At 41.1% G+C, this 121,896-nt stretch overlaps 5 protein-coding genes across 6 annotated transcripts; 3 read left to right on the plus strand and 2 right to left on the minus strand.

The window, feature by feature from the left end:
* Positions 1-2,566: 2,566 nt before the first annotated feature.
* abcg2a (ATP-binding cassette, sub-family G (WHITE), member 2a) lies at positions 2,567-22,205 on the plus strand (the record flags this gene model as incomplete). Its single annotated transcript, XM_079579927.1, has 18 exons — positions 2,567-2,652; positions 2,732-2,859; positions 12,137-12,196; positions 12,272-12,386; positions 13,778-13,930; positions 14,540-14,697; positions 14,765-14,867; positions 14,938-14,986; positions 16,357-16,455; positions 17,116-17,208; positions 18,568-18,713; positions 18,797-18,879; positions 20,210-20,299; positions 20,434-20,558; positions 20,631-20,785; positions 20,854-20,943; positions 21,025-21,086; positions 22,055-22,205. Exons 1-18 carry the CDS (start codon positions 2,620-2,622, stop codon positions 22,203-22,205), a joined length of 1,893 nt encoding a protein of 630 aa, XP_079436053.1. The 5' UTR covers positions 2,567-2,619.
* A 3,848-nt stretch (positions 22,206-26,053) lies between these two features.
* Positions 26,054-35,945, minus strand: LOC306980484 (uncharacterized protein). 2 transcript variants are annotated; one of them, XM_079579886.1, is made up of 12 exons: positions 35,811-35,945; positions 34,022-34,190; positions 33,337-33,531; positions 33,068-33,249; positions 32,869-32,981; positions 32,505-32,644; positions 32,138-32,226; positions 30,491-32,062; positions 29,251-29,341; positions 29,055-29,178; positions 28,766-28,851; positions 26,054-26,256 (listed from the first exon to the last, which is right to left on the minus strand). In XM_079579886.1, the coding sequence occupies exons 2-11, from the start codon at positions 34,187-34,189 to the stop codon at positions 28,802-28,804; spliced, it is 2,724 nt and encodes a 907-aa protein (XP_079436012.1). In that variant the 5' UTR covers position 34,190; positions 35,811-35,945; the 3' UTR covers positions 26,054-26,256; positions 28,766-28,801. The 2 variants fall into 2 exon arrangements, with proteins under 2 accessions (XP_079436012.1, XP_079436013.1); XM_079579887.1 differs by lacking the exon at positions 26,054-26,256 and having other exon boundaries at positions 28,719-28,851; positions 29,015-29,178.
* A 640-nt stretch (positions 35,946-36,585) lies between these two features.
* Positions 36,586-49,398, plus strand: LOC306980524 (arfaptin-1-like). Its single transcript, XM_079579953.1, has 8 exons — positions 36,586-36,737; positions 39,100-39,412; positions 42,165-42,258; positions 42,320-42,426; positions 44,769-44,990; positions 45,077-45,234; positions 46,352-46,526; positions 49,181-49,398. Exons 2-8 carry the CDS (start codon positions 39,131-39,133, stop codon positions 49,331-49,333), a joined length of 1,191 nt encoding a protein of 396 aa, XP_079436079.1. The 5' UTR covers positions 36,586-36,737; positions 39,100-39,130; the 3' UTR covers positions 49,334-49,398.
* Positions 49,399-59,764: 10,366 nt separating this feature from the next.
* On the plus strand, positions 59,765-107,219 carry LOC306980641 (uncharacterized protein). Its single transcript, XM_079580069.1, has 14 exons — positions 59,765-59,823; positions 83,745-84,142; positions 85,364-85,531; positions 86,963-87,024; positions 91,088-91,190; positions 91,266-91,351; positions 99,195-99,295; positions 100,120-100,190; positions 101,952-102,059; positions 102,129-102,199; positions 102,324-102,441; positions 102,554-102,718; positions 102,816-102,911; positions 104,418-107,219. Exons 2-14 carry the CDS (start codon positions 83,879-83,881, stop codon positions 107,178-107,180), a joined length of 4,176 nt encoding a protein of 1,391 aa, XP_079436195.1. The 5' UTR covers positions 59,765-59,823; positions 83,745-83,878; the 3' UTR covers positions 107,181-107,219.
* Positions 107,220-111,818: 4,599 nt separating this feature from the next.
* Positions 111,819-116,773, minus strand: orc3 (origin recognition complex, subunit 3). The gene is made up of 3 exons (XM_079579900.1): positions 115,873-116,773; positions 113,812-114,429; positions 111,819-112,441 (listed from the first exon to the last, which is right to left on the minus strand). Exons 1-3 carry the CDS (start codon positions 116,749-116,751, stop codon positions 111,827-111,829), a joined length of 2,112 nt encoding a protein of 703 aa, XP_079436026.1. The 5' UTR covers positions 116,752-116,773; the 3' UTR covers positions 111,819-111,826.
* Between the last annotated feature and the right edge of the window lie 5,123 nt (positions 116,774-121,896).

Consider the following 121,896-nt stretch of genomic DNA (forward strand, 5'->3'; position numbering starts at 1 on the left):
CTCCAGCCTCAGACGAGCAGCACGAGCAGCCGGAGCCGGGACGGGAAGCTCAGCTCAGACGACGTCGCTGTGGATTCTGCTGAAGAAGGTACTGACGCTCAATCACTGGGCTCACATTTTAATCTGCTCCAGACTTTGACGCTCTTTAACGCAGACTTTAACGCTGAAATGTCTGGGTTTTTAAGTGTAGATATTGTCTCGTTCGTGCGGTGAGTTGTCTTGATTAGGTTTTTGATCAAATTGTCTAAATTGAAGAGTCTTGAATTTAGACAATTTAGTCAAAAACCTATTATTATGTCTGCAATCACAGTGGGATGAAAAGGTGAGTGCCGTTGTGGTCTGATCTTCATTAAAATCACTTATGTCGATCAAAAAGAAAATTGTCCTGAACAGACTACAAAAGGTCAGACACTTTCCACATTTTTTTCCAAGTTTTTTCAATTTTTTAGTTTTTTCCCCCCACATTTTCCCATTTTTTTCCACACCCCCAATTTTCCGCATTTTATTTTTTTATTTAACTTGTTCTTTACAATTCTTTTCTTAATTTGTTTCCACATTGGAGACAAAGTAAATAATAGTCATACAAATTTGCATATCTTCCAAAAACAGCAGTATTGATATTATCTTGTAGATGATAGAGTGTATTTCCCACCTCTATTGTGCAGCCATGATTGTTCATATTTGTTGTAGGTTTTAATGCTTATAATGAACTCTATAGAGCTCACAGTCCCTCCCACTCCCGGTCACTCCCATGTATTTTTAGCTTCGAAAAAGTCAATTATTAAGAATTCAATGGCACGACGCCGGCTCATCAGCTCTGTGCTAACTACCGACACTTGCATGGGTATTTACAAGAAAGAAAAAGAATACTTGAAAATACAACAAAATTACTTCTATGATTTTGCAGTTTATAACGTTTTAGACAAATCTTTTTTTACCTTGTATGTTTCATGTCTGTGAGTTAGCACAGAGCTGATTAGCCACGCCCTGATGTGAAACTCTTAGACTCGAACTCTTTTTAGAAAAGTCAGTGCTAAAATTACATGGGATTTTTTACGTTGGATCCTGACACGTGACCGGGAGTGGGCGGGACTGTGGAGCTCTGTATGACTACAAGTGATCTCTTGTTTAGATCTTTTTAATCATCTTTTTGACAGTAGGTTATAAAGATGTAAATCAGGGGTGGGCAACGTCAAGCCGCAAAACTGGCCCTCCATCATAGAACCTCTGGTCCTGAAAATGATTTTGGGTAATATTATCCGTTTGTTACATGGTGACGTCACAGCTCTACTTCCGGGTCAGCAGATGTGCGAGAAACTAAAAAAAACTCTTTAATGCCACAATCAATATTTCTGAAACTCAACAGAGAGTTACTGAACATTCTTATTTATCAGGCCCATCAGCCAAAAATGCTGAACCTACTGCTATAACAACAATATTTACTAAAATCAGTGCTTCCGTGTTAGCGGAGATAAATGCTAACGGTGCAGCAGCTACGCTAACCCAGGAAGTAGTGACTTTAGTAATTCTCCGCTGAGTTTCAGAAATATTGATGCTTGTTTTTAAAGGGGGGGTATTATGCAAAACCGACTTTTTCAAACTTTACATCATGTTATTATGTCATTCCCGCATTAAAACATGCCTGAAGTGTTGCCTTGGCACATTCACGTATTTTTGAGTAATCTGTAAAAACTGTGATGGCGGCCATTTTAGGGATAGGTTTGCCTGAGTCCTCCTAGGAACGCCCCCACCTCCTGGAGACGCCTCCGAGTCTTCGTCACCAGCCGAGTAACCAACCACAGCTCCTCAGCAGAACCCCCTCCCCACTGATGCCACAGACAGCGTGTGGAGGGGGCGTGTTGGAAAGGGTCAGAGGTTCTTAAAGAGACAGAGGCCTATTTCAAGACATTCACTACAGCCATTTTGAGAGAGCAATTTTATACCAGGCAGTTATTCTAATTTACTGCATTTACAGACCAACAGAAGGTTTGGTCATCATTGTAGTGTGCTGTAGACTGGTGCTATGTGATTGAAAAAAGCATAATACCCCCTCTTTAACAGTTTTTTATGTTTTTTTCTTGCATATTTGCCGGCCTGCTTGGACCTACAAGCGTATTGCACAAATCAGAGCTCAATTGTCCATTAAAATATTCCTTTCCTAAATTTCTTAGCAGTTTCCCATTTAAGCCACATATGATGTACATTGCTGGCATTTGGGCAGGTGATGCTTTACTTTACTTTACTTTTACAGTTACAATTGGAAGGTCCAGACCTTGGTCTTTTGTCAATGAAGAAAATTGTCCCCCCACCGAGCAAACTTACCCCTGATGTAAATATTTAATGAATGTAGCTTGTCCCTGTCGCCAGATATGACCTGCTCAAATCAATGGAATTTCAGATAACAGAATCCGATGGCAATGTAAATAGTGATGTGACTTTCATGACATCTCTTTAACCGAATATCAAAAGAGCCTGATCTTTTCTTCAGTCACTTTTACCCAGAACTCCCCCAAACAAACTCAAGAATCAGCCCAACAACAGAGCAGTGAACAAGTCAAGCTAAATGTTTGTCTGATTTTCTCATTCTTTCTTAGGCAGAGAAGCACCGTCTGAAGCAAGATGGAGATGAGCAAAAATGGCGGCTCTAAACCGGTGACTGTCAAATATATTACGGTGGTATTACATTACGTGGTGTTTTAATGTTGAAAGTAAAATATGATCTGTTTTGTAGTCGCCTAATTCAGACGGACAGAAACGCGGCGCCACCGTCAGTTTCCACGACATCCACTACAAAGTCCTCGAGGGCGGAGGCTGCGGCTGTCGCAAGAAGACCACCAAGGACATCCTCATCGACCTCAAGTGAGCTCGCACTTTTACTTTACCTTTACTCGTTTATACGTGACGGGTCATTCTGCAGAGCTTCAGGTCGTAGACAGACTTTGTTCTTTGTTCAGGTGATTCATCTGTGGTTTAGACTTCACTCATTATGAATATAAAGTGAATTGAAGTTTTGCTCATGTTTAGCGGCCAGGGGAGCGTCATGAAAAAAAACATAGAATAAAAAAAATAAGAAGATGCAATAAACTGTCTAAAAACAAGTTATTTTTCTGATGATGACGGGGATTTCCTATGATTTTAATCAGTTTGGGGTTAAAAATGCCCGGTTGTTTTGTCAGTTGTTGATATCGTGTAAAGAGGGCGGAGCCGAGCCGAGCCTCCAGTGTCCAGTACTGACCTGGGCTCATTCACTCAGCGCTTTGTCCCATTCTGTGCTTTTTTTCGTCCCCCAAAAGGAAAACACATTTGTAACTGGGGTTTTGTTTGGGCGCGTTGGTTTCACTGATATCATCTGGTTAAAAAATCTGATACGCTAAACCTGTTTATTTAAAGGGGCTAGATGCAAGTTGGCCATTTTATACTCACTGCTGCCACCTCAGGTCATACGTGTAACTGCAGCTTCTATATTAAAGGGGGGGTATTATGCAAAATCGACTTTTTCAAGCTTTACATCATGTTATTATGTCATTCCCTCATTAAAAACATGCCTGAAGTGTTGCCTTGGCACATTCACGTATTTTTGAGTAATCTGTAAAAACTCTGATGGCGGCCATTTTAGGGATAGGTTTGCCTGAGTCCTCCTAGGAACGCCCCCACCTCCTGGAGACGCCTCCGACCTTTCGTCACCAGCCGAGTAACCAACCACTGCTCCTCAGCAGAACCCCCTCCCCACTGATGCCACAGACAGCGTGTGGAGGGGGCGTGTCGGAAAGGGTCAGAGGTTCTTAAAGAGACAGAGGCCTATTTCAAGACATTCACTACAGCCATTTTGAGAGAGCAATTTTATACAAGGCAGTTATTCTAATTTACTGCATTTACAGACCAACAGAAGGTTTGGTCATCATTGTAATGAGATATAGACTGGTGCTATGTGGTTGAAAAAAGCATAATACCCCCTCTTTAAGCTCATGCGGCACTTCAGACCCGAATAATCACCTTTTTGAGTGACAGTGCAGGATTTTAGAGGCAGTTGTGGTGAACAGGTCTGGGCTCATTCTACACATTAGGACATGGCTGGAACATGTAGGAGGAAGAAAATACTTACTTTTAACATTTTTAAACTCTGTATAGTCTCTTTAAGGGACTTGAATTGAGGAAATGTATCTTGTTTTGAGCATTTTTTACAGATTTACACTTTTTTCCAGATCTGAACAAGTTCACTTTGCTTGTTTGATGATGTTTCAGAAAGAATAGTATAACTGCCAATGGGTTGATAATATTCTTATCCCATTGTCAAAGAAAATTACCTAAAACAATAACAAAATGTATTGAAACCAATCAGAAACATCTCAGAACAAGTAAGATATTCTCGGTCAAAAGCCCAACTACATCTTAAAGGGACTATACGAGGAGGGCGGGGCATTTGGCAAACCAGTCATTTAACATTATTTTATAGTTTTATTAGTGTTTCACGTTAGAAACTACAAACAATAAAATAGCTCAGAATTTCCTAAAATGGTGCTGAAGACTCGACCAGAGACTGTCATGACGGGGGTGGAAAATAACAAACTAAAAAGTGCACATTTTCTTGAAATTTTATGATGAATACTTCTTACATTTACTTGATGACATTTTAGAAGCCTTTTCTGTATGTTGATGAATGAAGTATTTTCCTCCCCCTACATGTTCCAGCCATGTCCTAATGTGAAGAAGGAGATCAGACCTGTTCAACACAACTGCCTCTAAAATCCTGCACTCAAAAAGTTGTTAATTCGGGTCTGAAGTGCCGTCATGCACGAGCATAATATAGAAGCTGCAGTTACGCAAAAGACCTGAGGTGGCAGTAGTGAGTATAAAATGGCCAACTTGCATCTAGCCCCAAAACAATTCAACTTTGGACTATTATTTAAACTAATCTAGCTACTTTTTGCAGTGCGCTACACATTTCTACCAAAAATGTGAACGACAAGTGAAAACTGCTTTATTTCTCTGCCTGGTTTAGGAGTAAAAGTGAAAACTGTATTGAGTCTTCTTAGTGGTGAATGAAATGTCGGCCATTGGTCACTCAGGATGTTGAGGTTCTCGTCTGATCTCATTCTTTGGGCTCAAAGTGTTGCTGAGCCTAGGCCTGACCAGCTGCAGATCATAGTAGTAGTTGTAGTAATCATCCCAGCGGTCATAGTAGCAGTTGCAGTCATAGTAGTCGTTGCATTGAAGTGAGTTTTTCCCGCTAATCTCTTTGACGGCTGGTTTCTCTGCATTGTGAGCGTTTCCCGTCGCCCCGCGGTGACCGGTTTTCCTTCCTCCTCTGCTCGTTTGATGCGCTCGCTTCAGGATCGCCAGGTGGGGCCTCGGAGTTCGCACGTACACAAACAAACACGGCCCGTTCGAAGCTTCTGCGGCATTGTGTGAAACGCAGAGGCGAGGTCTGCGCTTCCAGGTTGTAAAGAAAATAAACCGGTGCGGACTGAAGTGACCCGAGGCCTCCGGTTTGGACTTTGAGGTGACCTAAGGTTTCCCTCCGGTCAGAACAGAAGAGTGGATCCTCTGCGCTCACAGCAACTCCAGATCTGAGCTTTTTGAAGGAACAGTACTCGACATATTCTACACTTTCATGCGCTGTTTCTCAGGTTTTCGAGTTGCATTGAAGAAATGAAGAGAAGTAAGAGGAGCTCTGAGGGATGTTTGCCCTATAAGAGCACTCGCGGAGACAGTAATGGTCTGGGTTTTAAAACACTCTAAGCACTCACTATTGATCCACTCAGTCCTCTACCATCCTGCTGTTCATAATGACTGATTAAAACAGAGTGTGCCTGAGGACCAGAGAAAGAAATGACCTGTAAAGTAACGCCGACTGTAACAAGTGAATTTCTCTTTTGTGAGATCAATAAAGGTTTATCTTATCTTATCTTATCTTAAAAAAGTGAATAATAAATAAACATTAAGTGAGGGATAATGTATAGAACGCTGGTCATTATCTGGAAAATAAGTACCGACAGGGCGAACTGGACCCCGACGCGAAGCCATTTGCCAACTGAACACACAACATAAACTTCGTACACTTTTATGAAGGTCGAAAGGTTTATTTAATGACTTCCGCGACAAATAGTTCCCAAAGGTTTGCGCGTTGCTCTGCAACGTTTTGCTAGGCTAGAAGCAGCAAGGCTAGTTGCTAGCCTAGCTACTTAGTTGAAGGCGCAGTTGGAGGAATGGTGGTGAATCTCTGGGTAAGTTGAAAGTCAGACTCACGCTAACTTCACGAGCGATTCCCCGACTTCTCTCGCAGTGACGTGGACAGATAGTGTCCGCAAATACGTACGCGCGGAGTGATATGAAAGCACAAACTCCTTTGCCATTGGCAGCGGTCATTATTTTTTTCAGAGGTCCTTTATCAGAAAATAATGACCGGTAGAACGTTGGGAAATCCCATTCAAATCAACGGAGCTTCTACTTACGTTGTGAAGAGCCGTATAATAACAAAGATTAATTGCAAACCACCTTGGTCTGTTTGCACAGGCCGCAGTTATTCAGGAGTTAATAACTACAGCCTGTCCTCTGCAAACCTACTAACAAGTTATCGTTTAAGAAACCACTGCAGCTTTATTTAGCTTGACTTCTTCAAACTGGTCTAAAACTGGAACTTTCTACTGATGCTCAAACACAGCATTTTTGAACCAAATCTAATCCTTTTCCCACAAGAACAGAGTAGTAGAATGACCATAAACATGAAGCAATTGGTGCATGCTTCACTTTAAAACAAAAATAATAATCCGATGTAGAGACTTGCACCAAAAAAGGCCTGAAACAACTAATCAATTATTGAAACTATTTTAGGTAATTGTTTCTGGGATATAAAATGTCTTTGTTTGGCTTTAAAGGTCGGGTGTGTAGAGCTCGTTCATAAATTGGTTTGTAAATCTCAAGACAATTTCCAATGGTAAAACAGTAACACAGCATTTATTGTTTTAGTTTGGAAATACATACAAATGGACTTTCTAACCCCCTCCTGAACCGAGCTTAAGGTGTCCAGTTTGCCTTTACCCAAATCTAAAAGCTTCTCGAAAAATGCGTTAAAAAAAAAGAGACGAAAACGAGGATTAAAACATGACAAAAAAGTGACGAAAACTTGACTAAAAAGCGAGGGGAAAAAAACAATCAAAAAGCCTCAAAAACAAGACAAGACAAAAAAGATACGAAAGCACGACAAAAACACTTCAAAACAAAAAAAGTTACCATCAGTTTTGTAAGCATTGCTGTTATGCCTATAGGCTGTAAACTCTCCAGTCAAGAAGCTTTAAAATTTGGGTAAAGCTGAACTGGAGAAAATGCGCTCGCCTAAGTAAACTTAAAAGGTGCATTAAGCAACTTTTTATGTGGAAAAAAAAAGTTGCCATTTGTACATATTTGACCTTGTAGTGACCCCTGTATGCAGGGGCGGACTGGGACTGAAAAACAGCCCTGGACTCAAATCAAAAGGCTTCTTGACTGGAGAGCAACACTGTAAACGCCTCATTTGAAAGCTCAAATCTAGAAAAGTGATGGTAACTTTTTGTCACATTGTCGCTGCATTTTTGTCATGTTTTTGTTGCTTTTTGCTGCTTTTTCATTACTTTTTTGTGGCTTTTTGCCGTGTTTTCGTCACTTTTTGTCACTTTTTTGTCACTTTTTCGTTGTGTTTTCGTCTCTTGTTTCTCTTTTTTTTTTTCATGTTGTTTTTTCATCGCTTTGTCGTCACGTTTTCGTCACATTTTGCTGTGTTTTTGTCACTTTCTTGTCACTTTTTCGTTGTGTTTTCGTCTCTTGTTTCTCTTTTTTTTTCTTGTTTTTTCATCGCTTTGTCGTCACGTTTTCGTCACTTTTTGACGTGTTTTCGTCACTTTTTGCCGTGTTTTCGTCACTTTTTCGTTGTGTTTTCGTCTCTTGTTTCTCTTTTTTTTTCTTGTTGTTTTTTCATCGCTTTGTCGTCACGTTTTCGTCACTTTTTGCCGTGTTTTCGTCACTTTTTGCCGTGTTTTCGTCACTTTTTCGTTGTGTTTTCGTCTCTTGTTTTTCGGGGTTCTTCATGTTATTTTTTCATTGCTTTTTTTCATCGCTTTGTCGTCACGTTTTCCTCACATTTTGTTGTGTTTTTGTCACTTTCTTGTCACTTTATTGTCACTTTTTCGTTGTGTTTTCGTCTCTTGTTTTTCCTTTTTTTTCATGTTGTTTTTTCATCGCTTTGTCGTCACGTTTTCGTCACTTTTTGCCGTGTTTTCGTCACTTTTTGCCGTGTTTTCGTCACTTTTTGCCGTGTTTTCGTCACTTATTCGTCGTGTTTTCGTCTCTTGTTTTTCCTTTTTTTTTTCATGTTGTTTTTTCATCACTTTGTCGTCACGTTTTCCTCACATTTTGTTGTGTTTTTGTCACTTTTTTGTTGCTTTTCCAGCACATTTTTGTTTTTGGATGCTTTTCCTTTAAGCTTTTAGATTTGGGTAAAGCTCGGTTACGCCCAGGGGGTAAGGGTAAGGTAAAGTGAGAGGCCAGACCGGTGGCCCGAGAGCCAGTGGCCCTTCTGTGCTCTTCCAGAATACAGGACATATGGCCAGTCCGCCCCTGCCTGTATGAGTGGTTATCATGGCGCCTTTAGTTTCCATCACAGTGATCTCTAAAACACTCCAGGATCGATTGTTTTGTAGATTTTCTAGTGAAAGCAGTGAAAACCTTCCAAACACGTGATCCTGGAGCGTTGTAGAGAGTGATGGAAAGTAAAGGCGCCATGATAATACATCCTCAGGTCAAACACACCCAAATATCATTTTTTTTTCCCTCATAAAAGTTGCACAATGCACCTTTTTAAAGTTAAGCGGTTAACCTTCAGTCTACTTTGTCAACATGTCCACATATGGCGTTACTTTCAGCAGATCAAAGAGCAGAAACAAAGCTCGTATACTCGTTAAAGTTGTGGCACGTGAAGCCGCCGTAACGTTCTGTCTGTGTGGCTAAAGGGCGTCGACTCTCCTTGACCTCCATGTGACAGAGGGCGGTAAACCCGTTATGAAGCCGTTGGATAAAGCAGGTGTCGTGACTAGTGATTGGGACAAAGTGCACGTTCCTGTTTTTACTGCGACTGTATCTTTAGTATGGAGAGAGTTAATCATTGAGCAGAGAGGGTTCAAGGTGGACCTGCTGCACGTGCTTCACTCACAGTCAAACACAACGGATCGATCCCTGTGCAAGCTCCATAGATCTTTATTTTCATCCTGTTTACAAGCCTTATCCTCAGAGCTGCTTAAAGGGATGTGTCAGGACACAGGGCCTCATTTCCTAGTTATCCAGAGTGTTGTTGATTTCTGGAGATATTTTTTTTGTAATTCATGCAGTTCTTATATTTGAAGAGTTTCGTGGCGCTAGGCTAGTGCAAGGCTTGTGCATTTCTATGGTATCAGCTAGCCTGCATTAAAAACAGTCTGACCCGCTCCACAGAGCACCTGAGGCAAATCACTTATAACACCAGACTATCCATATAAATGTCTGTGTCCATAGAATAATATTTGGAATATAACTGACCTGCATCACATGAATGATCGCATTTTGAGGGACTATTTTCTAGCAGATCACTCCACCGCTGCCTAGCTTGTACAACCACGAAGCTGATGCTGCTCAAATATAAGTTATTTTAAATGCAAAATGGTTAAAATGATTCTATTGACACAGACATTTATATGGTTAGTCTGGTGTTATAAGTGATTTGCCTCAGGTGCTCTGTGGAGCGGGTCAGACTGTTTTTAATGCAGGCTAGCTGATACCATAGAAATGCACTAGCCTTGCATTAGCCTAGCGCCACGAAACTCTTCAAGAACTGCATGAATTACAAAGAAAATATCTCCAGAAATCAGCAACACTCTGGATAACTAGGAAATGAGGCCCTATGTCAAAAATCCTGAAATATCCCTTTAACCTCCCCCCACCTGAACCGAGCAGCACGCTTTCCCAAGTTTGGCTTTACCGAAAAAGCTTCTTGAAAAAAAAAAAAACGTCAAAATAGCGCCAAAAGCGAGGATGAAAATACAACAAACATGTGACAAAAACACAACGAAAAAGCAACAAAGAAAGCCACAAAAAAGTGACAAAAAACCCAACAAAGCAGCAATAAATGATCGACAAAACTGTGCCAGAAAAGCAATAATAACACAACAATAAACTGAAGAAAGAGAAACAATAAAGCGACAAAAGAGTGCAGGAAAAGCAACAATAACAACTTTTAAAAAGTGACAAACAAGTCAAAGAAAGCAATGAAAAAAGTGTGACAAAGACGAGATGAAAAAGCAACAAAGGAAGCCACAAAAAAGTGACAAAAACCCAACAAAGCAGCAACAAATGAGCAACAAAACCATACCAGAAAAGCAATGATAACACAACAAAAAAGTGACAAAAAATGTGGTGAAAACACGTCAAAACCACGCATCAGTTTTCTTTCTATTGAGGCATTACATGGTTGTTCTCCAATCGAGAAGCTTTTGGATTTGGGTAAAGCTGAACTGGTGGTTATCAGAGAAAATGATTGCACATATTTGAACTAAATCACTAACTAAATAAACAACTAATTTAGCATTTTCTGATCTAAATTTGTTCTGTCTTTGGAAATGCGAATAAGAAAACGATTTTCCAACACATGAGACATTATTCCCGTGTCATGGTCTAGGAGTAAACGGCCGAGTCATGTTTTCTACAAAGTGCTGACTGACTTTGACCTAAGATTGTGAGGATTCATCGTGAAAGCTGCTTGTGAAACTTCCATTTCCTCATGAACAGTGAGTTACTCGAGTGACGCAACGTGAGCAGAAGCGTTTTCGATCATTTGTTCTGAATCTGGACTGTGGGCCTTTAGACACTTCATATAAGCCGAATGCCCATCTCGGGTCGCCCGTTGCATTATGGGTAATGGAATTTATTTCGGCTACCAAACAGTATTGATAGTTAGCGTAAAGCAACGAAGAAAGCTCTGATTTGGACCGTTTTAACCGCTGGAAAGTTGATGATTTAAAGTGTTTTTGTCGTCACCGTGGAGCTTGTTACATTATTAGCATAAAGTCTATTTTTACAACCTCGGCTGCGAACGGAGACAGTCAGAAACTGAAAGAACTGAACGGCCGTTCATGTGTAGAGCTGCTTCAAAGAGACGACCAGGCCTTGTTCACATAGTTGGAAAAACTATGTGAGAAAAACATTTCTGACCCTTGAAGGCGACTGTTGGACAAAGTACAGGGTCTGAAACTGTGGCCTCAAGTCGCCGATATTTAGAACATTTAAATTGGAGTGAGAAATAAACACGTACGTACGAATGAGTTCTTTTTTTTTTTTTTTTGTCAATAAGGAGGTGGACAATAAATGAAATCTTTTTTTATTATTTTTGTGACCAGAGAGATCCATGTACACATACAGGCTAGGCCATCTGAATTCACTTTATTTGTATTTTTTACGAGTGATCTGATGGTACAACATGGCTAATCGATTGCTAATTTGACAGACGGAAATTTACCCACTATATTTAACATCAACACAGTTTTGAAACGTTTCCCTGCAATTTCAAGATTGATTTAATTGATTTAAAAAGTGGCGGTGTCTGTGTCAGGCTGATCCCAGGTCCTGTCGTCCCCCTGTCCGCAATGGTCCACTATGGTCCACTATGGTCCACTATGGTCCACTATGGTCCACTATGGTCCACTATGGTCCACTATGGTCCACTATGGTCCACTATGGTCCGCTCCTGCCTACGGAGCCCCGTCCCGACTATTCCCTCGCTTTCAAGATATTGACAACATAAATATTTGCAAGAAATGTCACTTGAGACTTATAGTCTTTAAACCAATGCCCAAAGCCTTATGTTCACGGTTATGGCTCAATATACTTCAGTGTTCAGGCTCCGCTACCTGAACTCGCTCACACATTTCAATGGCGGAGTGGTTTGTTTGGTAGCTGAAATTAGGAGCCTGATTGACCCACGCAGATGGGCATTCGGCTTATTCTGACACTTCATATTCCAGAGAATCTATCAGCAGAGTCATGTTTTCTGGAAAAAGTTGCTTAATAAACATTTCCTAACTTTCCACAGTGAAATGGCAGAAGTGAAAGCGCTGCGTCATGTTGTTTGTTTTCTTAGTGGGATCATGAAGCCGGGCCTGAACGCCATCATGGGAGCGACCGGCAGCGGGAAATCCTCGTGAGTGAGAAACTGATGAGTCACGTTTAGCGAATCTGCGTCATCTTTTTGTTTAATTATTCTGATGTTTCTTAGGTTTTTGGACGTGTTGGCGGCCAGAAAAGACCCGTCCGGTTTGAGCGGACAGGTGCTGATCGATGGAGCTCCTCAGCCGCCCAACTTCAAGTGTCTGTCGGGATACGTCGTCCAGGTCTGTGGGGCAAAACAACAACAGATATTAAGCTCTTAACCCCCACCTGAACCGAGCACATTTTCTCCTGTTTGGCTTTACCCCAGTCCAAAAGCTTCTTGAAAAAAGCTGTGAAAATAGCAACAAAATTGAGACGAAAACAATGATGGAAATGTGACAAAAAATTGATGAAAAAGTGGCAAAAATGTCACAAGAAATTGACAAAAAATGTCGAAAAAATTACAAAAAAATTACAAAAATGTGACAAAATGTGACACAAAAATTACAAAAATGTGAGAAAAATTTGATAAAAAATTGACAAAACAATGACAGAAATGTGACAAAAAATGACAAAAAAATGACAAAAAAATGACAAAAATGGGACAAAAAAATTACAAAAATGGGACAAAAATTTGATTAAAAAATGACAAAAAAATGACATAAATGTGACAAAAAAATGACGAAAAAATTACAGAAATGTGACAAAAAATGACAAAAAAATTTGATCAAAAATTTGACAAAAATTTGACAAAAAAATGATTACAAAAATTACAAAATGTGACAAAAAATGACAAAAAAGTTACAAAAATGAGTTGAATACCCAACAAAAAAATGATAGAAAAAAAATCTGATGACGTGAGGAAAAATATCCTCTCGGTTCAGGCGGGAGTTAAGAGGTTTAGCTCTTAACCCCCCACATTTTCTCCAGTTTGACTTTACCCAAATCGGAAAGCTTTCTTGAACAAAGTGTCAAAAACGAGAAGAAAAAGAGCATGAATAATGTCAAAAAGTGACTAAATGAAGCCTCAAAAGAGCAGCAAAAATGTGACAAAAGAATGATGAAATTGCTGCAAAAAACTGACTAAAAACCAATAAAAGTGCTGCAAAAAAGTGGAAAAAAAAGTGACAAAAACTCAACAAAACAGTGGCAAAAATTAGATGAAAAAGAAAAAGTGATGGCAGCAACGCCAGGAAAAAGATCCGTTTACATCAGCTTTGTAGGTCTTAGCTTTCAAATAAGATGTTACTCTGGGCTTATAGGCTGTGAGCTCCAGGGCAGAAGCTTTTAAAGTTGGGTGAAACTGAACTGGAGAAAATGCACTCATTAAAGGAGCTAGATGCAAGTTGGTTATTTTGTACTCACTACTGCCACCTCAGGTCATACGTGTAACTGCACCTTCTATATTAAGCTTGTGCATGACGACACTTCGGACCCGACTTGACACCTTTTTTGGTGACAGTGCAGGATTTTAGAGGCAGTTATTCAGTCAGTCATTAGGCTGGAACATGTAGGGGAAGGAAAATACATAATAAACAACAACAACAACTCCGTATAGTCCCTTTAAAGTGGGTAGTAAGAGGTTAAAAGTTGTGTTCATCGTTGCTAATCTCCTCTTGTGTCACGTTTCCAGGACGACGTGGTGATGGGGACTCTGACGGTCAGAGAGAACTTGAGGTTCTCCGCGGTGCTGCGTCTTCCCGCCTCCATCTCTCGGCAGGAAAAGGAGGAGAAAGTGGAGCGGCTCATTCAGGAGCTGGGCCTGGGCAAAGTGGCAGACTCCAGGGTAAAAAACACTCTGTAGTTCAGGGGTTCTTTACGGTGTGACCCCAAGATGACAAATTAGACCCAAATTAGAATTATGAGCTGGACTCAGTAAGAATGAGGTCTGTGACTGAGTAGATGTGAATGAGTGGAACTTTCGTGCATAATCAACTTTATTTAGCTTTAAACCATGTTTTACTGTTATTCCCTGTTCACCTGGAGTAGTATTTCACAACATTCACACAGTTTTGAGTTAATCCTCAGACAAAGCTGTTTACACTCATGTCATTATTCGAACCCAAAAACTGTCCCACATTTTTAATGTCCATAATCGATCTATTTTGTGTCCAACCTGGAAGTAATTTTTAAATTATTCCTATATCTGCCAGCAGGAGGAGCCCCAGTCAAGATTGACTGCATTTCATTGTTACTATTTAATTCTTACAGAGACATATTTTCAAATTATAAAACGAAAAATATCAAAGCTGACCACCACACTGGTTGACCGGTCTATTTTTTTTAAGAGGAGTGGGGGTAGGAGGGGCTTATGAAAAGATTCCTTGAAAATCAGGAAGTGAAATTCTTTGATATCTTTGTTGTGACTGACGTGAGTCCTGTGTGTGATGTCCAGGTGGGCACTCAGATGATCCGGGGCATCTCCGGAGGCGAGAGGAAGAGGACGAACATCGGGATGGAGCTGATCATTGACCCGTCGGTGCTGTTTCTGGACGAACCCACCACAGGCCTGGACGCCAGCACCGCCTGCTCCGTGCTGCTGCTGCTCAAGAGGTTCTTCACTCCCTGCTTCAACCTGGAGGTTTCCCAGAACGTGATTCTTATGCTCGTTTTCCTCCAGAATGGCGAACCACGGCCGCACCATCATCCTGTCCATCCACCAGCCGCGATACAGCATCTACCGCCTGTTTGACAACCTCACGCTGCTCGTCAACGGGAATCAGGTCATTCTACGTCTCACAGAAATCATCTTTTTGGTTTCTTGTTATTTCTAAATACGCCGTTTTGCTTCAGGTTTACCACGGCCCGGCACCAGACGCTTTGGACTATTTCTCAGACATTGGTAAGACCCCCCCTCCTCCTCCGTCTGATTCAGCAGGAGCCTGTATTTGTGCGCCATTTTCCAGGAGGATTTCCAATCATTCAGAATTTCAGGCCCCTGGTGTTGATAATAATTTAATTTTAGATTAGCTTTTACCTCACCCCATTGTCACACACGTTGTCACATGTTGTTAAAAATATCCAGAGATGAAGAAGACAATGATTTAACAGGACAGTTTACAGCCTATAGGCCAGTGTCATGCCTTATTTGAAAGCTAAGACCCTCAAAACTGATTTTTGTCGTGTCATCACTGTGTTTATGTCACATTTTTAAGTGTGTTTGTTGTGTTTTTTTGTGTGTGTTTTTTTTGTTGCTTTGTCATCACTTTTTCAGTTGCTTTTTTGTCACTTTTTTATTGTGTTTTTGTCACTCTTTTGCCATTTTTTGTTGTCATCCTCATTTGTGGCGCTTTTTTTCAAAATGCTTTTTTATTTAAATAATGCCAACCGGGACAAAATGTTTGTAATGCTATCTTAGTGAGGACACTTATAGATAGGGCTGCTCGATTATTGAAAAAATAATAATCACGATTATTTTTGTCATAATTGAAATCACGATTATTCAAACGATTATTTGTTGCCTTTAAAAAAAAAACATCAAAAAAGTGACAAAAATCCAGCAAAAAAAGACAACAATCCAGCAAAAAGTGACAAAAATCCAGCAAAAAAGTGACAAAAATCCCCCCAAAAAAGACAAAAATCCATCCAAAAAGTGACAAAAATCCATCAAAAAAATGACAAAAATCCAGCAGAAAAAAGACAAAAATCCATCAAAAAAGTGACAAGAATCCATAAAAAAAAGACAAAAATCCAGCAAAAAAAGTGACAAAAATCCATAAAAAAAGACAAAAAAAATAGAAAAAATAAATATTGAAAATAAAATAAAATCATCGTTTTTTTGCGATTATGCTAATTTTGTAATCGTTTACTGTTGTAATTGAAATCGTAATCGAATTTCGATTAATTGCACAGCCCTACTTATAGATATAATGTATTACCCTGAACCTTAAGCCTCCAACCCTTATCTTAACCCAATTCTAACCCTAACCCAAAAACCACATCGTGACCCTCAAACAGTCCTTCAAATAAGTGAGGACCGCCCAAAATGTCCTCACTTTCCAAAAATGTCCTCTCTCTGTATGTTAAAAGCTCACACTGGTCCTCACAATGTCTTAAGTACAAGAACACACACACACATCCCATATACACTTATATTTATGTAGCTTCTGGATGTATGTTATTGTTACTGTGCTGTCCCATATCAATGTGAGTCTGTGTTACGTGTATTTGCTAAATATGTTTTTACAAAAAGACTTTTGTCCCATTTCCCAGGATACACCTGTGAGCCCCACAATAACCCCGCCGACTTCTTCTTGGACGTGATCAACGGAGACTCGACCGCTGTGGCCCGGAACAACCCGGACAATAACGGTCAGCCATTTTTGAGCAGAAGGGGAGACACTTTTCAGGTTTTGGACAGAAAAGGAAACAAAGAAACAACACAGTCTTTACAATAAGGATTTTCCCACATCTATTTCCAGCCTCAAGTATAACCCAGTTTCTTTGTTTTTGTTCCGCAATGCTGCCCTGTGTATGTTACCCTTCGTGTCGGTCATGACTCGTTTTACTTTGTGTCTCATTTTGTTTGTCACTCGTTTTATTATTAGGCCTTTTGTGACAAGTTTTGGAGACACTCGTAAGTTTTTGTCTAGTTGGTTTTGTACACTTGTTTTAGTACCTTGCGTTTGGTTAACCCTTTATACATATTGTAAGTAGCCTTTGTTCTTATGGTTATTTTTGCCACTCCTTTGTTAAATTTATCCTATACACTCCTTTTATTACATTACAACTTTATTTATCCATTTTAAATCTTGGTTTTTGTTACTTCCCCTTCCCCTTAGCTGAGCTGGGTCGTAACAAGTGGGGGCTCGTCCGGGAGCTGAACCCGGGACCTCTTCTCCAAAAGGAGAAAGTGCGCCCTCTTCTGGCCTTTGCTATGGCTGCATTTTGACTACAAACATATCAAGATGCTAAGATGTTAACAGTGGTGGTGATACAAATATGAATAAAGCATCATTTTTATCTCCACAGACCCAGACTTGCCGTCCAGTCAGGCGATTGAGGAGAAGCTGGTGCAGGAGTACAAGACCTGCAACTACTACAGACAGACCAAAGCAGAGCTCGGTAAAGAACTACAACACATATTCTTACTTTTCAAACAGATGTGACAGGCCTGTATCCAATAAGACGTCTCTCATAAACAAATGGTTACTGTCTGCAGTTGGATGAAACCACCACACCCGCCTATAACAGTAATTATAATGGTTTTGACTATTTTACTGCATATTACCATCGAACGTACTGTAAGTTTGTGGCGTGGAGGGCCGGTTTTCATCATCGCCAAAACACCAGGGGCCAAACTTCACCATAGTAGCCTAAAGTAAAGAGCTTTCTTCTGCAAATGCCAATGTTTTACATCAGTGGTTCGCCATTACTCGGCATTACCCTCAGTTGACAAGTTGCGACCCAAATAAAACTGTCATTTGGCACATATCGTATGAAATATTGTATTTTCCACAAAGGTTTTTAATTAACAAGCCGTAGATATGCTTTAAAGCAACTTTCCTTTTAATCTCTTACCCTCCGCCATATTTTCTCCAGTTTGCCTTTACCCAGATCTACACGAACAAAGCGTAAAAACGAGGATGAAAATACAACACAAAAAGTGACAAAGAGCCACATAAAAGTCACAAAAACATATCCAAGACATGTAAAAAAAAAAAAGCAAGAAAATTATAGCCATGAGGAAAGCAACAAAAAACAACAACAACTACGAAAACTGGTATTTGAGCTCTTGTTTGCACAATAATATTTCTCAAATTCAACTTGAGGGCCAGAGGTTCTGTGCTGGCGGGCCAGACTCTGACGTTGCCTACCCCTGATCTAAAGTATAGATGCTCTTAAACACATTCAAGTGCAGTTTTGGCTTAAATTGTACTCATTTCAAAAGTTCCAATTTGATTTTGAATATCAAAATTTCCCATAATTTCTTTGCTTGATTGAATGTTTGCAAATTTAAAGTGGACTGCAACATAAAAATAGACTTAAAAACATTATTTTGGTGCCTCAGCTTTAATATTTTCGCTTTTATAATTTGAAAATATGTCTCTGTAAGAATTAACCTCTTAACCCCTTAAACCCCACCTGAACTAAGCACATTTTCCCAGTTTGGCTTTGCCCAAATCTAAAGCTTCTTGAGTGTCAAAATAGTGACAAAAATGAGAAGAAAACAAGGATAAAAATGCAAAAGGCAACAAAAAAGTGGCATAAAAAAAAGAGATTAAAAGGTGTCAAAAATGCAATGAAAAATAAAATCAACAGCAAAAAAGTGGCAACATCACGGTGAGGAAAAAGATCTGTTTATAGATCAGTTTAGCAGGTCTTAGCTTTCAAATGAGGCATTACACTAGCTATTGGTTAAGGCGGGGGTTAAGAGGTTAAATATTTGAAGTGCAAAGTGGTGATCTTGTGTCGTGTTTTCAGAGAAGATCTTGAGCGGCCAGAAGTCGCTGACCACAGTCCGGTCCAGGACCATCACCTACAACACCGGCTTCTTCACTCAGTTCAGATGGGTGCTCCACAGAACCTTCTGGAACCTGGTGCTGAACCCACAGACCTCAGTGGCTCAGGTCTGCTTTCGATGACCTCACAAACACTTTTTCTGACAGTAAACTTTTGTTAAAACGTTTCTGAAGGACTTGTTCTTCTGCAGGTGGCAGTGACGGCGTTCCTGGCCTTAATTGTGGGCGCACTTTTCTTTGACGCACAGTTCAATCAGACGGGCGTCCAGAACAGGTTAGTCAGAGAACTTCACACGCAATACTTAATCATGTAATAATTAGGGCTGGGTGCCGTTTAACGATACCAGTAATCGAAAGCAGGAACCGAAAGTTTTGATACTGTTGGTCCAGGGACAGCACTAAAGGAAGTGACTTGGTTATTTCAGCTTTTTGCCGCCATTTTCCCCCAATGTTTATTTATTTTTCCCCTTATGTTTTCCAATAAAAAACATTTTTTTGCCCAATATTTGCCCCATTTCTCCCATTTTTAAAAAAATGTTCCCCCTAATTTTTATTACTGAAATTTCCTCTACCCCCCCATTTATTCCCCATTTTTTGTCATTTTTTCTAATTTCCCCCAACAATTTATTCCCCATTTTTTTTCCATATTTTTGCCCACTTTCTCCCAATTTTTCACACAATTTATTTTCTCTTCATCCCAATTTTTTCCTCATATTTTATCACTAATATTTTTCCCCCATTTTTCTTTTTTACATTGTTTTTATATATTTTTTTGCCCAATGTTTGCCTCATTTCTCAAATTTTTTTCTAGTGTTCCCCATTTTTTCCCTCTTATTTTTGCTCATTTTAATCACTAATATTTTCCCTATTTTCCCCTGTTTTGCCCCTTTTTTTAACACAATTTTTCCTTAATCTTGCCACAATTTCTCCCTATTTTTCACACAATTTATTTTCTCTTTCTCCAAATTTTTTCTCATATTTTATCACTAATATTTTTCCCCCATTTTTCTTTTTTACATTGTTTTTATTTATTTTTTTCTCCCATTTTTTTTCTCCTTTTGGCTGCAGTTTTTTCTAGTTTTCCCCATTTTTTTCCTATATTTTTTGCAAATTTTTATCACTAATATTTTCCCTATTTACCCAAAGGTTCCCCTGTTTTGCACAATTTTTCCTTAATCTTGCCACAATTTCTCCCAATTTCTCCCCCCAAATTATTCCCCATTTTTTATCATTTTGTCTAATTTCCCCCAACAGTTTAGTCCCAATTTTTTCCATATTTTTGCCCACTTTCTACCCAATTTTTCACACAATTATTTTCTCTTCTTCCCAATTTTTTCCTCATATTTTATCACTAATATTTATCCCCCATTTTTCTTTTTTACATTATTTTTGTTGTTGTTTTTGCCCAATGTTTGCCTCATTTCTCCCATTTTTTTCCTCCTTTTGGCCCCATTTTTTCCCTCGAATTTTGCTCATTTTTATCACTAATATTTTCCCTATTTCCCCATATTTTTAATTTCCCCCTTTTTTTAAACTCAATTTCTCCCAATTTTCCCCCCAAACTATTCCCCATTTTGTTACATATTTCTCTCTTCATTTTTCAGGTTTGGAGCTTTGTTCTTCATCACCGTAAACCAGTGCTTCGGCTCATTGTCCTCGGCCGAGCTCTTCATCACAGAGAGGAAACTCTTCGTGTGAGTTTTCATGTGACTTCTTGTTTTGTTTCATATACTTTTTAATTAAAGAATGGACGGCCTTATTAGCCTCTTATAGGATATGAGTTGAAGTTGAAGTTTTATTACTCATGTGGTTCCTCGTCTTTCCACAGTCACGAGTACATCAGCGGCTACTACAGAGTCTCCGTGTACTTTCTGTCTAAAGTCCTGGCCGACATCCTGAGCCTGAGGACCATCCCTGCCATCGTCTTCACCTGCATCATCTACTACATGATCGGTGAGGGACTCGGACAAACCCTGAAGGAAGAGCTGCTCGCTAAACCTAATGTTTTTCTTGTGTGGTGCTCAGGTCTGAAGGACACGGGGGCCGCCTTCATCCTCTTCATGTTCTCTGTGGCCCTCGTGGCCTACACCGCCACCTCCATGTCCCTGGCCATCTCCGCGGACCAGAACGTGGTGGCCATCGCCAACCTCTACATGACCATCTCCTTCGTGTTCATGATGGTGAACACATTTCTTCTTTGTCTAAAATGTGCTTTATATTCAGCTCAGACTGTCTCTATTGTCTTCAGATCTTCGCAGGTTTGTTGGTGAACCTTCCATCCATCGCTGAATGGCTGGTCTGGCTGAAGTACCTCAGCATCCCCCGATACGGCTTTGCGGTGAGTTTTCAAACACACTTTGACCTGAAGGTGTTTCCTGTAAACATTGTTGAATATAGTTTGTTTTCTTTTTCTGATCAGGCTCTTCAGATCAATGAGTTTGTGGGACTTGAATTCTGCGACACCATCAACACCACGACCACGTAAGGAACACACAGTAACACCAGGGTCAGATGTTTAAAGTGTATTCAGGAATGATGATCAGAGGCGCTTTTGGGAAAAGTCCTGTTCACAATGACTCTTCTGCCAGTGCCTATTGGGTTGTAATCCTCAAACTTTTTTCTCTGGGGCCACAGTATCGTTCCTGACTGTGATGGGGGGCCGGGTCGTGTCGGCTATAACATAGAATTATATGACCCAGACCAAACTGCGGCAGCCTCATTGTGAAGTAGAGATTACTCGCCTGCACAGTCACTACTACTATATCCACAACCCTTAATTCCAGGCACAGATTTGTTTCGCTGTAGTGGTTTGCAAAAATAGTATAAAGTTTCTTTTTAATTTGAAATCCCACAGGTTTTCCATATATTTTTATTCCAAATAAAACATCATTGCGTAATGTGACCAAAGTAATAACTGCTTCCACTTGTATTGCACTTTACAAACCTGTTTCTCAAAGTTAGTCATTATTCATTCACTCTGTGGTGTTAAGCTTCATTTACCACGTGTTGTTGATATACTGATCTCTTATTATGTCAGTGTCCTGTGGAATTATTTTTTATTTATTTAAGTTGCCCCCTAGTGGCTGGAATGAGTATACTGGTTATTTAAAAAAAAAAATCATAACTCCGCACAGGAATGGGCTAGAGACTTTTTATTTTTTTATTTTTTTATACATACTCGGGGATTCTTGCTCTATAAATCTATAAATAATCTACTAAATAATCATGAATAATAATAATCTATAAATCAGGGGCCGGGTTATATTATATATTGAGGACCCCTGGTGTAATCTGTTTGTGAAAAACTTGATAAATCCAAGAGATTATTTTTCTTCATCCCAATTTCCAGTACTTTAAATTAATTATTACTTTTTATAATGAAACGGACAAAAACCAAAGACCAAAAACAGCAATGCTCGTGTTTGAGTCCTGACCGTTGTTTCCTGCAGATGCCAGTCGGGCGAGCAGATCCTGGACACCCAGGGCGTGGATTACTCGACTTGGGGTTTCTGGCAGAACCACTTGGCTCTGATTGTGATGAACATAATCTTCCTGTCCATCGCGTACCTCAAACTGCGCTTCATCAAGAAATTCACATAAATCCAGACTTACCATGTTCATAGTTAATTCAAACGTTCGCCAAGTATTTACCGCTGAAGCTTCCAAATGGTTTCAGAGTTTGTAATTTATCGAGGAGGACTGGGCGATGTGACAAAAACAAACCTTGGATTACAATTATTTATAAGCAAAATGTATTGTAACGTTGTCTGATTGTGTCATATCGCCCGGCCTTAAAATCGAGCTCTATATTTTTGTACGTTATTGTTTTGATATTTTTCTATGTTGAACTAATACTGTATAAAAAAATCCACTCCTTTTAAGCTGTAACGAGATTGCACTAAACCAAAAGTAATTATTTCACTGTAAATAATCTATATTTTGAAATATTTCGTTAATAAAGTTCTGTATTGGTTTCATTGTCTCACGTTCTTGTGAGTGTCGTAGTTGTACAGCGCCCCCTGGAGGTTTGTTCTGTGGTCAGTTTCAGTCAAAACTGCAGCTGAACATGTTGAAAACCAGGGGTGTCCAAACTTTCTTCATCGAGGGCCACATGTTGAAGTTTATACAGCGCTGAGGACCATGAACCTGTGACCAATGCAGTGAAACGTTCAACTGGGTGCATTTAAGAGCATTTTTACTGTGTCCCGCACATGTATTTAGACTTGGAAGCTTAAAGGGACTGTACGGAGTTTAAAAATGTTAAACCTCAGTATGTTTCTCCCCCTACTTGTAGAATGAGCTCAGACTTGTTCACCACAACTGCCTCTAAAATCCTGCACTTAAAAAGTTGTTAATTCGGGTCTGAAGTGCCGTCATGCACGAGCTAAATTTGTTGTTTTTATCGGGCCCGTACTGGCACTTCTCCTGCAAATGAAGTTCCTAACGGATAAATAAAGTGAATTTGAATTTGAATTTGAATTGAATTTAAATGTAGAAGCTGCAGTTACGCTTAAGACCTGAGGTGGCAGTAGTGAGCATAAAATGACTAACTTGCATCTAGCAGTGTTAATTTTGACAACATATTTGATTTTAGTTTTTGTCTTAGTCTTGACTAAAATGTAATTTAATGTCAGTCAAGATTTTGTCCCAAAAAAATGTTCAATTTTAGTCGACTAAAATTGTATGTCAATTTAGTCAACTTTAAATTTATAATATTCATTATAATCATGTTTAATCTTGTTCCTCGACTTCATGGAGCTGCTCCACATGAACAAAGCTGTTCATTGGGCAGTGAATTTAAATAATATGAGGCTTTTTCAGACTCAATAGAAATTTGGATGATTTTAGTCTCTCCTTTTCGTTTTTATTTAGTCTTATTTTAGTTATTTAGTTCATTTGAAAGCTAAGACCCACAAAATTGACCTTTTTCCTCGCATTGTTGTGTTGTGTCACCGTTTGTATGTTTTTTTTTTCTTTTTTGTGACATTTTTGTTGAATTTTTGTCACATTTTTCTTGAATTTTTGTCACTTTTTGGTTGAGTTTTTTGTCACTTTTTGTTGAATTTTTGTCACTTTTTTGTCACATTTTTGTCATATTTTTCTTGAATTTTTGTCACATTTTTCTTGAATTTTTGTCACATTTTTGTCACTTTTTTGTCACATTTTTCGTCACATTTTTCTTGAATTTTTGTCACATTTTTCGTCACATTTTTCTTGAATTTTTGTCACATTTTTCTTGAAATTTTGTCACATTTTTGTCGCGTTTGCATCCTTGTTTTCTTCTAATTTTTTGTGGCTATTTTGGTGCTTTTTTCCCAATAAGCTTTTTGAAAAAAAGCCAAACTGGAGAAAATATGATCCGTTCAGGTGGGAGGTTAAGAGGTTAATGAAACCCTGTTGTGTTTCATTGACTTTTGACCCTGTCTAAAGTGGGCAGTACATTTCATATCACCGGGAAGTTAAACTAAAACCTGGACAAATACTGCAGAGTGATTGTTGAGGGTAATTGGACTCCTCTTTCTATGGCAACAGGGCTTTGGCAGAGTCTGACTAACGAAAGGGGAATCCCAGGTTACGACTAAGGGGATAAAAAGATGCGGCTAGAATTACATTTTCCATAAACGATGACTGTCAAAGCAACTCATAAAATATTTGCAAAGCGTTGTGTGTCAGAAACATCCCTCATCCTCCTGCTACAATATTCAAGATCCTGTATTGATGCCTGGATATTTTTTTTTACATTGTGTGAATTTTCCTCTGAGGGTTTTTGTGTTTGACAAATGACTCATGTGCCGCATCTTTAACTGTCGCAACTTTTAACCACAAAATGTGTTCAGACAAAACTCCAGTCTAGACACTCTCCCTCTCGTCTCTCTCTCCTCCTATTCTCAAACAGATCTTAACTCATTTTGACTTTGACGTCCTCTAGCCATGTCTGCAGTCTCCTTAGGCAGCTTCCTACTGTTTTCCGGTGGATTTTGGAGCCTCAGTTTCATCAACGGTGAGTAAAATATCAAAACAAGTATCAGAATCCTGTAGTTCAGGGGTAGGCAAGTTGTCTTGGCAGAGGGACGACTTTCTTTATTGTAAATAGACCGAGGGCCGAAGCCACTGACTATAGATACAGACGGCATCTCTAAACTTTCTCTTATTATTCAAAAACTACTTTAACAAATGCTGAATTATGAATATGGTTTGTACTAAATAAAGATACAAAGACATGGAGAGGAGCAAAGTGGTTCAACAGCCCATAAATACATGAATAACAGAGAATGTTAACATGATGCTACATGTTAACAGCGTGCTAGTGCTAATAGTTAGCTAGCACTTGCTATGACTGCCGTTTTTTCGCTTCTACTGAACAATCTGCTGTGAGAAAATATCCATATGGACCTGATTTAGACTTTACTTTATTTGTATGTTATTTGTATTCTGTATCTGTAGTATCTATAGATACAGACGGCATCTCGTCATAGAAGGGGGCGTGGCCTCGCAGAGGGGGAAAACAATCTTTAGAGAAACACAATTCTCCACTCTTTTTAGACATTTTCTGGTGGAATATGAACGTATCTATCACATACAAATAAAGTAAAGTCTAAATCAGGTCCATATGGATATTTTCCCACAGCAGATTGTTCAGTAGAAGTGAAAAAACGTCAGTTGTAGCTAGCGCTAGCTAACCGTTAGCATTAGCCCGATGCTAACATGAAGCATCATGTTAGCATTCTCGGTTATTTATGTATTTATGGGCTGTTGAACCACTTTACTCCACTCCATGTCTTTGTATCTTTATTTAGTTTAAAACTATATTCACAATTCAGCATTTGTTACAGTAGTTTTTGAATAATTAGAGAAAGTTTAGATTTTTTCAAAATTGTTTTCCCCCTTAACTGTTTTCAAACATGACCATATATGGGCGATTCCAGACTAGCCCCAGGTAAAGCACAACACTGGAAAAAACACCATCGTGAGATAAATGCTTGAATTAAAGTTCTTCTATGTTGAATTTGAGTCGGTTTGAACTAATCCAAGCTACAAATGCTGTAGCGCCAATGAACAAGAATAAAACCCACTTGGAATCAGACAAATCATTGTTTTTCCCTTGAATGACACAAAATTATCTGAATTAAGAGAATAACGACTACTAGAGGTTTTATCTCATCCAAAACCAGACCAAATCTACTCAAACCTTAGATTTAATCTCTTAATTCAAGTAGATTTATGTCATTTCTTCCTTAAAACGATAATTCTTTTTCCAGTGAACTTCTTTGCCAGTGTTATGACCTAATTGGGTGTATTGACAGTATTTCTATCTACAGTATTTTAGCCCCACTAATGTTAAAAGTACTGTGATGTGATGGGTCTAAGTAAAGAAAAAGTACTGTAAATGTACCTTCTTCCTTATTGTAAACAATGTGTTTCTTGGCAGCCTGCGGGTTTAACTTGTCCCAGACAAAGGGGAACACGGCTCAGACCTGTCCTGGTTAAAGATGCAGGAGGAGGAGTAGAGTTTCAGCGCAGGAGACTTAAGCCTGACCCTGTTACAGAGAATCCACTGGTCATTGTTTTGCAGGTGTCAAAGCGGCGGCGAAGAACCAGCACAGTTCAGATACGAGATACGGAGACGAGAGCGGCGTTTAACAGGTCACCGCTGCGGACGGAGAGGACAGGGATTAGTTCAGACAGAATGTGCGGATGTTTTTTCATCTAGGAGAGAAGAAAACACTTAAATGGCCAACTTATTCATTATCCAAGTAAAATGAAGGTTTTGTGCATCAAGCTGTGACCAGAAATGACAAGTGTTTGATTAACCTCTTAACTCCCGCCTGAACCGAGAGGATCTTTTTCCTCACGTCATCAGATTTTTTTTCCATCATTTTTTTGTTGGTTATTCAACTCATTTTTGTAACTTTTTACAATTTTTTAATCACATTTTTGTCATTTTCTGTCACATTATTGTCATTTTTTTGTCAATTTTTGTCAATTTTCTTGTCACATTTTTGTCACATTTTTCGTCCATTTTTAATCACATTTTTGTCATTTTTTGTCACATTATTGTCATTTTTTTAATCAATTTTTTGTACATTTTTTTGTCACATTTTATCACATTTTAGTCATTTTTTTGTCACTTTTTTGTCATTTTTTCGTCCATTTTTTAATCACATTTTTGTAATTTTTTGTCAATTTTTTAATCACATTTTAGTCATTTTTTGTCACATTTTTGTCATTTTTTGTCACATTGTCATTTTTTTGTAAATTTTTTGTAAAAAATTTTGTAAAATTTTTATCACATTTTTGTCCATTTTTTGGTCATTTTTTCATTAATTTTTGTCAATTTCTTGTGACATTTTTGTGACATTTTTGCCACTTTTTCATCAATTTTTCGTCACTTTTTTGTCACATTTCCATCATTGTTTTCATCTCAGTTTTGTTGCTATTTTCCCACTTTTTTCCAGAAGCTTTTGGACTGGGGTAAAGCCAAACTGGAGAAAATGTGCTCGCTTCAGCTGGGAGTTAAGGGTGTATGTATTAGGGGCCACAAGGATGGCGAGTAAAGGTGCTATGCTCACCACCCAAGCAGCCACGAGGTCAAATACACAATAATTAACATCAACATTTTACATAATAAGTTGCATACTGCACCTTTAACCCCTTAACTCCCACCTGAACCGAGCACATTTTCTCTAGTTTGGCTTTACCCTAATCCAAAAGCTTCTGGAAAAAAGGTGTGAAAATAGCGACAGAACTGAGACGAAAACAATGATGAAGATTGACAAAAAACTGACAAAAAATTTATAAAAATTAACAAAAAAATGACAAAAAATGATGTAAAAGTGGCATTAATGGTCAAAAAAATGACGAAAAAATTTACAAAATATGGCCAAAAAATTGACAAAAAATTGACACAAAAATGATGAAAAATTATGAACATGTGACAAAAAGTGTCAAAATATTACAAAAAAGTTACAAAAATTAGATGAAACCCCCCCCAAAAAAATGATGGAAAAAAAATGTGATGAGGAAAAAGATCCATTTAGATAAGTTTTGAAGATCTTAGCTTTGAACTGGAGAAAATGCTCTCGGTTCAGGCGGGAGTTAAGAGGTTAAGTATTGTGGATGTGCTGTTGTACAAGCCATAGTGCTATAAATTAAAACTCAAAATGTGGTAAAGTAAAAGCATTTACTCACAACCTCCTTCACGATTATGCACAACAATCCAAAAATCCAATAGTCTTTGAACTGGGGGTGGGCGAAGTGTTCCAAACAGCAATTTCGACATATCTTGGTGACGATATATTGCCCACCTCTGCTTTAAACCGAACGTAACATTTCCCCTGCTGTTTTTCACCATTCTCTCTCTCTCCACAGCTCAGACTGTGCCGTTCCTCTCTGGGTTCGAGCTCCCTGAACTCGATGGTTTTCCTGTGGACTCCTGTGCGAGCGTCGTACAGGTCCCATCCCCACAGGACGGGGGCCCGGGAGCGGCTGTTCCCACGAGCACTAACGCTCCCGGTGCGATAACGGCGACAACTCCTGAGACGAAAACGCCGACTACAACAATCAGGGTAATTTAAAAAAGCTGAATCTGGATCATTAAGGGGCCTTGAGCATTGGATTCTGTGCCAGTTTTTGTTTTCTGTGGATAAACCTTTTTATGTTCCTGCAGAGTACGCCTCCAAAAGCCGACGTCCAATCAAACGGGCCGATCAGAGGCCAGTCTCTCTACGCTCAGGAGTCTGAAAGCTCGTCGGAAAGCAACGAGATCGGTCGAGTGGGGACAGCATGGACGGCTCTATCACTGTCCTCAGAGAGCGATGAGTGACATAAAAAGACTTTTAACTTTTATTTTGTTGATATGAAATTGGTGTCATGAATAAGATCTGTTAATGTTTAGCTTTAGGTATTTTTTCATCAAATATACAAATCATCACAAGGCCCAAATGACAAAGGCTCAAAATATTTCAGTAAATGAAAATAGTTTTCTGTCTTTCATGAAACAATGAATATATTTGAAAAACCTTGTAATAATCCATATAATAAAATTGGGCACAGTGCACTCTGATCTTTGTATTCACACTTGTACAAAATGACGTTATAAGGCAAAAAAAATGTGGTCCTTTCTCTTTGATTAAGCAAAAAACATGAAATATAGATGTAACCTTTTATTTTTCCCTGAAGTGGAGTTCACTGACTCTTTAAGGAGGCTTTCCGTCTGACTCTGGTCCAGCTGGTTTCTGGCCTTTACCTAAAAACAAGCAAAAAAAACAATATAGTTATGTTTACACCAGGCGTCTCCCAGCAGTACAGTAGCTTGCTAGCCCTGTCCAAGTAATACTTCAATAATGACCAACAGTTGTAGTTTTAGTGTTAAAGTATTAGAAAATAAAGCTACTGGAAAGCACTTTTACCCTGTTTCTTTTTAGGATTATTTCCACGTCTGATGTTTACCGTCTTTGGCCTTGTGTTCGAGCAGCGTGTGGGTCCTGACTTCAGGAAGGTGAACTTCCGTTTTCCTTCTGTTGCTTTGGTCAGACATGAAGGAGCGCTCGCAGCTCATGCAGCGCTCTGACACCTGAGAGGGAGATAACAATGTCAGTTTGGGTTTAATTTTGGTTAAAATCTTGTCATAAAGCTGGCTATTTACTGTTGAGGAAAGAGGAGACGGGCCCAGGCTGGAGATCGGCAGCTGCTGCTGTCGGCTGTAAATGTGGCTGTGCTGTTTGCTCTCCGTGAACCTGGGATAAGGACAGAAACATAGGATTGTAAAGCTTGGGGACTGAATTCTGGAGGCTCTGAGCTTCCTGCACTGCAAAAAGTAAATATCAAGCATTGCCTTAAAGGGGGGGTATTATGCAAAATCGACTTTTTCAAGCTTTACATCATGTTATTAAGTCATTCCCTCATTAAAAACATGCCTGAAGTGTTGCCTTGGCACATTCACGTATTTTTGAGTAATCTGTAAAAACTCTGATGGCGGCCATTTTAGGGATAGGCAAAGTCCTCCTAGGAACGCCCCCACCTCCTGGAGACGCCTCCGAGCTTTCGTCACCAGCCGAGTAACCGACCACTGCTCCTCAGCAGAACCCCCTCCCCACTGATGCCACAGACAGCGTGTGGAGGGGGCGTGTCGGAAAGGGTCAGAGGTTCTTAAAGAGACAGAGGCCTATTTCAAGACATTCACTACAGCCATTTTGAGAGAGCAATTTTATACAAGGCAGTTATTTTAATTTACTGCATTTACAGACCAACAGAAGGTTTGTCATCATTGTAGTGTGATATAGACTGGTGCGATTGAAAAAAGCATAATACCCCCTCTTTAAATGACCTGAATTGAGGAAATGTATCTTGTTAAGAGCGGTTTTCACTAATTTAGACATTTTTCCTGATTGGACCAAGTTTACTTTGCTTGTTTGAGGACATTTCAGACCAGTTCTAAGGTAAATCTCGCTTGAAATAAGAAAGTAAAATTGCCAATGAGACAAGACCAATTTTCTTGCCCCATTGGCAAAGAAAATGACCTGAAATAAGGACGAAATGTATTGAAACGAGTCAGAAACATGAAATAAATAATGAAATAATCTAGGACAAATGCCCAACAACATCTTAACTAGTCAAAACAACTAAAATTATTGTGCTCAAATTGAGATGTTCATATTAATCTGTACCGTAATTGTGTTAGGACAGTCTATTCTCGGTGTTAATTGATCTAAAGGAAGCAGGTACGTATATACTGTATGTTTGAAAAAGAGGGGTCCTAAGATCGACCCTTGGGGAACCCCACATACCAGTCTGGCATATGCACAGATTTGTTCTTGTGTCCTCAATATGCTACTCATGGGTTGTATTTAATAAAGCTACTGGTTTTGTTGTGCAATTGTAATTACCTGAACTGGTTGATGGGCGCCCGGTCCCCCGTCACAGTGACCACAGAGGGGGCGGGCAGAAGCAGGGGAGAGGAGGAGGGCGGCGGCGGAGGGGATGATCTGAAACTGTCTTCAAACAGCTCCAGTCTGTCCAGGTCACCAGTGAGCACGTTGTGGACCACAGACTCTGCATGTGTGGCCTCATGTCTCTGCGTCTTTATCGCTTCGATCGGAATCAAAGTCTTGTTCGACACGAGCATCGGGCCAAACCGGCTTAAATCCCCCATTTTCGCTTGAGGGAACGCTTTCAGTTCTTCACCCTTTGACCTGTTGGGACTTGGATCTCCTGTGACTGTATCCTCCCGGTTTTCTTTATCTTTTATCAGCGCTTTGCTTGAATAGGTTTGGTCAAATCTTGGTGTTCTGGAAGCTAATTCTGAGCTTCCTTCTTCATCCGCTGCCATTTCACTGGATGCGTCTGCTTTGAGACCCTTACCCAAATGTTTGCCGCTCTCTTGTTGACCTCCGAATAGAATAGCTGGCGCTTTCTCCAGTGGAAAGTTTCCCGTGAGCGCCTTTATCCTTAAATTACCTGTGTTCGTTGCTTCCTGGTGGTTTTTGGATGCTTTTGGTTGCTGAATTGACTGCAGGGTGATCTTCGACAGACTGTTAGAAGGAGTGGGTATTTTTAAAGCTTTTACATCTCCAGTCGTCATCTGCTTTGAGACTGACGCGTCCATTCCAATTGGGTTGAACTTTACCTTTGAACTGGTCTCAGACTTGGCTGGATTCGATGCAAATTCGGACTTTTTTGACATGCAAGTTTCCAGTGTTTGGCTGGATTTCGACATTTTGTCCACGTCACTGTCCGCTTCAGCTTTTGGGACGTGCCAACTCGTATCGCAGTTGCTCCTCTTCACTATTTTAGGCATTACGTTCACATTGTTCTCCTCCAAGTCTAAAATGTCATCGATAAGGACCTGTTCTCCAGTCGTTCTAAACCCTTTTGAGGTTGAACTTTGATTTTGAGGGTCCAGATGTTGGTCAGTCTTCCTCACATCTGCTTTCAAGTATGTTTTGATATACTTCTGGCCTTGCTCTGACTGTACGAGTTTAGCTTGTTTTGTAACAACTTTAGTCGATTCTTTTACCAAATCGTCTTGCTTTGGTTCAGGGGAGGACGCCTTTCCGGGTTTAGCTTTCAAACTTGAGGTAATGTTCGCCATTTTAGCAGTTTCTTGCGCTTCCGTTGTCTTTCCTGGTTTAGTTTTCATGGGAGTTGTAGTTTTTGCGGCGTTATCCTTCGGCGCCGTAGTTTTCAGTGGCTTCGTAGACGTTTCCGATGCGTTTTGGGACGTTTTGGGAAGCTTTGACGACTGTTTGGTCTTGGTTTTGGTCGCCTTCTCGTCGCTCGGATCTTTGTCCTTTTTCGTTTTGAGTTTTTCTTCCATGTTTTCTGGGAGTTTGTTGGGTTTTTGTCGCTCCTTCTCCTCCGCCTCGTCTTTAGCCTGTCTCGTGGTTTTGGGGATTTTGGGAAGAGTAGAGTTCTCCCGGTGGTCCTTTTGAATCTTGGCATTTAGCTCGTCAGAAAACCTGTGGAAAAAATGAAGAACAACATTAGCTTTGATACCAAATAGGGTGTTTGAGTGAAAGTTTGCTGATTTGTACCTGACGTGGAAGGAGTCGTGGGTGAAGAAGCTGTACTCGAGCAGCTCGCAGCACTCCGGTCGCTGCTCCGGGTCCATCTCGAGACAACTCTGAAAAAAACACTCTTAAGTTAGACAAATGAAGACGTGAATGTATGCTAATCCTCCAGTGCTAATTCAGGAAGTGCTTCTCTGGGTTTTTAAAAGTTCATCCACTCATTCTGATCATTTCAAGGGTTAATTGCCTTCACTGCGCTGTTAACCAACTGTGTTTCAATGTTTTTGCTGAAAACTGCTGCTTTCTCCATAATTACATACCTAATTCTAAGCTTTATTACCTGAAATGTGTTTAGCCAAAGGGACCTTTCCTGCAGTGGGTCGGCTTGTACCTGAGCGAGGCTGAGTGCAGCAGTGGGGGCGTTAGGGAAGCGCTGCTCCAAAGTCACTGGTCCGGAGCACTCAGGCAGACGAACTCCGCTAAACAGAGGGTTTCTGTGGAACAGCTCCTGGTGCTGGGACGGAAGATTACCTGAAACAGACCAGTCATTCATAAATCTGCACATTGAGATTAAGACTATTGTGCTTGATCATACGTTGACATGTTGCTAAATTTAATTTCGTACTTTGCTTGGCTTGCTTACAATATGGTATGAAAACAATTAAACATGTTGGTCACAGAGTATATTTCAAAGTGAGTTTATATGTCTTCAGGTTATTTACAGTGGGTTTACTAGTAACAGCTGGATTTCTCACCTAAACAGCGTACGATGTGGTAGATCTGGTCGAGGTCTGACTCCCCGGGAAACAGCGGCTGACTGGTCAACATCTCCAGCAGCAAACAGCCCACGGCCCACACGTCCACCGGCCTGAGGGAAGGAATGATTGGATTTTTAAATCTAAAATTACTTAAATCAAAGTCTTATTTACAAAGAACCTCCACACTGACACTTACTTTCCGTAGTGCGTGTCTCCCACCAGCAGCTCCGGTGGCCGGTACCACCGCGTCGCCACGTAGTCGGTGTAAACGCCCTCTCCCGGAGACGCCACGGTGCGAGCGAAGCCGAAGTCACAGAGTTTGACCACTCCGCCCTGGGAGATGAGGATGTTCTCCGGCTTTATGTCCCTGTGGATCACCTGCACACACACATTACTTCAGACGTGTGATACTAACCGTTACTATGTGCTACGCACTGGTCGGTTAATGGAGTTCTCTGATCTCACGTTTTGCTGGTGGCAGAAGGACGTGGCTCTCAGGATCTGGTACAGATACTGGCGACACGTGTTGAGCTCCAGCCCCTGAGGGCGCTGCTCTAGCTCGTCCAGCAGGGTGCGCTCTACAAACTCAAACACCAGGTACCAGCGGCGCCGCCGCTTCCACACCTCCAGCAGGTTCACCAGGTTATCATGGCGCAGTTGCTACAAACAAACAATAATAATCATTATGTCTCATGTATTGGAAAGAGTGGATGTCATTCAAAATACACACACTTTTTTTGGTCTTTGCCTTTTAGCACAACTGTCATACATTAAAGCTTTTGATTAAAAATGTATGTTTAATAACCGATCCTAAAGATGGCTTGGACAGAAGGTGTTTCCTTAGTTGTCACAAGCATGTGTTGTGGGCAAATAAGCACAATGGTAGAAGTGATTTGATTGGGTGGGCAAGAATAACATTACATTATTCTGTCCAGATGTTTGTGCACAGAAATGCAAACAATAGCTGAATATAAGCCTACTCTACGACCCCCGGAGTCGGCTGTAGTATCACTCTTCCCTGTGCTCACTCGAGTGTGCCCCGTCCTCTGTGGCCGTACCTATATCCCGCCCGGTGTAAATTATGGACAGGCGCAGGAGAAGACTGTTGTTCTGTGATTGACAGGGCACCTCTCTCAGGTTTCTCTCTCACCCGCAGCAGCTTGATCTCCCTCTGAGCGATCTTCTTCACCGCTTTGTCATCGTCTGAGTCCAGGAACTTCTTGATGGCCACGAGGCGCCCGCTCTCCCGGTGGCGGCACTTGAGCACCGCACCGTAGCTGCCCTCGCCCACCAGCCCCAGCGTCTCGTACCGCTCCATACTGACGCAGGGGGCAAAGCAAATAACAGCACAGAGCAGAAAATCACGTCAGGATTAAGTTCTGCACACAAGACACAACCGTAACCAGAGGAGGTGCATGAAGTGAAGGCTGATCAGATAAGCTTCAAAACAAAAGCTCAAATAACAAGTAGTGTATGTATGACTGCTCCACCTGTAACACTTTGATCTCATCATTTACCACCAAGTAAGGCTAGACACGACAGGCAAACCCTTGGCCATAGGTTTATATGGGAAATGAATAATAAAGTGTGAGCTGTTGGTCGTTTACCATAGACTGAATAAGAAAACCAAAAGTCCACTCTGAGATGTGGCATTTTGTATCAAATATGTTAAGGAAATAACCCCATGGTTACTTTGATATTAATGACTATGTTTGTTGTTGTTTTTGTTATGTTAGGATGGTTATTAGGGCCGGGACAAAATGTCGGATCGGACTTTGATCGCAATACTTTGTGCTACAATACCAAGTATCGATACTTTATCAAACATCGCAATACTTTCAATACTTGTGTTTGGAGGCATTTTTTATCATAAACTCTTTCTTTTTCCAGTAACAGTTACAGCACTTTGTTACATTATGTGTTAATGCACTTCAGTTAAAGTCAAATGACACTTGGTTTAAAAACTTTGGACACATGACTTTTTACACATTTTAAGGTCAACATATCACTTGTTATAAAAGAGTTCGGGAATGTGACGTCATATCGCTAAGCATTATGGGATTAGCAGCAATTGTAAACTTATGCCGATTTTAAAAGTCAAAATACTGGAGCTATTGTTCACATTAAAACACGTGGACACCACAGTGTGTTAGATGTATTTACCAGCAGTAATCTCCACGGCTATTTTCTCCACTTTTTATGCTGTTTTTAGCTAATGTTAGTCAATGGAAATGTATGCTAACAGCTGCAAAGATGGCGGATCTCCATGGTAACTGTGGAATTTCCCGGACTCTGTTACTGTATCGCAATACGTATTGGATCGACCCCTGGGTATCGTGATACGTATCGGATTGTGACAAAAGTGGATCGGCCCAGCCCTAATGGTTATACTTAAAAATATATATATTTATTGTATTTATATTTTAGTTGATAGTATGTTGTTGTATAAACTTTTGTTTTGCATAAAGCCTAAATAACTATGAAACATTGATACATTAGTGCCGGCCTCTTTCGATATTCTGATTTGGCCCTTTTTATGGATTAAATGCCTTATTTCCATATGAAAACACCAACAATACTCATAATACATTTTCTTGTTACATTCATAGGGATATCTCTTATTTATTCTCGCCGTAATTTCAGTGCAGAGCTAACGTTAACATCGTTCCAACAATGGCAAGCTTAATTTATATATCTATAATCGAACAGTTATATTTCCCAGACACAAAGAATCTCTAAAGTAGCTTTATAGCAATAAAAACCCTAAATAAATAAGTGAACAGCTCGGTTAAAGTGCCTGTGATTAAACGTTGCAGATTAGCTTACTACTGCGCTGGGTCAACTTCACGTTAATGGCCCCATTGGTCCGTAACCTTAAACGGTGGCCAGTTTCATCGATTTTACAACGATGCAAACGAACAAAATCCTTATAAACTCACCTGTGGGACTTTTGTGGTTCTGACCCTCGGTTGAAGCCTCCTCCCCGGGCGGAATCAGCGGAGTAGAGCTTTATTTCTTGCCTGTTGTAGGTGTGTTTGTCTTTGTCGATAAAGTGGGAGCTGTTGGTCGCTCCGCTGTCACTCGCGCGCGTCGCTTCTGGTTTCCATGGAGACCGCCCGGCTGTTGCAGCTAACCGCTAATGGCTAAAGGCGGACGGAGTTTACTTCACAAAACAGGTAAAAAAAAAAAAGAAAAAAATATAATAACAGTATCATGCAATCCGCGAAACTGGGTAAATGGCGTAAAGTGAGATGTAATCACATATTTTTGTTTTAATTGTCATATTTAGTTATTTTTTTTCGGAAATACGGAAGCCCAAATGGTAAAGGAAAATCATACCTTTTAAAAAAAAAAAAAAAAAACGTTTTTCTTTTTATTTACTCATTTATGGAAAGGTAACGTGTGTGTTATTTATATTTCATTTTCAACACGTAGAATATAATTTGAGTCGTAAAAAAAAAATAGCTTAAGTAATTTAACTGTAGTGCGTTTATGGCTCGTTCAACCTATTTTCATATCAAACAAAAGTGTTTCACACCACGTAAAAAAAAATTAAAAAAAAAATGATTATGCCATGTTCAGGTATGTAGGTGCGTTTGCTTCGCTCACCGCGTCCCTGGTTCGTCTCCGCCATCGCGGCACGCAGCTGTAAACAAACCGAGTGCCTTCAGCGTGAAACCGCTCCACAACATTTCCGGGTGTTTATGACTTTTCCTGACTTCAGCTGCACAAGTTTTCCATTAAAATCAAGCTCTGTGCTAGACTTTTTTTCTCTTAAACATGGCGAGCTAACTGGAGAGAAGAGAAAACCTGGAGAGAAGTGGCAAAGACGGGGATTTGACGCTGCAGAAGTTGGAGATTTGTAAGTAAGGGTTTTTTTTCACTGTACTTTTTGTTCGATCAGTTGGAATCAGGTCAATGACTGAGCTAAAGTTTGGATAAAAGCTTAAATAGTTGGTTAGAATCCATGGTTGGAGACAATTTAGTGGTTATACTGACCTAAATGCACAATAGTGGAGCAGGGCAGTGTGTTTATTACCTGAAATTAAAAAGTAATCGAGTTTATTTACTAAACCACCAAATAAAAAGTGTATGAAGTAAGTTTGATTAATTAATCTTGTGCAAATCAATATATATTAAACAATAACACAATCTATATGTTCAACAGTGAAATAAAACAGAACTAGACAAGGACTATTTCTAAATAAAGGACTTTGCTTTAGTTTGTAGTTGCCTGAATGAAAACACAAAGGTTAGTTTCCCCTTTCTAAAAAACTGAAAGTACTAATATTACAGCAGTAAGTGTGTGATATCAGGTAATTATGCAGAAGTGAATTGTTTAAATAAGGAGAACTACTATGAATAAAGTGGAAGTATATAGTGCCACTGTGATAATGTGTCTTTTATGATATTGTACTTTGAACTGAACTCTAGGAGGAGACGGTTTATTGCAGATGATTTGAAAGGCATTGCTTAATTTCCTCCAACTTTATCTTGTCTTGTTCAGTTTAAAAGCTACAAGACTTTTACCAGAACATCCTTGGAAGAGTAAATGTGGATATCGAAACACAGCTTATAATTTTGATCGGTTTAATAAAGTGTATCATTGTCCAAAAGCGTTTAGTCTATGCAGAACCTTTTGCTGTTAACCTCTTAACCGAGTGCATTTTCTCCAGTTCAGCTTTACCTTTTTGATTACACATTTTTGTAACTTTTTTGTAACTTTCTCCTGCTCTTTTGTGGCATTTTGTTACTTTTTCATCACATTTTTGTCTGAACTCTTTTAGATTTGAGCAATGCCAAACTGGAGAAACTGTGATACGTTCAGGTGAGAGTTAAGAGAGGAAAGTTACGTGCTCTGATATGCTAATATTATACAAATATACCAATAATAATGTAGTGTACTATGCAGATCATTACTTGTCTTGGCAGGCAGCTTTGCTTGAGGCGGTTAATTTCTTTCCTTGTCAAAAGATGCAGCGATGAGTGGTTGAGTCATAGTGATACAGTGTGTAGAATATGAAGGAGGGTCTGTGGGTACTGTAGCCCCTCAGTAAGTTCTTAAGGCGGTCTTTAGATCTCTGTTACATGCAGTCATTTTTGTTAAAGAGGGGGTATTATGTTTTTTTCAATCACATAGCACCAGTCTATATCACACTACAATGATGACCAAACCTTCTGTTGGTCTGTAAATGCAGTAAATTAGAATAACTGCCTTTGCTCTCTCAAAATGGCTGTAGCGAATGTCTTGAAATAGGCCTCTGTCTCTTTAAGAACCTCTGACCCTTTCCGACACGCCCCCTCCACACGCTGTCTGCGGCATCAGTGGGGAGGGGGTTCTGCTGAGGAGCAGTGGTCGGTTACTCGGCTGGTGACGAAAACTCGGAGGCGTCTCCAGGAGGTGGGGGCGTTCCTAGGAGGACTCAGGCAAACCTATCCCTAAGATGGCCGCCATCAGAGTTTTTACAGATGACTCAAAAATACGTGAATGTGCCAAGGCAACACTTCAGGCATGTTTTTAATGAGGGAATGACATAGTAACATGATGTAAAGCTTGAAAAGGTCAATTTTGCATAATACCCCCCCTTTAATATAATCTGAGAGGCCTAAAGATACATGTTGGGAGACTGGAAGTGGTGCCTGTGCCTTTATTAGGTCAGTGCACACTGAAGTGGGGGCCGCAAGATGATTTTGAGACAATATTTCGTACATTTCTGGCATTGAATTTGATGTATGTTTGTGAAATTAAGCGCTTTTTCTCCAGTTCGGCTTTACCCAAATCTAAAAGCTTACAGTATAGTGCCTCATTTGGAAGCTAAGACCTACAAATTCATCGTAACTCACATTATCGCTGCGTTTTTGTCACATTTTTTAAGCGTATTTTCGTCTAATTTTTGTGAGTTTAATCTTTGGTTTACTGCTTTTTATAAGCTTTTAGATTTGGGTGAAGCCAAACTGGAGAAAATGTGCGTGTCAGGTGGGGTGATAAGCAAGCACTGTTAGTCATACGAGTTCTTATCTTGAGAAATGTTGTCAGGCGAGAATCTAGAGATAACTTGCAGTTCCCTTATCCACCACACGATGGTGTCCTTTGCTCAGAAGAAGGATTTGGAGTCTGATATAATGGCAGAAAACTCAATAACCATGTTCTTTAAGCCAGAACCAAGACCGCATTTATCTTTAGGACCTATAGATCTTTCTCTATGATATGTTTTTTTTTCTTTTAAGGAAAACAAGAAGTGTGGAGACCAGAGGGAGAATGGAGGAAGCAGAACATGCAGGAGGAACCAGTGTCTCTTCAAAACCTACTGAAGACACTGGTCCAGCTCCACATTCAGAACCTACAGAAGACACAGCTCCACATCCAAAATCTACAGAAGACATCATTCCATCTCCACATCCAAAACCTACAGAAGACACTGGTCCAGCTCCACATTCAAAACCTACAGAAGACACTGCTCCACATTCAAAACCTACTGAAGACACCATTCCATCTCCACATCCAAAACCCACAGAAGACACTGCTCCTACTCCACTCCCGGTGAGGAACAAAGAACCTGCACTACACATATTCTAGGCTATGTCTGATTTGCATAAACAAGGCACAGTTTCAGCAAACATGCAAACAAGTGAAAACAGTGGCATGTATTGTATGTATGGACACAAATAACTTTTTATCTCTCGCCATCGATTACAGTCGCTAAAACCTCGCTCACTCACGCGCTGTTTTCCGATTGGCTCCCGCCGGCTCCGGTTCCCACGGCGATCCTCTCTGTAATGCATGACCTCCGGCCTCTTCACTGTCAGGTCACTGTGCACTGGCCTCATGACAGAGACGTGGGGAAACCGGATTGTGCCTTTTAACCCGCCGCGCTCATCGGCCGGATCGTAGCCCGTCGCTTCGCGTTAGGGACTCGGGGTCGACGAGCGAGCGAGGCACGAAAACAGAAGCGGGTCATATAAGATTTCGACAAGATGATGTTATGTAGGTGCGTGGGGTGAGGAAATCAAGCACAATGTAACGACAAGTTATCAAAGAAGCAGGTCTTAGCTTTTAAAAGAGGCCTATGAGCTCCAGTCCAGAAGCTTTTTAGATTTGGGTAAAGGTGAACTGAAGAAAATGCGCTCGGTTACAGTGGGGGTTAAGAGGTTAAAGGCTAAGATCCAAATGTTCAGTTTTGGTTATGATTTCTCTTTTAAAGCAGAACTCAGTAACTTGTTTTCCTTAATAAATCCTTTCCGTAGTCGCTCTGGGGGTAATACAAGTGTTAATGGGATGATTGACGGGGTCTTTCATCTCCCCCCAGGGCGGACTGGCCATATGTCCATTCTGGAAGAGCACAGAAGGGGCACTGGCTCTAGGGCCACCGGTCTGGCCCCTAACTTTACCTTACCCTTACCCCCGGGCATAACCGAGCTTTACCCAATTCTAAAAGCTTGAAAGAAAAGCATCCAGAAACAAAAAATGTGCTGGAAAAGCAACAAAATGTGACGGAAACGTGATGTCAAAGCAATGAAAAAAGTGATGAAAAAACAACAAAAACATCACACACAAAAAAAAAGAAAAACAAGAGACGAAAACACAACAAAAAAGTGACAAAAAAGTGACGAAAACATGCCAAAAAGCCACAAAATAGTAATGAAAAAGCAACAACAAACAAGCAGCGACAACGTGACAAAAAGTTACCATTACTTTTCTAGATTTTAGCTTTCAAATGAGGCGTTACAGTGTTGCTCTCCAGTCAGGAAGCCTTTGGATTTGGGTAAAGCCGAACTGGAGAAAATGCTCTCGGTTAAGGCGGGTGGTAAGAGGTTGACATATGTATTTGTGAAAGTGTCGCATTTACGCTAATTTGGGCCAGGTTGGCCAGAGTCCAGGGTTGTTTTTCAGTCCCAGTCCGCCCCTGTCTCCCCCTGGTGTCTGCAGCCAGAAAACCACAATTCCCTGCACCGGGTCGGAGGCCCCAATACACACAAATGAAATCACGAAGAAGAAGCTAACAGGCTAGCGGGGAAAGCTAGCTGCGGGCTAGCACCACTTAAACAGTATTTACAGCCAACTTTGATTGACAAAATGATCTTCATTGTGTCTTTGGATGTACAAATATCCGTCTGTCCCTTTGTCTTTTCTGTCTTTCTGTAGTATTTACTCTCACGGACAATTAATGAGTAAAAAAAACACAACATGCTACAACACCTGCAGTTGCGCTTACGGCCTGTAGGGGCATGAGTTACTAAATACTGCTTTAAAGGTTATGCGCGCATGATAAAAGGGAAAAAGAACTACTCTTTCACCTCCACAACTAATTAAAGAAAATACAAAGACATGGAATTGAGGAAAGCCCATAAATACAAAAAATTACACAGAATGCTAACCATGCTACCTTCATGCTACCTGCTAACGGCTAACTTCAAGTGCCTGTTCGTCACGTGTAGTAGACAATGTGGTTTAGGCCGTTTACAGAAAATGGCCTGAAAGAGTGAAAAATTGTGATTCCAATTACTAGCGTCCTTCCTCCTCGGCTCGGCCACACCCCCTAATATGACGCAATGCAATTTAGTTCAATATTGGCGCTTTTTGGTCCAGATTTTGTAATTTATTAGGACTGAAGTTCCTTGTTAACCCCTTAACTCCCACCTGAACCGAGTACATTTTCTCCAGTTTAGCTTTACCCCAGTCCAAAAGCTTCTGGAAAAAAGCTGTGAAAATAGCAACAAAACTGAGACGAAAACAATGATGGAAATGTGACAAAAAAGCGAGAAAACATTGACAAAAAAGTGATGAAAAATTGATGAAAAAGTAGAAAAAATGTCACAAAAAATTGACCAATAAAATTACAAAAATGTGATAAAAATTTGACAAAAAATGTGACAAAAATGACAAAAAAGAGAGCCCAAAATGTGACAAAAATGTGATAAAAATGTGACCAAAAATGACCAAAAAAAAGACAAAAAGTGACAAAAATTAGTTGAGTACCCAACAAAAAAATGATGGAAAAAAAAAAGACGTGAGGAAAAAGATCCTCTCGATTCAGGCGGGAGTTAAGAGGTTAAGAGCCTGTACAATGCAAACTGTGCTGCATGTTATCGTAATAATACAGACAATACACACTAATGGAATCACGAAGAAGAAGCTAACAGGCTAGCAGGCAAAGCTAACTTTGGGCTAGCTCCACTTAAACAGTATTTACAGCCAAGTTTGATTGAATCGTAATAATACAGACAAATAGAAATGTCCACTCTCTTCTGTGCTCATCGATTGGAGCTTCTCTGATAATTATCTATTCTTGCAGGAATCTAATAACATCTCCAACCACACGGACCACGCCCACTCCCCGACAGACAACAGCACTTCACAGATCCCAATAGAAACGGAGGCGAGCGAAGGTAAGTCCCCTTCACTTCAGCAAAGATTCAAACTTATTGTTCGTTAATTGTTTGTCTGTAGATTTGCCTCAGAAAAGCAACGGTCCGATAGTCGTTCAGGGCAGCAACAGGAACCCGGCGAGCGAGAAACTGCAGAGAGTCCGGACATGGAGCATCACCAAGTATAAAGTAAGATTTAAGATTTACTGGCATTAGGTTTGCTCAACAAAAAGTGACAAAAGAGCAACAAAAAAATGAACAAAATCCAGCAAAAAAGTGACAAAAATACAGCAAAAAAAGTGACAAAAATCCACCAAAAAAAGACAATAATCCAGCAAAAAAAAGACAAAAATACAGGAAAACGGTGACAAAAATACAGCAAAAAAGTGACAATAATACAGCAAAAAAGTGACAAAAATACAGCAAAAAAGTGACAAAAATACAGCAAAAAAGTGACAAAAATACAGAAAAAAAGTGACAAAAATGCAGCAAAAAGTGACAAAAATACAGAAAAAAATGTGACAAAAATACAGCAAAAAAGTGACAAAAATACAGCAAAAAAAGTGACAAAAATACAGCAAAAAAGTGACAAAAATACAGCAAAAAAGTGACAAAAATACAGCAAAAAAGTGACAAAAATACAGCAAAAAAGTGACAAAAATACAGGAAAACGGTGACAAAAATACAGCAAAAAAGTGACAATAATACAGCAAAAAAGTGACAAAAATACAGCAAAAAAGTGACAAAAATACAGCAAAAAAGTGACAAAAATACAGAAAAAAAGTGACAAAAATGCAGCAAAAAGTGACAAAAATACAGAAAAAAAAGTGACAAAAATACAGAAAAAAAGTGACAAAAATCCAGCAATAAAGTGACAAAAATACAGCAAAAAAGTGACAAAAATACAGCAAAAAAGTGACAAAAATACAGCAAAAAGTGACAAAAATACAGAAAAAAAAGTGACAAAAATCCAGCAAAAAAGTGACAAAAATACAGCAAAAAAAGTGACAAAAATACAGCAAAAAAGTGACAAAAATACAGCAAAAAAAGTGACAAAAATACAGCAAAAAAAGTGACAAAAATACAGCAAAAAAGTGACAAAAATACAGCAAAAAAGTGACAAAAATACAGCAAAAAAGTGACAAAAATACAGAAAAGTGACAAAAATACAGCAAAAAAGTGACAAAAACTCAAAAAAAGTGACAAAAATCCAGCAAAAAAAGACAAAAATACAGCAAAAAAGTGACAAAAATACAGCAAACGAGTGACAAAAATACAGCAAAAAAGTGACAAAAATACAGCAAACGAGTGACAAAAATACAGCAAAAAAGTGACAAAAATACAGCAAAACGGTGACAAAAATACAGCAAAAAAGTGACAAAAATACAGCAAAAAAGTGACAAAAATACAGCAAAACGGTGACAAAAATACAGCAAAAAAGTGACAAAAATACAGCAAAAAAGTGACAAAAATACAGGAAAACGGTGACAAAAATACAGCAAAACGGTGACAAAAATACAGCAAAAAAGTGACAAAAATACAGCAAAAAAGTGACAAAAATACAGCAAAAAAGTGACAAAAATACAGCAAAAAAGTGACAAAAATACAGAAAAAAGTGACAAAAATGCAGCAAAAAGTGACAAAAATACAGAAAAAAAAGTGACAAAAATCCAGCAAAAAAGTGACAAAAATACAGCAATAAAGTGACAAAAATACAGCAAAAAAGTGACAAAAATACAGCAAAAAAGTGACAAAAATACAGCAAAAAGTGACAAAAATACAGAAAAAAAAGTGACAAAAATACAGCAAAAAAGTGACAAAAATACAGCAAAAAAAGTGACAAAAATACAGCAAAAAAGTGACAAAAATACAGCAAAAAAAGTGACAAAAATACAGCAAAAAAAGTGACAAAAATACAGCAAAAAAGTGACAAAAATACAGCAAAAAAAGTGACAAAAATACAGCAAAAAAGTGACAAAAATACAGCAAAAAAGTGACAAAAATACAGCAAAAAAGTGACAAAAATACAGAAAAGTGACAAAAATACAGCAAAAAAGTGACAAAAACTCAAAAAAAGTGACAAAAATCCAGCAAAAAAAGACAAAAATACAGCAAAAAAGTGACAAAAATACAGCAAACGAGTGACAAAAATACAGCAAAAAAGTGACAAAAATACAGCAAAACGGTGACAAAAATACAGCAAAAAAGTGACAAAACTCCAGCAAAAAAGTGACATAAATACAGAAAAAAAGCGACAAAAATACAGAAAAAAGTGACAAAAATACAGCAAAACAGTGACAAAATCCAGCAAAAAAAGACAAAAATACAGAAAAAAAGTGACAAAAATCCAACAAAAAAGTGACAAAAATCCAGCAAAAAAGTTACAAAAGTGCCATAAAAAGTTACAAAAACACATAAGGGAAATAAAAAGTGACGACAATGGCAAAGAGGAGAGAGTGCTTTTGGTTTTGGCGGGTGGTAAGAGGTTGAATAAAAGCTTTGAATGGGGTCAGTAACTCCGCCCTCCTCAGGTCACGCGTCAGGCCCTGGCGGAGAGACTCGGCCGCGGCTCCAAGACGGTGGACCTGCAGCTGGAGCCGCGCATGGAGCTGCTCAAAGACGACCGGCAGCGCTACGATCACATGACCAAACTGGCTCAGACGCTGGCCACTCAGATCACCCAGCTCTCCGTTACCCAGAAGGCACTGGGGGACGTGTTCGCCGACCTCAGCGTCAAAACTCCAGCGCTGCACGTGAGTCATGTTATCGCTTTTTAATTCATATTTCCTTTGCTTGTTTATGTATTTTGCACAGTATTTGAAGGTTTTGTTTTCCTCAGGCTCAGTTCGGGCTGAACGCGGAGGCTCAGAGGTATCTGTCGAAAAGCGGAGAGACTCTGAGCGAGGCTGTGATCTCCTTCACCTCAGACATGAACACGCTGGTCAACAAAACCATAGAGGACACGATGATCAACGCCAAGCAGTACGAGGCCGTCAGGTACGACTGAAGCAGGGGGGCAGTAAAAAGTCATTGTCCTCCCACCCCACACTTTTTTGTCGTGTTGTCATCCTCGTTTTCGTCGCTATTTTGATGCTCTAAAGCCAAACTGTAGAAAATGCGCTCGGTTCAGGTGGGGCTAAGAGGTTAAATACCTTAAATGTCATCAAAAAGCATTACAGTTGATTCAGACTGGTATTAAATCTAAATTTATTGGAGAAATATGACATTGCTCAACAATCTTTACTGCAAGTTCATAGAAAATACTAATGGTCTAAAACAGTTGCAGTTTTGGTTGAGATTGACTATTTTGGGCTTAAAAATTTCCCGTTTTGTCCAATTCTCTTTCCTGTTTGCAATTCTTAAAGGGGCTAGGTGCAAGTTGGCCATTTTTTACTCACTACTGCCACCTCAGGTCATACGTGTAACTGCAGTCTCTATATTAAGCTCGTGAATTACGGCATTCTACACATTAGGACATGGCTGGAACATGTAGGGGGAGGAATATACATCATTTTAACTTTTTTAAACTCCATATAGTCCCTTTAAGAAAGTAAATGTGTGCCTTTTTTCCCTGCGATTGTGGCATTAAAATATAGTATGTGGGCATTAAAAAAATGGTATAAAAAAGCAGAGAATTTGACTTGCTTCTGCCTGTATAAATCCTGTAAAGGGTTTCCTATGGCAATAAAAAGTATTACAAATACTTATGTTGAATCAAATGTGACACAATTAAAGAGTGGGTATTCTGCTTTTTACTGGTGTTTGGTCATAATCTTAAGTACATCAAGTACTAAATAATCTGGTGAGAAACACATTCAACTGTTTTGGCTGAAATTGTGCACACCTTTTTGCTCAAAAGTGGCTTGTTGTATCAAATGCAATGTGCAAAATTTTAGGAAATGAAATATGCTCAGACTTTTTGCATTTGTGGCAATGAAAATATAGTCTTTGGGCTTTAAAATGTCATTTTTGGATTTGACTTCTCATAACTTCTGCTGCTCTTACTGTGATAAATGTTGTATTTTGTCTACATATTAAGAAAAAAACGCATGAACAGAGATTTGTCGCCAAAAGCTCATGTTAAAAACTGTGGTATAATGTTGTGCTTGTCCAGGATCGAGTATGACGCGTACAGAGTGGACCTGGAGGAGTTGAACCTGGGACCTCGGGACGCCGTGACCGTCCCCAAACTGGAGCAGGCTCAGTCGAGCTTCCAGCTGCAGCGAGAGCGATACGAGCGCAGCCGGAACGACCTGTCGGTGAAGCTCAAGCTGCTGGAGGAGAACAAGGTACAGGTTTAGACCATAGACTGTAGAAAAAATGGACGTCTTATGCTCACTCCTCCCCGTTTACCAGAATGACCACGGCCGTGGGGCAATTCATGGCGGATTTACAGACTCCCCCTCCCCAGCTCTGACGAAGCATGTTCCTAAAAAGGACATAAGGGCGGGACCTTCACTGTAGACTCGGCCCTTGCGTGACGTGTCGCTCGCGTTGCTCCAATGCTAACAGTCCGAGCCTCATTAAGTACGAGATTTCAAAAATTCATATTACGAAAACCAGCCTGGTTTCATAAATTGTTATTAACCCAGCGTTATCTCAGGAGGAAGATCTAGCCTAGTCTAGTGTTGAAACAATTGAAACCAGGCTTTAAAGTAGTTTTTAACGTGTCTAAAGTCCAATGCTTTTCAATGGGGGCCTAGCGGCGACATGGAGGTACTGCAGCAACGGCGGAACAATGGCGGCCCCCACGTTTGTGGTCAAAAAGCAGGGCAGCCAGCGGCCATTGGTTTAGACTGCATTTTCCAAGGGGCTGGATGCAAGTGAGCCATTTTATACTCACTACTGCCACCTCAGGCCATATGTGTGACTGCACCTTCTATATTAAGCTCGTGCATGACGGACCCGAAGTGACACCTTTTTGAGTGCAGGATTTTAGAGGCAGTTGTGGTGAACAGGTCTGAGCTCGTTCTACACATTAGGACATGGCTGGAGCATGTAGGGGGAGGAAAATACATAATTTTAACATTTTTGAACTCCGTATAGTCCCTTTAAAGCTGCATAACTTGGTATTTCATGTCCTGTGATTTTAAAATAACTAGGGCTGCAACTAACGATTATGTTGTCATCGATTAATCTATCGAATATTCTTACGATTAATTGATTAATCGCTTGGCTGTGAATGGTGTAGGAAAATTGGATTTAAAAAAAAAAAAAAATCACATAAAGCTAAAGTGGCGTCGCTTGAGGACGTGCTGATGGAGGAAACTTAAAGTAAATGTTTGTTGGAGGCTCTTGGCGCTAATTCTGCTTCTGATTGGACGAGACACAGACGGATATTTATGAAATTTACAATATACAAAACACTACAGACCCTTACTATGAAAAACAAAGTACGTTTTCATCAAAAATACTACATTTTCATGTCAGTTTTGCTCTATTTGAGTCTGTGTGAACCAGAAAACGATTAATCGATTACTAAAATAGTTGTCGACTATTTCAATAATCGATTAGTCGTCGATTAATTGATTAGTCGTTTCAGCCCTAAATATAAAAAAAATTAATATACCCCTCTGCTTATTTAAATATTCAAAATGTTTGTAGCTCATTTTTCAACTAGATAAAACTATAAACTTAAAGGTGCATTATGCAACTTTTTATGTGGAAAAAGAAGTTGATATATGTGTGTATTTGACCTTGTAGTGACCCAGTGGCTGTATGAATGGTCAGCAGTAGTGCGCACTGAATGGGGTGCTGCTGCCGGATGCTCTCTCATCGAATGCAATTTCTCCATCTGTGAGATCAATAAAGTACCATCATCATCATCTCATCATCTTTACTTTCAATCACTGTGGTCTCTATGGTGCTCCAGGATCAATTGTTTGGAAGGTTTTTACTGCTGATCGACCCTCTTACCTGAAAACCTACAAAACAATTGATCCTGGAGCGTCATAGAGACCACAGTAGTGATGTGCCGATCGTGTCGAGGCTTCGAAGCGTGTGCCGAGTAATCTAGAGGGGTGTTTATTGAAGCGTGTATCGATGCATGTGTTGATCACATGTGTGGTGGCGTTCGAAGCCTCGGGAAGTGGCCGTACCACGTGACTGAGGAAATGAAAGGAAATGATTCGCGGGTTTGGAGCGCGATTCAAAACAAAAGAGACTGTGAAATGAAATGAATTCCCCCTCACATTTTGTGTATTTGGGTTAGACATAAACAAAGTAACACAAGCATATTTACGTCACAACTCTTTCAGCCCCACCATTTATTGTAAGCACTCAGCATGTTATACATTCTCACGGACCTGTCCCTTTTTAAATCCAGATTAAAGACTCATCTTTTCAAACTTGCTTTTAATACTTAGAGCACCCTGAACTGTGTCCAGGTTGCAATCATTTGGTGTTTTTTTCTTTTTATTGTTTTTATCTTTCTGTGAAGCACTTTGGTCCTCCTGGTGTTGTTGTAAAGTGGTATAAAGTATACATTTCTTGTCCACATGATGGCGTAGTGGAGCAAAGCACCTTGATGCTTCGAACCATGTGTGATGCAACTGGCTGTGAGGCTTCAGTGCTTCATGGGGCTTCATCTTGCCATCACTAGACAACAGTGATCGAAAAGTAAAGGCGCCATGCTGACCACTCATACAGCCACTGGGTCACTACAAGGTCAAACACACACATATATCAACTTCTTTTTCCACATAAAAAGTTGCATAATGCACCTTTAAACCTGGTTCTATTCATTATTTAGACAGAAAACTCACTCTACACTTTAGATGTTTATGTCAGTAATCTGCAGCTAAAGTTCAGTTAGCTTAAGTTGATATCTAGCAGTGTCTCTATTTGTTCAACCATTCAATTTGTGATTTCAAATTCGTAATCCTGCAGTTCTTCTTCTGCGTAACCTGAGCCCTTTGTATCTTCATTGATTTCTCTGCTCCAGGTGAAGGTTCTCCATAACCACCTGTTGCTGCTGCACAACACCGTGGCCTCCCACTGTCTGAACTGCCACCGATTCCTCCAAAACAACATGCAGCAGGCCCAGAACATGTCCTGCCCCACGGAGGACGCCCCCTCCTGGCTGGAGGACTCGTGACCACGAAGCAACGGCACCTCAGAGTAAAGCTTTCTCACGGGACAGATAGGTTTTGAATGTTTTTTTTTATTTTTTTGTATAGATTTCAAAGCCATTCCACCCAAATACAGTGCCCTCAGCTGTTATTGGCCCCTTTTAGCCACACTTTGCGACAGTTCACACACTATAGGATAAAATATGAGCACCAAACTCACCCTTTCCCATGCTTTTTTATTACTTTTGTTCGATAAAACCGGAGATTTCCTGGAATTAACTACAACTGCACGGTGCTTCCTCATCTTTCCCACACTTATTCCTTCACAAATACTTTGGTATCCACGTGTAGCACGAAAGGGTGTGGCCAAGCTGACACTGTAATCCAAATAATTTCTGGCCAGATTTAATGAACTTTGAACCTCAAAAAACAAGGCGAAAGTTGGATATTATTTTTAACTAACAACTAGCTTATTCATTAAGTAAACTATATATACATTATATCCAAACCATACATTTAAACCTGGCTCTATCATTATTTATATTTTATCTACAATTGCAGGGATTGACTTGTAGATTTTTAAAGCATAAGGACAAACAGTATGTCAAAAACAGACCGAATATAATCTGAAATGTGCTCTTAAAGATTTTACTCAACAGTTTTACCTTTTCTGCATGATTTGAACTTTAAATCTGTGAAAATGAACGTGATTTTTATGTGCAAGGAAAATGACAGAAAACGTGCAGTACATTTTTATCCTTATACTTAAAAGTCCTTATTTTTGAAAGAAAAGTACAGATTTTTTTTATAACAAGGATCACATTAAATGAATCAGAAATACAGTCTAGATATTGTTAATGTTGTGAATGCCTATTTTTTATGCTTTTTGATCTTTCTATTCTTTTATAAACACTTTAAAAGTCTAACCGGGGACCAGAGTCGTGGGAAGATATTTTAGTTTGGGGGTGCTGAGGGACAAAATTTACCCCAAAATGCTTTTTCTGTGCATATTTCCTATTTATTTATATTGCCAGCAAATTATCCACCAGGGGGTGCTGCAGCGCCCTCAGCACCCTGGGTTCCCACGGCCTTGCCAGGGACGGGGCTGCAAATTAAACTATGGCCAAGCGCCTTATGTACATAACATCGGCCACCGAGTTGGCAATGGTTTCTTGTACTGTCTCAAAATAAATAATACATAAAAAGTATCTGGTATGGGTGCCCGTGTCTGATGGTACACTGTGTTAGATAATCGCAGGCGAAATTAGAGTTTTTACAGATTTTTTCACTGATGATTAGTTTATTGAAAAACTAAACAAAATATCCAAAATCCCCTCTGAAAAAATCTTAGTTACTAAAACGTCAATAAAATAAAACCATAAAATTTAATCTGGCTCAATTCATTATTTTGATTTTGTTGCCCAAAATATAGGCAATTTTGTCCATTTTAATGCTCAAAATGCCTTATTTTTTTGGTGAAAACATAAAATGACAGAAAAAATGCAATACATTTTTTTCTCATATTCATATCTGTGATGTTCAGCAAAAGTTTCAAATTGATATCTCTACATTTATTTTTTTCCCCTATTCACCTGCAGTGTCTCGCCTTAATGGGTAATTAACTCTGTGCATAACAACGCCACTCAAGAAGTGACTTCCTGTTTCGATCCAGCTCACCAAAATAAAAGCACTCAGCTCGTCTCATTGATTAGTTCAGCAGGTACTTGCAACATTACAAGAATATAATTAAATACACACATTTTAAGTGATTGTCTAATAGTAGTAAGGCAGAAAGAAAGTTGAACTAATGAATAAGATGGTGCTTTTATTTTGGCGTGCTGGATCGAAACAGGAAGTCACTTCTTGGGCGGCGTTGTTATGATTTGAAGTTTTGTACAGAGTTAATAACCCATTAAGGCGAGACACTGCAGGTGAATAGGGAAAAAAAATAAATGTAGAGATATCAATTTGAAACTTTTGCTGAACATTACATCAATTGATGATTAGAAAACCCTGGTGTGATGTATATTAGTAATCTACAGAAGTGTCAAATCTCAAATGTATTTCTCCCTTATTCACCTGCTCTGTCTGGATTTTATGTTTTTTTTTTCTGAATCTTTCTGGAAAAAGGTTTATCTCGTCCCAAAGCAACAATCAACCACCAATTCCCAACCTTTCTGTGCAGCACTAAACCTTTCAAAGGGGCCAATCCCAGTCAAAGGCATTGTATCTGTCGTGAGCCATTTAATTCTCTATATTTATTTCATGCGGTTTGTGCACAGGACCTCTTCTTCTGGGGCGGGATTTCTTCATTTTTGGGCCCAGACTGTGAATGAGCCTCAGTGGCCCACGAGCCTTTTCCCGAGACAAACCCTCTCTCTGCCACTTTCCCACTTTCCTCCCTTTTCTGCGAATCACGTCGGGTTAAATCGAGCTAATCCTTTTTGGCACTAAGCCCCTCTTTGAACTGGAGAAATCCCCTCCGCTCAAAACAGGAAGCAAAAACCGGGGGAAAGCGTTTAGTTCATCGACGATTCAGGGACAGAAAATGCGTTAATTTGGTTTTGAAATGTGACTTTTATTCTGACGTGTGTTGCTGTGATTGATTTTTGTAGATTTTTAAAGCAAAAGGACCAAAAACAGGCGAAATGTAACACCTTTTTAGAACATTTACTCTTAAATTCAAAAGGTTTTTTAAAAATATGCCAGATTTTACTCAACAATTTTACATTTTCTGCATAATTTAAACTTTAAAGCCATGAAAATCTTCATCTGTGCCAGAAATCACATTTGAATCGATGTGTCTTATTCTCTGTATGTTTTTTTTTCCGTATACCTCAACCTTGATGCCCGTTCGGGTGCTTTGAGAGCCATAAGGTGCCTTTTAAACAGTTAAAGTCGCCATTTTCTGTATCGACCGTTGACTGAACACTTGCACCTTAAAGATGAAATGTTAGATTTGTAGTTTAGCTGCGACAAAAACACTTTAAAGTCCATGTTCTTGGGCCTAAGCCATATTTAAATGTTCCTCATGGGCACATTGAAAAGTACAGGTGGGCAGTTTATCGTCTATGATGATGTTGAAATTGCTGTTTGGAAGAAATGGTAAATCACAAAATCGAGTTTAAGGAAAATGAGGAAAAGTTGAGGGAATAAAATATATATATTGGGAAAATTGGGAAAATAAGGGACAACTGTGCAACAATTGGTAAAAAATAAAGAGAAAAATGGGTGGAAAATCAATCAATTGGGAAATAATTGGGGGAAAATTTAGGAAAAATTGGGGGGAATTTGGAAAAAATAAAGGAATAAAATGGGGAAAATTTAGGAAATAATGGTTGGATTTTTTTTTCTCATTCAATTGGGGAAATTTGGAAAAAATAAAGAAAGAAATTGGGAAAAAATTGGGAAATAATGGTTGGATTTATTTTTCAACTGGAGAAATTTGGAAAAACATAAATCATAACAGGAAAAAATTGGAAGAAAATTGGGAAATAATGATTGGATTTTATTTTATTTTTTTTCAATTGGGGAAATTTGGAAAAAAATAAAGGAAAAAATTGGGAAATAATGGTTGGATTTTTTTTTCAATTGGGGAAATTTGGAAAAACAAAACAGGAAAAAATTGGGAAAAAATTGGGAAATAATGGTTGGATTTTTTTTTCTCAATTGGGGAAATTTGGAAAAAAAAATAAAGGAAAAAAATGGGAAATAATGGTTGGGAATTTTCTTTTCAATTGGGGGAAATTTGGAAAAATAAGGAAAAACTATGGAAAGTGTTTTTTTCTGCCAACAAAATGAAATTAAGATGTTTGCAGCACATTTTCTTGCATATTTCTGATAATTTCCAAAAATACCGCTTCATCCTCACTATCCAGAAAGTCCCAATAATATTATAGAGATATGAGTTTTCATCAACATAGCCCCGCCCTATTTAAAAGCATGGACTTGCTTGTTTACTGTATGACGTATTGAAAATCGGGTGCCTTAAACTTAATTGGTTGGAGTAATTGTTTATGTCTTTTCCGTAGCAAACACATGTTAAATTATAAACAACGCTAAGAGCTGTTAATGTATTTGTTTATTATTATTATTTTGCATGTTCATTGACCTCAGAATCTCCAAAGGACCAAAGACACGAGTTTTAATGGTTGAAATGTTCATGTTATTGCTTTGAAACTGCCATTAAAGATTTGACTGTAAATGTTTGGTTTCACTTTAAACTCGCTGAAGTCTCGCTTTATTTGTAACATTGAAAGTGCAACTTGTTGACATTTAGGTGTTTTCCAGTCGGATTTCTCCCGTGTTCTCCTGGATGTTCCCTTTACTGAGCAGGAAATTACCTGAAATCTGGAGTTGTGCACAAAATACAACATTTGTGCTTGATTAAGGCAACTAACTAATTACAAGAAATCGGTCCAGGAGGCATCGAATCACACGAAGGAACGTTTTAATTGTAATTTGATCTCCTTCATTTAAAGGTGCGCTTTATAGCCAACTGTTGCCAGCAATGACGTGCTCCTAATGACGAGCTCCACACAGGAAGTAGTTTTATTGCTTTGGGTATTCAAATGAGATGGATTTGGATGAGGACCTCGCCTATATTTAAATCTCATATTTGGCTGCCTTTAGTCGACATCTTGAGTCCAGGAGAGCTGAGCACGATAGTTTGGTCATTTTTTAAGCATTTTTCAACAATGAAAGTATCTGTAATCAAGTACTTGCTTGTATTTGAGTGTTTTTGTTGGATGAAATGTTACACAGTGTGGCTTTAAATACACTGTACCTCATTTTTAACCGTGATAAAACTAGAACAATAAAGGTAAACCCTTTTTGTTACATGCAGTACTAGGGTTGACCATAACAGGGGTAGGCAACGTCTGGCCCTCCAGCACAGAACCTCTGGCCCCCATGATGATTCCACAAAGTGCTTCACAACACAGTTAAAAGCAGAAATTACATACAATATAAAAAGGGGTCAAAACAACACAGAAATCCTAGCAGCCCAAAAGTAGCTAATTAAAAGCTTGAACAAACAAATGTGTCTTAAGTTCGCTTTTCAAATAGCGTACAGAGTCAATAGAGCGCAAAGAGGGCGGAAGATCATTCCAGAGCCTGGGAGCAACAGCCTGGAAGGATCGGTCACCTCGAGTACGAAAACTCGTACGTGGAACCTTTAGCAGATTCTCATCCACAGACCTCAGAGCCTCACAGGGGTGTAAGGCTGGATCTGAGCACTGATATAAGACGGAGCCTGACCATGCACGGCTCTGAAGGCTAGAACCAGAATTTTAAACTTGATCAGTGTACAAAGCATATCATAATCTTCTCCCTCCTCCCATCCAGGAGCTTTTTGAACACAGGAAAAGTCAGTATAACCTCCGAGGAACTGCTATTTTCAAAAAAGCAAAAGCGAAAAAGAATAAAAAGAGTGGATGTATTTCTGTAAGAGGTGTTAATCTGTGGAACGACCTGGAAGATCAGTTAAAACTGTCCCAAGCAGTCAAAGCTTTCAAAAAGTTGTTTAAAGCTGCTAAAATTCAAGAATATGTAAGCTTAGGATGAATAAAGTAAGAAAAATAAATAAATGATAATAATGATGACATGATTTAGTTTCAACTAAATTAACTTAAAACAAATATATGTATACATATTTGTTGGAATATTGAAATTTATGTTACTAACTTCAGATACACGCTTTTTTCTCTTCTGTTTAACACTTGATATTGTTCATTATTAATGTTTGTGTTTTGTTTTTGTTTTTCTCTCGTGGAAGTCTGTAAACTGGGTTAGGCGTAATAAGTTTTCACTTCAGCCTAAACCCTTTCGGTCGTGTTGTCCACAAAGAATTGGAAATGTATTTACGTTTAAAGGAATGAACAGACCGAATAAACTACTACTACTACAAAAAAAAAAAAAAATCCTATAGGACACTGGCAGCCAATGAAGCCGTTTTAAAATAGGAGATATGTGGGTCCTCCTGTTTGTGCGGGTCAGACTTCTCGCTGCAGAGTTTTGTACTAATTGCAGTCGAGAGCTCCTTCTTGTTGTTAGTCTTAAAATGTGAGAAATAGTGTCAGTATTTTAAAAATGTCCTGTCAGAACACGACTTGGTCATATAATGTTAAACAGTGATTCTCAACTAAAGTGGGTCGCGAGTTTATAGGGAACTTTTATTCAAAATTTTCCATCTGAAGCTGCATAGAAACACTAACTGTGTCTGTTCGAATGAATGTTATTGGATTGTTTTGATCATAATTTCAGTCTTAAAAGGAAATCTACTGCTTATTCAACAAAAACTTGTGTAGAAAACACAATATTTTATACGATATATGACAGATTACAGTTTTATTTGGGTCCTCGGCTCGTCATCTGAGGGTAATGGTGGGTCCCAAAGCCACTTGGGAACCACTGATGTAAAACATTGGCATTTGCAGAAAATAGTTCTTTACTTTAGGCGACAATGTTGAGGTTCAGCCCTTGGGTGTTTAGGCAATGATGCAAATCGGCCTTTCAAGTTTGTCATGTAGGGCTGAAACAACTAATCGATTAATCGACAACTAATCGATTACTAAAATAGTTGTCAACTATTTCAGTAATCGATTAATCGTTTTCTAGTGAACACAGACTAAAATAGAGCAAAAATGACATGACAATTATGTATTTTGGATGAAAACCTACTTTGTTTTTAAAGTGAGGGTCTGCAGAGTTTTGTACATTTTAAATTTCATAAATATCTGTCTTTGCCTCGTCCAATCAGAAAGCAGAATTAGCACAAAGAGCCTCCTACAAATGTTTACTTTAAGTTTCCTCCATCAACATGTCCTCAAGCGGCGCCACTTTAGCTTCATGTGGTCAAAAAATGGAAAAAATACCATTTCCATGCACCTTTCACAGCCAAGCGATTAATCGATTAATCGTGAAAATAATCGGTAGATAAATCGATTATCAAAATAATCGTTAGCTGCAGCCCTATTGTCATGCACTCAGTAAAGGCTCTTCTCACCTCAGTACTAATCCTTTAATATACCTGACTTTTCATCTCTCCTGGATCCGACCGAGAATAAAAGTGACTGCAAATCTCACAACCACTCTCACACTTTCGAACACAGGTGTTTTCCACGCCATAATGTGACTCTGCGTGACCTTGTTTGACTTCCATCCACTTGTTTGAGCATTGTCTGTGCATGTGTTGCTCAGACAATCGTTAAATCGGATGTCATTTCTCACTAAGCAACACCTCAAGACAAACCGGGCCCGACTATTGTTCTGCCGTGGCTTCTGTTCTTCTGTTTCATTTTACAAACAAATGCGGACGAGAGCAACCAGTTTGGAGAGTGAAGTGTATTGTTCCGCTAAAGTCTGCCTGTACTAGGGCTTGTCAGGAACTAAGGCTCCCTCCACTTCAGCTTCATGACCCACATTTGATTAGCCCTAACCCTAACTCTGTTTTCCTGTTTGTTTTTCCAGATTTTTCCACATACCGAAAGCCCTCCCAGACTCTTTTGCAGCCAACACATGCAGCGGTGATGTTTTGCTAAAGGGAGTAGTCGATTCTCTTATCAGCTTCGCACACACACGGACTAGTGGCATCTTTAGCGCCTTTTTAGCATAACGGTATACAGACTGTGTGGGTATTTTCAGGCGGCTGAGGGATTATTTAGACCAGGGGTGGCAGGGCGGCTGATTATTAGCCCAAAGTAAAGCACAACACTGGAAAAATGACCATCTTAAATGAGATAAATGACTGAAAATTGCTTGAATTATGTCATTTCTTCCTTAAAACGATCTTTTTCCAGTGCAATTCTTTCAAATCCCGGTGTTGTACATAATATATGACCTCATTGGGTGTATTGACAGTATTTCTACCTTTATTTCTTCCTTCTAACTCTAATAATGCTAAAAGTACTCTCTGATTTGTGTGATAATGTTTCTCCAAATCATCTTGAGGGCCAGAGGTGCTGTGCTGGAGGGCCGGATTTGGCCCCCGGGCCTGACTCTCCTACCCCTGGTTTAGACACGGCCACTACAGCTGGAGCAGACGTCGTTCTTTCAAAGACTAAATAACAAAACCGCACGGGGATCGTGTGGTGGCGGCTTCAAGGATTCTGGAATATAAACTAGTGATGTTGTGCATTTAAAATCAGGATAAGGAGAGGTTCCCATGAGGTTCCTGCACTGTAATAGATTAAAGGTTGAGTCAACTTAAATAAAAATGTCAAGTATTTTGGAGTTTATTCAACTTTAAGGTTTTTGTTGAGACAAACCTTACTCAGAAGTTGGGAAATATACCTGGTGTGTTTTGTGCCAAGTTCATTCAATAATCAAGAATCAAAGAAATGTAAACTTTAAGTAAGTTCAACTAAGAAGAATGAGTTTACCAAACAGATGACTGGAAGTTTTGTCAATTATTAATTACTAGTTAATTTCTCAACAAACAAAAAATAATAATGAAAAGCCCAGTTAACTTTCTCACGTAAGTTGGCACAGCTACGTTCTTGGTTACGTTGAGTGAACTAAAAAAATAAAAAAGCGTTACAGCCACTTGCTTTACTAATGTAAGTTGAGTCAATTTAATGAACTATCCTTTTACATAGCTGTTAAGAATTTGTGCCCATTACAGGAAGAAGATGAAAACCCTCCACTGATATACAGCATGTCTCCATGTTTGTTACTCTTTTATTGCTTTTTATCCGGTTCATAATCCTCATATATTGGGTATATCAAAAATATATTTATTATCTGAATTTTTATGATGCATTATTTGGAAATATAAGATTTACTTTGTGTCTTTCTCTCCTATTACATCAACATCAAACATAAATCAGACTTTTAAGCTCAAACACTCATTTCTCCAGTTTGAAGACAGTGGCTCAGGAGCAGCTCATACTTCCAGGATGTAGACCTGCAAAAAGTAATCAAGAAATAAGTAACATTTTCTTGTAATAAGTTAATTTGACCTTGATTTGAGTAAATAATGTCAAGAAATCTATCAGTGGGCCCAGTTTAAAAAAAAACAACATATATCTTAATATATTTTAACACAAACTTAAATAGAAACCGCAGTTACGCCTAAGACCTGAGGTGGCAGCAGTGAGTACAAAATGACCAACTTGCATATAATCCCTTTAAAAACACATCTGAATTTATTCTAAGACAGTTGCAGATGTTGTCTTGTTGATTTACGTCTAAAATATTTGCTCTTTGGACAGATTTCTTGAAATGACTTACTCAAATCAAAGACAAAGTTACTTATTTCCAGAAAGTTTTAATTTCTAGTTATTTTATGCTCTTCTTCTTCTTCTTCTTCTTCTTCTTCTTCTTCTTCTTCTTCTTCTTCTTCTTCTTCTTCTTCTATGTATGAATGTAGTGAGAGTGAGTGGTTAGTGGTGGGAGCTTGGAATGAATTATGGAGAGATTAAATTTGGGTAAAGCCAAACAGTAGAAAATGTGCTCAGTTCAGGTGGGGGTTAAGGGGTTAAGAAGACGTTGTGTCTAACTGTTCTTCATCTTCATCGCAGAGAAATCGACCTAAAATCAGCCAGTTACATGTTGACAGCCTGAAACTCCCCTCTCGCTGCTCTATGGGCTATATGCACAGTGACCCCACGTGATTTCCGCCTGGACAGTCAGCCAGAGGCTGTCCTTCCTGTCTGTTATCTCTTCCCATTAAAAATTAGCAGGTCCCACAGAAATGAAGCAATAGCTTAAGATTTGGTAAAGGACAGCGAGTAAAAGTTTGGATGTGGCTGGAGCAGGTTAAAAAATATTACGTGAGACGCAACGACTTGACTGGAGGAAACCTCCGTGTTCATAACGGTGGATGTTTTTGTCTTGAAGCTAACGCGGCTAACAAAATAAAAAATAAAACTAGCGCAAAGTTGAGAACGAGCCTGCGCAAAAAAGAATCGTCCTGTTAGTAGTTTAAATAATATTTACTTGTTTACATGTTATATTATCATTTTTCAACACTAGCCTTTAGCTCTAAGATAAAAGCTCCTCCTTACGACAGCTGGCGTTTCCTTTGGGTGCTGGATTCACAGCGAACATGATGTTTGTAATACGTTGCTGTGACTGTCCATCAGTAACTCGTTGTCCTTAACCAGATCCTGAGCTATCTCTATGTTTGTGTAGGAACCTGCTAATTGTGAACGTAAACGACCAGCGACAGGAAGTGCTGCGTCTGGCTGACTGTCCAGGAAGACGTCACGTGGGGAAACTGTGCATATAGCCTATTCTAGTATTTTCCATGTTAAATTCCCCTAGAGTTTTTCCTAAAGTCGTTTTCTCTTTCTCTCTCTCTTCTTTGCACCTGTTCCGGCGCATGCGCGGTCGTTTTTCGGCAGGCGGGCACTTCTCGTCATGACACCGCTCGTCAGTTCGGCTTCAGTCCGCGCAGTGAACGGATGCTCGCGGCTTTTCCTGCAAATTCCACCTGCTTTTCTCCCAATTCAGGGGATTTTTTTACCCTCAATATTCGGACTAGCTTCGCCCGACGCCGCGCCCACGTCTCCCGGTAAGACCTGTCGCATTTTCCCCACGTGTTTGTGTCGCTTTTTATTTAATCTCGCGGCTAATTTTTTTTACATAATTGGTGAAATGAGAACGGAGAGCCTTAGTTTGCACCGAGCTTTAATGCATTTTGATTAATTACGTATTAAAATGTGGGTATTTAGGCCTAATCCTGTCAAATGTGCACAGCCTCGCATTTCACGTTTCAATCTTACGCCTGTTGATTACTGTGCGTAAAATCCCATTAAATGAGCGCTATTTCCGCCTCTAATGAATATTTTCATCATTTTGCAGCGCTACAATTGTTAATTCATCAAACCAATACAAGCATGCACTGTCTTTGCACTATATAATGTCTGCTTTTGGCTTGAAATGTTTCCTATTTCCAGCACATTTGGGTTTATTTTGTAGTAACTTGTTCAGCCTGAGCCACGTTTGTATCATAAACACTGCAGCCATAACATCTCCTAAACTTTCTGCAAGATCATTTAGGCTCGGATCAAAACAAGGACCAAACTGGGTCTAAAAGAAGTAAAAAAATAGACCTGGATAATGTCCAAAGTGGATGTAAATCATGCCTGAAGTATAAAATTGCAGATAAGCACAGTTTGAGAACCTATGGATCTGACTATCACAACTTTTTTTCACCAATTTTTCCAGTTTGCAGTTCATTTACTTGTTGCAAGTCTTTTGCAAATCATCATACCATTTGCCATTTTTATTACTATATTTTATTCCAGCTGCCTAAACATTAGGGCTCAATGATATTGAAATTTTGCAAAACCATTTCAACGCGATATGTTCCGTTCTAATCAAACACAACACGTAAGTAACTCATTTTTCAAAACAAGACTTAACCTCTTGATCCCGCCTTAAAGAGCATGTGGCAGGTTTTAATACTTTTGAAAATATGACATATTTAGAAGGATGACATCAGTTATCATCACCTGCTGACAAGAAGTGACATAGAAGAAGACTCATTTCCTATTGATTTAACATGGTTGCCTGGCAACAGTTTGAAATTGTTTACCTTCTTCTATGTCACTTCCTGTCGGCGTCCAATAAGGAAGAGAAACTATAATCATCGCAAAAATGGCGAAACTAAAGAAAACTGGGTGCAATCAAATATATATAATTAAATTGTGTTCACTATGTTTTAGAAAAAATTGCGTGTAATGTGTCATATGCATGTCTTCAACCGAGCATGTTTTCTCCAGTTCGACTTTACCCAAATCTTAAAGCTTCTTGAAAATGATGTCAGAATAGCGACAAAAACGAGACATAAATGAGAATAAAACGCAGCAAAACGAAGCATCAGAAGAGCAACAATGTGGCGACAACATGAGGAAAGTTCAGTTTTGTAGATCTTAGCTTTCAAATGAGGCGTTACCCTGGCCTATACGTTTGTTAAGTTGTGACGTCACAGCTCTACTTCCGGGTCCGCAGATGTGCGAGAAACTACAAAAAACTCTTTAATACCACACTCAATACTCAACAGAGAGTTACTGAACAGACTTATTTATGAGGCCCATTAGCCAAAAATGCTGCTCCTACTGCTATAAAAGTAATATTTACCAAAATCAGTACATCCGGCTTAGCGGAGATAAAGGCTAACGGCACAGCAGCTACGCTAACCCAGGAAAGTAAGTAAGTAAAGTAGTAAATATTACAGTTTTAGCAGTATGTGCGGCATTTTTGGCTGAGTCTGAGAAATAAGTAGGTTCAGTAACTCTCCGTTGAGTTTCAGAAATATTGATGCTTGTTTTTAAAAGTTATTTATGTTTTTTTCTCGCATATTTGCCGGTCTGCTGGGACCCGGAAGTGGAAGCTGTGACGTCACACAAACAAAAGTTTTAAGTCTAGGGTAAAGCTGTAGCAGAGGTTAAAAGTTGACAGAAAGACCACATCAGGACCAAAACAAAGATCAAACTGAACTATATTAGGACGTATTTAAATAAAACTGTTTCAAAGCTTTGTTTGTTTTTGGAGTCGATCTCAGGCAGATGAAGACTTTGATGATGTTGTGATATATTGTGGCTTCTTGCGATACGGATATTGCATCACCTAATATCGCGATTCAATATTTTTTGTGATATATTGTGCAGCCTGTCTCAACATTGAGCAATATCTAACTTTCTTATTATATAAAATCCTCAGTCCAAAGTACTTTATCAACCCGTTTTTAGACATTACCTAACCTAATTCTTCAAATTGCCGACAGATCTTTTCTATTGTCTGAAATGCACCTGTTGTGTTCCAGATTTCTTTGCGTCTTGGATCTGGTTTGGTGATGGTATTTTTCCGCCTTTGTGCCGCTCTCTGAGCACCTGCTCTCGAGCCTTTGTAAAGTACAGCGTGTGTCCCGAGTCTGCCCTTGGCTTTTAAGTGTTACCTTTAATGGCTTTTGAGAACATTTGCCAAGCACTTGTTGAAATGGGATCTTTGTTTTGTCCCGACATGTGAGCTGTTATGGAAAGTAACTAGATATTTGACCAAGAACATCGAGAACTGAGGAATTAACCTCATCATCATTTTACAATTATGTTTTGGGATGTTTCAAGGTAAGAATCTCTTGCTTCTTTCTCTGCTCGAGTGGCAGCTTGTTTTGAGGTGAATAAAGTTATTTTGAAGCAGCTTGGCATCCATGACTCAGCAGTTTGAGGCGGATTTCAGACTTTATACCTTTTAGTTTTGGCTTTGCCATGATATTTACCTAAAACCTTTGACTCCCTTCTCTCCAACTGGACCTCGACATTCACCCAGTGCTTCATCTAGTCTACCGACCCACGTCTTGCTTCTGCCTCCTTGCCACCCATTTCCAGAGTAGAGTCCATCATTGTTCACACCAAGAAGATCCATCCATCCATCCATCCATCCATCCATCCATCCATCCATCCATCCATCCATCCATCCATCCATCCATCCATCCATCCATCCATCCATCCATCCATCCATCCATCCATCCATCCATCCATCCATCCATCCATCCATCCATCCATCCATCCATCCATCCATCCATCCATCAATCAATCACTGAGGACCTGTTTGCCATGGGAGACCCTACCATGGGCACAAAGCCCCCAACAACAGAGCTCCAGGATCATTCGGGTACTCAAACCCCTCCACCATGTTAAGGTGGAGGTTCCAGGAGGGGGATAAGAAAAAAAGGACTAAATTGGGTTTAAAAGAAGTTGAAATCGACCTAACTTTGTTGAGCTTCACATTGACCTTACATTCATCATCTTTACCCTGCTCCTCAGTGCTCTTTCTCAAGTCTGGCCTAAACCTGTCTTTGGAGAATAGGCTTGAATAGTAGGAGTTTTGGGATTGATTGTGAAGCAGTAGCGAAGAATGTTATTCAAAGTAGCTGACAACATACAATCCTGTTCTGTAATATATGTAACATTATGCAAAACAAAGTTCAAACGCAGAACATTGCTCTTTTCTATGAGAAACTAAGAGATGTGTGCAGTGGTGCTTCCAGGTTTTGTGCAGAAAGGCCCAATCAGTGACTGAAATACATAAATAAACTCCTTCTGGAACTCCACCATGACTGTACATCCACCCAGCCCCCGCTCCATCCTCACCCAGCCCTTAATGCTCCATATCTGGGCGAAAATCTTCCCCTAACCCTTGACCCCACCACCTCCACCATGACTGTACACCCACCCAGCTTTTCCTCTAACCTCCCCCAGGCCTCGGCGCTCCCTCCCTGGGCAGGCCTCCCTCTCTCACTGACCCCCCTGCCCCTCTCCTGCGATCATCTCCCACAAACACTCTGACATTTAGCAAAAGGACACCGCTGTTTGGGATCACACCCGCCATGTTTCTTCTTCTTTTTTTTTCCTGTCCCTTCGCTGTCATGGCAACATCCGAGTAAAAGAAAACAATGCCAGAAAGGCGTCCGTTTGCGTTTCCTGCCTGTAAAAGTCAGCAGTAAAGTTTAATCTGCTCTCGATGTACTGGGACAACTTCTCTGGCTGATATAAAGCGGCTAATCCAGTCCAGAAGTGAGTCTACAGAACATTAAACTCTTAACTCCCGCCTGAACCGAGAGGATCTTTTTCCTCACGTTATCAGATTTTTTTTCCATCATTTTCTTGTTGGGTATTCAACTCATTTTTTCATTTTTTGGTCATTTTTTCCTCACACTTTTGTCTTTTTTTTTCTTCTTTTTTTTCGTCAAAATTTTGTAATTTATTTTGTCAAATTTTAATCACATTTTTATAATTTTTGTCACATTTTTGTCATTTTTTCGTCCATTTTTATCAATTTTTTGTCACATTTTTAGCACATTTTTGTCATTTTTTGGTCACATTTCTGTCATTTTTTTGCCAATTTTTTATAATTTTTTGTCAAAAATTTGTCATTTTTTCGTAAATTTTGTATCAATTTTTTGTCATTTTTTTGTCCATTTTTTATCAGTTTTTTGTCATTTTTTTTGGTCTAATTTTTATCACATTTTTGTATTTTTTGTCATATTTTGTCACATTTTTGTCATTATTTCGTCCATTTTTTGTCAATTTCTTGTGACATTTTTGTGACATTTTTGCCACTTTTTCATCCATTTCCCGTCACTTTTTTGTCAATGTTTTCTCATTTTTTTGTCACATTTCCATCATTGTTTTCGTCTTAGTTTTGTTGCTATTTTCACAGCTTTTTTCCAGAGGCTTTTGGACTGGGGTAAAGCCAAACTGGAGAAAATGTGCTCGGTTCAGGTGGGAGTTAAGGGGTATATTCCTGATCCTGTTCAGACTTCAGATGGCCTTTTGCTGCAATAAACGATAAAAAGTTGACTTGCAAAACCCCTGACCTCCTCGTGAAACTTCTCTACATCATATTCAAGATCATAGAAACTAAAATACATGTGTTTTTCTGGACTAAAACCTCTTTTCCAACTTATAAAGAACCCTTTTCCTCTCGTCCCATACATTACACTGCAACACGCATACTCCCCATCACCATAGCGACGACCGGTAAAGCATCTGCCTTTATTTACGACAACCGGCGGTAAACACCAGTCGCCCTGAATTACGGCTTTGACGGGACGACAATGCGGACCCCACACATGCGATCAGCACGAGGGAAATTTATCCTCATGGCTTCTGTAGGTTCGAATGATGTCATTAATGAAAACGCCAAGTGACGTAACAGGAGGACAGGAATATATGGGATTTAATGGGAATCAAGGGTGCTTCTTTACAGACAGGTATAAAATGAAGCATAACCATTTAATTTGACAGTTCTACGCTGAAATATGTGTCACAGCAGAGATGAAGTGTCAAAGAAATCAGTCTGACACTAGGGTTTGAAGAGAACAGTGTTTTAGGTTGTGGCCAAAACAAAGAAGAGCTTTAGTCTCATTCTGTTTGTATCCGTCTTCCAAGTGTGTGCAGTGTTGTAATATGATATTGTTTTAAAGAGGGGGCATTATGCTTTTTTCAATCACATAGCACCAGTCTATATCACACTACAATGATGACCAAACCTTCTGTTGGTCTGTAAATGCAGTAAATTAGAATAACTGCCTTGTATAAAATTGCTCTCTCAAAATGGCTGTAGTGAATGTCTTGAAATAGGCCTCTGTCTCTTTAAGAACCTCTGACTCTTTCCGACATGCCCCCTCCACACGCTGTCTGTGGCATCAGTGGGGAGGGGGTTCTGCTGAGGAGCAGTGGTTGGTTACTCGGCTGGTGACGAAAGCTCGGAGGCGTCTCCAGGAGGTGGGGGCGTTCCTAGGAGGACTCAGGCAAACCTATCCCTAACACTTCAGGCATGTTTTTAATGAGGGAATGACATCATAACATGATGTAAAGCTTGAAAAAGCTTTACACCCCCCCCCTTTAAAGGCTCCGCCCACTCCTCATACAGTAATGATCACTGTTTGTCATGATCTGAGTTAGAGGCGGGTGAATTTAACCAATCACAATCAAACAGAATGTAGGTTTAGTTGTGTTTATGTTTTGACCTATAGCTGGTCCTCACACTTTTATGGGTTTTATGGTTCAAAAACATAATTAATGGTTAGCTTTATACTTCACCAATTGTTTAACAAACAAAAAACCCCGCAAAAATATCATGTTTATTAACCTCTTAATCACCACCTGAGCCGAGCACATTTTCTCCAGTTTGTCTTTCCCAAATCTAAAAGCTTCTTGGAAAAAGCGGCAAAATAGTAACGCAAACGCAACCGAAAAGTGACAAAAACACATGACACAATGACAAAAAAGCTACGACGATGCGCTAAGATCAGTTTTGCTGAACTTAGCTTTCAAATGAGGCCTTACTTTGGCCTACAGGCTGTAAGCTCCAGTCGAGAAGCTTTTAGATTTGGGTAAAGCCGAGCTGGAGCTTTGTCCAGGCGGGGGTAAGAAGTTGAAGTGTTTTAGTTTTCAATTTTGTTTTTAAATTTCTGAACTAAAGTTTCCATTGAACGTTTCCGGAAATTTATCCGGAATTTTGCAGCCCTAACTGGAGCCAAATTCACACATTGCGCAGGGAGAAAAACTCATTACTAAGATAGAAAACAGTTGGAATATTATGTTTTTATACATCTATATCTTCAAAGCCAATGAATGAATTGTGCAAAGAGCTTAAAGGGTTATTTCAGGATTATTGACATAGGGCCTCATTTCCTAATTATATAGAGTGTTGTTGATGCAGTCCTTATATTTGAAGAGTTTAGTGGTGCTAGGCTAGTGCTAGGCTAGTGCATGTCTATGGTAACTAGTAAAAATAGTCTGACCACTGTGCACCTGAGGCAAATCACCTATAACACCAGACTAACCACATAAATATTTTATATATTATATTTAAGCAGCGTCAGCTTCCTGGTTGTAAGCTACGCAGCATGAATCAAAATGCAGTGATTCATGTGACGCAAGGTCAATTGTATTACAAAAAATTACACCAGGGCTGCACAATATATCGCGAAAAATATCGTATCGCGATATTAGTTGATGCAATATCCATCGCGAGAAGCCACAATATATCGCAACGTCACCATAGCCTTCATCTGACTGAGATCGACCCATTTTTTTTTGCAATGCATTGAAGTCATGTGTAAAAGTTCAGTTTTAGTTTAACATTTACTAGCTTTGTTTAATTCTACCCTTGTTTTGGTCCTGATTGGGTGTTTTTTTAAGTCTTCTTTTGACACAATTGGCTGAAAAAATGGAACATATCGTGTTTGGTGAAACATCGCAATAATATCGTTATCGCGATATTGCACAGCCGTATCGCATATCGCAAGTCACTTCAATATCGTGCAGCCCTAGTCAACACAGACATTTGTATGGTTAGTCTGGTGTTGTAGGTGATTTGCCTCAGGTGCTCTGTGGTCAGACTGTTTTTAATGCAGGCTACTAGTTACCATTGACATGCACTAGCCTAGCATCTTCAAACTCTTCAAATATAAGAACTGCATGGATTAAAAAATAGAAATATCTCCAGAAATCAACAACCCTCTGGATAACTAGGAAATGAGGCCCTATGTCAAATATCCTGAAATATCCCTTTAAAGGAATAGGCCACCGTTTTTACATACTAAGATATGTTCTTACCTCACTTTAGACGTGTTAATATATCCCCGTCTGGTCTTTGTCCGCGCGCTCTGCCAGGCAAACGGAGCACATACGCAGCCTCTCCCACATGTCACATAGCTCCGAAAAAGCTCACGATAGAAGCTACCAAGCTCTTCCACGTGTTCCCTATTTAAATAAAGTTACGTGAAGTGTTTTCATGCGAAGTATATTTACCCAGAAATGTAGCATGTCGATTTTATAAGCAAATAAAAAGGGGGACTATATTGTGAGGCATAATGATACGAGGAGTAAAACGTCCGCGCAGTAACTCCTAAAGGTTATTGACGGAAGTGAGCGGGGAAGTCTTTAGGAGTTACTGCGCGGACGTTTTACTCCTCGTATCATTACGCCTCACAATATAGTCCCCCTTTTTATTTGCTTATAAAATCGACATGCTACATTTCTGGGTAAATATACTTCGCATGAAAACACTTCACGTAACTTTATTTAAATAGGGAACACGTGGAAGAGCTTGGTAGCTTCTATCGTGAGCTTTTTTGGAGCTATATGACATGTGGGAGAGGCTGCGTATGTGCTCCGTTTGCGTGACAGAGCGCACGGACAAAGACCAGACGGGGATATATTAACTCGATTAAAGTGAGCTAAGAACATATCTTAGTATGTAAAAACGGTGGCCTATTCCTTTAAGTGTCATGAAAAGTATTGAAGTGGATTTGTTCTTGTCTCTTTTAAACGCCATAAGAGTTATCGCTGAAACAATCTGTAATTCGCATAAATGAAAGTCGTTAATCACTTGAAATGAGGTCAGTCTGAATTCCGAGTTAAATCTCTGAATAGTTTGCGGATTGTTGCATTTCCAGGTCATTCGGTCTGAGGAGTTTTCTTGTTGATTATATTTTTTTTATATTCGAGTCCGAGCCGAACTGTAAATCCCATTGAGAACCGGGGCTGTGTCTAATCCCACACGCACAGCGGCCCCTGAATGTATCGCCTCGGAGTGAGTCACCGCCAAAACCGCCGCAGCTGGAAATAACACCGTGAGGCGTTTAATGACACCCGGAGAATCAGGCTTCACAGCTCTGACAACAGGCAGAGGGTTTTTAATTGGCCGCGCTCTGAGCTAAATATAAGCGTCTGCCTTTGCTTTCTGTTACCAGGGATTTCATCGGCCCTAATTTCCTCGTTCGATTCGTGGATTTGTTTTTAAAGCTTGATTGATTTAGACTCTTTGTGTTGTGAAAACAGAAAGTTACAAGAGGGAAATAAAAAGGTCATGACAGCAGAATGTTGGTGTTGGGAACTGCAGTCTAATTAACCTCTTAACTCCCGCCTGAACCGAGAGGATCTTTTTTTTTTGTCATTTTTTTGTTGGTTATTCAACTCATTTTTGTAACTTTTTTGTCATTTTTTTCGTAAAATTTTTATCACATTTTTATCACATTTTTTGTCACGTTTTTGTCATTTTTCTTTCACATTTTTGTCCTTTTTTTAATCACATTTTTGTCATTTTTTCCGGCATTTTTTTAATCAATTTTTTTTTCATTTTTTTCCACTTTTTTGTTATTTTTGTCACATTTTTGTCACATTTTTGTCATTTTTTCGGCATTTTTTTAATCAAATTTTTGTCATTTTTTCCCCACTTTTTTTGTAATTTTTTGTCACATTTTTGTCATTTTTTTCGTCAAATTTTTATCAAATTTTTTGTCACGTTTTTTGTCACGTTTTTGTCATTTTTCTTTCACATTTTTGTCCTTTTTTTTAATCACATTTTCGTCATTTTTTTAATCAAATTTTTTCATTTTTTCCCCATTTTTTTTTTCATTTTTTGTCACATTTTTGTCATTTTTTTGTCAATTTCTTGTGACATTTTTGTGACATTTCTGCCACTATTTCATCAATTTTTCGTCACTTTTTTGTCAATGTTTTCTCGCTTTTTTGTCACATTTCCATCATTGTTTTCGTCTCAGTTTTGTTGCTATTTTCTCACCTTTTTTCCAGAAGCTTTTGGACTGGGGTAAAGCCAAACTGGAGAAAATGTGCTCGGTTCAGGTGGGAGTTAATATATTAACTCCCACCTGAACCGAGCACATACATTATGGCCCACCCCTAAAATATATACATATTTTTTTCAATGTACTGGTGTCACTGAGCCTCCCCAGCGGGACCCGGACCGCACTTTGAGAACCACTACTCTAAGGTTTCAGGCAGTGACTTTATAGTAAAAGTACAGAAGTGTTTGATTCATGTATTCAAAGTGGAAAGTAGAAATCAGTTTTAGTGTTATTAATAGTAACAAAATAGTAATTAAAATTCCCTAGCCATATTGTGAGTCTGTGGCTTTAACGGCTCATCTGCACAGCGCCACCTACTGCTCATAGATCATTATTATATCAATATTACTTTTAAAATAAACAAAACACGGAGCCTGATGTACTTTCCACTTTGGAGCTTTGATATAAATCACTTGGCAGTCGTGCGTTCTCTCAGATCGGTGTTTGAGGCTGTCCGGATCCTGTGAGTGATTTCCTGATATGAAAAGCCGCCTCTGACTCACTCGTCTGTTGTGGCTCAGGGCAGAGCTGCTGCTTTTGTCTCTCATAAAGACTCTGTGTTTGGCTGAGGTCAGGTTCATTTGCACTGTCAATATTTGTGCTTATTATTTATCAAACAGGTTCCACTCGCCGCCTCATCACGCGCTCGGGATTCAGTACGGACACTTTATTATGAACTTATAACTTAAATAGACGAATTATCTATAGAGCTCCACAGTCCCGCCTCCTCTCCGGCCTGGAAGTAAAATCCCCTTTGCTTTGAGACCGTATTGATTTAGAATAAAGTCTTTAACTCCGTAACTCCGTCAGTTTGGGCTGAATCCAGCTCTGTGGTTATAAAGCGACCGCAAAGTCAGATGCAGGTGAAAAAAGCACGTATGAGATCGGTCTAGTTTACGAAAAAATACAGTTTACCTGTGAGCCTTCGTCCTAGAACTACATTACCCAGCATGCTCGGGAGTCCCATGATCTACTACGAGGCTTTTGATTGGTGGAGCTTCACGTTCCCACACATGTTTATGTTTTTTAATGTAGACAACATATTATAAACACAGTATTAAAGGGGGGTATTATGCTTTTTTCAGTCACATAGCACCAGTCTATAGCACACTACAATGATGACGAAACCTCCTGTTGGTCTGTAAATGCAGTAAATTAGAATAACTGCCTTGTATAAAATTGCTCTCTCAAAATGGCTGTAGTGAATGTCTTGAAATAGGCCTCTGTCTCTTTAAGAACCGCTGACACTTTCCGACACGCCCCCTCTACACGCTGTCTGTGGCATCAGTGGGGAGGGGGTTCTGCTGAGGAGCAGTGGTTGGTTACTCGGCTGGTGACGAAAGCTCGGAGGCGTCTCCAGGAGGTGGGGGCGTTCCTAGGAGGACTCAGGCAAACCTATCCCTAAAATGGCCGCCATCAGAGTTTTTACAGATTACTCAAAAATACGTGAATGTGCCAAGGCAACACTTCAGGCATGTTTTTAATGAGGGAATGACATAATAACATGATGTAAAGCTTGAAAAAGTCGATTTTGCATAATACACCCCCTTTAAAACATAATGCAGGCAGATAGTTGACGTTTTATCCACATCTAACACTGATAGTAAGAAAAACGTCAGATGGATCAAAAAAATGTTCCCAACGATCCAATTAAACGAACCACCGATAATTTTTATTCCCATTAGCAGGATTCAGATTGTTTAATAGTGAAATAATATAGAACTGTTGTCTGCAAAGTAAAAGAAACTCGCCGTGTTTGCTGAAAACCTTGTTGCCTTGACCAGCGGGCGCGATGTCGCAATGGTTCTTGGGATACGGAGTTTCTATAGTCAGGAAGTGAATGATGTCACAGCCTTGTACCTTTGCCTTTTCTTCAACATGTCGTCTTCTTTTTGGATTGAAATGAAACATTTTATGGTCACGAATTGCTACATAGCTGATTAGCTTTTGCGGTGACGTTAAACTCTTAATATTTGAATTTTTGGAAAATCGACGGTCGTGTAGACGGGGATTTTTTGCTTCCGGAGCAACAAGACCGCAAGGGGCGGGACTGTGGAGCTCGATATCTGACTTGGTTTCTGTGATATGGAGCAGGTGCAAATCTGTCCTTGAAGTTTCTGAATGATCCTCTCTTATAAACGGCAGGTCGTAGCTGTTCCCGCCTCGTCCCCATAGTAGCTCATGCCTTTACAATAGGGATAATTCAGTCCTAGTCAATCTTTATTTACATCACAGTTCTTATCAAAGGTTTAAGATCAACACTTGAAAAATGGTTCCAGGTAGACCTTTAATATCAAACTGAAATGAGAGTGAAACAAATGATGGGGATGCGTTAAATGCAGAGGACAAATAACCCTACGGGGACAATAAAGTAAACAAACAAACAAACAAACAAAATAAAAATAAAGCAAACCTTTTATTGAACTGAAATGATCTGTTTTTGCAGCTGATCAATGCAAAAATGTTGAACTCCTCCAGAAGAGGGCGCTGTCCACATGAACGCCTAATGTGGAGCAATTTGAGCAAGAACATGTTTGACATGACTTCCTACACTTGTCATTTTAGCAGTTTATGCATTTAACCTCTTAACCCTGAGCACGTCTTCTCCAGTTTGGCTTTACCCAAATCTACAAGCTTAAAAAAAGATGAAATAGTGAAGATGCAGCAAAGAAACAGCGAAAGGGGCAATAAAACGTGGCAAAAAGATGACAAAAAAAGCAATGAAAATCTACACAAACACGACAATGTGAGAACAAAGATACAATCACTTTTGTAGGTCTTAGCTTTCAAATGAGGCCTTACACTGGACAAAGTGCTCAGGAAGTCAATAACAAAATGAGTTTTTTGGGGGAAGGTTCTCTTTGGTGTTTGGGGAACTAAGACTCAAAAGAAAAACATCATAATTCTCTAAAAAAAGCCTTTATTGTGATGGGCTAATAAGTCTTAAAATCATTAAAACATATGGCTGGTTTGGAGGCATTTAGATTTGGGTAAAGCTGAACTGGAGACGATGCACTCGGTTCAGTAAGAGGTTAAATGTATCAAAAATATAAAAATCACAAATCAAATCAAAACAGTCATTTTTTTTGTTTTTGAAAAGATCCTGAAGGTTTTGGAACAAGATTCAGATTCAATGTATTCAGACATTTAACCTCTTCACCTCCGAGCAGTTCGGCTTTACCCAAATCTAAAAGCTCTTCGACTGCAGAGCAACAGTGTAATGTTTCATTTGAAAGCTAAGACCTGCAAGAGTGATTGTTTTCACTGCTTTTCACCACGTTTTTGTCGTTTGCTTTTTTTTAAAGCTTCTTGATTTGAGGAACTTTCACTCCAGGTTCGGCTTTACCCAAGTGTAAAAGCTTCTTGACCTGGGAGTTTACAGCCAATGGGGCCTCGTTTGAAAGCTAAGACCTATAAAAGTCATCTAAGCTTCTTCCTTGTTTTGTTTTAATTGATTTTGTTGCATTTTAGTCACATTCTCATAACTCTTTTTGTATCATTTTGGCGACATTTTGTTCTTTAGTGTAATGTGACTGTTATAAATCAACGAAAACTTAAAGAGCTTAGGCCTTAGCTTTCAAATGAGTCGTTACACTGGCCTATAGGCTGTAAACTCTCACGTTAAGTAAGTAAGTAAGTAATGTTTATTTATATAGCACCTTTCACAGACAAAAGTCACAAAGAGCTTCACAAAAATACAAAATAGAAATACAAAGTACATTTACATTGACAGTCACAGAAAACGTGGTCATGAAACAACCCCTATTCCACTGGAATTTAAAACGCTTTCTCAAACAAGTAGGTTTTCAGGTTACTCTTAAAAACATCAACACTATCAAGTAACCGCAAGGAAAGCGGAAGATCGTTCCAAAGTGTCGGCGCGACCACCTGGAAGGAGCGATCTCCTCTGGTCTTAAAGCGAGTACTAAGTAACTCTTCCCCCTCGAGGCCATAAGCGCAACTGCAGGTGTCGTAGCAAGTTACGATTTTTTAACTTATTAATTGCCTTGGAGAGTAAATACTACGCTGACAGGAAAGGCGAAGGGAGAGAGGGTTACTGTGCATCCAATTATACAATGAAAATATTTGTTTTCACTCAAACTTGGCTGTAAATACTGTTTAAAGTGACGCTAGCCCGCAGTTAGCTTTGCCCGTTAGCCTGTTAGCTTCTTCTTCGTGATTCCATTAGTGTGTATTGCTTTCTCCGGTCCGGTGGCAGTCAAGTTGCAAACATGGTTTTCTGGTCAGAGACACCAGGGGGAGATGAAAGACCCTCCAATCATCCCATAAACACTTGTATTACCCCCACAGGGACTACGGGAAGGATTTATTAAGGTAAACACGTTACTTAGTACTGCTTTAAAGCGAGTACGTGGGACCATGAGGAGGTTCTGATCCTGAGACCTCAGCCTCCGAGAGGGGGTTTACGGACACAACAAGTCTCTAATGTAGGAGGGGGCCTGACCATGCAAGGCTCTGAAGGTCAACACCAGGATTTTAAAACGAAAACTGACTGGGAGAATGGGAGTAATATAAGCCGTTCTCTTCGTGCGAGTCAGTAACCTCGCGGCAGAGTTTTGTACCTGCTGAAGACGAGACAGCTCCTTTTTTGTTCAGACACGAGAATAAACTGTTACAATCGTCTAAACGGGTAGACACAAAGGCGTGGATAATCCTTTAAAGATCATCTCTGGACACAATTGATCTCTGTTTAGAGATTTTTGGTAAAAACAGTTCCTTGTCAGCAGTTTAGGAGTGATGCTCTAAGGACATTGCTTTGTCAAAGTTTACGCCAAGGCTTGTTTAAACAGACAGACTCAGGTCGCCCAAATACTGGTGAATCCCTGGAATAGCGTCATCAGGGGCAAACACCAGCGCCTCTGTTTTGTCTGAGTTTAGTTTTAGGGAATTTTCCATTTGGGTAAAGCCAAACTGATGAAAAGGAGGAGAACAGTGTTATTAGTCTGAAATGCTGAATCTTATTGTTTCCCACTGACAAAGAAGTCGAGTGGAAAACCCAAAAAAAATGTCCCAGCACTGACGATCCTCGACCCAAACGTTGATCCTGGACCGGTCACCAAAGCCCCGGTCCAGATCCTCGCGGGTGAACGCCTCGACGACTTCGTTTCATTTTTAGTTTTTTGTTTACTAGCTGCACTCTCGTCTCATTAGCGCTCACGTTTCTGACCCAGAATCTGCTCCACATTCCTCTCCGGTTAGATCTGCGCTCGGTCAACAATAAACGAGGAACTACTCGACCGTGTGAACCAGACCGAGGACCGGGCCAACGCAGATCTGCTCCGGACTGGCTCCAAGTCCAAAACCTGGTATAGCACAAAGTAGCTCATTTATAGACTGCATTGGGTGTTTTCTTTCCAGAAGTGAGTGATCTATTTGCTCTCGCTCTTCAGAAAAGGTGAGGGTTCTGTTTAGGGTTTAGGGCGATTAGACACGATGCATCGATAACAATAACCTCTGAAACTGTGATAATCGATATATTGCAAAACGGTGTAGGCTACATCAGGGGTTCCCAAACTTTTCTGGCTGCAACCCCCCAAATTACTCCACTAACTCAACTGTAAAATCTAAGCAATCTTTAGCATTTATAATCAATTTAAGGTGCAAAAACATTTAAAGTCTGATTTAATTATGTTAGTTTGGATACTGTATTTTGGCTTAATTTCACTAAAATCTGCTGTTTTCGGTCAAATATACATCAAATATCAGAAATGTAATAAATATTGTCTCCAAATAATCTTCAGTTTCCCGCGACCCACACTTTGGGAACCATTGGGCTACATCACTATTTTAAATCCACATTCATGCGTGCATGGTTCCCCTTTTTCTTAAAGGAACAGGCCACCGATTTTCCATACTGAGATATGTTCTTACCTGAGCTTAGACGAGTTGATGGGTACCTGTCTGGTCTTTGTGCCCGTGGAAGAGTGTGGTCGCTTCTAACTTCACCCCGTTTGGAGCTATAGGAATACACTGGGAGAGGCCAAATGCTAACAACATCTTTAGTTGTTTTGCATGACTGAGGGCACGCACAAAGACCAGACAGGTATGCATCAACTCGTCTAAGCTCATGTTAAGCTACATGTTTACAAAGTGAACTAAATTAGTAAAACACTCTCATATCAAGCCTTTCCCTGTAGTTTGCTTTAAACTACAGGGTTAGCAGGTGCATGTTGTTAATTGTGCAGCCCGTGGGTTCAAAGCTCTGAACAGAATCCCCATCAACGATCAAGCGATTCTTAATGATTTGTTTCATGAGTTCCAAAACCTTTTCTTGATCGACCTTTGGTTTGAGCAGAATCTCGTTTCTCGCGGCCGCCCTTCGAGGCAAAACTCGCTCGGGAAGCACTTTCTAGCTTCGACTGAACCATCTGCTGCTCAGCGGGGGCTCGTTTCACGATGATGGCTTGAAATGTTTAAGTGCCGCTTTATTCCTCTGGCTCTCAAAGTACAGCCTCGTGAAGTATCTGACCTTCCGAGAGTCTCCTGGTTCTACAACAGTCCCGTCTTTCCTGTTGTGTCTGTGGCTGTCGTGTTGTGGCCTTGAGCTCGACAGTGTGTGAACCGTGAATCCCACATCGGAGGTGTCAGGAAAGAAGCCTCTGTTTTATTCTTTGTGAAGCCTTGACTTTGAATCGAGTTGATTTTACAGTAAAGAACAAGTCATCTCCTACTATAGCCTTCTTAAACTTGACTTATCCTCCATAATTGTGTCTTAAAAACCTGCTTTTCGACAACACAGCTCTCCGTTTTGTAAAGAAAGTTAAATGGAATGCAATGGAAAAGACACTTTGCTCTCTTGGTATCTCACACGTCACCTGGAGCGCCCCCTGCTGGCCTCAAATTGAATCAAACTGGGTAGAAACAAATCAAAATCCACAAAATTGGTGGTGCGAAATAGGTTTACTCACGAATTAAGCTAAACTCTTCGCTAGGTTTTTTTTTTTGTTTTTAAAGGGGGACTGTGTTGTAAAATGGTAAACAAACACCTCAAGAAAGTAGATTTCGAGGCGTACCTCTATTAAAGTTAATGCGCTATATTTTAACATATTCATCTACGGCTCGGCGATATTGACACAAATGAATATGTTTTTAGGGGTCTTTCTTGATAATGATGATGAAGCAAACCCAACAACTTAAAGCAGTGATAAGTAACTCATGCCCCTAGAGGCCATAAGCGCCACTACAGGTGTCGTAGCATGTGGTTTTTTTACTCATGAATTGTCCGTGAGAGTAAATACTACACTGACAGAAAAGACAAAGGGACAGAGGGATATTGTACATCCAATTACACAATTTTTTCACTGAAACTTGGCTGTAAATACTGTTTAAGGGCTCACTCACACTTGTCCATCCGAACCGCGCCCAAGCGCTGGAAGCCCCTTCTGCGCGGTTCGTTTGTGTAGTGTGAGTGCATCAATCCATGCCCGAGTCGGACTCGGTTCCGGACTTTGGCCGCTTGGAGGAGGTGGGGCCAGAGCGCGGCTCGGTTGCTCGTGTTTGCGCACACGCACGGATACAAGCGGCGGTTGTGTGGGCGGGTGCATTTGTTACGTAAAACAGTGAGAAAAGGCAGAGCAGCGGCTGCCTCGCTCTCGTCTCCCCGGCCCCCGACCGCTTCGCTCCCGGGCGGCTCCCCGGACCCCCGGCCACATACCGCTCGTCTCCCCGACCGCTCACCCCGACGCCCGGGCCGCTTCACGCACGTCTCGAGCTGACTTTACGGGAGCGGCTGCGCTTCTCCCGCCCTGTGTCCGAGCTTCTCTGCTGCTGCACCTGGTTTGGCCGCAGGCTTTAGTGGGACAGATCAAACCTGGTGCTTTTATCGCTTGTGACTTCGGTGCGTGTTCGTGTTAAGTGCTTTGTCGCAATGTAGCGTATACGAAGTATAGTCTTTACTTCCAGGAGTTCGCCAACATAAAGCTGTTTAACCAGTGGCCGAAGCAGCAGTGAATGACATAAACTGAGCTCATATCTTCTGTTCTCGTAGCCTTTTTTTGAAGGCTGTATATGACTCCAAAGAAAGGCTCAGAGCGGCAGGTGCTGCTCCACCCCCCGCCTCAGCTGAGCGGGACAGAGGGACGCGCACTTCTCTATTTCTCTGCTTTATTAAAATCGACTATTATATTCACCACAGCCCTTTTTGTTAAACTGGAGTAAAATGCAAAGACAAGTGGAGTGAAGAGATGTGACAGGGCTCAAAGTAGACATTATTTCTTCCGCATTATGTTGCGCTGCTGCTCACGTACACTTGTAAACAACTCCTTGTGCTCGGCCACGGCTCGGTTCGTTTGTGTAAGTGTCAGCGCGGGCCGTTCAGGGCATCCAGGCCTTTCCTCAAACGAGCTGGAGAGTGGCACGGTTCGGATGTCAAGTGTGAGTGCGCCCTAAGTGGCACTTAGCTTTGCCCGTTAGCCCGTTAGCTTCTTCTTCGTGATTCCATTAGTGTGTATTGAGGCCTCCAGGTCAGAGCAGGGAAGTTGTGGTTTTCTGGCCAGAGACACCAGGGGGAGATGAAAGACCCTCCAAACATCCCATTAACACTTGTATTACCCGCAGAGAGACTACGGAAATTTTATTTTATTAAGGTAAACACGTTACTTAGTTCTGCTTTAATTTACATTGGTTTGTTGCTCAAAAAGATAATTGCCCTGAACAGACTACAAACACATTACTCCTATTTTTTTGTGGGCTATTTTTTCCCATTTTTCTTAAATACCTCTTTTTTTTTTTTTTTTTTCCCTATTTTTTTCTTCTCTATTGTTTCCCCGGTTTAATAGATCTGTACTATCATGTAGTACATTTCTTTACTACATTATAGGGCTGCAACTAACGATTATTTTGTAATCGATTAATCAAACGATTATTTTTGCGATTAATCGCTTAATCGCTTGGCTGTGAATGGTGTAGGAATGTTATTTTTTACATTTTTTATCACATATCGCTTAAGTGGCGCTGCTTGAGGATGTGTTGATGGAGTAAACTAAAGGGAAATGTTTTTTGGAGGCTCTATTAATGAAATTTACAATGTACAAAACCCTACAGACCCTAACTATAAAATCAAAGTAGGATTTCATCAAAAATACTACATTTTTGCTCCATTTTTGCTCCATTTGAGTCTGTGTGAACCAGAAAACGATTAATCGATTACCAAAATAGTTGTCGACTATTTCAATAATCGATTAGTCGTCGATTAATCGATTAGTCGTTTCAGCCCTACTACATTATACTACTTTAAATAAACCAGTATTTAACCTACTGTCATTGCTAAATGTTGCGTTAAATGTAATTTTAGCTGTAAAATAATTATTGTTATTAAAAATTCCTTTGTATAAAGCAAATATACTATTATTGGGAGGCCACGAGACTTTGGGATTGGCTGTTGTTGATGATTTATTGCCTCTATCATCAGACACGTGGCCTTTTTTATTTCATATTTACAATGCAGCTCTAAGGCGGCACTTTCCTTCATCTAATGCAGCTAAAAATATCACCCAATCAGCTCCTTCCCCGTCTTTCTATAGTGAACACTGTCCCTCTGACCCCCCTCTTCATCACCTCCTCCTCCTCCTCGGCCTCGTTAACCGCTCGGCCTCGCTCGCTCGCGTGACGAGGAGATGAAGTCACTCTGCTCCGGTGTCCTCCTAACCTCGCGGACCACAGCCTGAGTCACGCCGTGTGAGCCTTTGTTCACACACAAGAGAGGGACGTCCCAAAGCTGTCACCGCCGCGTTTCCCACAATGCAATCTGCTCAGAGGAGGACGCGCCGATCCCACGTTTCAGGGGAAAGAAATGCTCAGAAATGCTTAATGTTGAGCGTCAGATACTGAAGAGAAGAGTGAATTATGTGAAGTCACTGTCATTTCAGAACTGGTTTCAGCCGGTTTGAATGAATTGCAGACGTTTCTTTGAAAATAATGACACTTTTTTTCATTTCCTAGTTATCCAGAGTGTTGTTGATTTCTGGAGATATTTTTTTTTGTAATTCATGCAGTTCTTATGTTTGAAGAGTTTCGTGGCGCTAGGCTAGTGCATTTCTATGGTATCAGCTAGCCTGCATTAACCTCTTAAAGGAATAGGCCACCGTTTTTACATACTAAAATATGTTCTTACCTCACTTTAGTCGAGTTAATATATCCCCGTCTGGTCTTTGTCCGTGCGCTCTGTCACGCAAACGGAGCACATACGCAGCCTCTCCCACATGTCACATAGCTCCGAAAAAGCTCACGATAGAAGCTACCAAGCTCTTCTACGTGTTCCCTATTTAAATAAAGTTACGTGAAGTGTTTTCATACGAAGTATATTTACACAGAAATGTAACATGTCGATTTTATAAGCAAATAAAGAGGGGGACTATATTGTGGGGCGTAATGATACGAGGAGTAAAACGTCCGCGCAGTAACTCCTAAAGACTTCCCCCGCTCACTTCCGTCAATAACCTTTAGGAGTTACTGCGCGGACGTTTTACTCCTCGTATCATTACGCCTCACAATATAGTCCCCCTCTTTATTTGCTTATAAAATCGACACGTTACATTTCTGTGTAAATATACTTCGTATGAAAACACTTCACGTAACTTTATTTAAATAGGGAACACGTGGAAGAGCTTGGTAGCTTCTATCGTGAGCTTTTTCGGAGCTATGTGACATGTGGGAGAGGCTGCGTATGTGCTCCGTTTGCCTGACAGAGTGCACGGACAAAGACCAGACGGGGATATATTAACTCGACTAAAGTGAGGTAAGAACATATTTTAGTATGTAAAAACGGTGGCCTATTCCTTTAACTCCCACCTGAACGGATCCCATTTTCTCCAGTTTGGCTTTACCCCAATCAAAAAGCTTCTTGGGAAAAAAGCATCAAAACAATTAGAAGAAAACAAGGATGTAAACGCGACAAAAATGTGACAAAAAGTGACAAAAATTAAACATAAATGTGTCAAAAGTTCAACAAAAATTCAGCAAAAAGTGACAAAAATGCAACAAAAAAGTGACAAAAATGCAACAAAAATGTGACAAAAATGCAACAAAAAAGTGACAAAAATGCGACAAAAATGTGACAAAATTTCAACAAAAATGTGACAAAAATTCAACAACAATGTGACATAAATGTGACATAAATGTGACATAAATGTGACAAAAATGCGACAAAAATGTGACAAAAATGTGACAAAAATTCAACAAAGATATGACAAAAAGTCAACCAACAAGTGACAAAAAAAATGACAACTCAACAAAAATTTGACAAAAACTCAACAATAAAATGACCAAAAAAAACAAAAACATAAAAAAGGTGACACAACACAGCAACAACGCGAGGAAAAAGATCAGTTATGTGGGCTTAGCTTTCAAATGAGGTGTCACACAGGCGTTTAGCCAAAGAGGACAGCATGCATTCGGTTTAGGCGGGTGGTAAGAGGTTAAAAACAGTCTGACCCGCTCCACAGAGCACCTGAGGCAAATCACTTATAACACCAGACTAACCATATAAATGTCTGTGTCCATAGAATCATGTTTGGAATATAACTGACCTCGCATCACATGAATGATCGCATTTTGAGGGACTATTTTCTAGCAGATCACTCCGCCGCCATGTAGCTTATACAACCACGAAGCTGATGCTCAAATATAAGTTATTTTAAATGCAAAATGGTTAAAATGATGATCCAGGAGTGAGGAGAGTGAAGCGAGGACGGAGCAGAGAAAGGCCTATTTACAGTGTTCGAACATAATGAGTTTTGTAGATAGGGCTGTCACGATAATCACTATGTCGACTTATCGTTCAATGAATAACAGACGATAAACGATGTATTTTTGGGCTCGATATTTATCGTCTGTACATTCATTAGCTTCAATCAAACTTTGATTTCTAACTGAAGCAAACCGAGCTTATTATACGGCTCTTCACAATGCATTTAGAACGCTCCATTATCCCTTACTTGTGTGGTATTTTAGGATATGATGATGTACTTTTAGAGCAGTGTTAATTTTGTCGACTAAAATATTTTGTCTTAATTTTAGTCAAAGTGATATTTTTGACGACTAAAATTGGACTAAAACTAAATTAAAAGTTTTTCATGAGACTAAAACTCATTTTAGTAAAATAAGACTAAATAAAAATGAAAAGGAGAGACTAAAATCATCCAAACTTCTATTGAGTCTGAAAGAGCCTCAGATCATGTAAAGTCTCTGCTAAAGGATCAGCTCTGAGCTTTGTTCATGTGGAGCAGCTCCATGAAGCAGAGGAACAAGATTAAATATGATTATAATGAATATTATCAATGCAAAGTCGACTAAACTAGTCTTAATTTTAGTCGACTAAAACTAGACTAAAATTGCAAAGATTTTTTCGACTAAATCTCGACTAAAATTAAATAAAATTTTAGTCAAAAGACTAAAACTAAATTAAAATATGTTGTCAAAATTAACACTGTTTTTAGAGCAAAGTTCAACAAATTTTTATGCCTGAGAGTTGACAGTATCTAGTATCGCTAGAGTCACTATTATCGTTTATCGCGATACTTTTCTGCCTCAATATATCGAACTTCAAATTTGTTTTCATGACACAAAACAAACAAGCAGCTAAAAATATCTAAAATGCAACAATGCAGAAGTGGCAGTGATTTGTTTAAGATTTCCCGGAGACCCCGAAATAGGTATTGTAAATGTATTTGTATTTTTCTAAACAGATCAACCATAATATTAATGTGAAATGGTCCTAAACGGCTCTGTGGAGGTCAAAGGTTGCCGACCCCTGGAATAAGCTAAGCTACGTAATAGATGATATATAACTTTATCATCTGACCTGATTTCACTCTTAAATAACGACCCCAAATCTCTCTGTGACCCCGTCTGTTTGGCCCCGTGAGCGTCGCCGAGTGTCCGTCCAAACCGGGATAAACCCTGACCCCGATTCACACGCGACACGGAGGCCATTGTTCTGTTTCCACGGCGACACGAGGCGACGACGGCCCGGATCTGACACACTTTTGGGCTCAAGACTCGAATAGCAGTTTTGGGAGGGTTTGATTTACAATTAGTGAAATAAATTTTGCTGAGCACAACCTTAACATGTCATAGTTAAGAAATATTCACAAATGCTGACGTGTTTGGTATCTACGTGTAGCAGGAAAGGCGACAGAGATGACGCTGTAATCCAAATATGGTCATTTCCTTTGTGACGGCAGCGGCTGAAGACGGGAGAAATAAACACAAGGCGCATGTGCAGAGAAAATGAGTAAACTTTAGATTTTAAATGACTTCTTCTCCTCCTCCTTCTTCTTCTCCTCCTACTTCTTTTTCTTCTCCTTTTTCTTCTCCTCCTCCTTCTCCTTCTTCTTCTCCTTTTTCTCCTCCTTCTCCTCCTTCTCCTTCTTCTCCTTCTTCTTCTCCTCCTCCTTTTTCTCCTCCTTCTTCTCCTCCTTTTTCTCCTTCTTCTCCTTCTTTTTCTCCTCCTCCTTCTTTTTCTTCTTCTCCTCCTTCTTCTCCTCCTACTTCTTCCTCTTCTTCTTCTTCCTCCTCCTTCTCCTTCGTCTCCTCCTCCCCTTCTTCTTCTCCTTCTTCTCCTTCTCCTTTTTCTCCTTCTTTTTCTCCTCCTTCTTCTCCTTCTTCTCCTTCTTTTTCTCCTCCTCCTTCTTTTTCTTCTCCTTTTTCTCCTTCTTTTTCTCCTCCTTCTTCTCCTTCTTCCCCTCCTTTTTCTCCTTCTTCTTCTCCTACTTCTTCTTCCTCTTCTTCTTCTTCCTCCTCCTTCTCCTTCGTCTCCTCCTCCCTCTTCTTCTCCTCCTCCTCCCTCTTCGTCTTCTCCTCCTTCTTCTCCTCCTCCTCCTCCTCCTACTTCTTCTCCTCCTCCTCCTCCTACTTCTTCTCCTCTTCCTCCTACTTCTTCTCCTCCTCCTCCTACTTCTTCTCCTCCTCCTCCTCCTCCTCCTACTTCTTCTCCTCCTCCTCCTCCTACTTCTTCTCCTCTTCCTCCTACTTCTTCTTCTCCTCCTCCTCCTCCAAGGGAATGGTGCACGTGAAAACAAACGTAAATCATGAAAAATATCAAGCATGTGGTTGTTCAAAGTAGCAATGTTTCCACCTTGGATCATAATGTTTTTGCTTTACATTATCTCTGAGAAAGAGCAGGATTCGTGAGTGAATGTGTTAAGCGTTGTGTAAAATGACAGCTGCTGCAGAGACGTGTGAAGTAAAGGTGCAAATTAAACCGTCAGGAGTCGACGGAAAAGAGAAAAAAACAAAATGCTTTTATAATGTTCATAGATTTGACTTTCTGTTACTCAAACTGATTTACTGTCATGTTTTTTCCTCCACAGGTGATCAAAACTTCACATGACCTCTACATAACCGCCTCCCATGTTTAAACCCCGGCTTTCACTGTGAAGATGAGGCCCCGCCGCTGCCGCAAACCCCGCCCCCTCGCCACGGCGTCGTCCAATCGGCGGCCGTGATGCATGTGATGGACGGCGTCGCTCACTTCGGCGACATGGGGCAGTTCCAAGATGGCGTCTGTCCTCCTCCTTCCGCTCCGTCGGCGATCGGAGCCACGCTGACCCCGCCCCCTCCTCCCCCCCCTCCTCCATTAGCCCCGCCCCCTCCACCGCCGCCTCTGCTGCCCCCGCCCCTGCTGCCCGGACTGGGAGACCCCTCCACCGGACTGAGGCGGAACAAGAGCGTGAGGAAACTGTTCTGGAAGACCATCCCAGAGCATCAGGTGAGTGGCGGAAAGTCTGTGGGATAAACACAGATTTAAAGTGGACAAATTACACTTTTGGGGATCAGGAACATTATTTTTTGCCTCAGCTTTAGTATTTTTTGTTTTATACTGTGAAAGTAAATAGGAACAATGAAATACAGTCTAGAGATGGTGAAGACTTTACCTGGGGCTCCTCCTGCTGGCCACTGTAGGAATAACTTCAGAAAAGCTTGATTTACTGCGTGGTTTACGGCCTGATAAAGTTCTAAAGGAAGTTCAAAATGGAGCGCTGACACTGTAGATGAAGAAACTACTAAATTAAACCGGCTTAACCTGAGGATTGTTCTGTGTGAATGAAGTGACTACCAACAGGTCTGTTTTTGAGGCCATGATTTAAAGCAGAACTATGTAACTTGCTCCTACAGGCCACAAGCGCCGCTGCAGCTGTCGTGGGGAATTGCGTTTTTTTTTTTTAAATCATTAATTGTCTGTGAGAGTAAATACTACGCTGACAGAAAAGAGAAATGGACAGAGTGTTATTGTACATTGTGCCACCATTTATCCAATATTATTTTCTGCTCAAACTTGGCTGTAAATACTGCTAAAGTGGCGCTAGCCCACAGTTAGCTTTGCCCGTTAGCCTGTTAGCTTCTTCTTTCTTGCAAAATGTTCATCAACAAACCGAAAGCTGTCGACAGAATCCAGTCAGGACTTGCTTGTCCGCCATGTCATAAACCTCAGAAATGCAAGCCTAAAGTGATTTTGTAGACAACTGTGTATACATTAGTGTGTATTGGGGCTGCCGGGTCGGAGGCGGGGAAAGTTGCAAGTGTGGTTTTCTGGCCAGAGACACCAGGGGAGATGAAGATTTGGCCTGTTTCAAGACAAAACACTTTGAATTGCATAAATCTCAGACTGAAGTTGCTTCCAGTTTGCAGCAACATGAACTGGCAAAAACACATATATTTAATAAAGCCTTTTAGGGGTTAAACTCAAGGAATTGTGGCCGTGCTTTTTCCCCCTAATTCAAAGGTTATTTTTCTATCAACGTAAGGACTTGAAAGGAATAAAAAAGTGACTATTTAAGGGGGTGTAGTGTCTTTATACATCTCTGTCAAAGCAGGATTGAACCTTCCAGTCCAGTTTCAGTCCGTTTACTCCAGAATACCAGTCATAGTTTGATGTAAAATGTACAAAAGACGATTATTTGACTTGCGTGTCCATAATTATCCCGACCAGGTGAAAGGACGTGCGAACCTGTGGACCCAGAGCCCAGCGGAGCAGCATCAGATCGACGTGCAGACCATCGAGGAGCTGTTCAGCCAAGACGACGGTCAATCACGCTCCAAAGTCGCACTGACACGAGGCGCGAGGGCCAGGACCTCCTTCAGAGACGCCAAAGAGGAGGTACAGCACGGGACGGGTTATTCAAGATGAATAAGTAGCGACTATTAAGCTTGTGCAAACAAAATGCACCATGTTTTGATATATTTTCCTGCATATTTGCATTTGTTGAAGAATGAGTGAAGCTGATGTTGAAGAGAAGGTCCCACAAATGATAGATTATGGCTTTTGGTTTTGAGATTTTCCACTGTTGCCTCACAGGTGAAGAACCTGGGTGTGATCTTTGACTCTGAGCTGGCGTTTATTCCACACATTAAGAGTATCACAAAGATAGGTTTTTACCATCTAAAGAACATAGCCAGAGTCGCCCCATTCTCTCTCGGGCCAACACGGAGACGCTCATGCATGCTTTTATCACCAGTCGTATCCACTACTGTAATGCCCTGCTTTCTGGTCAAAATTCAGCAGCTCGTGTCCTGACGAGGACCAGGAGGCGGGACCACATTACACCAGTTTTAGAATCGCTGCATTGGCTCCCCGTGTGTTTCAGGATCGATTTTAAAGTTCTTTTAATGTTTTTTAAATGTCTTAATGGTCTTGGTCCTTCTTCTCCCTGAGAACTGCTTTTACCGTATGAACCTTCATGACCCCTTCGCTCCTCCTCAGGGGTCTCCTAGTTATTCCTAAAGTCAACAAAAAGACTCATGGTGAGGCGTCTTTCCAATATCACGGCCCTCGCCTCTGGATCGACCTGCCGCTCATGTTTTTAAGAGCAGGTTCAGGACCCACCTTTTTAGCTTAGCCTTTAACTGACTGATCTATTTATTTAATCCTAATATATAAAATATATACACGGGAGGTTGTGCCAGGTGTATTGTTTTAAATGTTGTAATCTGTAAAGCACTTTGTGATACCTTTCAGTATCAAAAGCGCTTTATAAATAAAGTTTGATTGATTGATCGACTATTTATTTTAGGCAGTGGCTGTAGATGTATTTAGGGTTGGCCAATATTGACCAGAAATGATTTGGGGACTTTCTCGATAAAGATGATGAAGCAAAACATCAGAAATATGCAAAAATGTGCTGCCAACATCTTATTTTTTATCCTATTTTGCCATTTTTTCATCCCCTTTTCCCCCCTTTTTTTTGCCATTTTTTTCTCAAACCCTTCCCCCTATTTTTTCTTCAAGTTTCTCCTCATTTCCCCCACCCGATTTTTAATATTATTCCCGCTTTTCTTCTCTACATTTTCCCCACATTTCTTGACATTGGAGATAAACCTGATATTTCTTGTAAGCAGTGATTTCTACACCATCTTGTCGTCGATTTACTGATACATAATGTTTCCGCCTCGGGTCGTTGCCGTGTCACTGCATGTAAAGCTTGAACTCTGATCTCGCTGAAGGTGTGAGAGCGTCGTGTGCCGCTGTTTGTTAAAGGTGTGGAAATGAAGCTGCTTGAAGTCACGCTGAGCCTCTGCTCTTCTCTCTCAGGTCTGTATCCTGGACGGGAAGAGAGGCATGAACATCGGCATCTTCCTCAAACAGTTCAAAAGGTAAAGTCATCGATCCGAAACCAAAGCTCAATGATGCAGCTTCGCACAGACATGAAATGGAAATGGTTTATTCTATTCGTTGACTGCACTGGTTCATAACCTTTTTATCTTGCGGACCCCTTGAATCCTTCAGAGCTTCTCCGTGCACCCCCTACCTCAAGGGTGTAGCAGATTATTTAGAAGGGATCAATCAAATATCTCAAAACAAAGCTAAAGTTCAAACATTTGACTGTAAAAAGTCGTTTGAATAGTAATTCCTTTCAGAGTCATGTTCTAGTAGTTGTGAATTTCATCTTCCCTTTTAATCTGAAGTAATTCCAAGTACCCCCTGATGGGGCTATTTTAATATAATATGGGGTCAATATCCTATAAGTGAACAGTGCACGTTTAAGTCTTCAGGATTTGTTTTTAACTGGTAGCCCTCGAACAACATGTAAGGAATAATGTATAGAACGCTGGTCATTATCGGGAAAATAAGCACCGACAGGGCAAACCGGACCCCGACGCGAAGCGGAGAGGTCTTGTTTTGCCCTGAAGGTACTTATTTTCCCGATAATAACAAGCATTCTATACATTATCCCGCTTATTATACGGCCATTTGCCAACTGAACACACACAACATAAACTTCGTACACTTTTATGAAGGTCGAAAGGTTTATTTAATGACTTACGCAACAAATAGTTCCCAAAAGTTTGCGCGTTGCTCGGCAACGTTTTGCTAGGCTAGAAGCAGCAAGGCTAGTAGCTAGCCTAGCTACTTAGTTGAAGGCGCAGTTGGAGGAATGGTGGTGAATCTCTGGGTAAGTTGAAAGTCAGACTCACGCTAACTTCACGAGCAATTCCCACAACTTCTCTCGCAGTGACGGGACAGATAGTGTCGCTACTACGTACGTGCGGAGTGATATGAAAGCACGAACTCCGTTGCCATTGGTAGCGGTCATTATTTTTTTCAAAGGTCCTTTATCAGAAAATAATGACCGGTAGAACGTTGGGAAATCCCATTCAAATCAACGGAGCTTCTACTTACGTTGTGAAGAGCCGTATAATAAAATGCTCTTAAAGTAGCCCTCAGCTGAAATAAGGTTGGTGACCCCAGCTCTACACATTAGGACATTGTTGGACATGTAGAGGGAGGAAGATACTTAATTTTAACATTTTTAAACTCTGTATAGTCTCTTTAAGAATTAAAGGAGGTGACTTGGTTGTTTCTGCTCAAATAAATGATTTTTTCCCCAAAATTTGAAAGCATTTTTTCTATTTTTCCCATTTAAAGGGACTGTACGGAGTTTCAAAATGTTAAAACTAAGTATTTTCCTCCCCCCACATGTTCCAGCCATGTCCTAATGTGTAGAATGAGCTCAGATTCACCACAACTGCCTCTACAATCCTGCACTGTCACTCAGAAAGGTGTTAATTCGGGTCTGAAGTGCCGTCATGCATGAGCTTAATATAGAGACTGCAGTTACACGTAAGACCTGAGGTGGCAGTAGAGTATAAAATGACCAACTTGCATCTAGCCCCTTTGAAAAAGAAATTGCCTGCCCAATTTTTCCCATAAAAACGAATTGAAATTCTTATTTTTGCCTCAATTTTTCTCCTTTTCCACATTTTTCCCCCTCATGTTTTATTACTAATGTTTTCCTTATTTCCCACCATTTTCCCCCCAATTTATTCTCCCATTTTTCACACATTTGAACCCAATATTGTAAATTTGCAGCTCTTCCACACATTAGAACAATAAATCTAGTTCTGGCTCTAGATGACAAGTATTTAGTATCAGAAAAAGTATCATTCAGGTGTCGGCATCGAAAACCAAGTATCGTTAAAGTACTGGTATCAGATAAAACAGTGACAGCACCCAGCAGTACCACCTGGATGATTCCTAACGTGGTTTTGTGGGGCGTTCGCGTGCGGCCCGCCTCCGGCCCGGACTGACTCCGGCCCGGACTCTGTTGTGTAAACGGCTTTGATGCTGCAGGTCTGTGACTGTAGACAGACGTCACCGCTCTCTCTGGTGGTCACAGTAACTCCATTAATAACCTGCACAGTCCTGGACCAACGCCTCAGCTCCAGACCATGATCCTGGCTCCGCCCCGGACCGCTGATCCCGACGGGTTTAACTCCTCGTCCTCTTCTCTCTCAGACGCAGAAAAAGCAGCTGTGATCGCGTTTAAATAAATCCCCTTTTTCTGTGATTCAAAAATGCTGTTTCTTACAAAGCGCTGATACGTCGTCCTCATGATTGACGACGTCTGGAGGTTCAGTGACGGGTTGTGCTTGTCGCGGTGTTGACGGTAAACAGCGGAGCATCAGGGCCGCGCCACGAGACGGTTACCAAATCAATAACAAATCATTTTAGTCTCTCTGGACACACATGCACTCTATTTATTTATGAATATGTGTACTTGGAAATGAGAATGTATCATGAACAGTCCTTGAAATGTATCAGGACGCTGCAGTGTTTTGTCCTGGCTCAGAAGGGACCCCACTGTACATGTTTTAGTTGGCAGGCAGCATTGGAGACAGTTACCACCCACTGCCAAGTTATTTAAAGGGATCATTTTTCATTTCTTTTTGACATAGGGCCTCATTTCCTAGTTATCCAGAGTGTTGCTGATTTCTGGAGATGCATTTCTTATATTTGAAGAGTTTCGTGGCGCTAGGCTAGTGCAAGGCTAGTGCATGTCTATGGTATCAGCTAGCCTGCATTAAAAACAGTCTGACCTGCTCCACAGAGCACCTAGTCTCGCCAACCAGACTCCGCTTCTTTACAGAAGAGGGTCTGGCAACACTCCATTGCACGCGTTCAAAGGAAGTGACGCAGCGATATGGAGCCTACCGACCAATCAGAGCAGCTCCCTGAACGGGCGTCACGTTGTCGCACCTTTGTTTTGTAGTTTTTCAACACAAGAAACCACTTCACGTAATGCTCCGGTTTGCTTGTATTCTTAAGTTTTTCTGACATAAACGACAGAAGTCATTTACTGAACTCCGTGTGGCAGGAGCGCCATTGTTAATGTCCGAATGATACAACTTTCTTGTCGCTGTTTCTGTCGTCACATCCGCCATGTTCTCATTGGCTGCTGCTCTGCGCTTCGGTTGTCCCACATTAGTCCCGCCTCCAGCAGTAGCTTTTCTATGACAGGGTCGCCAGACTAGTCTCCTGTTTATTAATTAATAAACATCGGAGATTAGTCTGGATGCCAGGCTACAGTGCACCTGAGGCAAATCACTTATAACACCAGACTAACCATATAAATGTCTGTGTCCATAGAGTAATTTTTGGAATATATCTGACCTTGCATCACATGAATGATCGCATTTTGAGGGACTATTTTCTAGCAGATCACTCCGCCACTGCGTAGCTTATACCAGTGTTTCCCAACTGGGGTACTTGGAACTATTTCAGATTGAAAAAAGGGGAAAATGTAACATAATTTTTTATAGGATAAGCTATATTTTTCAGTAAAATGTGTTGCTTTGGGAGAATTGTAGGTTTATTTTGACTGCAACATTGTCCTTTTTCTTTCAAATACCACTTTTAAATAATCACTTTGTAAATAAACTGCAACACCCTTGAGGTAGGGGGTTGACCACTGAAAGGCCCAAGGGGTACGAAGGACAAAAAACGTTGGGAGCACTGGCTAATACAACCACGACGCTGATGCTGCTTAAATATAAGTTATTTTAAATGCAAAATGGTTAAAATGGTTAAAATTACTCTATTGACACAGACATTTATATGGTTAGTCTGGTGTTATAAGGGATTTGCCTCAGGTGCTCTGTGCTTGTGTCAGACTGTTTTTAAAGCAGGCTAGCTGATACCATAGACATGCACTAGCCTTGCACTAGCCTAGCGCCCCGAAACTCTTCAAATATAAGAACTGCATGAATTACAAAAAAAACTAACTTGGAAATGAGGCCCTTTGTCAAAAATCCTGAAATATTCCTTTAATGATGATGTGCGAAAAAAATTTGTCTTGATATTTGTATATATTTCAGAGTTGGAAACCGACTTTGAAAATGCAATCTGATGAAAGAAAACTTATTTTCTGGTGCTCAGGTCGAATCAGTCGATCGTGGAGGACGTCCGCACCGGCCGGAGCGAGCCGTACGGACCGGAGCCTTTGAGGGAGCTGCTCAAACTGCTGCCCGAGTCTGAAGAGGCACGTTTCTCTAAGGCTTTATCTCCAGTCGTCTGTGTTTGTTCTGTAATGATGTTCATTTGTTTGTGTGTTAAGGTGAAGAAGCTGAAGCTGTTCAGAGGCGACGTGTCCAAACTGTCTTTGGCCGATTCCTTCGTTTACCTGTTGATCCAGCTGCCCAGGTGAGAACGCTCGGATATCGGAGCTGATATTGGGAAAAGTACGATATGTCGGGTATCGGCTATAAATATCCGTGGCTAGGAACAGTATGCTAATGCTAGCGGTTGGCCTGTCACGACAACAAATTTGAGGTTCGATATATTGAGGCAGAAAGTATCACGATAAACGATAATACTGACTCTATACTGGACACTGTCAACTCTCAGGCATAAAAATTACAGTAAAAATAATGGAACTCAGTTTGCTTCAGTTAGAAATCAAAGTTTTATAAAGAAAACATTTGGGGGAAATGCAAAGACAATAAATATCGAGCCCAAAAGAATATAATTTACCGTAAATGCTCTAATACAGGCCGGGGCCTTTATTTACTCGAGGGAATCCAGGACCAGGCCTTTATTGGAACCAGGCCACAATTAGAGACAGGCCTTTATTTCTATTTGAACAAAACGGACGACCAGGAAAATAAAGAAAAACGAGATTTGTGTCCATTTGCACCTAAAATATTAGGTTCATTTATTAATTAACATTGCAAACGCTCTCCCAGCGGCTGGAACATTGACGGCTTTTATTTTGTCGGGACAACAGGAAGTGTTTCGTTGCTGTTAGCGGAGCTTTGACATCAATGTCACTGCAGGTTTCTGTTTCGTTTTTACCGCGGACCGGATTATTTGTTGTTGTTTTGTGTAAAAGGCGAGTTTAGACGGAGCGTTTGTGTTTGTGATCGATCATGAGACTGACCCGAGAGAAGACGAGACGCTCGCGCTGATGGGAGGAGTTATTTTGAGGCGTGGGACTGACCTGCACACGGAGCTCTGGACGTGCTCTAGAGACCCGGCCGCTGTTAGAGACCCGGCCTCTGTCAGAGACCCGGCCTCTGTCAGAGACCCGGCCTCTGTCAGAGACCCGGCCGCTGTTAGAGACCCGGCCGCTGTTAGAGACCCGGCCGCTGTTAGAGACCCGGCCTCTGTTAGAGACCCGGCCGCTGTTAGAGACCCGGCCTCTGTTAGAGACCCGGCCTCTGTCAGAGACCCGGCCTCTGTCAGAGACCCGGCCACTGTTAGAGACCCGGCCACTGTTAGAGACCCGGCCTCTGTTAGAGACCCGGCCTCTGTTAGAGACCCGGCCGCTGTTAGAGACCCGGCCGCTGTTAGAGACCCGGCCGCTGTTAGAGACCCGGCCGCTGTTAGAGACCCGGCCTCTGTTAGAGACCCGGCCTCTGTTAGAGACCCGGCCTCTGTTAGAGACCCGGCCACTGTTAGAGACCCGGCCACTGTTAGAGACCCGGCCACTGTTAGAGACCCGGCCTCTGTTAGAGACCCGGCCTCTGTTAGAGACCCGGCCAGTATTAGAGAATTTACGGTATCTGTTATTTATTGAACGATAAGACGATATAGTAATTATCGTGACAGCCCTAGCAAAGCGCCAACTAATCAAGGCTAGGACAGAAAGATAAGCCTTTATTGATCTCACAATGGAGAAATTCACTTGTTCCATTCAGCTTCAGAAACACTCAGGGTGTGCAGGAAATGTGCAAACAATGAAATAGTAAAAGTAGAGATGTCTTATATACAATGACGACCACAAAGCTAAAGGGATAGACAGACTATAATAAAAATGTGGTGTTATGATTTGATCACGTAAAACTGCTGGAGCGGCCAAGTGTTTTTTTTATTTTAGTTTATGAAATGCTGTTAAAGAGTAACTGATCATAGGCTCAAGTTGTAATGATCTGATCACTTTATGTGAGTTAATGTAATCTAATGAAAAAGCATGTCATCTGGGAGGTCAGGCAAATATTTAATACACAGATCTCCACAGACCTCTCACACACTCTGAAATGTATTTATTGTATTCTCTGATATCGGCAGATACTCAAACCCCCAGTTTTGGCATCAGTGTCGGAAGCAAAACTCTGTGCATCTGTTCTGATCCAGCACGAATAAAAGCACCAAATGGACACTGTCTCATTTATTAGTTCAACTGTCAAATTTCCCTACAGGACAATAAAGTATAACCTTAACCTTATGCCTAAATATGAACAGACTAAACACGTATTTAATGTTTCAATAGAAAGAAAGTTTATTTAACCACAGAAAAACATCCAGTCGTTGCTGGAGCTTCAGTTTTTGTTGTCCAAGTCCAGAGAGGGATTCCTCCGCGGACAGGCCCACCTGAAACAGAGGAGGGGGGGGGGACACCATGTCACTAGTGATGAACAGATACAGATTATTAAAAGTCAGAGTAATAAGAAGTGAATAGCATTGCAGTGGATCATGTATTTTACCTTTGTTTTCATGTTATTACAAAGACTTCACACACCACGTTTCTTGCTAATATTTTTGGTCAGGTTTGTGACGAACCATATTAACAAACATGGTGCGAGTCCTATAAACTAACACGCAGCTACTTATAATCTGTGAACCCTCAAAACTCCCTCTGAAGAAGCTTCAGGATGTGTTTCCTGCTAATAGTTTAACCATATTAGCATGTAGCTGCGTTTTCTGTTTGTAAAACCAAATGACTTTTATGTACAATGCTATTCACATCTGATCAAAAGGGCAAAGTGCAAATAAATGTACACATGATGAATATTTTGCCCAAACATGGATCGATCAGCAGCGCTTTAGTTTACAGGACATTAGCAGCATGACAGTAAGATCTCAGTGCAGGCTCTCAGTCGTACAGGAGTCGTCCATCTGCAATGAAGGTTCTTGAGTCGTCGTCTGTACTGTGTAGTTGAAGTGTAGAACGTTTCACCTCTGATCCAAAAGGCTTCGTCAGCGACACTAAAGTCTCAGCTCAGCTCGCAGATTAGATACAGACCAGAGGGAGGAGCTCAGCCTGGCTAAGCCCCGCCCCTCTCGTAAGCCACTCTCCCCTGTAGGTCAACACCTTTGCAGCTATAAGCCTTAATCTGAACGACCCTTCACTCAGCTGATCGCTGCTCGGGCCGTTCAGACTGAAACCCAGGTGAAACCCAAGACTCGTAGCTACACAGATGTTTACCTCCAGGTGAGAGCAGACAGTAAGAGAGGCGGGACTGAGCCAAGCTGAGCTCCTCCCTCTGGTCTGTATCTAGTCTGCGAGCTGAGCTGAGGCTTTAGTGTCGCTGACGAAGCCTTTTGGATCAGAGGTGAAACGTTCTACACTTCAACTGCACAGTACAGACGACGACTCAAAAACCTTCACTGAAGACGGACGACTCCTGTACGACTGAGAGCCTGCACTGACGTCTCATCGTCACAGCTGTTAATGTGCTGTAAACTAAAGCCCTGCTTAACGACACGTGTTTGGGCATCTGGACATTTATTTGCACTTTTTTATAAAAAGAAAAATATGTAAAAATAAAAAGCTTAAAGGTTCGATCCATATTTGACTTTGCAGGATTCACACGACGTGTCTGCTTCCAGAGCCTTTAAGACGTCCTCAAAGTCGCTCTGCAGGTCCGCCTTGCTCTCTTTAAGACAGGTTATTATGTCTCGCTGGGCTGCGATGGTTGAGAGATGGGCTTTCTCTCTTTCAGAGGAATAATTCATCTTCTGTAGGACACAACGCTCCTGCTCTAAGCTGGAATCTCTATCTCGAAGTGCGGCCTTGTCTGATTCCAGAGTCTTTAAGACGTCCTCAAAGTCGCTCTGCAGGTCCGCCTTGCTCTCTGTGAGACACGTTATTATGTCTCGCTGGGCTGAGATGGTTGAGAGATGGGCTTTCTCTCTTTCAGAATAATCGTTCGTCTTCTGTAGGACACGACCCTCCTGCTCTAAGCTGGAAACTTTGTCTCGAAGTGCGGCCTTGTCTGATTCCAGCTTCATAACCTCCTCAGCATAACCCTGAATTGTTATTTCTTGAGCGACTATTTTCTCGTCCTGCTCAAACTGAATAGTCGTGACCTCATTGTCAAACGCCGCCATGCTGTCCTTCAGGTCCTCATACGCCGTCTGCAGTTCGAGGATCCTCTCCTGATCACACTTGGCACGAGCCTCCATCGCGGCTTGTAGTGATTCAAGACTTGTAATTTCTTCAGCGTGATCCTGAATTATTGTTTCTTGAGCGGCGAGTTTCTCGTCCTGCTCTGCCTGAACATTCATCATTTCCTGCTCAAAGGTTTCCATGTTCACCTGCAGGTCGTCAAATGCTGTTTTCAACTGTAAAATCTTTGCAGAATTCTTTTCCTGTTCGGCCTTGGCTTTAACCTCACTCTTCCTCATCTGGAAGTCAAGTTCATTCTTCATCTCCTCCAGATGTAAGATCTCCGCCCGAGCTTCTGCGAGTTGTTTCTGGATCTTGTCATTTTCCATTTTTAACCTGTCAGCGTCTCCCTCGGCCGTCTGTCTGTCCTCCAGAGCCGTTAAGACGTACTCAAAGTCTCTCTGCAGGTCCTCCATGCTCTCTGTGAGACGGGTTATTGTGTCTCGCTGAGCTGAGATGGTTGAGAGATGGGCATTCTCTCTTTCAGAAGAATAGTTCGTCTTCTGTTGGACACGACGCTCCTGCTCCAGGCTGGAAACTTTTAAGTCAAGTTCATTCTTCATCTCCTCAACAATCTGGTTTTGTTGAGACAGATTCTGTTCAGCCTCAGAGATTTTCTGAACTTCACAAAGATGAAGTTCTCGCTTCAGAAAACGTACTTCTGTGTCCAGAGCAGCGTTGGCCACGGTGAGTTCTTGATTTGTTGATTGTAGCTCGGAGATTTCTGCGTCTTTGGTCTCTTTCTGGAGACGCAGTTTGGCTTCCAGGTCTGAGATGGTTTCCTTGTGCATCTCAAGTTGGTCGAGGTTGACGTGGTCGTTCCTGCAGCGTTCCTGTGTGGCCAGGAGCCCTGCTTTGAGACGAGCGATCTCTGTCTCATAACGGCACAGTTTATCTTCTGAATCTTCACTCAAAACGTTCAAAGTCTTCTTCTGATCGCCAACAACCATGTGGACATCGACCAATGCTCCCACGAGGGCGCCGCTCTCCCCTCGGAGGGTCTGAACCTCTTTCTTCAGAGTCTTGCCCGGCTGGAGACTCTTGAGACCTTTTGCGATCCTTCGTTTGGCCTTTCCGGCGTAATTCTTAATTTGCTGGGCAAATATGGGGGGAGGCTTTGCATTTCCTTCCCCAAAGGCCCTGTTCCCGCACTCCTCCATGGAGGGGAACCGCTCTGAAAAGTCCCAGAACTCCAAATCTGCCCCAAAAGATGAGCCAGAGGCTTGGAGCTGAGACATTTCCAGATCTGTGTTTTGCAACAGTGAAACTGTGCTGTGATTCTCCATTTTCTGAGAAAATGAGAGAATTTACAAGGTTTTCGTTGAGAAATACCGGAGGTTTTGATAAATACTGTGTCTGCTGAACGAGATGTGTGCGAACGTGTGTCAGGTGAGCTCGAATGTGGAGGTCAGAGTGTTTGCTAATGCTGAGGTCCCGTTTATGATGACATCACCGCTGTCGTTATGGCGATGAGCCAGTTGTAGAATTCAGATCCGAGAATGGGACGATGTCGTGTTCTCAGATGGGAGGGGCTTATCGTTGCCATAGCAATAAGGAATTCAGTGGTGAAAAGTCATGTGACTGAACCCACCCACAGATACAGATGGAAATGCCCATATATGGTCATGTTCGAAGCAGCCAGAGGGGAAACAAAGAAGAGAAAAAAACAGAATTAAGAATAAATGTTTCTACTAAATAAAGATAAAGAGACATGGACAGAAGCAAAGTGGTTCAACAGCCCATAAACTCTTAAAAAATGGACAATGCTAACCAGGAAGCTACGCTAGCTTCATGCTACATATGCTAACGCTAGCAACGAGTGCCGTTTTTTTGCTTCTTATTATGAAAAAACATCCACATGGATGGTCATGTGACTAAAACCCACAATTGTATGTTCCCAATGCATCTTTTTTTTGTCAGAATGTACTAATATTTGCAGCAAGGTATTATTTCAATGTGTTGTTCAGAAGAAGAATGGAAGTACAAAAATAATTCTTTATAGCCATGCTTTGTATTTATTTCTGTAATTCAACTTAAAATGTGAAACTAATATATGATTTGAACTCATTACATAAAGTGACATATGTCGAGCCTTTATTATGATGATTATGTCTTACAGACCTTTTTCAAAATACTCCAATATTATATTTTTAATTTGTTTGTTTTTTTACAAGCTGAGCCATAATAATCAAAAGTATAACAAATAAAGGCTGCACATATCTGTATGTGTATATCATATGTTAGTTTCACAGGTTAAGTTTAATAACAGAAGTGAAAGCAGAAAAAAAAGAATATATTTAATCTTTTTTATTATTTCAAAGGATGTCAAAATCTCGTCTTGTTCATGTGGAATTTGTTACTTTCTTGGCCGACCCCCATTAACCTCTGACCCCCGCATGAACCGAGTGCATTTTCTCCAGTTCGGCTTTACCCAAATCTAAACAGGAGAGTAAGAGGGTAATGCCTCATTTGAAAGCTGAGACCAACAAAAGTGATATTAACCAGAGGTCGACGGATATGGGTTTTTCTAAGGCCGATGGCAATTTTGGGGGATTGTTATTGGCCGATGTCGATATGCTGTCCTTTTCTGACCTATATTTTTGTCCAATGGTCTTTAATCCTGTAAAAACATTTTACAGGATTTTATTTTATTACTTTAGGTGATTCAATAGTTCAATAGTTTCTGTCCCAGCTTTGATTAGTTGCCGTTAGCATTATCATGTTGCCGTTAGCATTAGCATGCTGTTGCTAGCCACGGCATTTTGCACGGCGATCAAATATACAATTGCGGTGGTTCTGTGCAAAATGACGTGCGGCATGTCCATATTCAATGAGGATTAGTGAAACTAAGTCAGTGCTTTATTGTCATTGTACAAGCGTACAACGAAATAGTGTTCAGGTGTTAGTCCTGAGCCGCTGTGGCTGAGCCGCGCTGCCACTGTGTGTCAACCTGACCCGCATGACCCTGGAGGTCGGGGAAACTGTAGCACCCGGAAGAAGCCTGGCTGCCCTCTGTCTCCTCTGATCCTCTGAAGCCGCCTCCTGGGTTTGTCCCTGTTTCAGAGCGTGGTGTAGCAAGTGCCTTAAATGTCATCAAAGAGCCTTCATTTGGATTAAAACTTCAGCATGAAATCCACATTTTGTTTCACCTTCAGGACAAAACAAGACCGGTTCGCCCTGTCGGTGCTTATTTTCCCGATAATAACAAGCATTCTATACATTATCCCGCTTATTATACGGCCATTTGCCAACTGAACACACACAACATAAACTTCATACACTTTTATGAAGGTCGAAAGTTTTATTTAATGACTTCTGCGGCAAATAGTTTCCAAATGTTTGCACATTGATTGGCAATGTTTGGCTAGGCTAGAAGCAGCAAGGCTAGCAGCTAGCCTAGCTAGTTGAAGGCGCAGTTGGAGGAATGGTGGTGAATCTATGGGTAAGTTGAAAGTCAGACTCACGCTAACTTCACGAGCAATTCCCCCGACTTCTCTCGCAGTGACGGGGACAGATAGTGTCGCTACTACGTACGCGTGGAGTGATATGAAAGCACGAACTCCGTTGCCATTGGCAGCGTCATTATTTTTTTCAGAGGTCCTTTATCAGAAAATAATGACCGGTAGAACGTTGGAAAATCCCATTCAAATCAATGGAGCTACTTACGCTGTGAAGAGCCGTATAATAATGGGAAATAATGCAAAAATAACGTGTTCTTTGTCAAAGTTTGGGTGTTGTGTTGAATTTTGTTTTTCTTAATATTAGAGTTTCTCCCGTTCCCCTGTATGATGAGATGTTTGTGAATCCTCTTCTGGAGCCGTTTCATTCCCTTTTGTCTTACTCCTGTTTTAACAGCGCTCTCTCCCTTTGTTTTAGTTACGTGGTGCGTATCGAGTCGATGCTGCTGAAGGAGGAGTTTCCCGCCGAGTGCGAGTCCATGAAACACGACGTCCGGACTCTGCGTGCGGCCGTCAGAGGTACTCGTTATGCAAATGAGGTCGGGCTCCTGCACAGGGCGGGGCCTCGCGTCACACCTCGTCAGTGACGCTCTCGCTGCTGTATTTATAGACCTGTGATCATCTGAAGCAGCTCTGACACATTTTAACCTCTGACGCATCGTTAAAACATTCATCCTGTTCATGTGTTTTATCACAACATGACGCTACAAACCAGAGCAAAAGGGGATTATTGGCTTTGACCAGGAGACCTCAAAATACACAAGAAAAAAGACGGCACCCACCAATGTTATATAAATGTAGCACTAGGAAGGTGTTTTAAACTACAGGTAGGCTTCAATAACAAAGCCAGACAGTCGGTGTGGGTCCAACAGCCCTAAGGGAGTTTATTTACAATTAAACACAAATACTAAACATGGTTGTTAAATTGGAACTGTAGTGGTGTGGCCTCGAGCTGGGGTGAGAGAGGTATATTATTAGTGAAAAACAAACACAAGGTTAAACACAAATAAACACCATTTCCATAACAGAAATCACCCATATATACAGTGCCACCCCTACTAAAGGGAAAGTGTGCCAGTTTTTTCACTTCTACTCGACAGTAGAAGCTTCAATTTTAATACAAGAATGAGATAAAACATTAACACAGACTCATTTGTGACTTGATTAGTCTGAATTTAGTCCTGGCATAGACTTTCTTCTGGTTTAGTTCCCCTTTAGACCTGCTGTGGAATCAATTTCTACACTGTGCAGTCCTTAAGTCCTGGATTAGTCCTCACTCTGGTAACAGTGTTTCCAGGGAGTGTGTTTGTCCTCATCCCTCTCTCCTCTCTCCTCCTGCTCAGAGTTGATGGGCTGCGAGGAGCTCCACGCTGTTCTCCATCTGGTGCTTCAGGCGGGGAACATCCTCAACGCGGTGAGTCCCACACAAACCCAGACGTTCCCACTAAAGCGATCGCAGCGTCACGTGACCGCAGGCCGTTACGACTCTACATCACTGTGGAGCAGCCGCTGAAAACGTAATGTGCCGACGCTAATGCGGACGGCGGGGGCGCAGGGGAAGCCCGATTTACATTTATGCGTTATTGCATTTTCACCAAATACTGCAGACATAAGACGACTGCAGAGTCCTTTCGTTTAAAGCAGAACTAAGTAACGTGTTTACCTTTAATAAATCCTTTTCGTAGTCCCTGTGGGGGGTAATACAAGTGTTTAGGGGATGATTGTAGGGTCTTTCATCTCCCCCTGGTGTCTCTGGCCAGAAAACCATGTTTGTAACTTGACTGCCCCCGGTGCGGAGAAAGCAATACACACTAATAGAATCACGAAGAAGAAGCTAACAAAGCTAACTGTGGGCTAGCATCACTTTAAACAGTATTTACAGCCAGGCTTGAGTGAAAAAAATTATTTCCATTGTATAATTGGATGCACAATATCCCTCTGTCCCTTTGTCTTTTCTTTCAGCGTAGTATTTACTCTCATGGACAATTAATGAGTAAAAACATGCTACGACACCTGCAGTTGTGCTTAGTAACTCTAGTGGCAAGAGTTACTTACTTCTGCTTTAACATCTTAGTTTTAATGTCAGTCAGTTAAAAAAGACAAAACTCACCCTTTGTGAAGCTTTTTTTCTGAGGTTTTCCCCACGGTTTGCCACGATTATACATTTTAGGGCCTGTTTTATTTACTCTCTTGCAACAATATCTCCACTTTACCTTCTCCGACAGACTCCAAACCTTCCAGTCTTGGACTTAGCAATATTTTAAAGTTTTTGTCAGAGGGATTTTTTGATTATCTTATTCCCCCTTCCTGATTTATTGAGCTTTGACCCACAGAAAACAAGGCAAATTCTCAATCTTTACAGATGTTTTCCACTTAAGGGAAAGTTTTTAAATTTAGAGATATCAATTTGAAACTTTTGCTGTACTGACATAAATGTGCCTAAAAATGTCCAAAATTTCCCAGATTTTTGTCGACAAAATCTGAATAATGGATCGAGCCATGTTTAAATTTATAGTTTTATTTTGTAACATAAAGACTTTTTCCGAGGAGATGGAGATAATGTAAAAATATATATATAGATGTATAGATTTTATTTTATTTTTATATTTATTTGTGCAACATCAAACATACGATCAGACATACAACATACGACAACAACAACAGTTGCCATGACAATGACAAATACAACAAATAAAAATACGGTATATAAAAATGAGAACAAACCAATTATCTGTAAAAGACACATTTTCACCATGTTTTTTGAAATTCTAAACTCATTAAATCAGGCTAGGGATGAAATATTGAAAAATCCTTCTGTACAAACCTGAAACATATCGCATAAGTCCAAGACTGGAAAATCTGAAGTCTACAGGAGCGACTGACGTGGAGATTGTCGTACTACGTATTAGGCATTATATTACTTCCAGTTTAAAATTCATATGTTAAAAGACCAAATTTACCCAAAATCTGAAAATAAAAACAAATTAATATATAATATAATATGCTTGCCTAAAAGGCCTTCTCCCCTTAATTAAAAAACGGCAAAAATAAAATCCCCTCTGAAAAAATCTTTGTACCTAATGTATCAACAAAATGAATCTATAAATGTAAACATGGCCCGATCCATTGTTCAGATTTTGTCGCTGAAATGATGAAATGATCCTGTTTTTTCCAGGGAGGCTACGCTGGAAACGCCGTGGCCTTCAAGCTCTCGTCTCTCCCGTCTCTGGCTGAAACTCGAGCCAACAAACCGGGCATGAACCTGCTGCACTTCGTCGCTCTGGTGAGGCGGCTCGAACACTCACTATATTCCTGTAATGTAAAGAGTCTAAATGTTGATGTTTCTCTCCAGGAGGCGCAGAAAAAGGACGAGAAGCTGCTGGAGTTTCCTTTAAAACTGGGCCATGTTCAGGCTGCGTCCAGGTAAAGATCAGGGAGAGAAGAATCCTGATAACAAACTCAAATCAAAGTCTGTCCAGTGGTGCCCTCTGTTGGACTGAGGTGAGGATTATATCGTCGTTTTCTAAGCCTTATCTTTGTGTTTTAGGATCTCGCTGGAGACGCTGGACTCGGAGCTGCAGCGACTCGTGTCTCGGACTCAATCCATCGAGGAGAACGTCCAGAGAGACACAGAACTGCTGCAGCAACTGGACGCTTTTCTACAGGTGACTGAACAAGGAGCTAAAGAGCACATTACACTGGCAGAAGCTGATGTCACAGAGTTTGAGTATCACTAACCACAGTTCGCTCATGACTTGTTCTTGTTTATCCTGTCAGAGCGCGACGTCGGCCCTGTGCTCGCTGCGCGGCTCTCGGCAGCAGCTCAAGACCGAGGCCGAGGAGCTGCTCGACTTTTTCTGTGAAGACAAAGACACGTTTAAACTCGACGACTGTTTCGGGATCTTCACCTCCTTCTGCCTCAAGTTCACGGCCGCCGCCAAGGTGCAAATCTAAACGATAAATCTCTGCTGTCCTTTCTGCTCCTCTGTAATATATGACTTCATAATGATCATGTTTGTATTTATTTGTTTTGGTTCAGGACAATGCGGAGCGCGAGAGGAAGGAAGTGGCTCGGAGACGCCGACTTCAGGAGCTGGAGGAGCAGAAGAGGCACTCGTGGGCCGCCGGAGAACAGGTCCGATGGTTCTATTGCAATGATTCTTGTATTTATCTTTTTACTTTTAATAATAATGTCTGTAAATGTTAAGTTTTGATGTTCTCCCAGTGTCTGCGTAGGTTTCCTCCTGGTGCTCCGGTTTCACTAAATATATGTACTTTGACAGGGGTAGGAAAGTTCTCTTGTCGGAGAGCATCAGCAGTACTTTCTGCAAATGTCAGTGTTGTACATCATGTATGGCCTAATGGGTGTTAAGGTTAGACATTTTAAAGGAATAGACAGTATATATATATTTGTTTTATATTGTATTGTATTGTGTTTCATTAATGTATGCATTTATTAATTAATTTTTTTGACAGGGACAATTAACATATATCTCACAACAACATTCATAGCCAAGGATTATTTGCAATGTCTGTTCCTAGACGGGCTTTTCGAATGCACACAGAAAATACATTTACAGTAACATTAATTGTGACATTACACAAAGGAAGTGCATTTAGATGCCATCTGAAAATGAGTACACACTTGGTCTCTTTTTAAAACGCGCTTTAGTTCATTTTTAAAAGCCCCCAGATCTAAGTCCTGTTTCAGCTCAGGAGACGAGGAGTTCCACATTTCTAGAGGGCAATGATGAAAGGCCGGTTTTGGCCTCCAGCCTGTCTACTATCGGCATAGGATGAATGTGAGTGAGTGAATAGTGGTAGTTGGAGGTCCGTGTGGAGGTGTGTGCAGCTGCCCCTTATGTCGGTCTGTCCCAAAGGGCAGCTGTGGCTACTGAGGTAACTTACCACCACAACAATGTATGGAGTGAATGTGAATTGTCATATTTAAAGCCTTTTGTAACCATGTCTGAGAAAGCAGCTACAAAATATGGATATAAATGGATTTGGATCAGATCATACAATGGATTTTTAAATGGATTTTTTATCTTTATTTCTCCCCACCTTAATGTGGTGGAGGGGTTTGAGCACCTGAATGATCCTGGAGCTCTGTTGTCGGGGGCTTCGTGCCCCTGGTACGGTCTCCCAGGGCCAACAGGTCCTAGGAGCGGTTCAGAAGCCCCTTATGAGAGACCAACAGGCCTGGTTAGAACCATAAGGCCGTCCTTCTGTGGACCCACCACCTGCAGGAGGAGCCATAGGGGCTGGTGCAATGTGATTTGGGCAGCACCAACAGCTGCCCCCACGACCCGGCAACGGACAAGTGGAAGTGGAAGTGGAAGTGGAAGTGGAAGTGGAAGTGGATGGATGGATGGATGGATGGATCTTTATTTCTCTGGGATTGTCCCAGATTAACAATCGCTTTTTCAGGGGTGTCCCAGGACCCGAGAGGATCCTATTGTATATGTTTTTAGTATAAAAATATGGGATATGGGCACCCGGAGGAAACCTACGTGAGAGGGTGCCGACTCTTGTAGAAACCTATCCATTTTAATTTGCTTTAAACAGGGTTTGTTTATCCTGAATTACTCGTGCTAAACTCTTATGTTCGTGCCCTAACTCTCCCTTCCTCTTGTTACAGTTCGGCGGTGCGTTCGGTTTTCGCAGCAGCAGCGAGCTGGACGTGCGCTCGGCCCTGTCCCGCAACGACGAGGCCGGTTTGCTCATGGAGCTCCTCATGCCCAAGTCCCACCCGCGCTCGCCTCTGCTGCGGCGATCCGGCAGCTTCCGGCGCACAAGGAACTCGGCGGAAAGCGATGTTAGGGCATCCGAGTCGAAAAAGGACAGTTCTGTGAGTCTGCGTGTCGCAAATGAACAAACGTCGCCACAAAACGCATTTAATGTGGCCACGAATTACCTCAGGAACTGTGAAAGGCGAGGCGAGACCGCACAACCTACCTCTGATCTTAACAATAACGACGGGAAAGGCGCTTGCAATGACCGGACAAGCTCGAAAGACGAACTTAAGAGCGATTTCAGCTGCGAAACGACGGAAAAAGCAAACTTCAACGCCGGTAACATGTCGGTGAAAGTGGAAAAACTGACTTTGGTTCCTGAACTGAAAGCGTTCGAGAAGGTGAGCGCGCCGACGAAAAGCAAAGCACAACATGACGTGACGGTGACGGACTTCGACGAAGGAAAGCCGGAGAAATCTCGCGAAAAAGTTGAACCTTTGGTCAAAACGGACAGAGAAATCGGCGACACGGTCATAGTCTGGTGCGTGACCGGAGTTTGCGAAGTTGCCGATGCGACGAGCGACGATCAAAATGTTTTGCCGGGAAATTTGACCAATCACGCGCCTTCGAAGCAGGAATCGGCCAATGGGAACGCAGTGCCTATAAGCAGCCAGCCCCAGCCTTTGACGCGGTTTGTGGATATCGCAACAGAAGCTAAAGACATGGAGGTCGAACGTAGAAGCAGGTTGACCAATGAGAATGAAACTGTGAAAGGAGGATGTAGCGATCAGGCGAGAGAAACTGAAAGTAAAGTTTTCGAAATCGAGGACAGAGGAAGTCAGGAAGTAGGGGTTTCGACGGACAATCAAAATGTGGAGTTAGTTTCCGATGATGAGCGAGAAAGTCGAGGTGATTCGCAAAACGATGAAGGTCTTGCGCAAGAATCGGACGATAACGTGTCGGAAACTGTCGAGACTCCGAACAGTCAAAGTCAGGAGTTGAACAAACACGTAATTGAACAAAAGCAAAGCGTAAAGAAGTGTCAAGACTTGAAGACGAACCAAAACGCAAAGTTGTCAACCAACGCCAAGACGGAAAGTTCATCAAAAAAGGCTCCGAGCTCCAAAGCCTCACCTGGGAGTAAGTCAGTTCGAACGTTGACGACGACCGAAAGCCACAACATGCGCCGGGTCGTGCCCATTTCGCGGCCGAGTTCGGCGAAAGTGTCGGAGAGACTTCCGGGAAGCCAAAGGGGGATGTCGTCTCTGTCTGTGCCTGGAAGGAGCGCTTCCCGTCGGTTAGAGCGACCATCCACGGCCCCCTCTTCCAGGAGATCCAGCTTCAACAAAGCGGACAACCAAGATCAAGAGTCGAGCAAGAAGGCGGCGGCTAAAAGAGCGCAAGAGAGTAGAAAATCCCAGCAGGAGGAGAAGATGTGTAGGTCAACTTTGAGATCGATAAACCAGAAAGTGGAGAGGGAGGTTTCGAGCGCTCCGGTGACGCCGGTTCACCGATCGACGCCAGGGTTCGCGAGGAACACCGCGTCCAGCTCTTTCAGACGAACGAACACGAGTTTAGAAAAGAGTTCGACGAGTAAAAATGTGCCTTCGACGCTCAACTCTGCAAACACGTCGCCGAGACTTTTACCCAAGACACTGTCGCCCAAGACGTCTCAGAAATCGGCGAACGAAAGCGCGACAAATAGGCAGAATTTGGAAAACAGTCAAGCAGCTTCCTTGCAAAATGATGCGAATTTGTCGGCGAACGTTACGCCCCCGAAGATATTGTCCCCCAAGCTGTCTTCGAATTTGAGAATCGCGAAAGGGTTGACGAGTCCAAAAATGTCAACTTTGTTCAAGGAATCTGTTCAAAAACCAACGATAAGTGTTTCAAGTGTCGCTTCTTTCTCTGAAATGTCAAAAGATGGAGACTCGAACCTCAACGATTCTGCGAAGTTGGCGCTTTCCGTTTGCGATAACTCCTCGGCTAGTTCTCACGACGAATCCCCAAGAAAGATATCGACGTACTATACGAAGCTGTCCCAGAACTCGGCTGTAGCTTCTCTGAACGTGCCGACTATTTCTTACCCGTCAAGCCTGGCCAATCCGAAATCGCAGTTTTTGACGAATTCCTCGCTAAATTTGAATAACAATCATTTGGATGGACCTCAGAGCTACACAAGTTCCTCTTTGACCAGCCGAACGTTGCTAAACTCGACAAATAACAACCTCGATTTCTCCCGAGACGCGACGATATCTGCTTTGTCAAACTTAACGGATTCTCAGTGCTTGGAAAATTCCACGAAGTCGCCCAAAGTGTCCTCTCGGTCGTTGCTTTCAAATGACCAGTCGACCAATCCGCAACCCAGAATGTTGTCCCCGAAAGCCGTCCCTCGCTCAACCAATTCCCCGTCCAGACTTTCGCCCAACAATAATTCAAATTCCGCTCAAAACGCATCGCCCAAATCTTCGAAATCGCCGTCTTTGTCTCGTCCCGGGTCGTTCAGAATCCCCTCTTCCCCGAAAAGTCCGGATTTAGGCGTGAAAAGGTCGTCGAGCGTCAAAGCGTCGCACGATACTCCCCCCGGTGTTCGGAGGAGGAACGACAGCGGAAGCTTCTCGGAGAAATCCGGACTTTCGACGAAGGACTCGAGGCCGACCTGGAGATAACGAAAGCTTGAAATGGTGGTGGTTTTTTCAGACTTTGTTGAAAAGGTACAAAAAAAGAGTTACTGAAAAAGTTGCACGAAAAGCATCACTAAATTTATGCATGTTTTCAAAATGATTCTTTAACGGGATAAAGCCGGTGGTGGATCGTGATCATAGTTTTACACCAGTCGAGTGGCAATTTTATGAAGAAAGTGTCAAAACAGTCGAAATGCCCAACCTCTTACCTGCCTGAACTCGACTTTGACCAAATCTAAAAGCTTCTCGACTGGAGAGCAACAGTATAACGCCTCATTTGAAAGCTAAGACCTACAAAACTCATGTAAGCTTCTTCCTCGTTATGATTGTCAGGTTTTCGCCGTTTTTGTTGATTTTTTTGCATGTTTAGGTCACATTTTTGTGGCTGATCACAGTTGTATTACAGTAATAAAAAAAAGGCCAATACACTGCAAAAAACAGAATAAAAAAAGTGATAAAATGTGGCCAAAAACACAACAAAATAACAATGAAAACGCAACAAAAATGTGGCAATAAAGCCATAACACGACACGGTAGCGCAGCGGTTAGCGCCTCCGCTTCACAGCTAGAAGGTCCCGGGTTCGACTCCCACCAAGGACGGGGCCTTTCTGTGTGGAGTTTGCATGTTCACCCCGTGTCTGCGTAGGTTTCCTCCGGGTACTCCGGTTTCCCCTACCACTAAAAACATGTGCAATAGGTGAATCCTCCAGCCAGGTGATTCTGACCATCAGCCTGGCTCCACATCATGGAGATGGGTCCCCGGGCGCGGCACTGCCGTCGACCACTGCTCCTTACGGGTCGCCCCAGCGGCATCGATGGATGGGTTAAATGCAGAGAACAAATTTCCCTACGGGGACAATAAAGTTAACAAACAAACAAACAAACATAAGAACGTGACAAAAAACTAATCAAAACTGATTGATCAAAAACGCAATGAAAATGTGACAAAATGTGATAACAAAAGAAGAAGCTTAGATGGGTTTTGTAGGTCTTAGCTTTCAATTGAGGCATTACTCTAGGCTGTAAGCTCCAGTCGAGAAGCTTTTAGATTTGGGTAAAACTGGAGAAAATGTGCTCGGTTCAGGTGAGGGTTAAGGGGTTAAGTTCTAAAACATTAATATAGGAAAAAGTAACGTTCCACAGACTTCTTCACCAACTCCTTACCCATTGGTACAGTTTGATTTCACGACAATCTATGGAAATTCTACCTCTTCATATCACGTTTACAGGTTGGAGGCTCAGGGTACCTCACGATTCGATACACGATACATGGCTTACGATAACGATTATCTCACGATACGCCGATACTGCGATAATCGATATATTGCGCAAAAATAACCTACGATACATCACGATTAAAAAAAACAAACAAAAAAAACATTATTTGACAGTGTTTGGTCCGAGTGCTTAAAACTGTAGTGCTGCCCCCTGCTGTCCTGACTGAATTCTTGCACGACGTCATCCAAAGTATCGATATTGGAGTAAAAAGTATCGTATCGTCCCGCAAAACATCGCGTGAAATCGATATATTGTCACACTCCTGATCATGTTACAGCCTGTGCCAAAGGACAGCATTAATTTTGTCATAATTTTTGTCAAAGTCATCTTTTTGCCGACTCAAATTAGACGAATCAAACTAAAATACAAGTACTTAATGAGACTAGAAACAGTCTATAATGTCCATGTATTTTCAAAGACTATAAGACTAAAACATCCACTGTCTCACATAATTTAAAGTGAACATATTGGATAGACTTAAAAACATTATTTTGGTGTCTCAGCGTTGATATGTTGCCTTTTATAATTTGAAATGATGTCCGTAAGAATTAAATAGTGACATTGGAATACAGGCGAAAGACTGATTTTAACAGGGGCTCCTCCTGCTGGCAGCTGGAGGAAGTGTTGTTCATGATAAATTAAGTGATAACTCATAATATACTATTGCTAAAAAGCTGTTTTTATTATTATTAAGTTATATTAGAGCCTTATTTTTATAGGAAAACATAAAATTCCAGATAATGTGCAATGCATTTTTTTCCTCACATTTGTCAATATTCTACAGAAGAAGTTTCAAATTTTCACCTGCACTGTCTTGCCTTAAAACTGCCAATAAACTGGTGTAAAACTATTTTATGAATGAATACAACTGCTCTCCCATCTACCTGAGTTATAATCAAACATAGAAACTTGTCATAAACATGAATCGAAAGCACAAACTTAAACAGTAATTTAAGCTCTTTTCTCTTCTTTAAATCCTCGTAATAATTTCATATTCTCCTTAAGAATCATGGCCTGATCCGTGTTTTAGGGACAGAATTGCATGTTAAAAGTCTATAAACGATTTCCCCAATTTCCTTTTTAACATAAATTGAACTAGTGGCGAAAGAACCACTACATGATTTTCGTCTCAAGTGTTCGGACAGACATTTGACTGTGGAGACGTCTTTGTTAAATCCTCTTTGCCTTATCGATGAATATGCATCTTTTACTCTACTTTTCTGCCTGTTACCGTCCAGGGAAACGTTTGTATTTCCATTGTTTGACAAATGCATAGTTATATTGTAATAAATGTTTAAAAAAAAATGATTGTGTGTAAAAAATCATGTTAGTTTTATGAAAGTTTTAGACGAAAAGATGTGGGAAACGTCTCAAATCGATCTAGTGCCAAGTCGTTCAGATATTGTACTGCTATTTGTGTATTTTATGTGTATTTATGCAACTAATGATCTGTAAATGAATTAATAAAGTAACAATGTTGTAAAACTGACTGTGTGGAGTTTGCATGTTGTCCTCGTGTCTGCGTATGTTTCCTCCACATACTTTCCACTAACACTGAAAACATGTAACTTCCTGTTTTGATCCAGCACGCCAAAATAAAAGCACACGGCTCGTCTCATTGATTCAGCAGGTACTTGAAACATTACAAGAATATACTTAAATACACACATTTCAAGTGTTTTGTTTGGCAGAAAGAAAGTTGAACTAATGAATAAGATGGTGCTTTTATTTTGGCGTGCTGGATCGAAACAGGAAGTCACTTCTTGGGCGTTATGATTTGTCTATCTGCACCGTCACCCCTTCGACCACCGACCACACACTCACTACATTCTGGTGTTTCCCAAAAGGTCATCCCATCGAAGTGGAAGTATAAAGCAGTCCTATGTGTGGATTTGGGAAATATATAATGCTAAGAAGAAAGTGTGTTTAACCTGTTTCCCGTTTTCCCCGGGACAGGGGGCTAGGGTTAGGGTTAGCTAGCCCTAATCAGGATATAATTAGGGTTAAGAACAGCAAATGTAGCGTAAATTGTGCTTCACTCACACAGATCTCACACATATATTTAGAAACTAAAAGGTCTTGGCTTTCAAATGAGGTATCACACTGGCATATAGGCAGTAAACTCTCCAGTCAATACACTTTGAGATTTGGATGTAAATAATTGTTAACCCTAATCCAAACCCTAAAGTGGCAGTTAAAGGGGGGGTATTATGCAAAATGGACTTTTTCAAGCTTTACATCATGTTATTATGTCATTCCCTCATTAAAAACATGCCTGAAGTGTTGCCTTGGCACATTCACGTATTTTTGAGTAATCTGTAAAAACTCTGATGGCGGCCATTTTAGAGATAAAATGCCTGAGTCCTCCTAGCAGTTGTGGCTCATAGGTCTGGGCCCATTCTACACATTAGGACATGGCTGGAACATGTAGGGGGAGGAAAATACATATTTTTTACATTTTTTAAAATATAGTCCCTTTTAATGCAGGGTAGCCCAAAGTAAAGCATGCTTTTTTCTACAAATATAAGTTTTGCACATAATATATGACCTAATGGGGTGTTTTGCTGGGAAATGTGAAAATATGGACAGTATTTTCCACATTTTAGAGTCCTTTTCATGTATTGGGTCTCGATTTATGAATAAATGTTTCTTCAAAATTCTCTTGGGGGCCAAAGGTTTCATGCTGGAGGGCCAAATTTGGACCCCGGGCCTGACGTTGCCTACCCCTCCTGTAAGGAAACCATCTTTAACACTGGAGTTTATTAAAAACTTAGAGCAGAATACAGATCTGGGTTTCCTCCATTATATACAGAACACAGAACACACAAATAAAATAAACATTTACTTTTCATTTTATTAGACACTTTAAAAATATACAAATACATTTACAAAGCATATTTTTTTATCAATTTCATGATCTCTCAGGCGAGTTTTGCAGCAGTTCTGTGACAATGACCCTGCAAGTTGTGAAATGTTCCTTTAAACTCGTCCCTGTGAAGAATCGGGGTATTACAAATATCTTGGAGAATCATCAATTAGGCCCAATGTTACATAAGTATGAATATTTATTGGTTAAAGAAGTCACAAAGAGCATAATGCACGGCCACCAGGGGGAGCTGTTCACCAATAATGACCCTGAGAGTAGCAATTGATAATCTGGCTCTTCTTTTAATGTGAAGGGGGCGTCGCCAGCTCGTCTCCATGGCGATGTCGACTAAAGGCAGCCAAATATGAGATCCATTCTTTGATTACCCACTGCAGAAATAGCTTTACCTGAGTCTAACTGGTCATTAGGATCACGTTTTGTGCGGTACAATCTAAAATGCTACACAGTGTGCCCCGCCCACACTCTTTCAGCAGCCTCCCCACGTCAGCCTGGCCACGTGGTCCGTCTTCTGCTTCGTCGACTTCACGAACCCCAGGAACTCCAGCTCCGACACCGCCCTGATGAACCTGGCGTGCCGGACCTCGTCCACCCTCCCGAAGTCCTCCGCCTCCGGGTCGGCTCCCTCGCCCGCGGACGCCACGGTGGAGTACGCCTCCAGCCAGTCGAAGAGGTTGATCAGCCGCCCGCACTCGAGGTGGAGCTTGTAGGCGACGCAGATGTCCGGCGCCCGGTTGGAGACGCCGCCGTCCTCCGCGCGCAGGTGTTCGTTCTGCAGGTAGAAGTAGGGGTTGCTGAGCGCCGCCTGGATGGAGGTGCGCGGCGTGGCGTTCAGGTGGCGCCTCACGGTGGCGGAGGAGCCGTAGTACAGGGCTTCGTGTAAGGGTTGGGTTTCGGGCGGGGACAGGTGGGATTTGACCAGGGTCTCGATGAAGTCCACGGTCTGGTTTCGTAGGATCTCGAAGGGGCTGAGGCGTTTGGAGCGGCGCGTCTCGTTCATCTGCAGGAGCGTCTTCTGGAGCTGGAACAGGTCGGTTTTCTTACCAAGGTTTCGGACGGGAGACGTGAGGCCGACCTCAGGCTCCTGGGAACGAAGAAGAACAAAGTGTCAAGTCAAGGTTTATTTATGAAGCAATAGCACATTTACAAACTGCTGTTTCGATATTCTGTAGTGTGCAAAATCAGCATTTTACTTAACTCTTATCTCCCTCCTTAAAAGGGATATTTCAGGATTTTTGACACAGGGCCTCATTTCTTAGTTATCCAGTGTTGCTGATTTCTGGAGATATTTTTTTTTGCAACTCATGCTGTTCTTATAATTGAAGAGTTTCGTGGTGCTAGGCTAGTTCATGTCTATGGTATCAGCTCGCCTGCGTTAAAAACAGTCTGACCCGCTCCACAGAGCACCTGAGGCAAATCACTTATAACACCAGACTAACCATATAAATGTCTGTGTCTGACCTTGCATCACATGAATGATCGCATTTTGAGGGACTATTTTCTAGCAGATCACTCCGCCGCTGCGTAGCTTATACAACCACGGAGCTGATGCTGCTCAGATATAAGTTATTTTAAATGCAAAATGGTTAAAATTATTATACCTTTCAATTGTAGCCCAAAGTAAAGCACCTTTTTTTCTACAGACTTTTCTAGTGACTTCTTCGCTTAGATTGATTAACCTCTTAACTCCCGCCTGAACCGAGAGCATTTTCTCCAGTTCAGCTTTAACGCCTCATTTGAAAGATCTACAAAACTCATCTAAATGGATCTTTTTCCTCACGTCATCAGATTTTTTTTCCCATTATTCTTTGGGGGGGTTTTCCAACTAATTTTTGTAATTTTTTTGTCAAATAGTACATTTTTTGTCACATGTTCATCATTTTTTAATCATTTTTTTTGTGAAATTTTTGCCACTTTTTCATCATTTTTTCGTCATTTTTTTCTACATTTTTCATCATTTTTTCGTCAATTTTTGTGCCATTTTTGCCACTTTTTCATATTTTTTTGGTAAATTTTTGTTACATTTTTGTCATTTTTTTGTTAATTTTTTGTCACATCTTCATCATTGTTTTCGTCTCAGTTTTGTCGCTATTTTCTCCCCTTTTTTCCAGAAGCTTTTGGACTGGGGTAAAGCCAAACTGGAGAAAATGTGCTCGGTTCAGGTGGGAGTTAAGGGGTCAAAGCTTGTGCAGTTGACCCATTGTTTCTGAACCCGTACTGGCAGTCACTGAGTAAATTATGTTCCTTTACGAAGCTGTCCGGGCGGGCAGCAAAAGGTTTTTCCAAAATCTTGGATAGTTGAGGAAGTAAATAGATTGGTCTGTAATTTGTGATGATTACCCCCACTTTTATACATTTGAATAAATCAAACTTCAAATGCTGTTTTGGTGACAGGCCAAATTGAAAGGAGTTCATTATTTTTAAGTAAACAGTGCGACCCTGGACCATCTTTACCTGAGCAGGCGGCTCCATATCCGAGAGATCCAAGCCCTTCATCTTAGACATCAGCTCCTGAAGTCCCTCCAGCGCCTTTCGCATCGTTTTGTTCGTCTCCTGCTCCAGTATCTCCACGCACCTCTGCACCCCGGCCCCCAGCTCATCTTTGGAGAGCATCCTCAGCAGCTTCATGGCCGTGCCGTAATCCTCGCTCTCCCACACCGTGTTTTCCAGACAAATCAGATGCAGCTCCCTGATCTGCTTCCCCAGCGGATACCGAGGCAAAGACGAGGTCAGCGCGTGCAGACATCGCAGGACCGGGAAGTAGTTTTCGTGATATCCGTGGAGGCTTCTGATCAGCTTTCTGCACTCCTCCTTCAAGCAGGCGTCGTCGGTCAAAAGCTCCGCCTGCTCCTCCTCCTTTCGCGCCTCCACGTGCCTCTTGAACGACGGTAATGCTCTGATTCGCTCCAGGTCCTTCGCTTGGAGATGCCCCACGATGTCCAGGGCCACGTCCTTCTCGCAGCAGAGCACGCTCAGGGGCTGCGAGTGGAAGTGCTCCAGCAACGCCAGCTGCACGCCCTTCATGAAGTTACGCACGGAGAAGTCGTGGTAGAGGAAGATGCTGATCAGGACCTGCATGGGAAGGCACGGTTATTTGTATGGCACGATTCATGTATAAAACAACTCAATGATTCACAGCAACACAAACCACACAAAAGCAATAACAACAAATCAATCTATACAATTACATAATAATACGTTTACTCACCTTGGTGAATTTTTTTTGGCCATTTCTCAAAGAATATGAATGAAAACACAAAGACTTTATTCACTCATGGTCAGTGTGATGTGTGAACTCATTTTAAATCACCATAAAATAAAATAAAATACCAAAATGACCCTGTTGAAATGATACCCTATGATGAAAAGTGCACTGAGGTGTGTGAACTTTTCAACAGGGTGATTTTTGATTTATTTATTTTTTCTCTGTTGTGAGATCAATAAAGGATTATCTTATTTTTGTTTTTACAATAAACGGTTTCACAACATCACTGACCATGAGTGAAAAAAAAGTTGTGTTTTCATTCATACTATTTGAGAAATGGACCCATTGTTTTAAATTCCACCAGAGTGTGGAAACTTATTGGCACAACTGTTTATATACATATATGTTGAAATGAGTTAAAATACGCTCAATTGCCAAAGGCAGCTAACCTGGCTAACGCCTGGGGACCATGGCCGAAATTTTCGCATGGATTTGGGAACCAATCACAGAATGAGGAGGGACGGCAAGATGATGACGCGCTATTCGATATACGGAAGCTTGTGGTTTATCTACGGATTTAAAAAAACAAACGTTCATGTACGGATCAAACATGACAGCAGCAGACGCAATGGTATTTTTCGATCAAGCTTTAGACCGTGTTCTAAATAGTTTAGCTCAAAAGTTTACAGTGGGTGCGTCATACGTCATCCATACGATGATACGATTGGCTGTGGCAACGTGCCAATCGTGCAACGTGATAGACATTCGTAAACCACACCTCTCCAACGAGAAAATGAATTGGTCGTCCCCAGACTAAATATCACTTGTGATTTTAGTCTGGGGTTAGCCAGGCTAATAGGCAGCAGTAAATAACCATGTTTTCAGCCTCAGAGTTGAGGCCTGTCTCACGTCCTCACAGAGGCCGTTCCAGACCTTTTCTGCGTGAAACTGAAACGCAGCCTCACCGTGTTTAGTCCTGACTCTGGGAACCACCAGGAGACCCCGACAGGGCCTGAGGTGGTTCAAACGGCTGTAATACGTCAGCTATATACACGTTGGTGCCCGACCATGGAGAGGCTTGTACACAGGCAGAGCTATTTTAAAGTGTATTCTCTGAGCGACAGGAAGCCAGTGCAGAGACCGGAGCACTGGACTAATATGGTCGTAACAGCTAACCGACTGGAGACAAACGCATTAATTAGTCTCTCCAAGTCGTGTTTAGACCCTATGCTTTTCATTTTAGCAATGTTTTTCAGATGGTAAACGGCCCCTGATGTCTGAACATGACTGAGGTCTGAGTCCACGATTACCTGCATGACCTTCCCGTTGAGCTTGAAGGGGAAGCTCGGGGTGAGGACGAACCTGTCGATGACCGTGGAGAGGTGCTGCGTGCAGGAGAGCGAGTGGAAGAGCTCGATGCACAGCAGAGAGGACACGGAGTGCGGCAGCATGTTCTGGATGGTGCTGGGAGACGTGGCGATCCCGAAGACAAACACCAGGGGCAGGTCCTGCACGTAGCGGCTGCAGATGAGGACGAACTCCTGCAGGACCTTCGGGTTAAACGCCTCCAGATCCTTCAAAATGACGACCACGGGAGGGTTCGGGCCGGTGGACTTCTTCACTTTGCCCCTGTACCACTGGCACAGGTTGCTGATCGAGCACTGCGCGCCGGTTTGGATCTGCGACGCGTCCGCTTCTTCCTCCTCCTCCTCCTCCTCCACGACGCCCCCCGTGATCCGCTCCAGCACTCGCTTCACCAGATGCTTCAGCGATCCGCACTCCTTGGCCTGCAGGGAGGCGACGTACGGGCCCACGGAGCGTCGCAGGAGCTCGGACAGACTCTGAAGCGTCACGTCGTGGTCCGGCACGTTGACGCCCAGCAGGAGCGCGGCCGTGGGGATCTCGCTGGCCCGCATTTGCGCGTCCCAATCGCCGGGTTCGCGACCGCCGGAGCGTCGCCTGGCGAAGTCCAAAAGCCCGTCCAGGATGTTCTTGTTGAGCTCGTCCTGCAGGGACTCGGTGTCGCGGAGGATCCGGTCCCAGAGCTGCTGGCAGAGCCTGTACCGGAGCGCGCAGCCGTGCTTGTCCTCGCAGCCGCGCCTGAAGTGATCCTCGTTCCCCACGGTTTTCCGCCTTTTCGCGCTCGGTTTGAAGACGAAGCAGCCCCTGGACACGGAGGAGGTCGACATGTCTGGTTTGGGTTGTTTTGGAGTTGTTGTTTTGAGGAGGAGAGGCTGAGCTGAGCGACTCCCGCCAAGTTTGAGAGTGACGCGCGGGGTTGCCAGATCTCGTGGGAGAAATGCAAGCGGGGAAAGGAAGACGATAAGTGTCCAAATTCTCCAAATCTAAAAGCTTCTTGAAAATAGCGACAAAAAAGGAAAAGAAAATGAGGATGTAAATTGATAAAAAGTGACAAAAATCCAGCAAAAACATTCAAAAATTCAGCAAAAAAGCGACAAAAATCCAGCAAAAAAAATGACAAAAATCCAGCAAAAAAGTGACAAAACAGCAACAAAAAAGTGACAAAAATCCAGCAAAAAAGTGACAAAAATCCAGCAAAAAAGTGACAAAAATCCAGCAAAAAAGTGACAAAAATCCAGTAAAAAAAGACAAAAAATCAGCAAAAAAAGTGACAAAAATCCAGCAAAAAAGTGATAAAATCCAGCAAAAAAAGACAAAAAATCCAGCAAAAAAAGACAAAAATCCAGCAAAAAAGTGACAAAAATCCAGCAAAAAAGTGACAAAACAGCAACAAAAAAGGGACAAAAATCCAGCAAAAAAAACAAAACAAAAAAATCAGCAAAAATGTGACAAAACAGCAACAAAAAAGTGACAATAATCCAGCAAAAAAGTAACAAAAGTGCCATAAAAAAAGTGACAAAAACACATAAGGGAAATATAAAGTGAGGACAATGGCAAAGAGGAGAGAATGCATTTGGTTTTGGCGGGTGGTAAGAGGTTAAAGAGCACGTTTAGTGGGTGTATTAAAAAATAATTAAGTTCCATCTAAAGTCCTAATGAAACCCTCCATAGAAATCTGAGGTGATTGTTTGAAATTATATTAACAACAACATGTGTGTGTCTGAGGGGAACGGCCTGGAGAACCAGTCGGGGATCATGGTAAGACGAAGGAGATGGTGATCGACTTTAGGAGGAAGACACTACCGCACACACGGCTGAACATCCGGACACTGAGGAGGTGGACAGTTTCAAGAACCTGGGTGTTCACCTCAACAATAAACTGGACCAACGCCCTGTACAAGAAGGACCAAAGTCGCCTCCACCTTCTGAGGAGACTGAGGTCCTTCTGAGTGAGCAGACCTGACTCTGTGGTGGCCTCTGCTCTCCACTACGCTGCGTGTGCTGGGCTCCGGGCCCCTGGACTCTGTGGAGGAGGTGAATGACAGGAGGTTATTAGCCAAGTTCACCTCCATCATGGACAACACCTCCCACCCACTGCACGGGACTGGAGAGGAGCTGAGCAGCTCTTTCAGTGGAAGTGAGACCCCCTCAGTGCAAGAGGAAGCGCCAAGGCCTTCATCCCCATCACTGTCAGACTGAACAATAAGACTGTGAAGTAACGTGTGCAACAACCACTATGCAAAACTACGTGCAATAATCTCTGTATCTGCGTCACTTTAAGGCGTATTCAGGCTCCACGACGTGAGAACTTTGTTCTTGCGGCAAAAAGTACAAGAACAAAGTTCTCACGTGGAGAATGAACAGACCTGTTTCAACCACTTGCACTGTGAACTTAGCACTGCCAATGCTGACTTTCTGTAGCCTCTTGAGCTTATTTTTTGTGTAACGAGTGAATTTTTACATTGTGAGATCAATAAAGACACATCTTATGTTGAACGCCTTCTTAGAAAATATATATTTTTTTTTTTAGTCCACTGGCTTCACTCTGACCCTGTTTATATTTATTTATTTATTTATTTGATATAGTGAGATAAATGCTTCATATACACATATGCAATTCCTACATACAAATTACATGTTTACAAAAGTACAAGCAAACATAAGTTTAAACAGTTAAATGCGCGGATCTGGCAACCACAGACTGACGTCATCAAAGCGCACCAAACACAGCTCCATGTGCGACACAAACTTTGGAAAGTTTTTTTTTTAATGTCCAACAAAAGATTAAACTCCGCCGGTTTTTGGAAACTTCTCTTTGTTTTTTGAGACGGTTTGGGCCGGATTTTATCTGAGAAACATCTTTATCCAGATCAGTCACAAAGAAACGGAGGAGATCGATGTGTTTTAAAATTTAAAGTCCGCGAAAGAGAAAAGGTGAGAAGATCTGATGATGATACTGTGGGAAACTGCGACTAAAGTGTCGTTTATGAGCCGCATGTGGGATAAAGGTTCTGACGTGTATGTGTCTCCTCTTTATTTAATCAATTATTTAATACTTCTCTGTCAATATCGACAAAATGACGGTACAAAAAAGTTAGACAGAAAGTTTGGTTTGCTTTGGTTCTGATAGGCTATATGCACAGTTTCCCCACGTGACGTCTTCCTGGACAGTCAGCCAGACGCAGCACTTCCTGTCGCTGGTCGTTTACGTTCACAATTAGCAGGTTCCCACACAAAAATAGCGATAGCTCAGGATCTGGTTAAGGACAACGAGTTACTGATGGAGTCACAGCAACGTATTACAAACATCATGTTCGCTGTGAATCCAGCCCCAAAGGAAACGCCAGCTGTCGTAAGGTAGGAGGTTTTATCTTAGAGCTAAAGGCTAGTGTTGAAAAATTATAATATAACATGTAAACAAGTAAATATTATTTAAACTACTAACAGGACGATTCTTTTTTGCGCAGGCTCGTTCTAAACTTTGCGCTAGTTTTATTTTTTATTTTGTGTTAGCCGCGTTAGCTTCAAGACAAAAACATCCACAGTTATGAACACAGAGGTTTCCTCCAGTGAAGTCGTTGCGTCTCACGTAATATTTTTTAACCTGCTCCAGCCACATCCGAACTTTTACTCGCCATCCTTTACCAAATCTTAAGCTATTGCTTCATTTCTGTGGGACCTGCTAATTTTTAATGGGAAGAGATGACAGACAGGAAGGACAGCCTCTGGCTGACTGTCCAGGCGGAAATCACGTGGGGTCACTGTGCATATAGCCCATTTAGTGTTTTTTAAGTCTTATTTTACGAGTTTCATTTACTCAAGTACATGTAGGATAAATACTTCAGGAACCTTCAGAAGTTATGTAAGTAGTTTTTTTGTACAGTATTGTTACTTCTACTTATCAAAATGAAGTAAGTTGTGCCACTGAGAGTAAATCTTGCAGTGACAAGTCCTCATTTTGACTTCACAGATGTATTTTGTGTTTCATGATCTTAATTCTTCATAATGATTTATTTTTATATTCTTTTAGTCAGGCTTGGATAAAATATCGGATCGGATTTGTATCGCAACACTTTGTGCTGCAATACCAAGTGTCGATACTTTTTCAAGTATCACAATACTTTCAATACTTGTGTTTGGAGGCATTTTTATCCTAAACTTAGTTTTCCAGTAACATTTTGTTACAGTTTATGTTGATGCACATTTCGATCTTAACTCTTCTAAAACTGTCAAATGGCTTTGGGTTTATACATTAAACACATTTTAAGGCAGACATGTTACAAATCATAAATACTTATTTCATCACAGCACGTATCGGAGCGTGACAGAAGTGGATTATAGTTGAAGTTATCGCAACGTATGGCAATACTTTTGATACTTTGTAGTACTTTCTGTGTGGAGTTTGCATGTTCTCCCCGTGTCTGCGTAGGTTAGTGGTAGGTTATAAAAAACATGTACAATAGGTTAATCCTCCAGCCAGGTGTTTCTGACCACCAGCCTGGCCCCACATCATGGAGACGGGTCCCCGAGCTCCGGCCCCTGCTGGAGCTCACTGCTCCTACAGGTCGCCCCATGCGGCACTGAGGATGGGTCAAATGCAGAACTCATTTCTCTACAGAGATTAATACAGTATCAGATTTAGATTCAGATTTAGATTTATTTCAATATTTGTGTTTGGAGGTTTTTATATCTTAACATTTTGTGTTATTGCACTTTTCAGTCTTAACATTTCATTAAATGTCAAATGGCTTTTGGTTTGTAAACTTTGGACACATAACTTTATACACTTTTTAAGGTAAATATTATTTATAATAATTACTGTATCGTGACAGTATCAGATCGTAATGTTATTTTTATGGTATTTTCTTTATTGTGAAAATTATGATTTTCAGATTATTCCATGTTTTGTTTCTCATAATTTATGTCTCAGCGAAACCTGAATCAGACTTTTACGGCCTGAACAAACAGTTACTCAGTTCTCACATAAACTAAAAAGTACTTTCTGACTCATGTGAGTAATTTATTGAGCCACTACTTTTTACTTCTTTATTTATTGGTAGATTTGGTCGGGACGGTGCAGGTTAATGAACACACCCACACTCTCAATCATCCTGACCTATTGTACATGTTTTTAGTGGTAGGGGAACTGTGTGCAAACTCCACACTGAGAGGCCCCGTCCAGGTGGGAATCGAACCCAGGACCTTAGCCGTGTGCACTACCAGTTTAAGTTACGTTGCTCTTCCTTGAGTAGATATCTTCGCTCCGCCCCCTCCTCTGGCTGTGGGAAATCAAGATACAACACTTTGTATTAGTTGGTACATAATTGTTTCTCTCCTTGTTTTGTAGTCGTGTCGTCTGAATGAAATGCCTGAGTAATTGTACTTCTCTCTCCTTGTTTTGTAGAGGCCTCTCGTCTGAATGAAATGCCTGTGTAATTGTACTTTTCTCTCCTTGTTTTGTAGAGGCCTGTCTGAATGAAATGCCTGTGTAATTGTACTTTTCTCTCCTTGCTTTGTAGAGGCCTCTCGTCTGAATGAAATGCCTGTGTAATTGTACTTTTCTCTCCTTGCTTTGTAGAGGCCTCTCGTCTGAATGAAATGCCTGTGTAATTGTACTTTTCTCTCCTTGCTTTGTAGAGGCCTCTCGTCTGAATGAACCCTGTAATTCGCTGAGGTGAAGATGGAGTGTGACTTTGCGGACCGCGTGTCGGAGGAGGAGGAGGAGGACACCCAGTGGGACGAGGCGCTGAGGTCCCGCCGCGACGCCATCGGTGGGAACACGCCGAACTCCGCCTCCTCCTCCTTCAGCTCCTCCCCCTTCCTGTCGTCGTGGTTGCGGCGGGAGAAGGGTGAGGACGAGGATGACGACGACGAAGCGACTATAGCTGCGGCGGGAGACGAGTCCTGTCAGTCGGAGACGAACGGGGCGTTACCCAATCAGGGCCAAGAGTCGGACGATACGCAGGAACCGA

This window comes from Gobius niger (assembly GCF_951799975.1).
Source record: "Gobius niger genome assembly, chromosome: 21".
In the NCBI taxonomy this organism is placed as follows: Eukaryota; Metazoa; Chordata; class Actinopteri; order Gobiiformes; family Gobiidae; genus Gobius; species Gobius niger.

Coding starts and splice junctions, on each gene's coding strand:
- LOC306980484 (XM_079579886.1), bottom strand. CDS start 34,189: ATGGAGCGGTACGAGACGCTGGGGCTGGTGGGCGAGGGCAGCTACGGT. Junction 29,342..30,490: donor GCGCCCATCAACCAGTTCAG/GTAATTACAATT, acceptor TCCTTATCCCAG/GTTCACGGAGAGCAAACAGC. Junction 28,852..29,054: donor CGAACACAAGGCCAAAGACG/GTAAACATCAGA, acceptor GCTTGTTTTTAG/GTAAAGGCCAGAAACCAGCT.
- LOC306980524 (XM_079579953.1), top strand. CDS start 39,131: ATGGAGGAAGCAGAACATGCAGGAGGAACCAGTGTCTCTTCAAAACCT. Junction 42,259..42,319: donor AGAAACGGAGGCGAGCGAAG/GTAAGTCCCCTT, acceptor GTTTGTCTGTAG/ATTTGCCTCAGAAAAGCAAC. Junction 42,427..44,768: donor GGAGCATCACCAAGTATAAA/GTAAGATTTAAG, acceptor CGCCCTCCTCAG/GTCACGCGTCAGGCCCTGGC.
- LOC306980641 (XM_079580069.1), top strand. CDS start 83,879: ATGCATGTGATGGACGGCGTCGCTCACTTCGGCGACATGGGGCAGTTC. Junction 85,532..86,962: donor TCAGAGACGCCAAAGAGGAG/GTACAGCACGGG, acceptor CTTCTCTCTCAG/GTCTGTATCCTGGACGGGAA. Junction 102,912..104,417: donor CGTGGGCCGCCGGAGAACAG/GTCCGATGGTTC, acceptor CTCTTGTTACAG/TTCGGCGGTGCGTTCGGTTT.
- orc3 (XM_079579900.1), bottom strand. CDS start 116,751: ATGTCGACCTCCTCCGTGTCCAGGGGCTGCTTCGTCTTCAAACCGAGC. Junction 114,430..115,872: donor TCAACGGGAAGGTCATGCAG/GTAATCGTGGAC, acceptor CTTCCCATGCAG/GTCCTGATCAGCATCTTCCT. Junction 112,442..113,811: donor ATATGGAGCCGCCTGCTCAG/GTAAAGATGGTC, acceptor CTTCGTTCCCAG/GAGCCTGAGGTCGGCCTCAC.